The following is a 144,179-nucleotide window of genomic DNA, read 5'->3' on the forward strand; positions in this document are numbered from 1 at the left end:
ACAAATCTGAGCTTTTGGGAAAGGGGGGGCTGCCAGGCATTCAACCCTTCCTGCAGGCCAGTCTCATGTGAGCAAAGGGGGAGGGGGGATTGGGAGAAGCACACATTGTGCTTTTATAAAGGGTTTCTGCTCAGTTTTGGATGTTTGCCCCTTTTGACAGACAGCTGTTCTTAATGTGTTCAAAGCCTGTGAAAACACCACGTTATAAACAGAAATATTGCTCACTCTTGCACACCACATATACACAGCTGAAAAGGTAAAAAAAAAGCACTAAGACTGGCACACCTACTTCTAATTGTTACGTTTACATTCCTTTCCCCCCACATTATTAGAGCAAAACAACTGCTAAAAGGAATTTGATAAATCATGTGCTTTTGAAGGACTTATCTGGAACATCCTAATGTATTTTCATACAATTTCATAAAAATTTCTTTGTTGCCATCAACAACTGTGTGATTTCATATAAAATATTCTTCTCAGAGAAAAGGGGGCGCAGTGGCGCAGTGGCGCAGTGGGTTGGACCGCAGTCCTGCTCTCCGGTGGGTCTGGGGTTCGAGTCCCGCTTGGGGTGCCTTGCGATGGACTGGCGTCCCGTCCTGGGTGTGTCCCCTTCCCCCTCCGGCCTTACGCCCTGTGTTGCCGGGTAGGCTCCGGTTCCCCGTGACCCCGTATGGGACAAGCGGTTCTGAAAATGTGTGTGTGTGTGTGTGTATTCTTCTCAGAAAGTTGAGATTTGCTCATATACATGACTGCTTTATCAACACGTTGAATATTCTATGAAGGAATAAAACACAGGTGAATGAAACTGGACAAAAACACATAACTAACAAACTACATGCTCTGTTTTTACAAAGGAACATCTCTGCTCTGTGGGGGGCATTCCTTTCATTACCACAGTTTAAAAAACCTGCCAGACTGTGACAACTGAAAAGGTGTGTAAAACACAATAACATGAAATATCCTGGGACACAAACATGGCCACTGTGCAAGACAACAGTCGTATCTGATGTCACACAGACAGACAGACAGACAGAGACACACACACACGTTCTGTCTCTCGTGCCGTGGAACGTGGTGACACAAAGAACCTCCTCCTCCACTCATGTACTTTCCTTCACTCCTTCACTCTTTACCTTGGGAGATGCCTCCGCTTGCAGTCACAGTCGATGCCTTCCTACAGCACCCTGGCAGTTTCTCCAAGGTGGTATTTTTTTCTTTGTGTCACCTGTCTCTGAAATTCCTTCACAGGGTGGACACCTTGACAGCGTTCGAACTGGCTATGGTCTGCATGCTGGGGCTGGTGAGCGGCTGACTGTCACCCTCGGGGCTCACAGCTGGTGGTGTAGGGATGCTGATGATCGCTGTGGTGATCAACCCACTTTTGCAGTTGAGGCGAGACGTATCGTCCAGCTTCATATTGAGGCTGGAGCGACTGGAAGGAGGAAAAAATGACATTGAAATAAAACAAATGGGCAACACTGAAAAATTCAGAATATCATACTTTAAAAGAAAGATTTCCATATGTGTTTTGTGAGAGAAATTTAGGGGAATGCTCCCAGGATTTCATACTGATGCTAAACCTGAATGATCCTGGTTTTTATCAGGTTAGCTGACAATCACGCTACACTTTAAACGTTTCTGCCTTTTATCATATGGACTTGAATTAAATTCCAGGGTTTGTACAGTTTTGTGGTTCAAAGGAACTCTGTGACGCTGACCTTCCTTGTTGCATCAATAATTAAAGAACTATTGTATGCGGACAGTGTAGTTATAATTCATTCCCACTGCAGTTTATCATTATGATTCTATATATCTGCAAGTCTAAATATGTCTAGAAAGACAAAACCTTGGAATCCATACCCTTGAATGTATTGGGAGCAGGAACTGATCAGAACAGGTGGTTCATTCGTTCAACTGTTCAGCTCAGGCTTAATGCACTTGTGGACTAAAAGGTCAGAATATCCATGGATGGAGTCCTCATATCAAGATGTGTACTGCAAATTCCAGTAATCTGGATAACTAAACATCCATGAAAAAGTAATTGTAAAAAGGGTGTGTGTGCATAATTCCTCTGGTTTTAATGTTGTTATAATTTTAAAGTAAAGCCTTTGAGGCAGCATATTTATAATCCTTGTAGTGGCATAATAATCGAACCAACACGTCTGAGGCAGGACATTTAAAATAGCTGCAGTGACACAGTTTGGCATTTTCCAGGTGTAGCTTTTCATTGTACTGTTGAAAGACCACATCTGACCTGGTGCTGAGTGCTGGCTGGTCACTGCACTGGATGTGAACAGCACTAAGCTCCTGTAAAGCACCCTGGCAAGTTGGGGGGACACTGGCGTCAGGCAGAGGGTTCTTCCGGGCTTGGTGTGTGCAGCAGGTGCCTGTTGGGCCTTCCTGGCTTGACAGGGAGGGGCTGCAGGATGGGTAGCTTTGCACTGCTCCTTCTCGACAATTCTGCTCGTACAGCTGCTCATCAACAAATTCATGGGCCTGCCAGAAAAGGGAGGTCTGCTGGAGTTTTGCCTGCTAAACTATTAGCTCATGTTCATTTCTGCAGGATGAATTATCTAAGATAATATTACATAATGACTATAACAAAATTACAGAAATCACCTAACACTTTCACTTGGGTTCTTAACAGTTATTCATGTTAACATTCATTTATTTAGGGATATCTATCTTTGTTTTTGCCTTCTCCCAACTTGAAACCCACACTCGGTTTATTATGTAAGGCACACTTGAGTGTGAAAAGCAGTCTGTAATAAAATCTCACTTGTTCCATGTTTATCAAGCTGGAACTTTGCTGTAGTTTCACAACATGTGGCAGAACAACTTCCATTCTATATATACTAATTCGTCCGATCCCTATGACTGACATAGAATTTTATATTTTTCTCATATGCTAGTTGAAGCCCCAGCATTTTGTGTAATTCAGTTCTTTTTACAGTAGACAGTCATGTTGGAGATTGTTGATGCTTTGGTTGTAAGGATGTCCAGCTGCTGGATGTATGCTATTGGTTTCACACTAAGTGTTTCAGTGAATTCATTTTAAGGTCCAACTGACATGACCGACTACTTTTGGAACTTTCAATACATTATTATGTGTATAAAGTAGAAGCCAGAGATTTGGAATGAAGGGGCTAGGACATAGTGTCATGAAGTTCTTTGTTCTTGTGTTGTATTCTTCCTCTCCCAAGCTCTGTCAAAAGCCAGACTAATTTTATTCTCAATTAATTCCTAAAGAAAAGCTACATCTGTACCACTATGTCACTAGGTCAGAACAATAATGTGACCATGCAGGAGCAGTGGGAATACTAGGTAACAAACTCACGGTAGTCTTCTCCAGACAGTGCAGTAGGTGGTGGTGTTGGCTCTCCAGTAGGGATGCGGTCTTGCTCAGATGTTGCTCCACTTCTTCAGAACACTGTGAAACACATGGATGCGAAAAAAGGAAGCCAGTGAGCAAGTGGACACCTACAAGAGGTTCTCTTCATATGTGTTGGTTTTTGACTGTTTCATCTGATGTTTTACAAGAGGCTGGGTTACACCACTTGACAAAATGAATGGATAAGCTTGAAAGAAAGATAAGGCCAGAATATAGAACCTTCCCTAAACATTCAAATCATTAATCACTTAACAAGATACAAGTAACTACAATCTGTTGCTATGGAGGCAACCATGGGATCTGCATTGCCCAAACAGACATCACCACTCTAGACAAATTAATACAATCCATTTAAGTGATCAGGACTAAACTAGTACAGCAACAGCATTCATTTTACCTGCTTTTTATTTACACTTTAAGCATCTAAGAAACAGAAGTAACATGCACACCATTCTATGACTAAATCTGAGACATCAACAAATGCTGGTCAGCAAACAGCCAAATTTCCCCTATAATGTAGTAAATAATGAGGAGCCATATTGCTCTTTCATTATGTGAGTCCTACCACCACGAGGTCTGTCTCTGAAGTGATATGCATAAAAATAACCCATGAGTCACTAGTATGAGTGGGAGCAGCTTGGCCACACATATGTGTGAGGAATAAGGCACAAGATGGAATACTTATTTAGCTGCTTATGTGACAGTTTTATCTAAACTGAATTACACATTCATAATGCTAGGTACTTTACGGAAGTAATAATGTACTTTACTCGTGAGTTAATTAACCGGGACCTATCTGGTACTGAGCAAAGAGATAAGCAGAAAGGTAGTTCCCCCGAGCAGGCTGATGCAAGAGTCACCATATATATCTCTGCATGGTCATTTATTAGGCAATAGCGCAAAGCTGTATAAGCAGTTGTGAACTGGTCCAACTCATTAAGTTCTAAGACTGGTTATTGTGTGGTGCTGAAACAGATTTTTAATTAAAAAAGACAATTTTTTAGTTCCTTGTGCAATATTGCTACGTCTGTAGTGTTGCTATAAGGTCAAGAGTATCACAATTATAAATAACATGGTAAATTTTTTTTATAAGAAAAAACTGCTACATGACACAGACATATGGTAAGTTATCGTAACGACTCGCATGACTGAGGAGTGTCACATTTGAGTGAGAAAAGATTCACTGTATAAATAGCTGGAACAGCTGGGAGTTGTGGGGAAAATGTAAAACAGTTGTCCAACCGCTGTGGGTACTGAAAGGGATTATAAGGCAGTGAGTGCCTGTTGGGAGGTGAGAAGGTCAAGAAAAGCTTGAAGAAGGCTAAGCAGGATGGTAAGGCTGGCTTAAGATACAGGTACTTGAGGAGAAGGGGCCCTCAGGCCGAGAGCATTATTTCCATTAGTGCGTGCCTAAAGCTCTTGCTGTGTGCCTATGCTCCAACAAATGTTCACGAACGAACGCTGCCCGTCTTTGCTGTATGTAAACCCAGAGTACAGTGCACTATGGTATTATGAAGCCTATGACATTTGTGCCTTATCCAAACCCATATAACTGACACAACTATGTAATATTTTGCTTTAAGGTCACTTCTGCATTGAAACATCTTAGATGCTTCAACCCTAACATAATTACCTTTTCTAAATAAAACCTTTCCATATGACTGCCTCTATGGCAAAACTATATGTTGATACTTAAAGTTTGCCAACAAAAGTTACAATCATGCAGGTTGGGTCATTGCAATTAAACTCTTCAATGCAAATACTGCTGGTTTGGCACAAAAACTTAAGCTTCACCTCAAGGTCTTTTAAATGGACAAACATGCTCAGTAATTATCACTATTCTTCTAAGCTCCTTCCTTTTAGTTCTTGCATGATGCAGGAGTTTTTTTCAAAAAATGACAGCAGAAGAAAGGGAAGCTCCTTCCTACAAAATAACTGTGTTCACTCTCCATTCACTCAGCTTTCATATGTCTAATACTGCTGAGAGCGCAAAAAAAGGGTAGTCTAGTTTTCACAACCCTTTACTTTCATGACAGTATAATTCATCCTTAATGGAACTCTTTTAAAGTAAATGAAATATCAGTATCTGAGTCATGCCAGTTCTTGTCTATTATGGCTGAGGAGTTCAAGTCAGGTTACTTCAGCCTATTGCTCCCTATGCTTCTTGCAATCACATCTTGTTCATCAGGAAATTGTGAAATACAGCTGAGAAATATCTTCATGTGTCATCCATGGTCACAAATAAAAAGCGAGTTATCTGTGAGTTAGCACCTAATCGGGTATTTTACAGCAGGGGCAACATGTATGTAATAGGGTGTATGTATGTACATTTCTGCATGTAAGTATTGTTGAATCTGACTCATAGTAGCCATTCATGCGATTTTCATGGTACAGGAGGGTAGAGGAGAAGTTTACTATTGAATTCTTCCGCATATGTTTTCGGATTGTGAAAACTGAGAGAATATGTAAACTCCACACATCATGAGTGCAATTCAGACTTACAGCCAAATGTCTAGTTCAGACCATGTAAGGCACCATCCCACACATTCAAAAATAAAAATCGATTAACTGTAAAACTGTACACACCTGCAGAGTGTTTTCCATTTCTTATGAGGAAAAATATCCCTGCTACATGTCATTTCACTTTAAGACTCACTTTTGGGTCCATATTAGTGTCACATATGGGGGCACCCCTGTATTTTAACACAAGATCTTTGGATTGGATTTCTTCTCAAAGGCATGGTGAAATGGATACTTGGTAACTTCCAAAACTGGAAGCCTTGTGGTTACAAATGGTGATTAACTTACTGGAAGTTCCAGCAACTCATTGAAGAGGCCATTCCGCTTGTTGTGAAGGAAGGCGCTTGACATGCCTGTCTTCACCACCCTTATCCTGGCCAGTCTGGCTTTCTGTGGGAGGAGATCTTATATTGAGTCTCAGAGCACAGAAACCTGCATTCTCCACAGACACCTTGCAGGTAACTTACAGTGAATAATTACAGTGCCTTCAGAGAGTATCCAGACCCCTACACTTTCTCCATACTTCGTAGTGTTGTAGATTTTTTTTGAAAATGGATTGAATTGCTTCTTTTTTGCCATCAAATACCCCAAAATAGCAGCGAAAACACATTTTAAAGATTTTTTAAACAAATTTGTTAAAAATTAATTAAATCCTTCAAACCCTTCAAAGTTTACAGCAAAGTATATTTCAAAGTATTCAAACCGTTTATTCAGTATTTTGTAGGACCACCTTTAACAGCAATCACAGCTGCAGATCTTCTTGGGTATGCTTCTACCAGTTTTACATCCTTGGATTTGGGCAGTTTCTCCCATCCTTTCTTGCAGATCCTTTCAAGCTCTGTCAAGTTGGATGGGGAGTGTTGGTGATCCACAGCTTTACTGTGGGGTTCATGTAAAGGCTTTAGCTGAGCTAGACAAGGACATTCAGAGACTTATTCCGAAGCCATTCCAATGTTGTCTTTACTGTATGCTTTGTATCGTTGTAATACAAAAAGGTGAATCTTTGCCCTGGTCCAAGATTATGTGCACTTTGGAGCAGGTTTTCTTCAAATACTTCACTGTGTTTGGTTCTGTTCATCCTTCCCTCAAATCTAACCAGTCTCGCAGTCCCTGATGCTAAGAACTATCTCCACAGCATGATGATGCAATCATAATGCTTTGCTGTAGGGATATTATCATATATTATACCTATGATCAGCTGTCTGCATTTCTCATCCAGACTGATCTCCTTGACAGGTATGAGTCTGGATTTGAAGCTAGACATTCCACCGAGACTGGCAGTATCACCAGTCAGCTATAGTGGCCTCACTCTCCTCGACCTTTCTTTAGCATTCAGCACTGTCAACCCCTGGATTCTACTCTCCTCTCTCAAGCTGGCACACAAGGAACTGCACTGAAATGGTCTGAGTAATCCCTATCAGATAGCTCCTACCAAATGGTTTGGCGGTGCCCGATCATCCTCTCAGCCTCTGTTAACTAGTGTCCCACAGATCTTGGTACTAGGCCCCCTACTCTTCTAAATATACACTTCTTCCCTTGGCCCTGTCATCATCTCCCATGGATTCTCCTACCACTGCCGCCTTGACCCATACCCAGCTCTTCCTCTCCTTTCCGCCTGGAGCTACAGACATTTCCCTGCATATTGCCACCTGCCTATCAATCTCTGCCTGGATGGCTGATCACCATCTATAACTCAACATCTTTAATACAGAGATACTTTAAGTTCAAGTTCAAGTTTTGTCATATACACAACAATACTTAATATGACTTGCAGTTCACCTCCCAGCTGGTCTGTATTCCTGTCAAAAACTCTCTGTCATACTGGAAAATTCACTCATTTTGCTTAACTCCTCGGCTAAGAGCCTGGGAGTAATGATTGACTCAAGTCTGTCTTTTTCTCAACACATCAAAGCCAATTTTCAGCCCAAGTCCTGAAGATACAGCCCGCATCACACCTGCAGGATCCGACCTACTCTCACAACATAGTCTGCGCAATTCCTGGTCCAGGCCATGGTGATATGTATCCGGTCTGGACTACTGCAATTCTCTCCTGTCTGGCCTTCTGGCCTCTGCCATCACACCTCTACAGTTGATATGGAACACTGCTTCATGAGTTGTGTTTGACCAGTCAAAGCAATCCCAAGTATCCCTCATACTCTTTTCTCTACAGTAGCTATCGCTGCATGGAACAAATTCAAGACTATGGTTATGGCTGACAAAACCATCAACGAGTCTTCTCCTTGATATCTACAAGACATCCCTCCCCTGATCTTGTAAGTGCTTGATAAATGTGTGCTTCAGCCACTGTGTGTGTAACTGGATTGTTACACACACAGTGGCTGAAGCCACCTGTCCCGAGCAGGGTCACAGTGAGCCAGAGCCTAACCTGGCAACACAGGATGGGGAGGGGACACACCCAGGACAGGACGCCAGTCTGATGTGATTGTTACATTTCACACACACATTGTCTGAAATTGCTGGTTCCAAGCGGGGTCGCAGCAAGCCAGAACCTACCTCTGCAACACAGGGCGTAAGGCTGGAGGGGGAAGGGACGCACCCAGGACGGGATGCCAGTCCGTCACAAGGCACCCCAAGCAGGACTCGAACCCAAGACCCTCCAGAGAGCAGGACCTGGCCAAACCCACTGTGCCATTGCACCCCCCTTGTTATGTTTCATAATTTTTTAATAATAGAAAAGTGTTTATGCAGCTACTCGTATGATGTATACAGGTTTGATAAGATGGAATGTGACAAATTGACTGTACTCTACAATCATGTGTTTGCATCCAAATTTCTCTATCTGTTGATGTAATGTACTCATTGTATTTTTCTCTAAGATGTACATTGCTTTGGAAAAAAGCTTCTGCTAAATGAATAAATGTAAATGGCATTACATTCAGCTCTCATTATGGAGAATAATCTATGGCATTACTTTCTATGCATTACTTTCTATGGAGAGTTCTTTTGCCTTCATGGCCTGGTTTTCTTCTGCCGTGCACTGTTGACTATGGAACCTTATAAAGACAGGTAGTGTACCTTTCTAAATCATGTCCAATCAAATTAATTTTCCACAGCAGGAATACAATCATATTTTGGAGACATCTCAAAGATGATCAAAAGAAACAGGATGCATCCAAGCTCAATTTGGAGTGTCACAATAAATGGTTTGAATACTGATGCCAAAGAGAGGTTCCAGTTTTTTATTTTTAATTAATTTGCCAAACATTCTAAAGAAGTGTTTTTGCACTGTATTAATGCATTATGGTGTGTTGATTGATAGTAAAAACAAATAATTGTATTCCATTCTGAAATAAGCCTACAAGACTACAAAGTGTAGAAAAAGTCTAGGGGTCTTGTCAGGCCCCATGCAGCACGCCCATTCTCTGCACCTGGAGGCAATCATCAGCAGGCAATAAAAGGAGCAGCTTGTTAGAGGACAGACTGCGGAACCTCCTTGGACACTGCTCGCCACTTGCCCCTGCTCTGTCGCTAGCATTGTTGCTTTCCCTTTATTCTGCTCCTGTCCCCAGCTCCCTGACCTCTGGCTCTTGTCTTTCTGGTTTTCCGAGTATTGTGATATCCCCTGGACAACATTCGCCCCTCGATTGACCCACGCTTGTACCTCAACTATTCTCTTGTCTCGCCCTCAATAAACACAACACTTGCAATTGAGTCCGGTCTCCTGTCACATCCTTCGGAGAGATGACAGAATGTTCCGCCTCTACCCCGGACTCAGCGATGCTGGATCGCCTGCACCATGCAGTCTCTGCCCAAGGTGCCCTGCTGGGCTCCCATGAGCAGTCCCTGCACCGGACTGAGGAGACCCTCCAGGGGCTCGTCACCGTCCTGGATGCAAGTGGTATTGTCCAAACCACCTCACCTCCGGAAGTGCCTTGCACAGTACCACCTGCTGCTCCAACGCCCGCACCGCCCCAGGATGGGCCCCACCTAGCAACCCCAGAGAGATATGACAGCTCTCCCGAGCACTGCCAAGGCTTCCTGATGCAATGCGAGCTGGTGTTTACCTTGGAATATCAAGACCTCAGTCAGGTCTTCAGCAAAGCATGTGCCGCGGCACTCCCCCCATCACCGTCCTTGGGTTTGCGCAATTGACCTGTTTCCGAGAACCACTCCCCCTCGCGGTCGCGTTTAACCCCTGTCGTTACCCAAACACAAGGCTATGGAGGCTTACATCACCGAGGCCTTGAGCACGGGCCCCTCTACCTCACCCAACTCAGCAAGATTCTTTTTTGTTGGGAAAAAGGACTTGGGGCTGCAGCCCAGCATAGAGTATCAAGGCCTGAATGCAATTACGGTGAGCTACCTGCATCCCTTACCCTTGATCATGGATGCCCTGGAGTGCGCATATGGCTCTTCCATCTTTACAAAGTTAGATCTCTGCAGTGCATATAATCCCATTAGGGTCTGGGAGGGCGAGGAGTGGAAGACCGCTTTTAGCACAATGATGGGCCATTATGAGTACCTTGTGATGCCTTTTGGTCTGTCGAACGCGCTCTCCGTCTTCCAGGCCCTCATTAACCACGTTCTGGGGAGCTTGTTGAATGGGTGTGTGATCATATACCTGAACGACATTATGATCTTCTGCTTGAACCAGGAACAGCATGTGCGGGACGTTCGGGCAGTGTTACAGTTGCTGCTTCAGAACGGGTTGCTCGTGAAGAGGGAGAAATGCCTCTTTCACCAGTCTCAAGTGACCTTCCTGGGGTATGTTCTAACACCACATGAGATGGTTATGGATCCTGAGAAAGTCTGGGCGGTACTGGAATGGCCAAAACCAACCACCGTCAAGACCTTGCAACATTTCTTAGGGTTCACAAATTTCTACCCGTGCTTCATTTGGGGCTACAGCACAGCTGCCGCTCCCCTAGCAGCCCTCACCACAGGTAAAGGAAAGCAGCTGATCTGAACCGAACAGGCGTAGCAAGCGTTCGAAAACCTCAGAGCCCAGTTCACATCAGCGCCCATCCTCCGTCACCCCGATCCTTCTCGTTCCATCGCAGTAGAGGTAGATGCCTCTATTGTTGTGGTCGGTGCGGTGCTGTCACAATGGCAAGGGGACCTGCCCAGGCTACACCCCTGTGCCTTCTCCAAGAAACTCACTAGGACTGAACAGAATTACAATATTGGAAACCATTAAATGCTGGCCATCAATCTAGCTCTGGAGGAGTGGCGTCATTAGCTAGAGGGCACGGCCCATCCATTCCTGGTTCTAACCGACCACCATAACCTGGAGTACCTCCAGTCCGCCCAGCGGTTGAACCCACGTCAGGCCTGGTGGGCGCTTTTCTTCACCCGTTTCAGGTTCACCGTCTCCTACAGACTCGGTTCCAAAAACACCAAGACCGATCCCCTGTCTCGTATCCATGATCCCGACCCGCTTCCCAAGCAACCCGAGTCGATTCCACCCCGATGCTGCATTGTAGCTCCAGTCCGATGGCAGTTCTTTCAAGAGCTCCAGGCCGCCCAGATCTTGGAGACCAAGCCCGCCGACAAGCCTCCGGGGAAGGAATACATCCCCGTCAGCATGCACCTGACTGCCCTACACTGGGTTCACGGCTGCTCAGAGGTAGGACACCCTGGTGCTTGCTGCACCCTTTCCCTCCTTCAGAACAGGTTTTGGTGGCCCTCGATGCCAGTAGATGCAGGAGTATGTGGGGAGTTGTGCAACCTGTGCACAAGCTAAGACCCCAACCCAAAAACCTGCCAGTTTTCTGGTGTCACTGCCGAACCCATCCCGTCCATGGTCCCACGTAGTGGTGGATTTTCCGGTTTACTTGCCCCCTTCTGAAGGTAAGACTGTCATTCTGACCCTCCTGGACCGGTTTTCAAAAGCATGCCGCCTGATCCCCCTTCAAAAACTCCCAACTGCACTACATATGGCCAAAGTCCTCTTCCAACAGGTGTTCCAGTTCTTCGGACTCCCCGAGGACACTGTGTCAGACTAAGGCCTGCAATTCACCTTCTAAGTCTGGCGAGCGTTCTCGGGGTCACTGGGAGCCTAACCTCAGGGCATCAGCCACAGGCCAACGGACAGGTGGAGCAATTGCAGCAGGACACTGGGCGCTATCTCCGGAATTACTGCTCCCAGAAGCAGCACCTTTGGTCCCGTTTCCTGCCCTGGGCCAAGTATGCTCACAATTCCCTGCCACATACGTCCACAGGTACGTCCCTGTTCCAGCGCGTGCTCAGTTTCCAGCCAGTGCTGTTCTCCTGGCACTCCCCACCGAGCCAGAACCTGACGGTGAAGGACTGGTACAAGAACATTGGGAACGCCAGGTCCAGCAACACCTCCAGCAGTGTACCAAGAGGTACAAGCAGTAGGTGGACCGACACTGACGCCACCTTGTCCTCCACCCGGGACAAAGGGTATAGCTGTCAACCCGGGATCTCAAGGTGCCTTTCCCTTTGAAAAAACTGAGCCCCCGTTTCATCGGCCAATTCAAGGTCCTCCACAGGGTCAGCCTGGTGATGTACCGACTCCTCCTTCCCCTGAGGTGGAGGGTCAATCCAACCTTCCACATGTCCCTCCTCAAGCCCTGTAGAACCTCTCTCCTCCAGGCTGCCTCTCTTGACCAACCACTTCCTCCGGTACAGGTGGACAAGTGCCCTGTGTACAAGGTAAAGGCCCTGCGCCTCACTCCTGCCACAGACAGGGGGTTCTCCAGTACCTGGTGCACTGGGAAGGGTACGGGTCTGAGGAGCACTGTTGGACCTCGGACCATGACATTCTTGATCCCTCTCTCATGTCTGATTTCCACAGGCACCATCTGGACCAGCCACCGCCTTGCCTGTGGGGCTGTTCTCACTCCCGGAACGGGGAGGCGGTGACCGCCCATGGTGTGGGGTGTTACTGTCACACCCCATGCGGCCTGCCCATTCTCTGCACCTGGAGGTGATCATCATCAGGCAATAAAAGGAGCAGCTTGTTAAGGACAGACCGCAGGACCTCCTTGGACAACACTTGCCCACGCTCTGTCGCTACCATTGCTGGTTTCCCTTTATTCTCCTCCTGTCCCCCCATTTGCTCTCCCTGGCTCCCTGACCTCTGGCTCACGTCTTTCTGGTTTTCCAAGTATTGTGATATCCCCTGGACAACATTCGCCCCTTGACTGACCCATGCTTGTACCTCAACCATTCTCTTGTCTCGCCCTCAATAATTGAGTCCGGTCTCCTGTCCCATCCTTTGGAGAGATGACAGGTCTGAATAGTTTTGGAAGGCGCTGTAATTTAAAAGGGCTGAATGTTATTTATGTGTCGGTATTTCACTTTATTGCATCCTGCTGCTATTGTATTTTGACCTAATTTCTTTTGATATTTTTTAGTGCACTGCCTCCTTGGATTAAAAATGCTTGACTTATGAACTTTTTTAAAATATGGTAATTTTCCAGCTTATTTACACACACACAGTCTGAACCGCTTGTCCCATTTGGGGTTGCGGGAAGCTGGAGCCTAACCTGGCAACACAGGGCGAAGGGCTGGAGGGGGAAGGGACACTCCCAGGATAGAACGCCAGTCCGTCGCAAGGCACCCCAAGCGGGACTCAAACCCCAGACCCACCGAAGATCAGGACCCGGTCCAACCCACTGCACCACCACACCCCCCTCCAGTGTATTTAATGAATTGTTATTGTATTTAATTTGTTTTAGTTTCCAAAATTTTCTGTATGTGACACAACAAAATTAACTCGCACCACTGCCAGCCATTAGTTCCTGCTAGTTTGCATACTTTCCCTGTGTTTATGTGGGTTTCCTCTCACAATCCTAAGAGATACACACACACATCGTCTGAAACCGCTTGTCCCATGCGGGGTCACGGGGAGCCGGAGCCTAACTCAGCAACAGAGGGTGTAAGGCTGGAGGGGGAGAAGACATGCCCAGGATGGGACGCCAAGTCATCGCAAGGAACCCCAAGTGGGACTCGAACACCAGACCCACTAGAGAGCAGGACCCGGTGAAACCCACTGTGCCACCACACCCCTTCTAATAACTTCCATTGCCATTGTGAATGCCAAATGTTAAATTGTGCATCCAGCCATGATTCCAACCTCCAACTGATACCTAGATGTTGTATAGCTTTCTGTACTAAAACAAAACTGAATATCCCCAAAGTAAGCTTTCACCAGTCTTGTAACACTCTCAGTGACCTTAAAAAACCTGAATGCCTCCCATAGCAAACTGTGTAGAGCCATCCCAAAAGCCAGCCCAAAAACACCACACGGAGATCTCTTTTCACCTTCTTGGTAGTCTGTGTCTGCTGCCAAGCTGCCAAGCACCCCGAGCATCTCAGAAGCCCTGCCTTCTGCAAAGAGGTGTCAATCAACCTGTTTGCCTTCAAGTATATCACCAATTTCCTTGCCACAATGCTAAAGAAAATTTTTCCTTCGACACTGAGAAGGCTAATAGCCCTAAACTAGCCTATCCCAACAGCATCCTTACCTTTTGAATAAAAATTCCTCCCTCTCTCCGCCATGATTTTGGAATGACCCCTTCATCCACACAGCAGCCATCAACCTCCACAAATATTTCAGCACATCCAGTGCACGTTTGACCACCCGGTATGGTACTCCGTTTGGGCCAGGTGCCACAGAGGTCCTTGCCCGCTGCACATTATCTTGCACCACTCCCCACCTCGGATGGCACACATCCATCTGCCATTATGTCTCTCCTACGGGAGGGGATATCCACCGGCAACTCAAGCCCACCACGATGTCCTCCACTAGAGTACCCCTTGTGCAGATAACCATCCACCCCTGCTTTTCCACATTTAACATCACAGACTTCTCCTTACCAAACAAAACCTCTCCAAACTTAAAAAGATCTCTGAAAAATGCCACACTGGCTTGCTCCTTCTTTCTCCTCAGAGCCTCTGTCCTCCTTAATATAGTTAATCTAGTTTTTTTTACACACACACACTTTCAGAACCGCTTGTCCCATACAGGGTCACGGGGAACCGGAGCCTACCCAGCAACACAGGGCGCAAGGCCAGAGGGGGAGGGGACACACCCAGGACAGGACGCCAGTCCATCGCAAGGCACCCCAAGCGGGCCTCGAACCCCAGACCCACCGGGCAGCAGGACTGCGGTCCAACCCACTGCACCACCGCACCCCACAGCCTAGTTTTTATATCCTCCTGCAAAACACAAATACCCCCCAGCTCGCCTCCACCATCCTCTAAGTTGCCTTCTCTCCTGCATTACTCCAAATCTCTCTGCCCCATAGTTATAAATAAGCTTTCCTAATTTACTCTCCGTTGTCCCTTTCATCTTATTCAAAATACCAACCAAATCATTATTTACACTACCCCATATACCAGATTCTCTACTCACAGGCCACCTAACCTTTGACTGCTGCCCCTTTGACTTTCCCTTCCCCAGGTTACTCCTCTTTGTCTGCACAGCCTCACCTGCCTGGCGTTCACCATTCTGCAACTCGGTGCCCAGTCAAATAATTCAGAACAGAGAAACAATTCTGGCAGTGTAACCTTATTTTGACTTGAAAGAGAATAAAGGAATGTGCTATAATCATATTGTTTTACACTTCAACATTTACAAATATTTGGAGCAACCACCTTGTATGAACCCTTGCATATGCAAACTACTTATTACACTAGGTTTCACACTGTTAAACTGACAGTTACATAATGTGATAAAATTTTATGCACTTTTCAGACTTTTCTCAAGAACATGCTGTTACACTCCATTAACAGCTGGGACAGCTAGTAGCATAGTGGTTAGTGCTGCTGCCCTTAGAACAAAAGTTCAGAGGTTTGCTTCTCACCTCTGGCTGGGGTGAACAAGGTACTTACCATAAATTACTCCAGTAAAAATACTCAGCTTTATAAATGGGTAGAAAGTTTTAAGAAGCTTTGAAGAAAAGTGTAATGTAAATGCAAGCTATTTACCTGTTCACATAATATGTACTACTTTGTCGTTATTTTTGTGTTACAAACACCAGAGGCATCAGTGCTACGAGTTTTAGTGGCCTTTCCTGACTCCTACTTCCTGAGTAGGAATGACTTTAAAAGGAAGGTGGTTTGTTTGCATTTCTTCAGGACATTGTAAAATTTAACTCCTGATGTGTTTGTCTTGGGGTGTTACTCTTACATTGTTGCTGCGTTTCACTGAAGATTTTTTTTTTTTTTAAGAGTACTGTACTTTTTGTCACTTTAAAAAAGACTCTGCATCTAGAATCACCTATGGGCTATTGTCTAGTTTCAACTGAATTTCAGTTTGATTTTAACAAAGCACCTTTTAAAATATACTTAACTTCAATCATATCAACATTGCTTATATTACAGCAGTCCTTCCAAATATGATGTTTTTTGTAAGAATTTTAGCTTGAAACAATATTTTAATATTTGACTTGACGAATACTAGATAAACAATGAGCCATGGCCAAAGTCTAGAGCACAGTTCTTGACTTGTGCAAGTACACTGAGTAGCTTTTGAATGATTTTCAGTCAGCCTTGGCAAGCAATGGTAGCCATGTCCCTGGTGTACTTCAGATAAAGAAAGTCATGGAAGTAGAATCAAAACAGACAAAAGGCAAACATATTACATACAAGTTTGAATACAACATTTCCTACTGGAAAACTATAGTGGTTTGATGAATTCTCTGCCACTGTTTCAAGGTCTCAAACTGGTGTAGAATGAGGTATTTATGACAAGGTGCTGCTTAATGTATTCAAACATATTGCTATGCTGTCATGTAATTCAGTTTTTTTTCCTCAAGATGTGGGGAAGGAGAACCATTAGGAACAAAAGAAGTGAAAGGCAGCAATATTTAACCCCACTTAAGGGGAATAAGTGTTACACTAAGGTCAGTCCCATGAGGAACATGCTGACCAAGGGCAAAAAAAGAGGAGCCAACAAAAAAGAAGTGCAGTAAAAAACCCAGCAAACTCCTACCATGCTGAAAAACATCACCTGGAACATTTTGGCATGTTGTCAACACAGACACTGATGCAGGACTAAAGGATCATAAAGCTGGTCATTTTTAGCATCCAACTGAGTACATGGTGCACAGCTCTGTACCCTTGTCTCAGAAAAACAGAATCTCAATGGTTCGATGCCTTACATGCTGTGAACACCTACACATTACAGGTATGAAGAAAAATGTGGAGATACCTGTAAAAAGCTTAACTTGTAAGTCTACTTACAAATGCAAGTTATTTGAACTGACTACATATCAATACACTACTTACTGACTTATTTAGCGCAAATTTTCATCTCAAGAGGCTTACACAGTTTCTTATAAATTTAACCATTTTTACGGCTATATAATTCTGCTGGAGGTTTCATCTCCTACACAGGAATATGATGGATATCTGCAGTTGTATTTCTGAGTAAAGCACTTAAAAATCATATCACATAAATTCATATCTTCTTAACTGCATTAGACAGTGCACGTTGCTTTCTTGGAAGAAAAGTGGGACATTGTTTTTATGCAAGAGAGTAACAAGAGGGGTTCCTGTGGGAGGCTCTCCGGAATGAAAACAAAGATGGGATTTATCACAAGACAAGGCTTAGAAAACACAAACAAGGAAGAGGGGCTCATTGTCCGTCTCAGTGTGTGACTCAGTTGCAGTAGGCAGCTTCCTCTGAGCTGGCCTTCACCTGCAGTAACCAGATACACCTTTCTGCCAACAACTTCCCTTGATAAGCACCTTCCTCTGTGATCGCTGAGCCATTCCTGTGACTTCTTGTCCCATGGGTGGTTGAATAGATTTGCAGACAGCGTTTAAAAGGCACCCAAAAAAAGTGAGCATTAAGGGGAAGGGGAGCGAATAGTGCCCCAAAAGATTGTGTGCACTTGCCACACTTCTAGAAGTCTTGGAAAAAAGTGGATTTTCTCTTGTTTCTGCCACCCCCCCCCCGGCTTCAAATGGACGAAGCATTAAAAACTGTGTATAGATTGAGACATCGGAACTACAGCTGTGATAATTGCAAGGGAAGAGTGGAAAAGTGGAGGAAAAAACAGGAAGTTAAAGAACTACTCAAAAAGCATTGCCAGTCTGTTATCTTGTTCATAGGAAATTACGTAGTTTCAATCACCTAGCTATTAACTTGAGGCAGTGTTGCAATATTCTGCATGAATAACAATATGTAATTCACCATTGTATCATGGACATATTTGTTAATTAGTTTGGTATGATTTCTTCATTAAAAAAGATTATGGTTTGTATACCAAGTGCTGATGCTGGCATTGTTAAAATTGTATAGGCAAAATGTAATTAAGTTTATATTGTGACTACATGGATCCAATGGCTTCAGGGTGGAACACTTCAGAATTTGCAGCTTTTCCTCAGTGCACCATGAACAAAGTAAACTGCTTGAGTGAGCAAAAGACAGACCAGTGAGACCACATTAGTGAGACCAGTGAAACCACATTATTAGATGGGTCAGTGAACAGTGATGGCTGGCAGCATCATTATTGGAGTTTCTCCTTTAAGAACATGTCACTTTGGAACATCTTGGTAACCTTTCCTTGCCCAGTCTTTCTTGACTTAAGTATGTTTCCTGCTTTAAGCTTTACAGCTGTCTGTCTTGCTTGCTCACCTCACTTCACCCCACCCTACTCCTATTGGCATGAATGTTGGCATGAATGTTTCCAACTAAGGTGCCTCCCCAAGTGTCTGCCATGAGTTGCAGTGATAAGACCAAAAAATTGCCATAATGTTTACAAGGGTAAAATACTAAAACTGGGGAAACAAAGCAGACAGTTGGTTTGTTGTATAGTGTCAGGTGTAACTGCATTTTCTGCAGATAACAAAGTTAAGAAGATACAACGGTGCTACCCAGCAGTGGCCCATGATGCAGGATCATTGAGGAACTGTGGGCAAGGATATGTCACACAGGATTTTTTAAAACTTCTTACAATGAGCCTCTTGGTGCTGGGGTTATTCTTGGGACAAGGAGAGCAAAGGAAAATACTGGCATTGCATTAACGGAAGTTTCAGCTGACTGCATAATTGCAGTGGGAATCCAGAATAGGTCATACTGGTAGTGGAATAAAGACAGGCAAGGAGAGAAGGATGAGAGGGTGACAGGCTTGTCCCTTTACTGGGCCATCGTAGAAAAGTTCTGTGCCATACCTAGTCACATTTAACAACTAATTCAGGACACATGAGTATTACCTCATAGCAAGAACTGAGAGCCAGATAATAATTATGTCATGCCATTGTCAACAACCACTTGTCCCAAGCGGGGTTGTGGCGAGCCGGAGCCTACCCGGCAACACAGGGTGGAAAGCTGAAGGGGGAAGGGACACACCCAGGACAGAATGCCAGTCTGCAGATTATTATTATTATTATTACTCCAGTTCTTTGGATTTCACAGCTTTTCAGCTAGTAGTATTACAACTATACCTGCTCAAGAGTCCTCTAGAGAGAGGACATGCTGAATGCCTTGGGTAGGGAGTAAATTCCAGGATTTAGCTCAAATTAAGGTTAGGGTCATCTGGTCTAAGACAGCTGAAAGGAATATATATGTTATTGCTCACTACTGATGGTACCCAGGGCTCTCCTGACCATGGATGCTTAACATATATCACCACTTGTTTTCTTTTTTTTAAACAAACATGTTAATGTTGGGTGAGAACTGTTCAGTTTATTGCTTGATAGATTTATTGAGAATCCTAGTAGCGCTTATGATTGTACAGATTACTTCAGCGTATGCTTCTCACACTATTTTAATCTCATTCCGGGACTGATGGTAATGCTCTAATTTATTCTGTTCAGTTAGACCAATGTTATGGTCCAACTTGGAGGACATGTTTGTTTAAATGTCTTACATTTACATTTATTTACTTAGTAGATGCTTTTCTTCAAAGCAACTTCCAATGCACTCTGTGTAGTATTATCAGCCCACACACCTTATTCACCAAGGTGACTTACACTGCTAGACACACTACTTACAATGGGTCACTCATCCATGCATCAGTGGAACACACTCTCTCTGTCACACACTATATGACTTGGTGGTTGGCATTAACTGTAACATTGATTTGTAAAGGAAGTTCCCAGAGAATCGTAGATTTACTGTTCTCCAGGATTTTATGCTCCTCCAACTCCTTCTCCATCATTGACCTGATATTTGGAAATTGTTATCCTTATCAAGAGTACAATGGATGTATTTTGCTAAGTTTTTGTGATTCCATAGATGGGATGTACTGGAGAGTGTTTCATAAGCACTGACAATGTGATGGACGATCTCATCACATTTTGTACACAGGTGATGTAAACCATCTTCCCCTTGTTGTGCTTTTTTTTTTTTATTATTATTACTACTACTACAACACACTGATAAATAGGTAAAATGTTCTTTAACTGAAGACATTTTTGTGTAAATTATCAACAGCAATGTCAGATCTTTTACAAGAGACAGTAATGATTTAGTAAGCATAGATGAATTTTTCTTAAATTTCTTTAACACTAAATTCAAAATTGTGAATTTTAAATTTTATTCTAAGTACATAATGACACCTGAGGTTCAGGAGCTAAGAATTTGACACATCTATGCTTTATGTGCTACATGTTGGAAAAAGGTACTCCTAAACATTGTGTCGTGAAGCTTTCAATTCATTGTTATGATAGAAGGAGCAGCAAAAAAAAAAAAAAAAAAAAGGGGGGGGGGGGGGCAACAATGAGAATGCTTGCAGGCACTTCAGTTCACCTAGAAAGCATTTTTATTTTAACTCTTCTGTATGTAACCTGTCAGGGACACAGTGGCGCAGCGGGTTTGGCTGGGTCTGGGGTTTGAGTCCTACTTGCGGTGCCTTGCGACGGACCGGCATCCCATCCTAGGTGTGTCCTCTCTCCCTCCAGCCTTGCACCCTGTGTTGCCAGATTAGGCTTCGGCTCGCTGCGACCCTGTTCGGGACAAGCGGTATCAGGCTCCGTGTGCGTGTGATATATATATGTAGCCTGTTAGTTAATATTACAGGACTACGGGATGACCTTGCTCTTGGCCAGCACGGGTAAACGTGCAAAGTTGGAAACGTGACCCTCCTTCCCTGCAAGCCTTCTGAGGTCCTGGGGGAGAACTATTTGTAGAATGAAGTTACGGTTAAGGAAAAGCTATTTTCTTTGCTGAATTCTCTCCATCTCACCTGCTCTATGCCTGGAAGCCACTGCTGGCTTCACACAAAAGGTGAAGTCTGCTGTGTTCCCATGTTCTAGGTGGTTGGGTTATTATTAGTTAACATGGGGGGGGGGTGTTATGCTGCTATTTATGCATGCCTGTAGAACACTGCAAAAATGTGTGTGTGTGTAATCAAATCACATATTGTCTATATTTTTTGCATTACATTCACTGAACCAGTTTGGGTAATAAATGCAATAACAGGCTTCAGCTGCTGCAGTTGAAATTAAACCATTTGTCAAACTAAACCATTGACATTTTTGCATTTTAGAAGATGACATCGCTTTTTTCTTCCTCATTAGATCCTCTGTTATAGTCATTCACAAGGACTGAACTAGCACACATGTTGATATTTTTACCGATCAGCCTAATTTGCTGTCAAATTGAGTCATCATTAGCTGCAATTCTTGGTTGAAATGTGAGCCCTGGGGTTTCTGGTAGTTTGTTGATTTGAAGAGTTAATTAAGCAATAAACACTTTAGAGATAAAATGCTCTACATTCTAAAGGGTGGCTTTCTCACACAATTTCTTCAGCCTATTTTAATTCTCTTCATCTAAGAGTTCAGAGCCTTTGTGAGCTACTCCATGAAACTAAGGTGACTGCTTTTCTTCTGTGCTGGATTCCCTGTTTGTGAGTTTGATCTAGGGCACTTTGCACTTGCCTAATGCAGCTGTAATCACTGTTCAAGAAATGTAGCTTATTCAATTTGGAATCAAGCACAGCAAAATGGTTGTGATATTGGTACTTGTATCACCTCACTGCTAAACTTGGAGGCAGAAAAAATGTTTCTCTGGCTTGCAATGGACTGCAACAAAATTTAAAAGGTTGATTCAGCAAAATAGAAAAGGTCTAAGTGCAAAAAGAACCATATAATTCACCCAGGATGCTATACATAGGTCAGCCCTGGAGGTCTCTACAGCTCCCTTATACCAGCATGGGAAACAAGTCAACCATACTTTCTTGTCTGACCTTTATAATGAGCAGCAGTGAGTCCTTCCACTGACAATGCTGATGTTCCAAAGATAGGACCTCAACAACAATAATTGATGTGCCTTGGTGGTGATTGCTCAAGGGCATGATGGCTTCCAGCTCTCCGTTTGGTGCTGGAATGAATCCTGACGAGGATTCCACATCCCATGGATGACGGGCATGAGCTCATCTAATAGTTAATTGTGTTCACCTGTACCTTCTGAGCCCGGCGTTTATCTGCTCTCTGGTTCTGGTGATAGATTCGGCTAAAGTTGGACACGATGACTGGAACGGGCAGGGCTATTACCAACACCCCGCTCAGTGAGCAGATGGAACCGAAGATCTTCCCTGCAATCGTCTTGGGCACCATATCCCCATAGCTGAGAAGAGACACAAAGAGTGGGGGATAGGAGGTACAAAAGTTAGGCAATTTCATTTCAGTTAGATGACTTGAAGACTCTAGAAGCTAGATTTCCTAACCATGTGTAAATACTCTAATCTGGTACACTGCAGAAGACTATAGCTTCATTTGAACAAGCTAAGATATAACCCCTGGCCAATGGGGTTATCCAATTGCATGACCAAATGACTAAGTCAGCCATCTAAATCATAATGGTCACCTTCAATTGAAATTGTACAATCAGAAAAATCTTTATTGTAAGCTATGTACTCTGTCAATTTGTAAACTGGGCATTATCAATGGGTATGATCAACTTTAAGAATTAGGAAAATTATGGCCTCAGAATCCCCTTGACAACTTAGAATTGATAGTATGACTAAGCACAACTAGCAGTAAGACTTTAAAGTTTTCCTTCTCTCCACTGTATGTTCTTACCCTGCTGTGGTTTAGAACAGGGCATTATCACTGCATTTTCAAAGTCGTCTTCTGAACTAAAGGGGGTACAGCATGATGAAAAATGGCTGCTGATCCAGAAGTCTAAATGCCACATACTGAAGCCTCATGTGAAGAATGTGTTACACAGGAATTCTGTGTAAATGCCCAGCTGAATGTTTAAATGTAAACTCACTACACAGCCTCTTAAACATTAACCACAAAAAAAAAAGTTCCTAACACACACACACGTGTAACGTTTTGTTCTTAGGCCAGTAGGTTCGTCTGTACTGTAGAGGTGTAAATAAAAGGACCACTCGATTTGGCAATTAAAATTAAACTTTACCAAAAACTGTGTTTCTCTTGTTTTCTCATATACATTACTTTCGGTAAAATATTACCTTAAATAACATGAAACTGAACTCTGATAACTTAAAGCAACAACAGAATAGGGGAAAAAAAAATCTGCTTACAGACACCATACAAATTCAATTGTAGCAACTAGCCTAGGGTTTGACTAAGCTAAGGGTGCACCCCAATATAACTAGGCATACCCAAGCTAACACTTGTTTGACAACTGGAGTTTAACACAACCAGTGTTAAGTCAAATATTAATTTCTCAGTCCTTCCAGTTTCAACAGCAGTTCAATCGCCGAAGTTTAAATTAGTTCCAAGGGGGTGGAATCGTGTCCAACAACAGTAGTGTTCCTTATAACACAAAATTTGCCAAACTCCTCACTTGAAGGTTGGAAATCGAATCCTTTTCCTACAGCGGGTGAATTCGCCATTCATTTCAGAGCTATTCCTACCACACTCTGGTCCGGAAATCATGCCATGGGTCACAGAGTCTTCCAGACTGGGGTTCTGGACCATGACATTCTTGATCCCTCTCTCATGTCTGATTTCCACAGGCACCATCTGGACCAGCCACCGCCTTGCCTGCGGGGCTGTTCTCACTCCCGGAACGGGGAGGCGGTGACCGCCCATGGTGTGGGGTGTTACTGTCACACCCCATGCGGCCTGCCCATTCTCTGCACCTGGAGGTGATCATCATCAGGCAATAAAAGGAGCAGCTTGTTAAGGACAGACCGCAGGACCTCCTTGGACAACACTTGCCCACGCTCTGTTGCTACCATTGCTGGTTTCCCTTTATTCTCCTCCTGTCCCCCCATTTGCTCTCCCTGGCTCCCTGACCTCTGGCTCACGTCTTTCTGGTTTTCCAAGTATTGTGATATCCCCTGGACAACATTCGCCCCTTGACTGACCCATGCTTGTACCTCAACCATTCTCTTGTCTCGCCCTCAATAATTGAGTCCGGTCTCCTGTCCCATCCTTTGGAGAGATGACAGGTCTGAATAGTTTTGGAAGGCGCTGTAATTTAAAAGGGCTGAATGTTATTTATGTGTCGGTATTTCACTTTATTGCCTCCTGCTGCTATTGTATTTTGACCTAATTTCTTTTGATATTTTTTAGTGCACTGCCTCCTTGGATTAAAAATGCTTGACTTATGAACTTTTTTAAAATATGGTAATTTTCCAGCTTATTTACACACACACAGTCTGAACCGCTTGTCCCATACGGGGTTGCGGGGAACGGGAGCCTACCTGGCAACTCAGGGCGTAAGGCTGGAGGGGGAGGGGACACACCCAGGACAGGACGCCAGTCCGTCGCAAGGCACCCCAAGCGGGACTTGAACCCCAGACCCACTAGAGAGGAGGACCTGGTCCAACCCACTGTGCCACCGCACCCCCGTTAAAGTCCATAACTTACAATTTAATTCAACCATTCTTTCCCATGTCATTTGTACAAGCTAATATAGCTATTAAATATTTTCTCAGGTTCCTCTTCTCTCCTGTGTCCTCATGGAGCACAGATGCAATGTTTGCTGGACTGATGGTACATGAGCACATGTGATGCAATTTCCTTTAGGAAGGGTATGCTGTATTAGTGCACACAAATGGTATTTAGTGTCTGCATATAATGTTGGCCCTTATGTCACGCCCCCGGAAGCAAGCAGATCGGCAACACCTGTCTCTAATCAATGAGACCCAGGAAATAAGGAGCCCCGTGACAACACAATGCGGATTCTTGCAATCGCCTTTGTGCTTTGCCTGCTCTCTATGACATCGTGTTGGAATTGCCTGCATGATAATGTTCATACCCAGGAAGACCTTTGCCTGCTCCTTACCTGTCCTGTCTTGTCCTTCGAACCTGGTTGTATGAATAAAACCAACCCGCAATTGGGTCCTCGACCTATCTGTCTGTCTCCTGTCCACCTGCTGTAATGACACCTTAACTGCATCGCTGACCTGCTTTCTGCTAACTGGGTAAAGTGCTTTGTACCTTTTTACCTACACATTTGCTGTATGCATCTTGTCATTAAATTTTTTCAGAAATCTGACTGTGAAGGATAAAGAAATTAGTCTTTTTGAAATGAGTTTTGTCTAGGCTGCTAAATTACTCATGAGATTACATCTACTGTAACTTGTTGCTATTTTGTCAAGCTTTCCCAGAGAAGTCTTTCCTTTAATGAATGTTTGTGTAAGTACACTTAATGCTCACTGCTGTAGTTGCTAACAAAGTCATGTCATTGTCCAAACCGCTCATCCCACCCAGGGTCGCGGGGAGCCAGAGCCTAACCTGGCAACACAGGGCGTAAGGCCGGAGGGGGAGGGGACACACCCAGGACGGGACACCAGTCTGTCGCAAGACACCCCAAGTGGGACTCGAACCCCAAACCCACCGAAGAGCAGGACTAGGACCAACCCACTGCTCCACCGCACCCCCTTGCTAACAAAGTATAATGTATAAATATTGTCTTTACAGTGAAATGTGTGTTTTTCTTGATAATTTGCATTAAGATGACACAAGGAATGACAACACAGAAGGGGGAAAAAATGAAGTAGCATTGCACCAGAGTCAAGCACCTTCTCAACACAAATTTATGATACAGGTTTGCTAGGAGTTGCAAGGCATGGAGCAACAACCAGCTCTTCAATGATCACCAGGCCATTCAGGGAAAACACACCTACACTAGAACACTCCACAGTTACTTTAAAGTCACCAATCCACCACTCTGTGGGTGGAAACTTGTGTGAACAGAGAGGGAATATGTAGACCACAACCTCAATCAGCTGGTGTTGTACTGCAGCAGTTGGAGAAGGTGGTGATCCTGAAGAATAAACAAAGTGCTCCTTCAAAAAACATAGCATCAAGTGGAGAGCAACACTCAGGGAGAATGTGTAAGTGGCACTGCTGGCCTCTCTCATGAACAGTGCTCATAGAACAGAGGTACCAGAATGAGAAGAAAATACCGAGCAAGGGATTGAAAGTCCCATGCTGGGCAGTTCACTTTGCTTAACCATGGTTCTGTCATTCATTTTACCATCAAGGAGCACATGCTCTGCCTGGAGCAGGAGGAGCTTCTCACGTGGGCAGAAGATACCAAAACAGTTATATCACTGGGCTTGCAGTTTAAAATCCCTGGCGATTTCCAGCTGTTGCACCTTTGAAATTGTTGCTTTGGAAAAATGTCTCCCAGGGTTTAAATAGTAAAATCTTGGAAATGTTTGTTTGACAACAATAAGATGGTGAATTATATGTAAAAAAACATGACTGACAGAGCATCAACCCAATTTGTTTTACATAAAAAGCTACTCACTGAATGAAGGAAACTTCAGAATCAAAGCAGTTTCAGAACATCTACCAGAACGACTTCAGCAGCTGGATTTTACTATCGTTGTAGGCCCTGATTTTTATCATAATTAACAATTACAGCTTTTTCTAATCAGCCTCTTGGCACAAAATCTGATATGGTACCACTGATCCATTTGCTGCTCATTTAAGCTTGAGGTTGTGACATTTTTCCATCTGCTAAGGTAATCCTACACAAAACATATATTTGTACCTAAAGGCTCCAATTTGGTTTAAATGATCAGCACAGTCAGAAGATATGGAGCTTTAGTTCAGTAAGAGTAGTCTTAAAGTATGGATAAAAATATCTGACATTTGATTCAATTTCCTGCTGATAAATCTGTAAATAAATAAAAATGTTCGTATAGTTTGCCTGCATAGAGTCTGGCTAGCTGGTGTTTAGAGCCTAGAGAAAGATTCAGACATTCAGACATCTTGAATGACATTTAGTTGTGCAGGTACATCGCTGTGAAGCTATAACAACACAATTAGTTCATAAGTATGGTAAAAAAGGCATTGTTTGCATCCTGGGATCTAAGGGCTTAGAGTGAACTTAGAGATACTTACACAATTATTAATCAGCACTGTAAAATTTACATAATTTTTACTCTTTAAATTACATTTCTCTGATTTGCTACAAAGTACTAAGTATGAAGTTCATCCATTGTCAACAACTGTTTGTCTCAAGCAGGGTCATGGCGAGCTGGAACTGTACCCAGCAACACAGGGTGCAAGGCCAAAAGGGGAGGGGACACACACTCAGGACGGGACGGCACTCCGCTGCAAGGCATCCCAAGCAGGGCTTGAGCCCTAGACCCGCCACACACCAGGCACTGGCCAAACCCCATGTGTCACTCTGCCCCCAAGTCTGCAGTTCAGTTAAATTCAATTATGGTATAATCTGTTGTTCTTTTAGTGGGTTTGTTGGTCTCTGATACAAATAATCATAAATATGGTCAATAGTCAGCATATTAGGGTTGTGGTGGTGGTGCTGGCGGGCTGGGGTGGGCTTGACCGGTGCCTTGTTGTGTTGCAGGTCTGGGGTTTGAGTCCTGCTTAGAGTGCGCGGCTCTTGTGTTTCTCCCTCATTTGCCTCCCCCAACATGCTGCATTTTTTTTTTACATTTGTTTATTTAGCAGACGGTTTTCTCCAAAATGACTTTCAGTGAACTCTATGTAGTGTTATCAGCCCACACCTTATTCACCAAGGTAACTTACACTGCTAGATACACAACTTACAATGGGTCACTCATCCATACATCAGTCAAACACACTCTCTCTCTGTCACTCACACACTATAGGTGAACCTGAACAGCATGTCTTTGGACTCTGGGAGGAAACCAGAGCACCCAGAGGAAACCCACACAGACAGAAGGAGAACATGCAAACTCCACACAGACTGAGCAGGGATCAGACCCATATCCTCTTACACCACCCAGGCGCTGTGCCACTCCAAAGTAACATCAGCAGCAGGGCTCGTCTGGGAGGGGCAGTGAATACAGATTAATACAGATAAATTTCTCACAAAAATGAGCATGTTACCATGGTGCCTGGAGAACCAGGATCCAGGAATCAAAATATTTTTGTATGTTATCTGTATCTATATTTTGTATTTTGATATTTTTGGATCCAGGTATCAAAAAGAGCCTTGCTGCTATTTTCTGAAAGGTACTTAATTTCAACTTTTCAGCAAACATATACAGTACAGTAGTACTCTGTATACCAGTAAAATTGAAAACTGTAATGTCTTATAAAAGCATGCAATAAACATTGCTGTAATAGCCACTATCAACCAGTCAGTCAGTCAATTAATCAATCGCTGTACAATTAACAGAATACCAAGGAAATAATACCACACTGAACTAATACAGAGACACTCAGTCCACTCAGTGCACGTGTTCCTAATGTGTCATGCTATGATCTGTGACATTGAGTGTTAAGACTGCATGCTGCTTTGCTGTGACTGACACTGACACTGTTGTAGCAACAGAGTGACTCACAATGGCCTGTGCGTTCGTAACATTTTGACAATTTTCTCTGTTCCTTGGGTGTCACAACATATACTTACAGCTCATTAGATCACTGGTTTAGAACATTACCCTGAGAGTCAATGAAATGTTGCAAGGAGGCTACCAGCATAATTTGTTTCTTCATGCTATGTTGATTGTTGCATTCATTGTTGCACAAAGAGCCATGCATAAAATTTTTGTTTCCTTCTTCTTCACCTCATTGGCAATTGACCAAAAGCCCACCCCATTTCACTTAAATTCACTTAAATTCTAATAATAGCTGAGACAAAAGTAATGGTAACAGAAACCTGATTTTCACTTCAAGCACCCTCAAATTTCACTGGGAAACTTAGGAAAAGAAACAGCACTTCAGAACTACTCTGGTATGCCTCTGACTCTCTTGGGTGTCAGATGTATAGGATGTCTTTGCCTCTTGGTAAACAGTGAAACGGCATCTAAAAGCAGATAGACAGCAGTTGTACCAGTATCCTTCAGGTTTTTAAGAACATCTAGGATAAGGATAAAAAGATTTCCTGGACTTTAATGGCATAGACTAGACCCAAAGATACATTTTAAGAGTTATCCTGATAAGGTGCCAAAGGATATGACGTGAGCACAAAACATGGGAAGGAATCACGATGATCATGTCTTCCGGACTTATGTCACATGGCAAAACATAGGACTGAAAATCAGTGTGAGCCCAAAACAGGTGAAGGCATGACTTTTGCTCTTCATAGGTATGCTCGGTGCATGTACGCACACACACACACACACACACACACACACACACACACACACACACACACACACACACACACACACACACACACACACAGTGCAGTCACTGAAAGTATGGGAGGGATGGGACAGTGTACGGATTGGCAGGAAAGGTGCACTTTAGCTATTGTTTCATTTGTGGCCTCTTGACCTCATTGCAGTACAAAAGGAATTGACACGTCTGGAAATGCTGAGTGCTACTCTTTTTGCTGTCCTTCACTGTTTCACACTGCTGAGCAACTATCACTATGTGTTTGCCTTTGAGAAGAGCGGCTAAGGTGCAGAAGGGTACACTGCACCACTGTCAGGTTACCCTTTACAATCTTTGCACCACTGCATCCCTTAGTTTTTAGAAATATCAGAATAACCTCAATCTGCTTAATCAGCTGTACTTTGCCTAAAAGTTCAAAAGGAGATTAATTTCTGGAATACAAGTGCGCAAAACTTTGAGTTATTATGCTGCCTGTCACACATTATGCAACCTGTGCTTGTGTTCTATGTACTGGATTTGACTTTTTCTTGCTGTAGCTGTTGCCAAAGGCATTAACTCTACTGCTGCAATTTGAGATTCTTAGGATAATTTACTCTGCATTTAACATGGTCTTTTGCCTCTTGCTTGACTGTAAATGTCTGTTTCAATAGAGACTTTGCGGTACAGGTGTTCTGAAAGTGTGCTTGTATCTCACGTTACCTGTACTGTCAAGTACACTGCAGCCAGACTGCCCTGGATGAACAGTTTGATGGTTTCCTTAAAATGGTGGCTCTGTAATGAGGGTGAACAGTCATTATTGCATAGAAGGTTACCCTAATGGTTCTCGTGAGAGAAAACACAGGGGTCTAGGTTTATTTATGGGGGTGGGTTTTTACGAGCAGCCTGCCTCAGATGGAGAGTTTGAAAGCCTAGCTATTAACGTACATTACCCCTTTCTGTTTGCCACTGTCATGTAAAATGTGGTGCTCTGTATGCAAATAGCATTTGGTCTTACATCCACCTCAAAGCTGTGGATAGATGGGGTGGGGACACTCTAGAAAAGTGATGCTCATTACAAAACAGACACACATACTTCAGGGTCATTAAGTCAGCAGGGACTCCTGAATTTACAGAAAGAAAGAGTATGTATCACATCCAAAGGCACATTCATATGCATACATACCTTGGGTTATTGAGGCTGAAAGGTGATTTATACCTGGTGGCAACCCAAAAACAAACAACTTTCTTGTACTTGCTAATCAGAAAAGGCAGGAGAATAATATGAAATGAAAACAGAAAAGACAGCATGAAGAAAAAAGTGACAAGCGTGGAAACACAAGTGTCACTCACTATGATGACATTCAGAATCTCCTGACCATAGTAGCACTTTATACCCTTTTCAGTTTATACATTAATCATCTGCCAGAAACCATTTCCCAGCACACTATCTACAAATAAAATTAGAGGTGTTTATCTGACTGCTTGTGGAAGAAAAAAATATTTTCTGCAGCATTTCATTATCAGTATCATATTTTTAAGCAATGTCAAAAACGCCTGCAGATGCTTGACGTGAGGAGGAGGAGAAACATTCGCACACCATCACACTGTCGGAGTTTCTAAGTAGGCTGCAAGAGGAAAGTAGGCCACCTGCAGCCCCTGGGGGTCTAGAGGAGCCACTGCCTTTGGTAGGCAAGGGGCAGTGTTCTACTTCGGATTTGAGAGGACAATGAGGAGCAGTACTGTCCACTGAGTTGATGGTGCTGATTGTGCTGTCATGTTTGTAGAAGAAGTGCTGTGAACACCCTATATGCAGCTCCATGTCAACTACATCCATTCCCATTGTGCCACTAGCAGCAAGCATGCAGGAAATCAGCTGAGGACCTTAGAAAACAGGGGGAGCTGTAGACTGAGGGTTTGAGAGGTGGGAGTGCAGAGATTTAATCTGTTTAATTAGTGGTGTATGGTTTGTTTTGTTTTGAGTAACTCCTTGAAGTTATGGCCTTCTCTCTTCCCTTTAGACAACAGTTTTTGAGCCCCAGCCTTTTTGTTGTATGTGGCTGCGAACCACCCTTGACTATGCCCAACAGAATTCTGAGAGCCCAGGAGAGAAAAAGCTCAGCAGTAAGGCATGTGTAGAAGGCAGAATGAATGGAGAGTTGCGGTAACAGAAGAGTTACATGCCTGGATGTGTAACAAAAAGGAAATGCTTGCTAACCAGGTCAGTCTGCTCATTGGTGATATCATTTCTGTGTCTGTAATTAATTTTAAAATACAAACAGAATCTTCTGTGCTATCAAAGTGATTAACATTGGACAGCCAGTAAACAAATGAATAAGCTTTTAAAACACTGTTAAGAGCACCTTGAAAAGTAATAAATTGGAAGAAGGTGTTTTAGTAGTGGGGGGTGCAGTGGTATAGTGGGTTTGGCCAGGGCCTGCTCTGTGGTGGGTCTGGGGTTTGAGTCCTGCTTAAGGTGTCTTGCAATGGACTGGCGTCCTGCCCAGGGTGTGTCCCCTCCCCCTCTAGCCTTGCACCCTGTGATGCCGGGTTAGGCTCCGGTTTGCTGCGACCCCACTCAGGACAAGCGGTTTTAGCCAGTGTGTGTGTGTTTTAGTAGTTTATAGCAGAGACTGAATATAATGATTTTTTTGTCTTTTTCCTTACTTTTCCTTGAAGCAGGAATGTTTAATCAAACTGTTTTTAAAATCTAACACATTTTATGTAAACCACATTTAATACTTCTAAGTAGCTGTATGTTTGCTGAATATACTACAGGAGTTGCAAGCACAGCTTCGATAGCTGATTATTCTTGTGGACAGTTCCCAGTTAACACATCCGAATTTGGTAGTGTACAAGTAGTCCTTGACTTATGGTGTGGTTCTGTTTGAACAATCTTGTTGAATATTGACATTGTTCTAAGTTGCAAACCCCCTTATACTGTATTATATAAATCATAAGGATATATAGATGAATTCTACATTGTATAATTGGACTTTGTTACATTTTTCACTAATTTCATGTAATGTAAAATACTAATAATATGAATTAATGCACTGTTTTTTTTTTTTGCTGTACTGCTGTTTTCACTTTTGTTTAGTTAGCAGATGCTTTCTCTAAAGCAACTTCCAATTATCTCTATGTAGTGTTATAAGCCCACACATCTTATTCACACTGCTAGATACACTAGATCACTCATCCATACATTAGTGGAACACACACTCTCTGTCACTGACACACTATAGGGGAACCTGAGCAGCATGTCATTGGACTGTGGGAGGAAACCTACACAGACACAGGGAGAACATGCAAATTCTATGCAGACTGAGTAGGGATTGAACGCTGTCCTCATGCACCACCCAGGCACTGTGAGATAGCAGCGCTACTCTCTGTGCCACTGCCACTTCTAAAGCTAACTCTAAATTATAAGTTCTTTGCTTTTTTTCTGCACCACCAGAGTATTCATGTTTTTCCTTGCTAGTCACTGTAAAAAAAAGTAACCTGAATGGAATCATAAAAAAAAGTTTTGTAAATTATTGTTTTGTAAATATAGGCACCCCTTGATTTCCGATACTAATCTGTTCCAGAAAATGGTGCCAATATCAGAATTTTGGATACCGAAAGCCTATTTATCATTATTTTATCAATGGGAACAAATAATAATAATTTCCCAGTCTAACCAAAACCCCCCTGAAATTTTCCAAAACATCACTAGAACACAGGGAAACAACTAAATTACAATCAACACATGATTTCCACACAATATAAAACACATTTACACACCAACCGTTCTGGATAATTCCCATTTTTCTTTTTAATTGATCAGTTCTCAAATTAACAACATACCAAGGAGGGGTCCACTTGTGAACAATTTTTTGCATAATGTGTTTACTGAAAACACTGTTCAAAAACTGTGCGCTACTGCTAAACTGCATATCTTTTACCAGACAAACCAACAGTTAAACTTTTCCGGCTAATTGTTCTGTTGTCTTCACAAATATTCAGTTTGGTAACACACCCAGTATGGTTGGCAGACATTCCAACAGAATTTTGTACACTTCCAATAATGCCCCAGTCTCTGAAAGCAAAACTCTCACATTCCTAACACACCAACAGATGAAAAAATCTGGATGCAGATATGCCAATTATAGTACATTACTGTACTTCTAACTCACTTGCGCGATGCAGTTTTTTTTTTTTTTTTTTAAAAATGTTGTTATTCTGATTTTTATGTTCTGTACATCGGAAATTTGGATATCAAAGGCCAAGAGCAGTTTTACCTAAATTTTGGATGAAGAGAGTTTGTAACTCGAGAGATGCCTGTAAAATATAATCGATAGAAATGTTGAGTTAATAAGAAATATTGGTGCCTTGCTGCAATGTGGACAGCTGATGTTATCATACAGCAGATGGAATGGTTGTCACTAGGCAATACGACCAAAGACTGAGACTTGGGATGAACGTTGTATACATTAGGATAAAATAATAAGGCTGATGAGAGAACCAGCATATTACTGGGTTGTCATACGTTGCATATGTTGTCAAAGACTACCTGTAGTTTTCATTGTTGGAGTGTGTGCATAGTTGTGACCATGAAGTGGTCACTTTTTCACTCTTGTCTATATGTTATGTTGATGATGATGTGACAATAAAGCTTGTATTGTATTGTATTGTATTTTAAGTGTTTATGTCAGTTGTTTTGTATGTGCAGGCCTGTCTGCGTAAGTGTATACATTTAGTGTATGACTGGTCATGTCCATATAGTCTGTAAAAGTACCTTTGTAGGTGTTGGCATATCCATTTTTGTGTGGATGTGTCTGGGTCTCTGTGGGTGTGGCCCCATGCTAACTTCCCTCTCTTTCTGTATGCCTCCTCACCTATTGAGCTTCTTTCTGCCATGTATAGACAAGAGATTCTCCCCAGCTGCTCAGGCTTGAAACAAAGCGAATGAGTGGGATGGAAGCCTGATGGACAGTCCTTAATTTTTCACTGTTCATCCAGGCTGCTCTGCCAGACCTCAGAGGCTGCCTACAACACTAATGAACGCATACTACTTGGCATCTGCAACCTGTGCGAGAGAGAAATAGGGGAGAAAGATTATTATGCTTTGAACTTCACATCTGTAAATACTGCAGATCATCAATGTCTGGTGCTATCCAACTGAACAAGTGATCTGCATGGAAATTTAATTGGAACTGAATCCAGCTGTGGGGATTTCATCTGCTGTTTATGTATTCATGACACCACTCTCATTAATATTCTGAGTGGTGTTACACGTAGCTTGTTGCTTTCTGAAGTTGGAAAGAATATTGTGCTTTCGATTGTGGGGTCAGGGACAAAGAAATAAACTGGTAGGACAGTGTAGCACGCCGAGGCGACGAGAAGAAGGGGTGGAGCCTGAGGGCAGCTGCCCACAGCTGAGACTAATTGCCGCCTCTATTTCTTCCCCCGGGGCTCCCAGTGAGGAGAGAGTGAGAGAACAGACGAGGAGGAAGCACACAGCAGACACACGCCCGATCACCGTTTTCAAACCCCGCACACGCCCGAACCTTCGTTCCCGAGGCCCACGACGACACCACAGTCCCCGAAGTCCTGCCCCCAAATACCCGTTCCCGGTGCCCCCCGTTCCCCCCCTGTCCTCTGTTCTTGCACCCGAGTGAATAAAAAGGAGCACAAGCACTCACCTGAGCCGGCCTCTGTCTGTTGCAGACAGAAAATGCATTTTACTTATAAGGCACTCAGCTGCTATGGCAGCACACACACGATGGTTACACTTTGTTTCATAAGCTAATTTTGGAACTCATTGCACATTAAATACACACACATCTTCTGTGTGTCCACCTTAAGCCACTGTGATAGATGGCTAATATGAGCAGGTCTAATAAGCACAATGACAAAGAGATACGTTGGGATGCTAATAGGGTTACCAACCGTCCCGTATAATACGGAATCGTTCCGCATTTAAGGAATAAGAGTTGAGTTCCGTATTAAAACCATATGGAACGCGGTTTGTCCCGTATTTTAACCTTTCACACCCAGAGACATTTAAAAGTACTTATTACATATATTTATTGCATACATAAACTTCATGGGGGGGTATGGTGGCATAGTGGGCTTGGCCTGTGCCTGCTCTATGGTGGATCTGGGGTTCAAGTCCTGCTTGGGGTGCCTTGCAACGGACTGGCGTCTCATCCTGGGTGTATCCCCCCCCTCCAGCCCCATGCCCTGTGCCACAGGGGTAGGTCCTGGCTTGCCACAACCCCGCTTGGGATAAGCAGTTTTAATCAGTGTGTGTGCATAAACTTTGCAGTTCACACACACACACACACACACACACACATTTTCAGAACCGCTTGTCCCATACAGGGTCACGGGGAACCGGAGCCTACCCGGTAACACAGGGCGTAAGGCCAGAGGGGGAGGGGACACACCCAGGACGGGACGCCAGTCCATCACAAGGCACCCCAAGCGGGACTCGAACCCCAGACCCACGGGAGAGCAGGACTGCAGTCCCAGTTCACATAAAAGTGTTAAAAGATTAGGAAAACAAATTGCAAAAATGTATGTGAAACAGCTGTGTGGCACGTGTGAGTCCGACTGTCATTGGGCATTGCTACATTACCTGGATGCTACATTTGACAAGAGGGACAAGGAGGCAAGTAGCTACTAACTAGATGACTAGATGTCATCATGGCTACTAATAGTCTACCTCCTTACTAATCTTACTCTGTACTGTCACTCAGCATTGTCACATTTTATTTGAATTTTGCTTACACTATTATGCAAAGAAATGTACCCATTTTTTTAAAGTACTGCATTGTTACAGCATCACATTTCATTAGAATAATTCAGGTTGTTCAAGTACTAAATGATTCAATACCAGATCACTGTCTTGAATTCACAGCCTTTTTTGATGAAAAGTCCAGTTCCTAAAACTTTGTAATTTGATGTCCCAGTACTGCAGGAGGTTCAACATTTGTTCATTCAAGCCTATTCTAATTGGGTTTTAAAATATTCCTTTTAAAATAACCCATGCTTCCCCATGGGCTTTGCAGTTGACCTCACTTCCACTATGCTATATTAAAGTCTTTGAAAACTAAATTAAACATCAAAGCCTTAAATCTATTTGTCTACGTTTTACAAGAAAGGCAGACAGTCGTGCTTTGTGATTTAAATGGGAAAACCATATTGATCCAGCCACCAACTCTGCTTTTTGTGTGGGCTTTGCAAGGCACTTCTGCAGAGGAACCCCATGAGGATATCGTAAATGTCTGCTTTTGCTTGAGGTAGTGCTGTGCTGTGGAAGAAGGAAACAAACAGCAGCAGGCTTGAACTAAATACACTTTGGAGAGGTAATGTATTCCTCGTTTACACCACCACTTTCATATCTGCTTGAACTGTGACAGCAAAGCCCTGCTTTCTGATGTTTTTAAGGGCTTTTTCAAGCACCAGTGCTCTGGAACTGTATCTGAGTCCTAGGTCCCAGTCTTGGTGCCTAACCTGCTTGTTCTGTTTTGTGGGAAAATGTCTTCAGTTTATATCTCCTGCATGCTCAGAAAAGTTTCAGGGCTTTTCTTATGATGGAGGATTTGTGGAATGCTGCACTCATGGAGCACTCAAACTTACTGCTAGGGGGCAGTGCAGGCAACAGACCTCAGCCACTGCCTACAATGGAGCTGTTCTCACAACAGAGGAGCAAATGGGGTTGAATCTTTCTCTCAAGGCTTCTGGGTGTTCCCATGGCCACCAGTGAGTGAAGTAATTTCATGTTTGCCAGTTTTTTCAAATTTTTTGAAAATGGTTATGGAACAGCTCTGTGAAGTTGGCCTCCCTACAAACAGCACAAATAAAGAAAAGCAAATTTTTCCTTAGTGCTACATTTGTGCTGATTTGTGCCATTCGAACCGCGGTTTTATCTCTTTTACTTTTTTAAATATAAAGAATAGTACTTCACGTGACATCACCCGGATCTGTAAAGCTGCTCCCCTACAAACAGCACAAATAAAGAAAAGCACATTTTTTGTTTTCCAATCATGTAACATCTTGCACTTTAATTTTGTTGTATAATATTTCTTTTAAGCAATTTTCCAGCATATTTTTAATTTATTTATTTTTCTGTTATGTCGGCATTGTTTTACAGTGCACATTTACAGTATACATTTGGTGTCTACACAGGACTCTGGAAATATTGCATGGAATTTGTACATGTTTTGAAGTCTGTTGTTTGTTTAAAAAAAAAAAAACCTTGACATTAACTGTAGTGTTGTTTTTTTCATTCATGTTGACCTGGGTGAATTAATACTGTTCAATGAACAGCAACAGTTTTTCCATCGTGTTCAACCACAGCATCATGTACTACAGAGTGAAGTGGAACAGGTAAAAGGCAGTAGTACTATACGGACCGGAAGCCTGTGTTGTGTCATATACATTTAGTCAACGCTTTTCTCCAAAGCAACTCACAACGTTAATCTGCCTACAGTTGTTTACCCATTTATACAGCTGGGTAATTTTACTGGAGCAATACTGGGTCCAAAGGCAGAAGCCCTAACCACTATGCTACTGGTTGTCCCTAATAATTGTTAATCACTCAATCAATCAACCACTAATCAATAATCACTAATACCTGAAATCTGAAATACCACAGTGATGTCATGTGTAATATATCCCTTTTTATTTAAAAAACTAACAGAGGTACAACAGCGGTTGAAATAGCACAAACTGGCACAAATATTGCACAAAGGAACGAGCCAGATTCCGAGTGTCTGCGGCGTTGTAGGGGGCTAAGTGACATCACTTCCTGGAAAAAATAAGTGTTAATGTCTCAAAAACAACAACGGCATTAATTTTATTTTTTACAGCACAAATGTAGCACTAACAAATCATGAGGTTTTCATTTGTGCTGTTTGTAGGGGGGCCAACTTCACAAAGCTTTATGGAACAGGGCTATGGCCAGGTGATTGACAATTTGAAATGGTGCTGTCTAAAAAAGGCTTGTCACTAAGTAGATGCAGTGGATGGACATGTGGGAAGCCATCAGCCCTGAAAGGTGTTCCATTCTCAGCATGAGCTTAACTGGTGAGCTGCAACTAGCTGACAGGCTCTATCAGAGCACAAGGTGGACAGTTATCTTGTGTTTGTGAGTATATGTGTTGGATTTGGTGGATTTCATGTTTTGGTTCTTTTTAATTTTTTAATCCTTTCTGTTACGAAGTTGAGACAGGATCCTTAAGCATTTTTAGTACCCAGACATGCATTGCCCTGCCCGAAATTATTTGATCAAATTTAAATAATTAAGTAATTGGGAGATTTAATAAGAAGTAAATGACTGGATGTTTCTCTTGCTATTGGAGAACTGCAGTGGTTCCATAAGTGCTGGGATGGCTCAAGCTGAACCATATCTACCAGATATCTACCACCGCCAGACTGGATGTCAGCACAGGTCTGACATTTCAGGAGGAATTTCTTTGGAGTTACAGTACAACAACACTTCAGGCAGGGAGAGCTAACCCTAACCCCAAAAGGTCACAGGTTTGAAACTCACCTCAGACTATAGTACCCTTGAGGAAGGTACTTACCCTAAATTGCTCCAGTAAAATTACCCAGCTGTATGATCGGGTAAATAACTAGGTAGATTAACATTGTAAGTATTTAATATAACATAAGTCATTGTAAGGGATTCCAAGGAGCTCTGCACTGTCAGCCTCCGCTGGGTGTCTACAGAAGTGATATTGGCTGTATTCCACAGGTGCAATAAGGACTAAACAACAACCAAACTATAGGCAGCTGTACTTTCTCTCTAATACCCTGAGGTTTGAAACATTAAGTGATGTTGAGAGAGTGGAGAATTACAAGAACGACCTTGATGAAACAACCACATTTGAAAGCCTCTGGTCCACATAGGTCCCTACTTGTATCCACTGGTCCTCTGCAGTTTATACCACGCTCTATGTAAAAAAAGAACAGCTCAGTTTCATAAACAACCATATGGAAAACCTCTGTTTGAACTTTCTGGTGATACCTCTATAGGAATGCTAGCCTTGTACTACATTTGTTCTTGTTTGACTGGCACCGTGATACACTGGATAACAGTGGCACCTGTGAGCTCCTGCCCCATCATTTTGGATCTGGGTTCGAAAGCAGCTCTGTAACTGTCAATTGTTTATCAAGGTGTCAAGAATAGCTACTGATGAGGGCACTAACCTGCCATGTTAATATGTACAGTGTGTTCCTATATGAACTCTTTAGTGCCACAATGGTCTTGTGACGCTGCATAGGCTGTTTCTGTTGTCTCCCAACAGTTTTTCTGCACTACTTTTGTGATGGCTGAGCGTGATACAGCTGAACACTCTCGCAAGAGGTGTCCAAACACATGGAACTCGAGAAGACATTGCGAATTCATACTGATTTGTCATGAAACAAGGCCTTGGGGCACCCAGCTCAATGCTCCCACTCATCCACCCACTCCGAAAATAAGAGAAGCAGGAACAGATAATTATTTTGTCAGAGCCTTAATCTCTTGATATCACTGTTAAATGCTTGAAGGAAGAAACAAAAAGGATGCAGTGAAAAAAGGAAAGCCTGTGTTGTGACAACAAAGTCCCTACTAAGATGGCAGAGACTCTCACAACTTGTGAATTCCAGGCAGAATATACTCCCACCATGTTTGGCTTATGTCCAAATAATCACAGAAGTTTTTATGCTCATCTCACAAACTTGAAGACAGGCAAATGTAATTAAAATGTTAACGGGATTAAAAAGCTTCGAGTAATTTTAATTCTCAGTAAACAATTTTGTTCTTGCAGATGTAGTAGAGTTTACTCTTTGTATAGCAGACTTTTTGCATTGTCATAATGCAGATAAAATAGTCAAGTTAACTCCAAAAAGATGCACACATGGTGCAAGAGCTGTACTGCTGAGCAAAGAACGATGCTGTATTTGTGTTCTTGTAAGACTGATGATCGTTGCTGGTTTCAGTTTGTTTCCTTTTGTGTCAATTTGTAATCATGTTACTTATCTGACTTGTATATCAATCATGGTAGCTAGAGCTGACAGATAACTTTAAACTCGTGAATGAACTGAATATCAGAACAGCTGTCTACACTGATTTGTTAAGACCGAATATTTGGAGATGATCAGGACAAAGATTCTGTTCTTATGGTTTGAGTCCAACCTCTCTGACAGATCCTATCAAGTGGTCTGGCGGAGCTCTCGTTCTTCTCCTCTGCCTCTCTCAACCGGTGTTACACAGGGCTCGGTATTGGGTCCTCTTCTTTTCTCCATCTACACCTCCTCCCTCGGTCTGGTCATAGTCTCCCATGGATTCAAATACCACTGCTATGCTGATGATACCCAGCTCTTCCTCTCCTTTCCACGTGGTGCGTCAGACATCTCCACACGCATTGCTGCCTTCCTGTCGGGCATCTCTTCATGGATGTATGATCACCACCTCCAACTCAACCTCTCCCAATCAGAGATTCTTTACCTTCCAGTTGGCCTGTCCTCCTGTCACGACCTCTCGATCAAACTGGACAATTCACTCATTTCGCCTAGCTCCTTTGCTAAGAGTCTGGGAGTAACGACTGATGCGAGTCTGCCATTCTCTCAACATATTGAAGCCACAACCCGGTCCTGCAGATACATCCTGCATAATATTCGTAGGATCCGTCCCTACCTCACTACTGACTCCGCCCAACTACTTGTCCAGGCCATGGTGACTTCCCGTCTGGACTACTGCAACTCTCTTCTGTGTGGCCTTCCTGCTAATGCCATCAAACCTCTCCAGCTTCTACAGAATGCTGCTGCACGAGTTGTGTTTGATTTGCCAAAGCGCTCCCATGTATCTCCTCTACTCATCTCTCTGCACTGGCTTCCTATAGCTGCCCAAATCAAATTCAAAACCCTGGTTACTGTGTACAAATGCACGAGTAGAACTTTCTGAACCGCTTGTCCCATACAGGGTCGCAGGGAGCCGGAGCCTAACCCGGCAACTCAGAGTGTAAGGCTGGAGGGGGAGGGGACACACCCAGGACAGGACACCAGTCCGTTGCAAGGCACCCCAAGCAGGACTTGAACCCCAGACCCACCAGAGAGCAGGAACCGGTGCAACCCACTGCGCCACCACGCCCCCCACATCAGTGGAACTGCTCCCGCCTATTTACAGGACTTGATCCACTGGTACACCCCAGCCAGGTCCCTTTGCTCATCTACTTCTGCTTGCTTGGTGGTCCCGCGCACGAAAGGCAAAGCTCAGAGGTTCTCGGTTCTGGGTCCATTGTGGTGGAATGACCTTCCCCTGTCACTCAGAAACTGTGGAAACTCTGTCTGTTCAAGACGGGTCTGAAAACCTACCTTTTCCAGATCCACTTCACCCAAGATCTCTTCAGATCATCTATGGTGTAACTGTTCACGCATCGTAACTGCAGAAGCATCTCCAGATACAACCTTTATTCAGCCATTACTCTGGTATTGTACTGCTCATTTGTGTATCTTACAATATTTAAGAAAAAAAAATTAAAAAAAAAAAATTGGTGTGGGTATCGGGATTTGTCTATCCTGTGTGGTATGCACCTACTTGAACGATGAACCTCGGTGCAGCAAGTGGTAGGGAACAAACTAGGTTTGCCTGAGACTTTCATGTCTGCAGCTATGTCTCCTTCTCTCAATATAATGCTTAAATTGTACTTTTGCTGAGATGTACGTCACTTTGGACAAAAGCGTCTGCTAAATGAATTAGACATGTATGGATGAGTACAATTTAAGTAGTGTATCTAGCAATGAAAGTCACCTTGGTGGATAAGGTGTGTTCGCTGATAACACTACATAGAGTTCACTGGAAGTCACTTTGGAGAAACACACACACATTTTCGGAACCGCTTGTCCCATACGGGGTTGCGGGGAACCGGAGCCTAACCCAGCAACTCAGGGCATAAGGCTGGAGGGGACACACCCAGGACAGGACACCAGTCTGCCACAAGGCACCTCAAGCGAGACTCAAACTTCAGACCCACCGGAGAGTAGGACCCAGTCCAACCCACTGTGCCACCGCAACTTTGGAGAGATGCATCTGCTAAATAACTAAATGTAAATCTAAATGTACATAGTCCGCAAGATTAAACTGATAAAACAATACAATGACCATGTAAATGTCTGGTAGCATTCACTAAGACATGTTAACACAATACACACAGTTAAAGACAGAATAGTCATTCAAAAATAAAAGGACTACAAATGCACAAAACTGTTTTCAATAATATTTTGGCCTGTCTTTGGACTCTTGGGGCCGTTCCTGGTGACGAGGGATTAGTTCAGCGCAATTACACTAAGTAAATCCCATCTGACAGACAGCGATGATAGCAATGGGCCTTGGATCAAGACAACAAAACCAAGAATGATTGTTTTGGTTGGTAGGTTTCATGGTACAGAAATCCATATTGTGACGAAGCGTCACTGTTGTCCAGTAGCAATGTGTAACACCAATTACGTCACTAACCAAAACATATTTCTGACTGCAAAAAAAAAAGTACATGAAAAAACTTTAACTGGCTTTAAATGCTCAACAGGGCACATCGCACACAGGTTTAGAGAGCAAACAATTAAGCTGGACCACCTATTGTTTTGACTGTACTTGCAAATGGGCAATGGAAAGCATTTTAAGGCATGAGGTAATCAGAATGACGTTAGTTAAATGGAAGGCTGGAAGGTTAAATTGTTTTCTGCTGGCTGCTCTGAAGCCTGAAATCCTCAGAATGCAAAGAGCAGACATTCACTTATCTGAGTTGTTCGTGTGTGTATGTGTGTACGGGGAGAATCAAAGAAAGTATGTAGCCTGAAGGACATAGGGGTATGAGAAATAGAACTGCAGGAAAAACTCCCACTCATCTTCAGAGGGGCAATCAGATGGATATAGAACAGAGGACCACGGTGAACAGCTGCACTCCATGCTTTTGTTTTCATATCAGCAGTTGCACACACACTTTCTGAACCGCTTGTCCCATATGGGGTCGCGGGAAACTGGAGCCTACCCGGCAACACAGAGCGCAAGGCTGGAGGGGGAGTGGACACACCCAGGACAGGACACCAGTCCGTCGCAAGGCACCCCAAGCAGGACTTGAACCCCAGCCCCACCGGAGAGCAGGACCCGGTCCAACCCACTGCGCCACTGCGCCACCGCACCCCCCGTCAGCAGTTGCTTTTTGTAAAATTACATCACATTATAGGTATTAATTTAGCTGATGCTGTTCTCCAAAGTGACTTAAAATGTTAAGCTACTTAAAAGTATTTTCCAAAAGGGTGATGGTGTGCCATCCACCTGAAGAGCAGGTATGCCTACGGCAAACAGAACACTGATAGGACAGCTGACATAACACACCTCAGGCCTTCACAATCCCTTTGTAATGGAAAAATTAATTTGTAAATTATGACATGGTGGCACTCTAACTGTGTTTCAGCTATCTGGCAATTTTTTTCTGGGTCCATGTTCCTTCTGATATACTGTACGCACACTCTGTACATTGCTTGTACAGTAGGAAGTAAAAATTAATGAATGTGAAAAACATGTTTGATTACGGCATTAAGGGAAGCCCTTCTTAAGACACTGAATAGGCATTCAACGCACAGTTAATCAGCACATGGGTAAATATAAACAACTGCCAATTTGTTGAACAATGGAATTGCCAGCGTTTTTTATGACAACTACACACTGCTCTACAGGCCGATCACAGAGAATGCTGTCAATCACAATAACAGACATTACACAGATCTACCCTGGGGTCAAATGGTTATACACGTTGCCCTTTCCTTCAGAAAACCCCCACAGCAGCACATAATGACTGCATTCACAACTCAAGCTCCTCGCTTCTACAAAATCTGTCCGAATGACTTTGGAAGAGCAAGAACAAGCAGAGGGAGAAAGAACAGCAATACTTGCCAAGATGCACACTGTTTTTAGACAAAGCCAGCATTAGTCATACAGGCTGTAGTCTCAGTGCTATTTAAACAAGGACTGTGGTTGCAGGGCACTCCAGGCTCATTCTAAAGGCATGAGCCTAACTTTCAACCATAAATATTGCCAACAGCTCATAGTAGTCTTACCATTTTAGGAAGTCTTAAAACAAACATCATTCCTTTTACTTTTCTCTACTCTTTGTACATAGCATCTCCGTGCTGGGGAATTTGAAGCATTATGCACCACCCACTAAAAGATCTTCATGGTTTGTGTATAGGTGTTTTATTTGTTTGAAACTGAATTATACTTGGCATTTCGAAGTAAAGGAGTGGTTCACTGCAGACATGAAGCTACAGTCTAGTTAAACAAGGAAAGGCTTTTTCACTCTCCGGTACCCAGATCTCAGTTTTTCTTCCTTGTGGTTGTATCTCTCTGGTTCTTCTATCATCATTGTACCTTCATCACCATTGCGGAAGGGATTTCGACAACCAAAACACTTTCAAAGTAACTCATACATTGAATTTTTGAGGTATGACACTTTGTAAACCCAACCTGGGTCATGTAGGAGTTTCAGCTGCCTATGTCCAATTCAGTCCACGTCTGTCCTTATCCAGAGGTGTCAGCCTAGATCATATACATAACGACAATATTTGTGCCTATTCATGTTACTCAGCACTAAATCTGGCCACTACATGTTTATGCACACATACATTTTGTGAGTCAAACAGAAGAGCAACCTCCCTTAGTGTATTTGTTATTAAATATGAACACATTTCTAAACCAGCACATCTTATATCCGTTATAGAATCGAGGAGATCCTAGCACCTATAGGCCTGTTCAACATCTACAGGTATACTCAGTTTCAATTCAATTTATTTTTATAGAGTGCTCTTCTCACGCTATGACACAGAGAGCTTTAACATAGGCATAAAGCAAGAAAAACACATACAAAGAAGACAGTCGACTAATGGCTACCATAAAGAAGAACTGTGCTGACTACAACGATGTGTTAAATACTTCATAGTTCACAAATGCATTCTATGTCATTCTGAAAAAGGGGCTCACTGCTCTACATTCCATGCCAGAAAGCAGGTGTAAAGCCTGCGCTGAATTTGTCTTAGTTATTTCATAAAGATTTCAACAGGAAGAAGAATGTCTGAGAAGTCCTTGCAACATCTCCCCTGTTAATGACTTTAAGAATTTCTTTATATGGAAAGAAGAGTAAGACATTACCAGTGCCTTAATGAGTAGTGAGACTGGCAGTGAGAAAGACTCATTAAGCGGGGAAGAGGGGAGTTGAGAAAGAGGAGAGATCGAAGGTATGTCGGAGAAGTAGAGTTGTCAGAGCCCAAGACCAGACTAGGTTTGCTGATGCTCTTTCAAATTTCCATATGGACACATTTCTGGTCACCACTAACTCTAATTAGTCATTTTCCCCTCTGTCATGTAGGCAGTTATACATCATGCTCATTAATATGAATTTGACCTCCAACCCCATTGTGTTTGGTAAACTTAATTGAGACATAGACACAAAGTCTTGTTACGTGGAACTGAGAACAGTTGGACCCAAGTGCAGGATGGTTTGTCAGGAACCGAGGGGTCAAGCGAGTTCTCGTTGTTGGGGACAGGCGAAAAGTTGGTCGATCAGTGGTCAGAGTGGGAGTGAAGATCCATGCACGTGGTCAGGAGACCAACGTAATGGCCAAGGAACAAAGATCGAGGATGAAGACTGAAGGAGACTGGGACATAAGAGCAAAGGGGACGGTTGTCTCAGTGAGATTCTGCTAGAGTGAAGGGGCTGAGGAGGGTCTTTTAAAAAACAGCGCTTTGATTATCATCCGGTGCTTGATCTGCGTCAGGTGCTGTTGATTGTGGTGTGGTCATGGATGTGACAACGCTGAACTAAAGCCAGGAACGCAAACGTGTGCTACAGAGGTTGTCATTGTCCTCTGCTACAGAATGCCAGTGTTTAGCCGGTGCTTCATAAAGGGCTGTACATAAAAATCTAAGAAATGAGAACTACGTAACTACATGGAATCAAGCCTTCATTGCAAAATTATTCAACTTTCCCTGCTTGTTTGTATTGTTTATTCACTGCCCACTATCTGTGTCTTCAATCCAGACAACGTCCACTATACTGCTTAAAGAAAGAGACTCTCTCACACACACACTTTCAGAACCACTTGTCCCATACAGGGTCACAGGGGAACCAGAGCCTACCCGGCAACACAGGGCATAAGGCCGGAGGGGGAGGGGACACACCCAGGACGGGACAGGACGCCAGTCTGCCGCAAGGCACCCCAAGCAGGACTCGAACCCTAGACCCACCTGAGAGCAAGACTGTGGTCTAACCCACTGTGCCACCACACCCCCAAGGAAGAGACCCTTAATAAAAATATTTCTGATTCCCTTTTTTTTGGGCGAAGGGTAGTTTTAAATAAGATATCTGCCTTGAGCCAGTTGGGTAAGCATTTCACAGTGTGAATGGGTTAGTCTAAAATGATAATTGTGCCTTTCCTTAGAAAAATGCCTTCTAAGAAATGTTAAAAAACAATAAGAATCATCACCCTTAAACAGAGTCAAATGATAAATTTCAAAGTCTGTTCGATTACAGCTCTTCAGCTTAATGGTATCTTAACAATGCTCCACTTCCTGGTGTAAATACTGTGCCAGCAGGGGTTCTGATTTTACTGTCACTGTTCATTACTGGAGATATGGAGGGCCTCTGCTGAAGCACTTGTGTCCTTTGAGATATCTGTTGTGAAGCACCACAGTTTCCATATTCAGGTCCTTCAGTATCTGTAGCAGGGGGAATCTGCTGGAGGATGGATAGGAGATCATGGATTACATTTACATTTATTCATTTAGCTGATTTTTTCTCAAAACCAACTTAGAATGTTAAGGTAGTTACCCATTTATCCAGCTGGGTAATTTTACTGGAGCAATTCAGGGTAAGTACCTTGCTCAAGGGTGCTACAGCTGAAATGCTACCCAGCAAGCCGTGGATCCGAAGGCAGCAACTCTGACTACCACACCACTCGTTGCTGCAATTGGCCTTATTAGAAACTCCTGACAAAACAAATATTACAGTGCCATAGATTCTCATTAAAAATACTAAAATGTTTCAATACACAGGGGGTGCAGTGGCACAGCGGGTTTGACTGGGTCCTGCTCTCCGGTGGGTCTGCGGCTCAAGTCCCTTCCTCCTAAGTTTCTGTATGTAATCCATAATGTATCATTACACTGTAAGATGGGAACATTCATAATGAATAACAAGAATACTTCATATTAAACAGTTTATGTCTTTCAAAGCTCACAAAACAAGTTATAATAATTCACAATATAGAAAACACATGAAGGTGACAAATGTAACTAGGGATTGTAGTTGAAACTAATATAAAAAAACACATTGCTGAGATAACATTTGAACTCTTGATATCTTATCACTTCATAGGCACAGCTGGTAGCATAGTGGTTAAAGCTATTGCCTCTGGACCCACAGGTTCAATCCCCACCTTCTGCTGTAATACCCTTGAGCAAGGTGCTTACCCTAAATTGCTCTAATATAATTACCCACATGTAAAAAATTGTAACCTTAATGCTGTGAGCTGCTTTGGGAAAACATTAGCTAAATGAATACATGCAATGCAAGTTACCCTTCAAAAGATGGCTTCACTAGCTCAGCCTCTTTCTAAACCTTCTTATTGTCCATTAAATCAAAGTATTGATCTTATGCTCTTCCCTTCTGCTAATACCCCAATCCAGCCTCTCTGACCTTTAGAGTGGGCACCCACTCCCACAGAGTCTCTCAGATTGCAAAATACTTTTGTACAATTCACACAACTTTAACTATTTACAATCTAAATAACAGCCTCTACTGGTATGAGTTCCCTTGTGTAGAAAAACTCCAACAAAAATGTCAAAGTAAAAATGTTTAACCTGTGAGCATGAGCGGGGCGAGAGGATGTACAGCATACTGCAGTTGTGTCTTACCTGCAGCATCTTGTGCTTAGGTTGTTTAAATGTGTTGTGCAATTAATCAGTAAATAAGCATTCTTTTCAAATGGCCTTGGTTGTATCTTTTATTTGCTAAGGGTTTTTTGGATTCATTATGTATCTTTAACATATTTCATTGCTTATTTACATTACAGTACATGTTTGTTGCAGTGTAGAAGGAAAACAATGTGATTACACACACATTTTCTGAACCGCTTGTCCCAAACGGGGTCGTGAGGAACTGGAGCCTACCCGGCAACACAGGGAGTAAGGCCGGAGCTATTATTACAGTTGGAGTTTCAAAGAGAATTGCTCTATGACCATTAGGTATACATTTGTTGCCAGTAGATGTGAAAGGAGTGAGGGTTGAGAACTTCTGTCACCAGAGAGGATTTGGGAAAGTATGATTACCAACTGGGAGGGAAGCCATTACAAAATTCTAAAGAATGAGACCCACTTCATCATCCTTCTTTCACTGCCACCCTCTAAATTAACATGCTGCATAATTAATGACACACGTGTTCATTTTCAATACTCAATTTAACTGCTAGTTACATAAAACGTGCCTGCAGCATTTGATTTTTTTTTTTCCCATTAAGAGCTCTCTCTTCTATATTTTTGCCTTTTTTAATATTTTTTCCATGCACTGAAAACATGGAAGAAGCATGGGGGCCCCAGTGCCAAGGAAAACAGTGACTGAGAACAGCTCTGATCTCAGCAACAATTAAGAAAACTGGAAAAAACAGTGCACACAAAAATGAAACAAGGCATAAATATTAACAATATAAGCAAAGCGCACATGGCACGCACATGCACACAGACACAACCGATTGTCCTGAGCGGGGTCGCAGCGAGCCAGGGCCTAGCCCAGCAACACAAGGTGCAGGGCTAGGGGGTGAGGGGACACACCCAGGGCAGGACACCAGTCCCTTGCAGGGAACCCCAAGTGGGACTCAAACCCCAGACCCAACAGAGAGCAAGCACAGCCCAAGCCTGCTGCGCCATCGCACCCCCCTATAAGTAAAGCATGAATATAAAAAGATAAAGCAACAGTATACATTATGGGGTTTGGTAACATTGGCAGCTGGGTGTTTCTGAGATGATTCAAAGCCCCACCAGTTGTCTATATATGCAAAGCACCACGTGTCTATATATGTCTATATATGCAAGCAGAAGAATGAAATTCTTCTCTGCATACCTTTTTAAACCGAGACATATATTACTGACTATATTGTGGTTTTATTAGATTTTTTACTTTTTTCCTTCTACTTTCTGTCTACTTCCTGTTAAGATACATACAGATCATAAGGGACAATGTAGGAGAAAAAAATTCAACTGACAAAGGTGTTTTGGGCCATTTTTAACAATGCAGTGATGACTAGTGGGGGGGTGCGGTGGCACAGGGGGCTTGGCTGGGTCCTGCTCTCTGGTAGGTCTGGGGTTTGAGTCCTGCTTGGGGTGCCCTGCGACGGACTGGCATCCCCTCCTGGGTGTGTCCCCTCCCCCTCCTGCCTTGCACCCTGTGTTGCCAGGTTAGGCTCCAGCTCGCCATGACCCTGCTCGGGACAAGCCATTTCAGACACTGTATTTGTGTGTGATAACTAGTGACTACCTACTCTGCTGGGCCCCCATTACTGTTGTTTCTGAACTGTTGGTCCTGTTGTTTTAACCCTATTAAATCTGATGTAAAGATAATGATGGAAAAATAACTGAAAGACAATAATAAAACGATAATGATAGAAAGTGGAAGGCTTTGCTGGAAAGAGCCATTTAGCAACTTTAACAAATAGAGACAGATCAGTGTGAGGTGTATCATTATGACATTATTTGTCAGCAGATACCCTCTCAGTTGAGGAAGTGAACTTGTAACCTTGTGGTTGCTCATCCAAATTCCAAGAGGGGCCAAAATACAACTGTAATGAACCCCCACTGTCCCGCCTGGCAGAGGGCATCCCTTTCACAAGCATCAAGAGACAGTGACCACACTGGCACCAGGTCCCAATCAGAGAGGGGATAAGGCTGAAACTGAAGAAAACCCATGCAGAGTCTTGTGCATTCAGCTCTGGAAAAGTTACTGAAAGTACTTAAATATGGAATCTTGTCTACAGTTCTGTTTCTTCCTGTCATTTCTTGCTTCTGATGATGCTTCACCTGAGTCTTTACTGTGACACAAATAAATAAACTCTTGCACTTGGATTCAAAAGCTCCCATGCGCACTGAGTTTACAGCAGCACCATCAAGCAGGGTATTGACACCAAACTGCCCCGGCATAATATGAGTAAGGAAATGTTGGCCACTTTGGAAAAGAACACAAATAATAGTATCCTATGGAAAGCAAAGCTTAAATACCTGAGACCCTACGTTTAATAACAATACAAGGCATAAAACTTTAACCATATTTAGGATAACAAAAAAGAAAGGATGTCGGAAAAGGTTACATTTATTCATTTTGCTGACACTTTTCTCCAAAGCAACTTAAAACATTAATTAACCTGCAATTATTTACCCATTTATACAGCTTGGTAATGTTACTGGAGTAATTTTAAGGTAAGTACCTTGCTCAAGTGTACAACAGCTGAAGAGCAAACCTACAAGCTTTAGTCCAAAATCAACAGCTCTAACCACTACGCTACCAGTTAACCTTAAGAAAAGTTAATGCAAGAACTGACTGTCGTTCTGTTAATCCAAAGGAAGGCTGAGCCATTGTAAATCCACTTTGAAAAGACAACTTTTATGTATCTGTCAGAAAGTTTATAATATCATAGAGCATTATGGGAGAATAACCAGGTCATTAAAGAGAGGGGATGGCAAAAGAGCACAGGAGAAACAACCAATGTTAAGATATCATAAATTAAGGAACTACATTTACCTCATGCTTCTCTCCAAAGCAACTTATAATGTTAAAGTTACAATTATTTACCTCTTACTTCAGCTGGGTGATTTTACTGGAGCAATTCAGGGTAAGTACTTTGCTCAAGGGTACTACAGCCAGAGGTGGGAATCAAAGCATGTAACCTTTAGGTCCAGAGGCAGTAGGTCTAACTACTATGCTACCAGCTGTCCTTGTGGTGATGTAGGTTTTTCCAGTGCCTTGCTGTTTGGCGGGTCTAGGATCAACTCCTGCTTGGCGCCTTGCGATGGACTGATGTCCTGTCCAAGGTATACCCCACACCCCCATTGTTGCTGGGAAGGCTTCGGCTTGCCATGATCCCGCTTGGGACAAGCGATTATTAACGATGGATGGATGGATGATTGTGCAGCACATGTCCAAAAAAAGAGTGGACTGACAAAAAGTGTACATCAGCAGAAAGAAAGCCATCCATCCATCCATCTTCCTCCGCTTTTATCCGGGGCCGGGTCGCGGGGGCAGCAGTCCGAGCAGAGTCCTCCAGACTTCCCTCTCCCCGCACACCTCCTCCAGTTCCTCTGGGGGAACCCCAAGGCGTTCCCAGGCCAGCCGGGAGACATAGTCTCTCCAACGTGTCCTGGGTCTGCCCCGAGGCCTCCTCCCAGTGGGACAAGCCCGGAACACCTCACCAGGGAGGCGTCCAGGAGGCATCCGGAACAGATGCCCGAGCCACCTCAACTGGCTCCTCTCGATGCGGAGGAGCAGCGGCTCTACTCCGAGCTCCTCCCGGGTGACTGAGCTCCTCACCCTATCCCTAAGGGTGCGCCCAGCCACTCTGCGGAGGAAACTCACTTCTGCCGCTTGTATCCGCGATCTCATTCTCATTATGACTCAGCTCCCTCTTCACCACAACAGACCGGTACAATGACCGCATTACTGCAGACGCCGCACCGATCCGTCTGTCAACCTGCCGCTCCATTTTTCCCTCACTCGTGAACAAGACCCCGAGATACTTAAACTCCTCCACTTGAGGGAGCAACTCCCCCCTAACCCGGAGGGGGCAATCCACCTTTTCCGACTGAGGACCATGGCCTCGGATTTGGAGGTGCTGATTCTCATTCCCGCTGCTTCGCACTTGGCTGCAAACCTCTCCGGTGCACGCTGTAAGTCTTGATTCTATGAAGCCAACAGGACCACATCGTCCGCAAAAACCAGAGACGAGATCCTGCGGCCACCAAAACAGACACCCTCTGTTCCCTGGCTGTGCCTAGAAATTCTGTCCATAAAGATAATGAACAGAATCGGTGACAAAGGGCAGCCCTGGCGGATTCCCACATGCACCGGGAATAGGTCTGACTTACTGCCGGTAATGCGAACCAAGCTCCTGCTCCGGTCATACAGGGAACGAACAGCCCGTAGCAACGAGCCCTGAACCCCATAATCCCGAAGTACCTCCCACAGGATGCCACGAGGGACATGGTCGAATGCCTTCTCCAGGTCCACAAAATACATATGGACTGGTTGGGCAAACTCCCACGAACCCTCCAGCACCCTAGTGAGGGTATAGAGCTGGTCCAGTGTTCCACGGCCAGGGCGAAAACCGCATTGCTCCTCCTGGATCCGAGGTTCGACTATCGGTCGGATTCTCCTCTCCAGTACCCCGGCATAGACTTTCCCAGGGAGGCTAAGGAGTGTGATCCCCCTATAGTTGGAACACAATCTCCGGTCCCCCTTCTTAAAAAGAGGGACCACCACCCCGGTCTGCCAGTCCAGAGGCACCGTTCCCGAACTCCACGCGATGCTGCAGAGGCGTGTCAGCCAAGACAGCCCCACAACATCCAGAGACTTGAGAAACTCGGGGCGGATCTCATCCACCCCCGGAGCCTTGCCACCGAGGAGTTTTTTGACTACCTCAGCAACTTCAGCCAGGGTAATGGACGAGTCCCCCTCCGAGTCCCCGGCCTCAGCTTCCTCTACGGAAGGCGTGTCGGAGGGATTGAGGAGATCCTCAAAGTACTCCTTCCACCGCCCGAGGACATCCTCAGCTGAGGTCAGCAGCGCACCACTTCCACTGTAAACAGTGTTCGTGGAACACCGCTTCCCCCCTCTGAGTCGCCGGACGGTTTGCCAGAATCTCTTTGAGGCCGACCGAAAGTCTTCCTCCATGGCCTCACCGAACTCCTCCCAAGCCCGAGTTTTTGCCGCGGCGACTGCCAGAGCCGCGCTCCGTTTGGCCCGTCGGTACCTGTCAGCTGCTTCAGGAGTCCCATGAGCCAGCCAGGCCCGATAGAACTCCTTCAGCTTGACGGCATCCCTTACTTCCGGTGTCCACCACCGTGTTCGGGGATAGCCGCCGTGACAGGCGCCGGAGACCTTATGGACGCAGCTCCGAACCGCCGCCCCGACAATGGAGGTGCGGAACATAGTCCATTCAGACTCGATGTCCCCCACCTCCCTCGGGACCTGGTTGAAGCTCTGTCGGAGGTGGGAGTTGAAGACCTCTCTGACAGGGGCCTCCGCCAAACGTTCCCAACAGACCCTCACTATGCGTTTGGGCCTGCCAGGTCTGTCCAGCTTTTTCCCCCGCCATCGAATCCAACTCACCACCAGGTGGTGATCAGTTGACAGCTCAGCCCCTCTCTTCACCCGAGTGTCCAAGACATATGGCCGAAGGTCAGAAGAAACGACTACAAAGTTGATCATTGACCTCCGACCTAGGGTGTCCTGGTGCCAAGTGCACTGATGGACACCCTTATGCATGAACATGGTGTTCGTTATGGATAAACCGCGACTAGCACAGAAATCCAATAACAACTCACCGCTCGGGTTCAGATCAGGGAGGCCGTTCCTCCCAATCACGCCCACGTGGGCGTTAAAGTCCCCCAGTAGAACGACAGAGTCCCCAGTGGGAGCGCTTTCCAGCACGCCCCCCAGGGACTCTAAAAAGGCCGGGTACTCTACACTGCCGCTAGGCGCATAAGCACAAACGACAGTGAGAGACCGTTCCCTGACCCGAAGGCGTAGAGAGACGACCCTCTCATTCACCGGGGTAGACTCCAACACATGGCGGCTGAACTGGGGGGCTATTAATAAGCCCACACCAGCCCGCCGCCTCTCACCTTGGGCAACGCCAGAATAGTGGAGAGTCCACCTTCGATCGAGGAGAGTGGTTCCAGAACCCAAGCTGTGAGTGGAAGTGAGCCCGACTATATCTAGACGGTATCTCTCGACTTCCCGCACCAGCTCAGGCTCCTTCCCCGCCAGTGAGGTGACATTCCAAGTCCCAAAAACCAGAGTTGGCGCCCGAGGTTTGGGTCGGCCGGGCACTCGGCCCCGATCACCGCCCAAATCACAATGCACCGGCCCCTTACGGTTTCTCCGGCAGGTGGTGAGCCCACCGAAGAGCGGCTCCACGTCATGGCTTCGGGCTGAGCCCGGCCAGGCCCCGTGGGCATAGACCTGGCCACCAGGCGCTCGCATGCGAGCCCCCCCCCCCCAGGCCTGGCTCCAGGGTGGGGCCCCGGTGACCACATACCGGGTGGGGTAAACGAAAGCCTTGATTTTTCCTTCATAAGGGGTTTTTGAACCGCGCTTTGTCTCGTCTGTCATCCAGGACCTGTCTGCCATGGGAGACCCTACCAGGGGCATATAGCCCCAGACAACATAGCTCCTGGACTCATTCAGGCACTCAAACCCCTCCACCACGGTAAGGTGGCGGTTCACGGAGGAGAGAAAGAAAGCTCTTGTAGTTATTAGTGATGTGCCTGTAAACTGTAAGGGAAGTTCCAGCACAAAGCTGAAAACATTTGCTTCTAGGATTGTCCTGTCAACAGGGCCATAGCTTTCACAATTAATTTTGGTGACTTGTTGCAATAAAGACAAGTTAAGCTAACAAGACAACGTCTAAACAATTATTCTACTCTTTCTTTATTAGTGTCTACTGACAGGTTTATTTCGTAGATAATATTTGAACTTTGAAGAATGAACAGGGTTAGCAGAGAAAGCAGAGACCCAGGATATTTAAAGGCAGAAAATGTTTCAGATGATGAGATCATTCCCTTATTAATCACTGTACTGTAAGTCTTGTTTCGCTCATGTGGCAGTTAAAATGATCTGGCTTTATTCCTGGTCTGTATGTCATTTCCATATTGTTAAGAATGACATGGCACCAAACCTATCCCTTGTCTTCAGTGAAAGTTGAGTATACTCAGGCCTCATATAACACAGTGTTTTACAATTCAATTCAATTTATTTTTATAGTGCGCTCTTCTGACGCAGTGACACAGAGCACTTCAACACAGGCATAAGGCAAAAGGGAATAATATTAACATTATGAACATCTATGCTGTACGTTATGACAAGATTGAGGCTATGGTTATGGGAATGAGTAGGACCGGTAACAACTTTAGTAAAACTGACAAGAGTTTAAGAGAGATGTAAAACGAGAGTATCCAACAACACATCTATGAATATTGAAATCACCCATCAAGATAATTTAGTCATGAGTAATGACTAAATCCATTATAAAGTTACTGAATTCCTTGAGAAAAGAGGAGTACGGTCCATCCAGGTGGACGGTAGATAAGGAATATAATTATATTGGGTTTCGACTTGAAATCTAGCTGTAGAGCTTCAAATGAGGTAAAATTATCACGATTTCTCGGTGTTATTTGTAATCTATTATTGAAAAGAATGCCGACTCCACCTCCACGACGCACAAAACGAGATTTATGGAAATAATCATATCCGTCCAGAGCAGCTTCTATTAGTGGAATTGTATCGGGCTCATGGGGTGCGGTAGCGCAGTGGGTTGGACCGCAGTCCTGCTCTCCGGTGGGTCTGGGGTTCGAGTCCCGCTTGGGGTGCCTTGCGACGGACTGGCGTCCCGTCCTGGGTGTGTCCCCTCCCCCTCCGGCCTTGCGCCCTGTGTTGCCGGGTAGGCTCCGGTTCCCCGCGACCCCATATGGGACAAGCGGTTCTGAAAATGTGTGTGTGTGTATCGGGCTCACTGAGCCAGGTTTCAGTAAGAAGGAATAGATCGGACTTTTAACTTAATATTAGGTCATTTACTGGGACAGCTTTACTTGTAAGAGAACAAAACAAATATTTAACAGACAGCATTTTATATTACAGTTTGGCCTCGGTGGTAAGTTAAGGATGTTTGTTTTAATGTATTTTAGGTTTCTGGTGCAAACGCTCCTATCACTAAGTCTAGTTAAACACTGTGGCCTTATAATAGTTTGTATGTTTTGGCTGCACTTAACGCTTTTATTTGAAGTTTTGAGGCCCACACAGGCCACGACACAAGAAACCCCATGACATGGGACACAACACCACAACAGGGGCTTACAAAAACATAAGTCATTTTTATAGTAACCCAACCAACCAATGTCAACAACTGCTTGTCCTGTGCGGGTTGCAGCTTACCCAGCACCCCAAGGTGCAAGGCTGAAGGGGGAGGGAACACACCCTGGAAGGGACACCAATCTGTCACAAGGCACACTAAGCACAGCTCGAACCCCAGACCAGCCATACAGCGGGTACCGGTCAAACATGCCACACCACCATGCCCCTTGATTTTACTCACTAGGCAGCAATTTTACTCACTACACTGTCAGCTGCTCTTTTTGTTCATTGCTATTGTTCATTTGATAATGAACAAATAAATGAAAACATGACATTAAAAGACAAGATAGATATATATTTTTGTTGCAAGTATTACACAACAAACATGACATAACAATGGATAAAATAGGTTTTATTTCTGTATTTTATTTAATGTTAGATTGCATTTTTTTGTTGTCTCGAATTGACAGTTTCTTACCAAATAATGTTAACTTCACCCCTTCACAGTAGGAAATCATCTAACGAAGATTTCAGGGGATGAATTAGCCCATTATATGAGAGACAGGTGTACAGAAGGATGAGGTGCTGTAGCCTATCTTCTTGCTTTTTTCTAATGAGGTTCTGTGGCTAACTGCCATATTCCTCCACTGTACACAACCTCTGTATTTTTTGAGGTGCCCCACTAAGCAGTATCAGCTAGGGCCACCAGTACACTTTTATTCACTATTTTAAAAAAAGGTAACCTTGCATAAAATATGCATTAATGGTGAATTTCACACCTGTCAGGTAAAACAGCTGAAAATATGTTAGTCTACATTAACATCATAAGAGTTTCCCCATTTAGTTGGGGACGAGGTGTACATTGCTTTGGAGAAAAGTGTAAATTAATAAATGTAAATGTACATGTAGTAAACTTCCAGTAAACAAAGCATTCTGCAGCTGAGAACTTTGATGATGTCTTTCGGACTGTCTCAGCAGCTGGAATCCTGTCTTTAGAAATAACTGTTATCTATGGAGCTGAAACTCCTAGAACTTCCTGTACTGTGAAGTCTGTTGAGAAGCTGCTCTTAAATTTTCATTGTGGAGTAAAGATTACTTACATATACACTTATTCATTTAGCAGACACTCCAATGCAACATAGAACTCAAAGGAATGAAAATTGCATTTCTAGTTAATTTCACATTAGCAGCCAGTTGATTATTGAGTAACCAATCAATCTAGAACTGGATCGGTTAGTCAGTTATTTTTATCATTATGGTATCTTGTCGGGGGTGCGGTGGCGCAGTGGGTTGGACCGCAGTCCTGCTCTTCGGTGGGTCTGGGGTTCAAGTCCCGCTTGGGGTGCCTTGCGGCGGACTGGCGTCCCGTCCTGGGTGTGTCCCCTTCCCCCTCCGGCCTTACGCCCTGTGTTGCCGGGTAGGCTCCGGTTCCCCGTGACCCCGTAAGGGACAAGCGGTTCTGAAAATGTGTGTGTGTCTTGCTTGATCTGCATTTATCTTTTCTGCACTGCTTTGTTCTGTCTGTCCTGCGGGAGACTGTTTTTAACTACTACTAATTTTCAGGAATTTTTTTTAAAGAAAAGTTTTTCTATAAATTACATTAGAAATGACAGCATTACTGGCACTAGTTTCCTTGTTTACTGATGTGTCCCACTTGCTTATAATTAGTGCTTACGGTCCATTTATCTAAAGACTACAGACATCTTTGATTTGTTATACAGCAGCAGTTTGTAACTTTTAATGCTTTTCTTAACATATAACAAGCATTTTGTATAGCACCTTTAGATCTTGGTAGTGCAAATATTTAAATCTCATAAAGAAACAGGCTTCCAACTGCTTCAAGAAAAAATTACAAAAAGACTCCACCAGTCACATTTGACATCTGCATGGACAGACATTATTAAGCAAAACTAAATTATAATAGAATTTTAATACTGACATTTTACTGAACCTCCTGTGACCTTAACTATATCCTCTTAGGCAAATCTTTTTTCGAGCTGCTCTGCCTCGCTGCACTAATTCTTATGTTTCCTTTTCTCGTCATCAGGAATAAAACTTACAGATAGCACAACACAGTATTGGCATAATTACTTCAGAGAAAGTATGACAGAGGCATTTGTACTTCCCATGGGGGAGACTGTTCAAATGTAATATCTTACAGTAATGCTAACCCTATTTTCTCTAAAAATGTAATAACTGATGTAATAAGTCTACCAAAAGGGCAGTAAAAATAAAGCCAGCAATATAACTCAGTAATGTAATACAGGGAACGTAGTTATTCTAAGTGGGAACCTAATCTTTTAAGATTGTATAAGCAATTGCCATTGCATTTACATTAGGCTGCAGGCAGGTAATTTACATTTGGGCTGCAGGTAGGAATACTTAAAAAGTAAATTTCACTCAGTAAAGTATTTGCTATGAAAAACAATGTAGCATTTGAAACTGGTTTCATCATGTGGTTTGTGCACTGTCTCCTCATCACCAATAACCTATATCATTCCCTCCTTCAGCATCGATAACTGCTCAACCTAATGTTTGTGGGTTCTGCTGGTTCACAGCCTATTCCACAAGTGCAGGGTGGTGTGATGGAGTACATATTCGATGGGGTTATTAACACACCACAGGGAAATCACACACAGACATTCACACACAGTGTTTAGTTTAGAGTCACAGAGTCACCTGAAAAAAACGTAGTGGAACTGTGGGAGGAAACCAACGCAAACTGAGCAGGATTCAAACCTACATCTGGCACTGTAAAGTGGCAACACTAAGCACACTTTCAAAAAGCTCTGTATTATCTGACAAACATTACACAATAGCAAATAGCAGTCAGAATGTGGTAAAACAGAAACAACAATGTACAGCAAGAGATAATGCAGTGATACAAGGCTAAGGACCAGAGCCTGACACCACAGGCCTGATCCTATGTGAAAAAGTGTGGATCAGTAATTCACTTGAAGTTGTTTGTACATCACATATGAGCTGTCGTTTTTGAAAATTAAGACCTGTCCAGATCCACAGTTTTCAGATAATTCACTGGGCCAGGGGTCAGCAAGTACAGTGCTACAAGTTTCACAAGAACTTCTAATTGAACGAGTTTTAAACATGAAAGGCCAAGTCAGGCAGTGTGTTGTCAGAATAACTAAGGTATGGTACTTTAAATATTATTTAAAAGCCAAACTCTAGTGGAAACCTGCACATCCAGCAGCTATAATAAATATAATAAGCAGCCTTATGCCTATAAAACGTGTGGTTTATTATAACTATAAAATAAGTTATGTTCATTTTTTCAAGCAAGTATTTAATGATTGAAAGATTAGACCCTTGTGTTCCTTGCTACTCAAAGAGAGAAACATAGTTGTTCTGAAAAAGGGCTCATGTGGCTACTACTTAATGGATTTGGTGGGTCTGCAGAACACATGCACACACACAGTCTACAACCACTTGTCCTAAGTAGGGCCATGGCCTAACCCAGCAACACAGGGTACAAAGGACAAACCCCAGACAGAGCACCTGTCCACTACAAGGCACCCCAGGGAGGATTTTAATGCTAGACCCACCACAGAGTAGTCCCCAGCTAAACCCGCTGTGCCACCGCTCCCTTCTTCTGCAGAAAACGGTAAGTAGAAATAAAAAACCATCAGAGGGTAAACATTTACCACTAGCAGACAAATCAAGGTACAGTTAAGACTTTAATAACATTATGTTTAAAAAACATAGAGGGAGCAAGTGAAAGAATAATGCATAGGAATGGAAAATTGGACAAAACAGTGACAATTTATCTCAGTCTCCTTAAACTTATTTCCTAGTCAAAAGCTTCTTTTATCATGTCTGATCCTTCTTCAAACTTGTCTTTTCTTTCTTGTGCTCTTTGAGTCTTTTTTCTGTGTCTTTTTTAGTGTGGAAAATATTTTTTGCTTCTTTTGTGTGTGATATGCTTCTTAGCTGATGTCTAACCTGCTGAATCTTACAAATGTTTTAGGAAATTATTAGCACAATTTCATTTGTATGTTTTTATGAATAAGCTAATAATTACAATACTGAGATAATATATGTTATAGGTAACTAATCAATCATACAGAAATACTATGCTACGCTACCATACATACTGTAAATACAAGTACATGGCCCTACTTTAAACTCCTCTGCACTGAACACCACATTCTCAGAAGACTGACTACCACAGAAAGAGTGGAATACAATCTATGCATCTATGAAACTATAAATAGCAAAGATGAACAGTGTATTAGATCACCAGCCTAATGAACCGACCAAGAACTACGTAAACATTTCTTTAACTGGAGTTGAACAACCTTTTCTGTATATACCTGAGGAGGCTGGCCAGTGGTGACAGATGAATCCCATGCTGACAGAGGATGATGTCCATCTGCCATGACGATCGAGACGTTCCATGCCGAGTCGGGGATCCAAGATGCCATTTACCAACATTATAATTACTTGTTAAACACTGGCTTACAAATAGTTATTTTCTAGAATGCCCAGGAGGGATGGGCTACCACTGGCCCTTGGACCCCCAGAGGTTTTTTTCTCCCTCAACTTTCAGTTGGGAGTTTTTGTTCCTTTCCCCGGTGGCCAGTAGGTATACTTATAGCTCTATAATAAGTTCTTCATTATGGTAGCCATTAGTTGACCGTCTTCTTTGTTTGTATCTGTTTTTCTTGCCTTATGTCTGTGTTAAAGCGCTCTGTGTCACTGCGTGAGAAGAGCACTCTATAAAGAATAAAATAAATAAATAAAATAAAATAAAACAGCAAGTAATGGGATGGACACTTGGTGCAATCTGGATTTTTCACAGGTATTAAAATGTTGCTCAGTTGTGACAGTTCATGGAGTTCAATGTTTATCCTTTTATCCCTTATCCTGTCAACTGGCCATATGGCAGAGTACAAAGGAGAATCATGAAATTCAGCTGCATAAACTGTGCTGAAATAATGAACTGTCTTTAGCAGTTCATTGTAACAACCTATTTTGTCAACGACAAATCTGTGTGTCAGTTACGGACCCATTAATATACGGATTCAGAGCTGGTAGAGAATCACTAGGCAGCTGCTTAAGCTCTAGTTGCAGATCCACACTGTTGTGCAACACCCAGACTGGACCAAATCGTCACTAAGCATGTAATGTAGTCTAATTTCCAGAGGCTGGTTACACAGTGTGTCTTAAAATCATTTTGTGGTATCACTTCAGTCTTGTCTTCACAGTCTGTGCAACAGAGAATCTGCAGCATGTAAACAGTTACATTTATTTACTTAGCACACATTTTTCTCCAAAGTGACATAACATCCATGCACCCATCTTCCTCTGCTTATCCGGGACCGGGTCGCGGGGGCAGTAGTCCAAGCAGAGCCCCCCAGACTTCCCTCTCCCCGCACACCTCCTCCAGCTCCTCTGGGGGAACTCCAAGGTGTTCCCAGGCCAGCTGGGAGACATAGTCTCTCCAACGTGTCCTGGGTCTGCCCCGAGGCCTCCTCCCAGTGGGACATGCCCGGAACACCTCACCAGGGAGGCGTCCAGGAGGCATCCGGAACAGGTGCCCGAGCCACCTCAACTGGCTCCTCTAGATGCGGAGGAGCAGTGGCTCTACTCCGAGCTCCTCCCGGGTGACTGAGCTCCTCACCTTATCCCTAAGGGTGTGCCCAGCCACTCCGCGGAGGAAACTCACTTCTGCCGCTTGTATTCGTGATCTCATTCTTTCGGTCATGATCCAGAGTTCATGACCATAGGTGAGGGTAGGAACGTAGATCGACCGGTAAATTGAGAGCTTCGCCTTACGACTCAGCTCCTCCTTCACCACAACAGACCGGTACAATGACCGCATTACTGCGGACGCCGCACCGATCCGTCCGTCAACCTGCCGCTCCATTTTTCCCTCACTCGTGAACAAGACCCCGAGATACTTAAACTCCTCCACTTGAGGGAGCAACTCCCCCCTAACCCGGAGGGGGCAATCCACCTTTTCCGACTGAGGACCATGGCCTCGGATTTGGAGGTGCTGATTCTCATTCCCGCTGCTTCGCACTTGGCTGCAAACCTCTCCGGTGCACGCTGTAAGTCTTGATTCTATGAAGCCAACAGGACCACATCGTCCGCAAAAACCAGAGACGAGATCCTGCGGCCACCAAAACAGACACCCTCTGTTCCCTGGCTGTGCCTAGAAATTCTGTCCATAAAGATAATGAACAGAATCGGTGACAAAGGGCAGCCCTGGCGGATTCCCACATGCACCGGGAATAGGTCTGACTTACTGCCGGTAATGCGAACCAAGCTCCTGCTCCGGTCATACAGGGAACGAACAGCCCGTAGCAACGAGCCCTGAACCCCATAATCCCGAAGTACCTCCCACAGGATGCCACGAGGGACATGGTCGAATGCCTTCTCCAGGTCCACAAAATACATATGGACTGGTTGGGCAAACTCCCACGAACCCTCCAGCACCCTAGTGAGGGTATAGAGCTGGTCCAGTGTTCCACGGCCAGGGCGAAAACCGCATTGCTCCTCCTGGATCCGAGGTTCGACTATCGGTCGGATTCTCCTCTCCAGTACCCCGGCATAGACTTTCCCAGGGAGGCTAAGGAGTGTGATCCCCCTATAGTTGGAACACAATCTCCGGTCCCCCTTCTTAAAAAGAGGGACCACCACCCCGGTCTGCCAGTCCAGAGGCACCGTTCCCGAACTCCACGCGATGCTGCAGAGGCGTGTCAGCCAAGACAGCCCCACAACATCCAGAGACTTGAGAAACTCGGGGCGGATCTCATCCACCCCCGGAGCCTTGCCACCGAGGAGTTTTTTTGACTACCTCAGCAACTTCAGCCAGGGTAATGGACGAGTCCCCCTCCGAGTCCCCGGCCTCAGCTTCCTCTACGGAAGGCGTGTCGGAGGGATTGAGGAGATCCTCAAAGTACTCCTTCCACCACCCGAGGACATCCTCAGTTGAGGTCAGCAGTGCACCACTTCCACTGTAAACAGTGTTGGCGTAACACTGCTTCCCCCCTCTGAGTCGCCGGACGGTTTGCCAGAATCTCTTTGAGGCCGACTGAAAGTCTTCCTCCATGGCCTCACCGAACTCCTCCCAGGCTCGAGTTTTTGCCTCCGCCAAACGTTCCCAACAGACCCTCACTATGCGTTTGGGCCTGCCAGGTCTGTCCAGCTTTTTCCCCCGCCATCGAATCCAACTCACCACCAGGTGGTGATCAGTTGACAGCTCAGCCCCTCTCTTCACCCAAGTGTCTAAGACATATGGCCGAAGATCAGAAGAAACGACTACAAAGTCGATCATCGACCTCCGACCTAGGGTGTTCTGGTGCCAATTTCACTGATGGACACCCTTATGCATGAACATGGTGTTTGTTATGGACAATCCGTGACTAGCACAGAAATCCAATAACAGCTCACCGCTCGGGTTCAGATCAGGGAGGCCGTTCCTCCCAGTCACGCCCCTCCAGGTGTCACTGTCTCTGCCCACGTGGGCGTTAAAGTCCCCCAGTAGAACGACAGAGTCCCCAGTGGGAGTGCTTTCCAGCACGCCCCCCCAGGGACTCTAAAAAGGCCGGGTACTCTGCACTGCCGCTAGGCGCATAAGCACAAACGACAGTGAGAGACCGTTCCCTGACTCGAAGGCGCAGGGAGACAACCCTCTCATTCACCGGGGTAGACTCCAACACATGGCGGCTGAACTGGGGTTCTATTAATAAGCCCACACCCGCCAGCCGCCTCTCACCCTGGGCAACGCCAGAATAGTGGAGAGTCCACCCTTGGTCGAGAAGAGTGGTTCCAGAACCCAGGCTGTGAGTGGAAGTGAGTCCGACTATACCTAGACGGTATCTCTCAACCTCCTGCACCAGCTCAGGCTCCTTCCCCGTCAGTGAAGTGACATTCCGAGTCCTAAAACCCAGAGTTGACGCCCGAGGTTTGGGTCGGCTGGGCACTCGGCCCCGACCACCGCCCAAATCACAACGCACCGGCCCCTTACGGACTCTCCGGCAGGTGGTGAGCCCACCGAAGAGAGACTCCACATCTTCGCTTTGGGCTGAGCCCGGCCAGACCCCGTGGGCATAGACCTGGCCACCAGGCGCTTGCATGCGAGCCCCCCCCCGGTGACCCCATACCGGGCGGGTTAAACAAGAACCTTGATTTAATGGTCATCATAAGGGTGTTTTGTTCTGAGTGACATAACATTCAGAGTAAAAGAGTGCAAAGGGTAAAAAAAACAAGATAGATGCGGACATGTGATGTCAGTTTCTTAATGCCACCATTTTTGCTGGCACGCATTACTCGAGTAGATGCTTAGAGAACTGACAGGAAATGTAGAGGTGATTGTGACAGATGACGTGATGAAATTTACAGAGCACTTAGGAGATCAAGAGAGCGTTCCAAGAGAAATTTGTTTTAAGATCCTTATTAAATATTGAAAGGAGTTTATCAGTTCTGAGGAAGAGTGAACTTAAGGACTTTTGATTTTGGATTTTTTTCTCCAGGGGTGCGGTGGCGCAGTGGGTTGGACCATGGTCCTGCTTTCCGGTGGGTCTGGGGTTTGAGTCCTGTTTGGGGTGCCTTGTGACGGACTGGTGTCCTGTCTTGGGTGTGTTCCCTCCCCCTCCGGCCTTATGCTGTGTTACCGGGTAGGCTCCGTGACCCCGTATGGGACAAGCAGTTCTGAAAATGTGTGTTTTTGTGTCTGTCTGTCTGTGGGACCACCATGCAGGTGGAGGAGAATAGCACTCTTGCTGCGGTGTAGGGAGTGATCAGACATGAGGGTACAGATCCTTTGAGTGTCTTGTAAAGTATAACATGCCTTGAACTGGGGTCAGCTACATGAAGTCAGTGGAGAAAGATGAGGAAAACAGATACATATGGGTTGCTTTGACATGTCAAATATAACTTGTGCTGCAGCATTCTGGATCAGTTGGAGAGGCATGAAGGCAGAGGCCAGAAGACAAAACAAGAGGGACCTGCTGTAGTCCAGATGAGACATCGCTGTGCTCTGAACTAGGAGCTGTGTACAGTGTGCTGTAAAATGTAGGTGGATTCATTGGTGATTCTTCTTGTGCTTGTGTTTAATTGTAACGCAGCCTTGTGTTGATATCTAAACTAGAGAAAAGATGGATCAACTAAATGTTATTAATTTAGCATCAACAGCATTTGATTTATTTAAAGCAGCTTGAGATCTGGGGAATTTGAGATCCATAACCATCCAGCAGCTCAGGAGGGGTCGGAGGAGCTTTGCTCAAGCTGCACTAAGCAAGGGTGGAGAAACTCTGACCTCTAATGAGGACATTGTCAGGAGGTGGAAGGAGCACTCTGAGGAACTCTTAAACCTGAGAGATATGCCTCCCTTACAGGAGTCAGGGCCAGAGGCTTCTGGCTGTCAGAGTCCATTTCCCTGGTGGAAGTCACAGGTAGTTGGTAAGCTCCACAGTCTGACTATTTTGGGGTCTTGTTCACGAGTGAGGGGAAAAGGGAGAGTGAGATCGGCTGCAGACTGGGAGTAGCGGCAGCAGTAATGCGGTCGTTGTACCAGACTGTAGTGGTGAAGGGGGAACTGAGCCATAAGGCAAGCTCTCCATTTACCGGTTGATCTATGTCCCTACCCTCACCTCTGGTCATGAACTTTGGGTATTGAGAATAAGATATCAGATACAAGCGGCTAAAATGAGTTTTCTCCGCAGGGTGTTGGGACTCACCCTCTGTGACAGGGTGAGGAGTTCGGACATCCGGGAGGAACTCTGAGTAGAGCCACTACTCCTCCACATTGAGAGGAGCCAGTTGAGGTGGTTTGGGCATTTGATAAGGATGCCCCCTGGCCGCCTCTCTTTGTAGGTATACCAGGCACGGCCAACTGGGACAAGACCCCGAGGTTGCCCCAGGACCCGCTGGAGGGATTATATCTCACAGTTGGCCTGGGAATGGCTGGGGATCCCCCAGGTTGAGTTGGAGGAAGTTGTAGGAGATAGGGGCAGCTGGGCCTCTCTGCTCTCCCTGTTGCCACCGCGACCCTACTAGGACAAGCGGGAAAGAAAATGGATGGATGGATGGAAATCCACATATTTTTACTGACATAACTTTGCTTTAGGATAAGAGAGCAGCTCTCCTCCTGAGATGAGTGCCATCAGCCTTAAGACCACAAGTGCAGTTTAGTATTTGAACCCATGCTGAGGAACCTTGTGTAATACATCCTCCATCATGAGACTTGGTTCATCCAACTGTAGGCATACTTTCGGCATTCTAGCGACACCCATAAAGAATTTTTCCTTCTTTCACGCCACTCAAAAAATGAGACTTGGTAGTGTGGTAACTGGCCCACACAGGTGGCCCTGGGAAACAGTGCAACAGTGGCAGCACACTGAGACACCAACAATAATGGGCACAGCAGGAGACCTCCTAAGCTGTGGTGGTACCATCAAATCAAGCCCCTTCTGCCTTGGTAGAACCCCCAACTCTGTCTCAGGCACCCATGGGGGGGGCTAAAGGTCACAGGCTGTTAATTTGCTGCAATGTGTATCACTGCTGAAAGCAGTGCTATGCTGATGCCACCTTCTCATCGTAATCTCCATCCCCATGCCTAACTCCTGCCCATGTTCCAGAGACCCGCTCTGAATATGTATACAGGAGTTTTATTACAAATATCTTATTTTTTATTTAATGTGACCTGCTTTTATTCACATCTAAAACATTTACTCATTTCTATAAAAAAATCGCAGTCATGGGCCACTTGTCCTTGCAGTTCATATGAATCTGTTAGGAAAATGTACACTTAATTTTTAGGGTTTTTGTCATATGCAAAATGTTGCTCACTCCATTACCCTCTAAAAAAAGTTATAAAAGTAGGCCTAACATTACAGAGCCAACAGATGAGGAGGCAGGAAAAAGTTTTTAAGAGATCTATATTTATCCTGTGAAAGAAATTATTAAATGGAGACCCTTGATGAATGAGATCATGGTCCTGTTGAAATGTTGGTTTCAATTTAATTTAATCAATCTGACTGATTCATCATTACGGGATCAACTAAATATAGATGGGTGCGAAGTTCCAAAATAAGCTCTTCAAAAAGGGTGTCAAGGATTTCCAGGATGAGGAGAGTGAATACCACTGAGAAAATGAAAGGAGGAGGTACAGACAAAGAGCAGTAAAGAGCAGTATGGCCCTCAGAACCACAGAAAAACCCCACTTAGTATCATGAGATGGCTTCATAACATTGTTTGTTCTTTGAACTCTATACAGGAGCAGGGAACAAGAAAACATATTTAATAGCAGAACTACTGTAATAACCATGCCAATGAGCTGTGGACAAGTGTAAGTCCTTAAGTGAGAAGCATGTGCCTCTCCTTCTTCACTTTCGCATCATAGAGCGATCTGGTCATCGGGTGCCCATGCTCTCAACTTCAAAGCTTCTCCTTAGCGTGTTATTCCTCTACAGGCATGTCTCTTCTGCAAGCTTTCAGAGGTTTCCTCATGTAATTTGTGCCATACTAATGAAGGATGCCAGAGGAAAATATGAGGGGACTGCAAACTCCCTCTTGTTCTTATGCCTGTTGAGAGGTTTTACAAATTTGACTGGAAACAAGTTATAAGCAGGATCTCAATTTCTTACAGTTTCGATGGGTTTCTTATACTTTGTCACGTACCCCAATCACTTGCCCAACTGACTGCACCTGCAGCTGATCAGGAAGTGAGGCATAAAGAAACAACCTGGACACTCCTGAGTGCAGAACCTCATCAGAGCAAACCGAAGCGCTCCATGATCATCTTGTGTCCCTTCCCTCGCCCTTGTGCTTCTCCTATTCAGCTTCTTGGCTCTTTGCTTCTGTCCTCCTGTTGTCTCTGCCTACCCTTTGCAATGACATTTGAAGATCGACTGACCCCTGCCTGTCCCTGAGCATTGGCTTGCCTGTCCCTTTGAATAAAGAAACATCTGCACTTGAGTTCGCTGAGTGGACACCTGTGTCAGACATGACATACTTGCAATTTCCAAACCATCTGACACAAAACTGACTGTGCCGTTCTACATCTTGAAGGCAAATTTCTGTGGGAAACTTCCGTAAAAATCATGCTAACAACTTACAGTACAATGTCTCTGAACATTAAATAACAGATCTTAGAAACTTTGTATCTCACTTTGAGGGATAATTTTCCAAATACAAAGAATGGACTAATTATTTGTTATAGCATTACTGTTTTGACAATCACAGTTATAGGTCATAGTAATGAAATATGTAATATAGATTTTTGTCTTATTTAATATTATTAAATATTAAAAAGAAAGAAACATTCAAAGTGCATTAACCGAATCCCTTAAAAATAACTACTTTTTAGACAATGTTCAAAGCATTATGTCATGCCCACGCCGACGAGCCAACGCGAAACACCTGGGGCACAACGCAGACTGAGGCAGAAAAGGCAGAGTCAGACCAGGAGCTGACGCGGAACCTTGTTCAGTCTTACTGCTAGCGACCTCCTGACTACTACTCTACTCCTCCCTGATCCCTGAGTCCTTTGCCCTGTCCTGTGACCCTGATCCTTCATCCTTGTGCCTGCTTCAGATCTACAACCTTTTGCCTGTTTACCGACCTTGCTTTTTGGATTGTTGTTGTTACAACGTTTGCACCTCGAAGACCCATTACCTGTTTTGTGACCCCGTCTCTTGGATATCCCTTGAATAAACCACGCACTCCACTCCACACTTGAGTCCACCACTTCCTTCCGGAACCAACCATGACACATTATATCTTCATTAAATGACTCAGGCTGTTTCTACCTTCAAAACTGCAAGGGGACCTTTTATCTACTTTCAAACCTGTTAAGTTTTATTACTCTGTGTGAAATGAAAAGGGAAGCTACAGTGATACTCTGAACTTAAATTCCTGCTCCAAAACTAGAAGAACAAGGGGGTTCCTGAATAAGGAACAGCTATGTCCTGAATCCTTGCCTGTATGCTCATTTTCTAGGAGGGACTGAATTATTGGGATAATAAAATGGCTTATTTTCTGTATAAGCGCCACAGTGGCAAAGCACCGGGGGTGGATGAGATTTGCCGGGAACTGCTTATGGCCCTGGATGTTGTAGGGCTGCCATGGCTGATACACCTCTGCAATGTTGCATGGACCTCGGGGACAATGCCTTTGGATTTGCAAACTGGGGTGGTGGTCCCTATCTTTAAGAAAGGGAAAGTAGGTGCCAACTATCGGGGTATCACACTTCTCAGCCTCCCTGGGAAAGTCTATGCCAGGGTGCTGGAAAGGAGGCTCCGGCCGATAGTTGGACCTCAGACTGAAGAGGAGCAATGCGGATTCCGTCCTGGCCGTGGAACAGTGGACCAGTGTTTTACCCTCTCACAGATAACTGAGGGGGAATGGGAGTTCGCTAATCCAGTCTACATGTGTTTTGTAGACTTGGAGAAGGCCTATGACCGTGTTTCCCGAGAAATTCTGTGGGAGGTGCTTAGGGAGTATGGGGTGCCAGGGCCAGTACTGCGGGCCATTTGGTCTCTGTACACACGGAGCGAGAGCTGTGTCTGCATACTCAGCATTAAGTCAAGTCCGTTCAATGTGGGTGTTGGACTCCGCCAAGGTTGTGCCTTGTCTCCACTCCTGTTTGTGGTTTTCATGGACAGGATATCAAGGCGCAGTTGAGGTCAGGAGGGCATTCTATGTGGGAGTCGGAAGGTGATGTCTTTGCTTTTTAAGGATGATGTTGTCCTTTTGGCACCGTCACACGGTTGCCTCCAACAGGCACTGCAATGTTTTGCAGCCGAGTGTGAAGTGATTGGGATGGGGATCAGCACCTCAAAGTCTGAGTCCATGGTCCTCTCACGGAAAAGGATAACATGCCCCCTCCAGGTATGGGGAGAGAATTTGCACCAGGTAGAGGAGTTCAAGTATCTTGGGGGTTCACGAGTGAGGGGAGAAGGAAGTGTGAGGTGGTTTGGGCATCTGATAAGGATGCCCCCTGGGCACCTCCCTTTGGAGGTATACCAGGAACGGCCAACTGGGACGAGGTCTGGGGATCCCCGTGCTGCGCTGGAGGAAGTTGCGGGGGACAGGGGCGGCTGGGCCTCTCTGCTCTCCCTGTTGCCACCGCGACCCTAGAAGGACAAGTGGGCAAGAAAGTGGATGGATGGCTGGATGGATGGATTATTTTCTGTATTCCAGGACATGTGTCCACAGCCGAGTTCACTTTTTGCCCTTCACGAGTTGTTCAGCCCAACATGAAGTTATGATGTTATCTTTAAATAAGGACAGTTGGTAGACTGGGGGGGCGAAGTGGCGCAGTGGGTTTGGCTGGGTCTGGCTCTCTGGTGGGTCTGGGGTTTGAGTCCCACTTGCAGTGCCTTGCAACAGTCTGTCGTCCTGCCCTGGGTGTGTCCCCTCCCCCTCCAGCCTGTGTTGCCGGGTAAGGCTCTAGCTCGCCACAACCCCGCTCGAGACAGTTACAGATTCTGTCTCTGTGTGTGTGTGTGTGTGTACAGTTGGTAGTGTACTGCTTAGAGCTGCTGTTGTTAGACCAAAAGTTCAAATCTCAACTCTGGCTGTAATACTCTTGAGCAGGGGGACTTATACAAATTATGCAGCTGTACAGAAAGGTAAATAACTATATGTATGTTAACAGTGCAAGGTGCTTCGGAGAAAAGTGTTACATAAATGTAATGCTAATTTGAAAGAGCCTTCCAATATGTTCTGTTTTAATTATTTCCACTTGTAGTGTATAGACTATGCAATTATCTGTGTAATTCCTATAGGAATATCTGTGCCTATAGGAATATTTATTCCAGTTACTGAATGTTTGTTCATCACTGCCAAAAAACCCTTAGCTTAGAGATGATTTTAGAAGCAAACAACTGTTTTTCTTATGCTTGTCAATAGACCCCTTTGGCATTTTCTATGTAAAAAAAGAACTGTTTCAGCATGAACAGAAGGCATGCTTCTCCAAATTATTTAGCCATTTACAATAAGTTTTTATCTTGCTCATGCAGAATATATGATAATATGAAAGAAATTTAATAATTCATCAAAATGCATGGCAAAAGCAGCTTGTTTACAGAACTGCTTGGCAAAACAGTGTCAGGCTGTTACAGCAGACATTAAATATTGGCAAGAGAGTGTGTGGAAAGAACATTCTCTAGTGAGAAATAACCTATAATGCAACCTAAATATCTGCATATAGCTTTTGGCTACTGATTACAATGAAGAAGGAAAGGGCACTAGATATAAATTACATATCAATTATGTCAGGAGCTTATATTTATTATTGTCACGGTTGCGCGTAGCGCGGACGGACTCAAGTGCAGAGAGTTCGGATCGACGTGCACGGAAGCCGAATCAGAATCCATAATCGTAGTCGTGGGGCAGGCGAGGGTCAGGCGATCAGCAAACGTCGTGGAAAGGGCTAGGCAAAGAACGTGGTCAGGAAGAAACAGGCAAAGGGTCGAATTCGGAATGGGTCTTCTCAGTAATACGGTTCGCAGGGAAACGAGGAGGCAAAACAAGGTTCCGCATCTGGGCTTCCTCAGCTTCCCTCTTTATAGTCGTTCCCATCAGGGAACGGCAGGTGTCGCGGATGTGCCAGATGCGGAGAACGTGACAATTTTAATGTTTGTTCATTTAGCTGATGTATTCGTCCAATTCGTTACAATGTTAAACTAAATGCAAATATTTATACAATAGGGTAATTTTTTTACTGAAGGATTTTATGGTAAGTACCTTCCTTAAGAGTACTTCCACAAGAGGTGAAATTCAAACATGGGTCCTTCGTGTTCAAAGGTGAAACCTCATACCACTGCACTACCTGCTGCCCCTAGCTGCTGTTTCTTTGCAAAATGAATATCATTAAGTGGCTGATGATCCACAGAATTCGTCTGAATGTTAGCGCCCTTAATGTGTCTGTGTGTGGTGAGATAGGTGCCATTGACAGCAACTGTAGACAACCTGCTTCCTCAATTTGCAAATTCCCAGATTATGGAAAGTTACCACTTTTTCTGTAAAGCAAGTGAATTCCATTAAGAAAAAAGAAGCAGACTGCTCCAAGAATCCAACAAGTGCCTTCAGGGAGCCTATTAAGAAAAACTAAATTGAGCTGATGGTCAGTGGAGTATAACCTATGTAGTTCTGTGATCGGTGGCTCCATTGTACCTGTGTCATGGATATAAACTGAACTTTTCTTCCCCTAAATGACCGATGAATGAACAATCCAGCTCAACCAAACAATGTAACTTGTGGCCCCACAAAATTTCTATTGACAAGGTATTTAAGAGCCTTTAGAAAAAGCAAACATTCTCTCTTTTCAGCTGTGGTTACTGGAAGTTTTTTTCACTTGATCCAGATAATTGGGAAAATGTTTTGAAATTTTTAACTTTAATCTGAAATACACAATGGTATGTGTATGCTTTCCATGTTTCCAGATAACCAATTTTTTCTTTCATTTTCTTACTACCTATGTTTGCTGATAACTTATACTGTTTTTTTACAGTGGTTTTGAATATGAAAAATTTGTAGTGGCTACTAAAAACTGGAATGCTCAGGTTGGTGAAATGGACGGCTAAAAAAGGCATGAATTTAGACTTTTGGATTTAGAGACAACACCTATTAGCAACATTAAGTTTGAGACAACCACACAAATAGCAATAACAGCAAGGTATTGTCTTTGAACTCAGACATAATACTGGCAGAAATGGAGCAAGTCAACTTTGCAGCGTAAAAACTGCAGAACATGCATCTGTGAGAGTAAATCCAACAAACCAGTTGGGCAGGCCATTCTTGGCAGTTACAAAAGTAATTCTACACAAATTCATAATGCATCTATAACCAGGACAAGAAAAGAGGACTCAAGCCATGAACCCTCAGATCTTTGGATTGATATCAATGTTGTCATAAGCTCTCATCAGAATGGTACAAGCACTTTGGAAACTCATTTTAAATCTGAACCTGACACTCGAGCCCATCTCAGTATGCAAACTAGCATAATGTTGAATGGCACATTGACAGAGCAGACTGTCCTCCCAGCATGAAAAGAACAGTAGGCCAGACTATGAATCACAGCATTCTCTGCTGTTCATTTAACCTGCTGTATATTCTAAAACCATGACAACAGACAGCCCCCTTTCTTAGCACTTAAATCAGCAAATCTGGCTGAGAGTTATGCATTACATTAACAGCATATTGTAAACATTTTCCTCATGAATCCAAGCCTGTCAAGAAAGGAACATGTTTTCTTGTTTTGTTGACACTCAATGCAGACAAACTCAAAGAGCAAAACAAATACATCAGTTCTAATCTGCCTGGTGTAGCATGCAACTGAAAGAGACTACATTTGCTACATTGGGAAGCATTCATATTTTGAAACCACATAGCATCGTGCCGCCTCACTCACTGTAGAGACAGCACACCAGACAGATGTTGAAGTAACTGCAAATTTCTGTAGTTGTTCCCATCCTTGTTGCTTCTGATCTTCTGTTCTAGTGACATAGACAATTACCACTCATTCAAGACATTTTTGAGCAATTAGGTTTTCAATAAATAGCCTGTGGACAAAAGCCAGAGAGAAAAGACAACTAGCTGAATCTTAGAAAATCATTAAAAAACAAAGAGTACTGATAACGAAACAATGCTTTCAGTGTAACAAACAAGAGTAAAATTGTCACAACCCCCAGGGGTATTACCCCTACAGGCCAGAGGAGGCACCACTCGCTGCTGCTGACCCAGACCCAAGCACCTGTTCACAATTAGATACTTGCTGAGGTATAAAGCGAGCAAGTGGTGGATGGTAGGTGGCAGATTCTTAATCAGCACCTCCATTGTACTCTCATTGCGATGTTCCAGTCCCGAGTGCGCATCCTGTTGACTCCTGCCTCTTGTTCTCAAGTCCTGGTCCAGTGTTCCAGTCCGGTATTTCGTTATGCCTCCGTGTTCAAGTCGTACTAACAGATTCACGTTTCACTTTTCACCTTTGTGCGAATACACTGTGTATCTCTTTGTCCCGCGTTCATTGTTTCACCTCCACCTAGTACTTTACAGTTTGCACTGTGCACTTCTAAAACCACTCTGCACGTGGGGTCATTTTACTTTTCGTCCGTGTTTGGACGTAACAGCAACGCACGTCCCTGTTGGATTCCCGTACGGATGCTACAAAAATACCAAGAGAAGGACTTATATCCCAACATGCTAACAATAATATTTCGGTTAGCAGTTGCGCCTATTATTTTCCAAGATTTCTGCAAATACAGTTTGATTTTTAATCCCAAAATTTAAACTTCTGGAACAGCAAAAACAAGCATCATCACCTTCAGGTAATCTCAATGTAGGGACAAATCAGCCCAGGGCATGATGATGTTCCAACAGCCAACTAGGTGAGATTATCATACCCCTAAGGGCACACAGTGTAAACCCTTCTAAAACAAAGCACTTAGATGTTCCGATAAAACAAAATTGCCCAGATGGAGAAAAGACCCAAACTTTTTCTGCAGCATTGGGCCTGTGAAAAAAATGAAAGCAAGAGGTATAATCACTTTGGGAAGGGATTAAGACACTTGCTAAGTTGTGTTTTTAATCAGCTAAACAGATTGTTGCAGAAAGCACTGAAGACAATAGGGTGGTGACAGTTTACTAAGTGTTCTGCAGTCATTGCTATTGGCCTGGAAATGGTAACCACACTTTTTTGTTTTAGGATATTTTGAGTTGGGGAGAAATGATATGGTCAAAAAAAGTAAGAATTCATGGAAGAGGGGCTTGAGCACACAAAGAATCCTGAGAGCAAGGTTGTTTGTTGTTTTGTGATCTGGGTGGGGTCACCAGTGGCAATTGATCTTGTGTGGGCCAGACAAAAAGTGATCTAACAGACTTGGGTAACTGGAGTAATGGGGACCAGGAGCCAGGACTGATGGTGGTGATTGCTGGAAAATGCCTAGTGGATGGGTAACCCCTGCAGCCCTGAAGTCTCTGTGGACTTGCCTTGTGGGTTCCCCACATGCTTTGTGACCCAAGTGCTTAATTAACATCCTCATCCTCCCCTACAGTTACAAACTTGGTAGTAAACAAAATACAGTATTTCAAGTATAAGCAGCAGAAATGAGGTTCCTTCGCAGCATGGCAGAACTCAAACTACATGTTAGAGTGCAGAGTTTGGAAGTCGGGATTGCCTATGGAGCAAAGGGGCTGCTCCTTGAGAGTGAGTAAAGGTGGCATGGGTATCTAGCTAAAACTCCCCTGAGCACTTCCTGTGGGAGGTCTATGAGGCATATCCCAACCAGAAGGAGCCCCCAGAGGCAGGATTTGGAGACAGTTTCACCTGAAAGAGAAGTATGGTCTGTCCCACTGAACTTCTTGGCACTGTGATCCTCACCATTATAAAGTACTTCAAAATGGATGGATGATGGATTTTTATCCCAAGAAATTTTTCTGTTGTTGGAAGTTCATGTCGCTTATAGGGCTTAATTATTTTGTCCTTGAGGGATTCTGAATAAAGTATAAGGTTATTTACCTTCATTGCAAAAACATACAGTACATCCAGCTGAGCTAGTGGAAAAAAATGCAACGCCTTTGGTTTTGCTAAGCAAGCAAAGAACTTTAAGTTGAAGCGGTACTGTAACTTTACTTTTTTTTCGCACTGCAATGTGGATAGCTTCAAAAAATTAAAAACAGAACTTTCAAGAACCGCATGAAAATAACAGTAAGAAGTAACAGTTTAACATATTGAAATTAATCTTGTATCATGTAATATGTACCTACAGGGAACTTTGACCAATTATTTTGTGTTCTGGAAAAGTATTTGAGGTTCATGCTTTTGAATCAGAAAGTGCCCCAAGACAAACTGCTGAAGGCACAGGACAGGCCACTCTGGTACTCTGTGTCTGAAATGCCTCTCTATCACACTGATTGCTTCTTATTGAAAACTTCATCCAATTGTGAGGGTTGAGGCTGAGTCAAAACTGGATTTGCTGCCCTTTTCGCTGAGTTTGGTTAGGAAGACTATAGACTACTTAAATAACTCCAAGCTTTAAATCTGGCTCACTGGGAAAATAATATGTGCACTTTTATGTGTGTATGTTTGCCTCCCCTTGCTTACATTTGACTTGTAGAACCTGAACACATGGAAGGGCGGTGTGGCAGTTTGAGGAATACAGCTGAAGAAAAAGGTTGTTTTGCTTTAATGGTTTGAACGCTGCTACACAAGTTACTGTCAAAGTGGTTCTGCTCAAGTAAACTAAAGAGATGCTCCTAACAACCAATGTGTCAGAGAATAGAAATGATATGTTTCAAGTTTCAAGTTTATTGTCATAGGTACAAGTACCGTGTACAAGTATCATGAAATTCTTTTCTTGAATGCTTCTCTACAGACTATGGACAAAAACAAAGACAATAGAAGTACTGCACAAAACAATGACAATGGCAATGACAGTGAGTAATGCAAATAGCAGTAACAATAAATAACGTAACAGCAATAACAATAATACCAGTAGACAGCCAGAGAACTCAGAACATGAGAATGCTTAAAGTGACTATGTGATCTACCAATGTGCTTGGGTGTAGCAGTCAAACTCTAGTTACTAAAGGTGGCACATTGGTGAGTGTTGTATACTCTTACAACACTGGGGTAAAAGCTGTTCCTGTACCTAGCCGTGCGGGTTCAAATAGACCTGAGCCGCTTTGCAGATGGCAGAGAACAGAAAAGTGCCCATGCGCGGTAACTGATCTTTCATGATGCACATCGTCTTTCTGAGGCAGCCTGTGGTGTAGGTGTCCTGGAGTGCTGTGTGCCGGTGTGTGTTTTTCTTTATAATCTTCCAAAAAGTCTTGCGGTTATGAGTTCTTTCATGACTGACGTATAACTAGAAGAGGACGAGTAACAGATTGTTGATCACTCTCTCTCCTCTTTCAAAAGGCTTTTAAAATGCTACTTTACACTGTTGTATACCCTAGTGAATCGTAATGCAACGTGCACACAAGATTTAATTCCTTTTGAAATGATAGCAAGAGAGCTAACACAATGTGATCAGGTTAAATTTACCTCAGTGCATAAATAAGACTGTGATTAACAGGTCTAACTGCCAGCAAGAGGCTGCTGTCTGGTGCGTTCCACTGTATCTATTACTCAAAGATGCAGTCGCTTCACGGTTATGCAACACTTACATTGAAATTATGTGATCTGAGGCAGAGTTTACCTTCACTCTCCCTGTCTCTGTATAACACATCTGGAATTTCTGTGATTTCTGCTCACAAATATATAATTAGCTTGTTATAAATTTAACAAACCATCTATATCATCCAGCTCCAACTACAGAGGATAGAAAAAATATTTAAAAACAGCTTATGAAAAAGGGAAAAGATATTTAATAACAAATCACAGAAACAAGTACACAGGTGAATCTGTTAGTGTTCCTCAAACTACAGAAATGATTTCAGAATGAATACTTTAAAAATAGATCTTCTACCAAAACACCTAACACAGTTCTAAAGAGACAAACACAGTCAGAGTCTAAACTATCAGGCCATGGATCACAAAAACTGCAAACTGCTAAGCAAACAGCGTTAAAAACTCTTACAAGTAAAAACGAGTTCAAAAATGAAGAATCGTAATTGCAAGTTGAAACTCGGTGACAGACAATTAACTTGGTAGCCACTAGAAGCAATAAAATTATTGTGCTGAAAAAAAAAAACGGGGGTGCAGTGGCGCAGTGGGTTGGACTGGGTCCTGCTCTCTGGTGGGTCTGGGGTTCGAGTCCCACTCGGGTTGCCTTGTGATGGACTGGCGTACCGTTCTGGATGTGTCCCTCCCCCTCCAGCCTTATGCCCTGAGTTGCCAGGTTAGGCTCCCATTCCCCACGACCCCGTATGGGACAAGCGGTTCAGACAATGTGAGATGTGAAAAAAACCATCTAATGTTACGAACATCAGTTTGAAGTCTACAGTTGCTTTTACAGTTTTAAACAACCCATTCCCCATTCAGAATATTTAGTTTCTGTACACTTTTTCCAGACAGAAAATTGAAGTTTTCCAGCTAAACTTGACCATGTATTTTTTCTTTCTTGAATTTGATTTTGTTAGTTACATAAAATGTTGCAATATTTTGGAATTATATTATGGGTCTATTCACATCAATTCCATTGTCAGATATTCTACTTAAAAGACACACACACACACACACACACACATTTTCAGAACCGCTTGTCCCTTACAGGGTCACGGGGAACCGGAGCCTACCTGGCAACACAGGGCGTAAGGCCGGAGAGGGAAGGGGACACACCCAGGACGGGACGCCAGTCCATCACAAGGCACCCCAAGCGGGACTTGAACCCCAGACCCACCGGAGAGTAGGACTGCAGTCCAACCCACTGCGCCACCGCACCCCCAAAAGACATACATAATAATATATAACTGAGTAAAGTCACATTGTAGAACTATATCTGCTAAGCAAAACACGATAAATAAAACTGTGAAAGCTCTAAAATAACTTTTGTTTCAAAGGAGTGGTTTGGAAACGCCATATTAATTACTGCTATGTAAATTAGTAACACTGGAACAAAACAGTCAAACATTTGTCTTTTTGCAAAGTGATATGAGTACAAATAGAGAAGACTCCAAAAGTGCCTTCTCAACTCTCTGAAAAGGTACTACCAGTTTGTATTATCTTCAGCTTTCTGACTACAAATTCAGCATGATGACATTGCAGTAATGGATAATGGCTCATAAGGTACCATCTACCAAGATTTAAGAGACCTTGCAACATTTTTTTCTTTTTTTAATGAGACAACTGAATATAGATATGGGGAACTTTAATAAGGGCACCAACTGGACTGAAGCAGACTTAAGAAGGGTATTGTTATGCCCTCCGCTTCATCACAATAAGGAACACATGCAGCGGCTCACAGGACAATCGTATAAAGGGGGAACTCGGAGGACAGGCAAATGTGCAACCTAGTTCAGCCTTAGCTCTCGCTCACGTGACTTATCTTAGCTCCTGTCTTCCTCGATTCCCCGTCCTCTTCCTACTCCTCGTCCTAGTTCCCGGTCCCCTTTTCTATATATCTACGTCTTCCTGGTTTACAGACAGAGTGCGTCCAGCACGCAACCGCCTAACAGGGTGTGTTGCTGGGCACACGTTAGCAGGCACTTAATCGCCTGCACAACTTTCTTCAGACTCTGATCAAGGCACTGCACTCGAAGGGTATGACCTCGCGTACCGAACGCGTGCAGGATGTAAACCATGTCGTAGGAGATCTCATTAACCACGGTGTTTTGGTGTACCTGGATGACATCCTTATTTACTCCTCTACTCTTGAGCAGCATGTGGCCCTGGTGCGGCAGGTCATGCAGCGGTGACTACAACATCGTCTCTATGTTAAGGCGGAAAAGTGTCAATTCCACCAGACACAGGTAGCCTTCCTGGGGTACATACTGCGCCAGGATGGAATCGTTATGGACCCAGGTAAGGTACAAATGGTCCTCCAATGGCCTCGTCCCACCACAGTGAAGACCTTACAAAGGTTCCTGGACTTTGCCAATTTCTATCGCCGGTTTATTTGGGACTTCAGTGCCATAGCTGCCGCTTTGACAGCCCTTACCGCTCACAAATCAACAAAACTTCCCTGGACCCCGGAGGCACATCGTTCTTTCGATGTCCTTAAGACCCGTTTTGCTTCTGTCCCTATCCTCCATCTGTAGCGTCCAGACGGGAGTCCGACACGGACGCGCGTTGCTATTACGTCCGAACACGGACGAAACGTAAAATGACCTCACGTGCAGTGTGATGTTAAAAGTGCACTGTGCGTACTGCAAGACACTCGGTGGAAATGAAACAGGAAACACGAGACCAGGAAACGCACACGGTGTTTGAGCTACGGTGAACAGTGAAACGCTACTCTGTGAGAATGACCGCAACCCCGAGACGTGACGAAATACCGGACTGGAACACTGGACCAGGACTGGAGAACAAGAGGCAGGAACTGACAGGATGGGCACTCGGGACTGGAACATGAACACCTAGGAAACAGACTGAGGGAACAAGAGACTACGAATCGCCAAGAGAGCACAATAGAACCGCTGATTAAGAATCCGCAAGTAGTTCTGCTCCGCTGGCTCCTTTTATACCTCCGTGTCTTATGAGACTGTGAGGTGATACGTGAGCGTTACCTAGCGGCACTGAGGGGCACTGCCTCTGACCAGGAGGGGCAGTGACCCCGTGGGACGTGACACCACCACCCAGACCCTGAGTTGCCATCCATAGTGGAGGTAGATGTGTCAGAGACAGGCATAGAAGCTGTCCTGTCCCAATGCCAGGGAGTCCCGCCCAAGTTGTTTCCTTGTGCACTCTTCTCCAAGAAAATGTTCCAGGCAGAACAAAATTACGACATCGGAAATCGGGAGCTCCTGGCAGTTAAACTGGCCCTAGAAGAATGGAGGCACTGCCAAGAGGGAGCCAAGCATCCCTTCGTCGTTCTCACAGACCATAAGAATTTGGAATATCTCCAATCGGCCAGACGTCTGAACCCCCATCAAGCCAGGTGGGTCCTTTTCTTCACCCGTTTTAATTTCACTGTCACTTATAGGCCAGGCAGCAAGAAGACGAAAGCTGATGCCTTGGCCTGCATGTATGAGAAGGAGCCAGCCGAACGCCAACTGGTGTTGCCCAGGTCCTGCATAGTGGCACCCATGCACTGGACATTCGACTAGGACCTCGCGCAAGCCCAAGCCTCCGAACCCGAACCCCCAGGTAAGCCTGTTGGAAGGCAATATGTTCCCCCCAGTATGCGAATAACCCTTCTACAGTGTGTTCACAAACATCCTGCAGCTGGTCACCCTGGGTTTAGGAAAACTCAGGCTCTCCTACAGAAGCGCTACTGGTGGCCTTCTATGCAGGAGGACATACAAGACTACGTCCGGGCTTGCAGGATCTGCGCCCAGGCAAAATCCTTGACCCAGAAACCGGCAGGGCTCCTGGAACCCCTGCGGGTGCCCAATCGCCCTTGGTCCCACATTGCCCTGGACTTTCTCGTTGATCTCCCCATTTCTGACAGTAAAACCACCGTAATGACGGTGGTGGATCAGTTCTCCAAGGCCTGCCAACTAATACCTCTCTCCAAGCTTCCAACCGCCCTAGAAACAGCGAACTTCTCTTTCTGCATGTGTTTTGTCTGTTTGGACTCCCTGAGGACATTGTCTCAGATCGGGGCCTTCAATTCACCTCGAGTCTGTGGAAGGCCTTCTGGCGGAAACTGGGTGTATCCGTCAGTCTGACATCTGGATACCACCCTCAGGCAAACGGACAGGTGGAACGCCTCCAAGAGGACATCTGCGGGTTCCTCCGTAGTTATTGTGCAGACAAACCCCGACACTGGGTATGGTATCTACCATGGGCTGAATACGCACATAATGCACTAACACATACCTCCTCAGGCTATTCTCCGTTTCAGTGCATGCTAGGATACCAACCACCATTGTTTCCATGGCAACCCGGTTCGAGTGATGTACCAGTGGTGGATTCCTCGTACAAGGCCAATGCCAAGGTATGGAGGAACGTCCAGAAACATCTCCTTCACAGTCAGGCCCGGATCAATCGTCAGGCTGACCGACATCGATGCCCTCTCTCCTTCCTACCGGGTCAGAGGGTCTGGCTATCCACGAGAGGCCTCCATGGAGCCTACCTGTTAAAGAAGCTCAGCCCCTGGTACATTGGCCCTTTCAAAGTCCTTCACCGTGTCTCCCCCGTGTCGTATCGTCTCCAGCTGCCACAGCGAGGGCACATCCCACTTTCCATGCCTCCTTCCTCAAACCCTGCGCCGCCTCCCTGCACCAGCCCCAGGTCGACACAGAACCGCCGCTCACCCTGCAAGATGGAGATGCTCCCACATACACAGTGCGAGCTCTCCTGGATTCTTGTTGTCGAGGAGGGGTTCTCTAATAGTTGGTTGACTGGGAGGGTTACGGCCCAGAAGAACAGTCTTGGGTCCCGTCCTGGGACATCCTGGACCCTGAGCTGATAGCCTCCTTCCACAGAGACCATCTCAACCGTCCCGCACCCAGGCCCCAAGGTCATCCCTGGGCTGCCGCAGGGTGGCTCATGCCGCCCCTGGAAGGGGGGGTACTGTCACGCCCTCTGCTTCATCACAATAAGGAACACCTGCGGCGGCTCACAGGACATTCGTATAAAGGGGGAACTCGGAGCACAGGTAAATGCGGAACCTAGTTCAGCCTTAGCTCTCGCTCGCATGACTAACCTTAGCTCTTGTCTTCCTCGATTCCCCGTCCTCTTCCTACTCCTCGTCCTCGCCCTAGTTACCGGTTCCCTTTCCTATATATCTACGTCTTCCTGGTTTGCATCGACTCCTTGCCTGTACCCTTGACAATAATTCTCGGATTCTCCCTTGTGACTACGTTTGTGCCTTGGTGACCACTGCCTGTTTTCTCGACAATGTCTTTCGGATTTCCCTCTGAGAAGCCTTCCTGCGCTCCGCAATTGGGTCCGGCGGTTCCGCCCCTGGAGGACACCGTGACAGGTATGCTAACATCAGAACTGATAAATCTTTAACCTTGTGTTTGAGTTACCTTACGGCATCACAGATCTGCACAGCCCCATTTTCAAATTAGCAAACATAATAATGGTTGGAACGTGGTGAACCTTAGCAAATCTTTAATTGCTAAATGTTTAGTACATAGAGCAACAAGAGACTAGACCCATAATGTAATTCCAATGTTCGCCACACATCCATGAAAGAAAGCAGTTACATTACATAAGGTACTAAGACATTACATAAGGTATAAACACACAGCAACCTCTTGATCCCAAATCTCATTTACTACTTCAGACACTGCTGCACTGCTGACTGCTGCTCATGGGTAAAATGGTCAGTGACAGATAAGGACTGCTTGCCTGGACATCAGACAAATCCAAAAAAAAATCAGTCCATTAGTCTGGCTGCAGCTCCTCTCAAAAATCATAAGTTAATCACATATTTGTCTGATACTTTGTTGCTTGTTCTGTAGTCTACTGAACCATTCTGGGAGTTTTGAATGTTTCCATTTATGCTTTAGTTTAACAAAATTTTAGGTCGAATTACATACCTAAATCTCTATAAAACTGAACCACTATCTTTGTGTGCTTTCCTTCAGGAAAAAGAAAAAAGACTAACAGTAGATAAGTATGTATAAAACAGGCAGTTAGGAGATGGGACAGATGCACTTTTTCAGTGCTTCTACCAAACTTGGAATCCAGTCTCGTTCTGAAATTAGCCATTGAATGCTTCTTAGACACTGACATTGCCAAAGATGAAAAATGTGACCTAGATCAGCTGACAGTACAGATTATTTGAAGTTTTCATTATGACATAGGCCATGAATGTCAAAGAATAAAAGGCAAACATATGTGCAGGCTACAAAATATTGGCTGTGAATTGAATTTCCAGAGGAAACTCTAGCCAAACAAGAAATGCTGTACATGTGTGGTGGCACAGGGGCACAGCAAGTAGCACTGCTGTCTCACAGTGCCTGGATGGTGCAAGAGGACATGGGTTCAATCCCTGCTCCGTCTGTGTGGAGTTCGCGTGTTCTCCCTGTGTCTGCGGGGGGTCTCCTCTGGGTGCTCTGATTTCCTCCCACAGTCCAAAGACATGCTGTTCAGGTTCCCCTATGGTGTGTGAGTGATACAGAGAGTGTATGTTCTGCTGATGTATGGATGAGTGACCCATTGCAAGTAGCGTATCTAGCAGTGTAAGTCACCTTGGTGAGTAAGGTGTGTGGGCTGGTAACACTACATAGAGCTCATTGGAAGTTGCTTTGGAGAAAAGTGTGTTCTAAGTAAATAAATGTGATGTGCCTCACAAGAAAAGAAAACACCCAAAAGTTGTACCATCAGACAAATGTCTGTCCTTCAGGAGCTTTATAACTTTAGACAAAACTGAAAAGCTCTTAAGAAAAAACTGGGATGCTTTAGAACCCTTGCACTCTGCATGTGAATTATGCATAATCATTAAGCACCTGACTACACCATGCAGTAAGGGAGTTGCGTTAAAGGCGAACTGAAATGCAACAGATGAAACAAGCAAGAAGAGACCTCGGTGCTATAACACACAATGTCACTGTTCTTCAGTCACAGAGAAGGAAATCATTCAGAGTACTGTGAACATGCACATTCTTCCTGAGGACAACAGAAACACATCAGGAGTGTAACCCTAAATCTTAAATTATTCCGGATATTTGTTTTTATCAAAGTATGGGCCCTTGCCAAAACAAAACTGTTTAGGCTGAAAGCAGATACTGGATCATAATTATTAATGAAATAGTTAGATGGACATTCTGGGTCTGGGCAAACTTTGGCAGTAGTTCCTCCCTGGTTTCACATGGGAAGGGAACAGACATACATGTTCTACTAGCATCAGTAACACAAGCTTTTCCTTGACTTCTGCTGCTAGTGTCTGTGGATTCAATCTCACATTTTGTCTGAAAGCCTGCAGCCCATCTGTCTTGGCACTCTGCGTCATACTTTGTTTATGAGTCGCTCCCGTCTGGTCACATTAGCCACTTGTAATGGTGCTGCTGTTTATTAAATCAACTTTAAAATGGAAGCATGTGACCACAACAGTAAACGGTACATCTCAGCCAATCTCAAATGCCTGGTTGATGGTCAAAATGCATAGCTGCATAAAAATAATGACATTCAAGGTTTACTGTGGATGTGACCAGGTGTTGGAACAGCATTAGACTCATAAACATTTACTGTGGAAGTCTTAGGCCAGACAATGGATGCGCAAGTTCACAGTTATCTGCTAAATCACTGAATATAAATGTAAATGTACCGTACATGTGCAGGAGTGTCCTGCTATGAGTCCTTTAAAATACTTAGTGATGTTTACATGTAGCACTTATTTCAATACACACTAATGAAAGCGTTACTCATAGCCACAGATATTGTTTTCCGATTTTAAGATACATTTCAGTCTGGAAGAATCATGGGGGTATTGGGAGTAAAATGTAATAGTAGTTACCATGGTAATAAGAACACTGGGGAGTTTAGAGTGTGGTGAGTCATTGAGCCAGTGTGAAGGAGAGTGTAGGTGTGTTATATATCTCTGTCACAAGTAGCAGTCTCCAGGTATCATTCTCTCCATATGGATTTAGACTTTGACATTTCTCCAATAAAGCTAAATTAAACTCCACCAATATGTTTAGAAAGGCTCCTATTAATGATATATGTACTAGGTTCTGAGCTTCCTGCAAGGTTGTGTATCTGCTTACCAAGATTTTCAGGGCTTTAGGACAGCAAACTGTACCATTAACGCACTTTCACTTTGTAGAGTCAAACTACAAAGGAGAATAGGAATATAAAATAACTGGGTGGCATAGCAAGTAGCACTCCTGTTTCATAACGCCTGGGTGGTGTGAGAGAATGTGGGTTCGATCACTGCTCAGTCTGTGTGGAGTTTGCATGTTCTCCCCATGTCTGCGTGGATTTTCTCTGGGTGCTCCAGTTTACTCCCACAGTCCAAAGACACGGTGTTCAGGTTCCCCTATAGTGTGTGAGTGACACAGAGAGAGTGTGTTCCACTGATGTATGGATGAGTGACTCATTGTAAGTAGTGTATCTAGCAGTGTAAGTCAGCTTGGTGAATAAGGTGTGTGGGCTGGTAACAGTACATAGTATCCATTGTAAGTTGCTTTGGAGAAAAGTGTCTGGTAAGTAAGTAAATGTACCTGCTGTTACATTTGGGGTCAAGAATAATAAGTTATTAAGGCATGACATCTGCTGCAGATGAGACTAGCTCACTCAGTAGTGTTGAGTAGTACCAGTGTAATTTGTAGGCCCTCCTTCCTCCTTATTGACTACATTATACTTTGTGAAAGTCAAAGTGAGGTCAGGAATTACTGTTGTGATATTAAGTTCATGAACTTGCTCTAACAACCTGTTTCTAGGAGCGGAGCAAAAGGGAGCTTTGTGCTGCAGCCAGCATGGTACCTTCACACAGAGTCTGCTGCATGTACAGCTTGGAGGGGAAGAGAGGTGACACAGGGACAAAGTAAACCATCCTACATACAGAGCCTTCTGGAACAACAACCCTAACAAATACAGAGACTAAAAATAACTCCTGGCCAAAATGTACTTTATCCAAAAGGAGCAGAGAAAGCAGAGAACTCCGAACTCAAAGTTTGAGGACTGGGATTCACATGGGGGGAAGAACGTGCTTGCAGGCTCCTGATTTTATGGCTATATCCTGAGCTGCAACACAGGTTGGAGAAGAAACACCGGTAGCTGAGTAATGTGTTGAACATTCTACTGTTTATTGACATTAATCTGTCCCATCCTCCTCTAGAAATACCAATACCAGGTGCAAAGTCTAGAAATACCAAACTTTTAACAAAATTACTTGACTTTTAATGCCAGAAACACCATATTAAAACGCACCATTCCCAAACTTATGCCTCAGAAATGTACATTAGTTTTCAGAGGATGCTGAATGTTCCTTTGAAGCAGATTATATATAGATGGTGATTAAAGTAGATTGGAACATGACCTAAATATATAATGTTTCTCTAGCGTTACGCTCTGCTTAGAAAATGTCCAAGAATAAGAGGCCAGCGGGGAACTGGTACTAATTATGAAGTACCTATGGCCCACCTTTATATTTCATAATATCTCTCAACTGCAATGTGTGTCTTTTTTCTTTTATAACAGCTACATTCTTTGGGGGTCCACAAGTACGACAAAAACTCGCAGAGAACTCAGATTCACTTAGAGAGGCAGTGAAGAATACCAGCGTCTGTCAAGACTGTCGTTTCAGTGGGAAAAGCACCGCTGACATGCCCTAAATAGTGTAACCCTTTGGGAGTGCCTGGTGAGATGACTTCTTCGTCCTGCTTCACAGTTGTTGCTAGCTGCAGGCGTCCATTGACTCCAAATGACTCTGTCGGCAGTGGCCGGAAAATAATCGCAAATGTCCCATCAGACAGGAGCACTCAATTTAACAGAATCTCCAGGAAGGGTGACATGATACCTACCACTTCCCCATTTTAGAGATTTTCTTTATCAGTCACACTGACCCGTGAACGGTGTCAGCAATCTTTAAGCCATGGGGGAAAAGAGGGGTTCTGAATTTAGGTCTAATGGGAATGGAAAAGGGTTAGGAGAGCTAATCATCAAGAGACCTTAAGTGAACTGAGTCAGACATGTGTCCTTCATGCTCTACAGAACTGTATGGTGAAGCATGAAATGGATTATAGACAGGGGAGATGTTCTTCTCCTGAAGGACCTTCAAGGACACACAGAGAGCCATGGAGAGCCCCTTCACCTTAGCTGCTAAAATTTTCATGTGCTGTACATTGAAATGTTAGCCATGACAATGAAGCAATGGTTATGAAAAATGAAGCTGGGGACACGTTTAGAAAAGGGAGTGCAGGGCTCTTCAGACAAAGAAAACTTATTTTGCTGTTGTTGCAGATCATAGAGATGCATAGAGATCTAACAGAAGTGAATAGGTGTTCTACAATGGACAAGCAGTGTAGTACAGGGCTTTACCTGGGGGAACTAAGTTCCAGGAATTGTTTGATAGGAAGAAGCGTAAATTAATAAAATGATGAAACATGTAACTTTGGATGACAGAAAATGTGCCATGCTTTACAAGCAACAAGAACACATGTGACACTTACTATAGCTCTAAGAGAGGAGGATAACTTATGATAGATAGAAAATTATCTTCAACTTATTGTTCAGAGAAAATATATTGCTGTAGCGCAATGGTATTGTAGCAACATTATTAGTTGGTACTTCAAAACCTCAGTGAACCACTCTGGGCTGGAGACACTTGTAAAAAAAGGAGTGATTGAATACATTAAAATGGATACTGCTCAGAATGGGCAATCTATTAAGGGAACTTTCAGTGAATAAATTTAAATGTCATACAGATCTAAAATAAAGCACCTTCTCCAACTTCCCTCCCAACTGGAAGCCTGTTGAATTCCCATGTTCTCACACCAAAATTTAATTTATGAAATTGAATGACAAGGACACCTGGCGTCTTTGGATCTTTGAATTCTCTACATAAACATTTATTTATTGCTGGCTAGAAGACCTGGCACAGTAGAATGGCAATTTATTTTAGTATTTTAATTAGATGTATTAATCTCAAAATTTCCACAGTCATTATACATTCATTTTGTTATTTGTTCAGAGAACAATGAAACTAACTACCTAGTGATGTTATTCTGTTTCACTCAGTCAGAAGACATCTGGGTTTTCAAAAGTTTCAAATTACTCTCTTTCTTTTATCATTGATTTTGGGAACGGCAAAAATTGAAGAAATATGGTTGAAGACGTGGTTGATGACCCCAGCAAGTTGTGTAAAGGTGGACTGCACAGCCACTTACTAACATGCTGTTGCTGTGAATGCAAGAAAATACTCCACCTCTCTTTCGCCTTTTAAATGTTTTGCTTCCCGAGGTATCTTAAGTTAAGCCATAATGCAGTTCCTCCTGATGAATCCAAACTAAAATAAAGATTCATCTAGAGCTATTTGTAGTCTCTCTTACAGCATAACTTGCAGAGGCATATGCACTACTGCCATCGTAGAGCAGGATGATGGTGAGAAAAATACATACATACATACACACACTTTCTGAACCGCTTGTCCCATACGGGGTCATGGGGAACCGGAGCCTACCCGGTAACACAGGGCGTAAGGCCGGAGGGGGAGGGGACACACCCAGGACAGGACGCCAGTCCATTGCAAGGCACCCCAAGTGGGACTCGAACCCCAGACCCACTAGAGAGCAAGCCTGTGGTCCAACCCACTGCGCCACCGCACCCCAAGAAAAATACATTAAACAGGAAAAGGCAGCTTTTCCACAGTCTAACAACTGTTACAATGTGCCCAAACTCTGTTGACAGTGATGGGTTTTACACTCTGCATGCTCCAAAGGTGTTCCTGGTTTTACTGCTGTGTTTTTTTATATATAATGGGGCCCTGGAAAGCAGCAGCCCATTCCATAAAAGGAGTGGACGGATGATGGTAATGCCTCCTCATTCTCAATACTTTTATCACTGTGGTAACAGGAAAACATTACAGTTGCCTGGCAGAGAGGTGGGGCTGCCTCCTCACATGCTATACTACTGTTTTCCTGGTAAACTCTCAAGTTCTAGAGTGGGGTGTTCACACAGCAAAGTGGGACTACTTTCATGAACCGATGAAAGGTTTTTCCTTTGCAGTGGCATGACCACCTCACTAGTCTAACAGATGCATTCCAGCAGGTGAACCAGCAAGATGGGACTTCAGACTGGTCCATGGGAGGCATAAATTGGAAAGCGGTTCTTCCGCATGTGTACTCACTTCCCAGGGCAGGATGAATGACACATTGACTAGGTAGTGCTACACTATGGCAGCCCTCCAGATGCATTTTGTTCAGTAGAAGGCAAACTTTTACCTTGATGCATGCATTCAGTCAGAAACAAACAATCACTACTCCAAACACTGTATGGAGACAAGTGAAAACAAAGAGTGGAGAGGCTATCTCCTCTGAACGGAACCATAGTGCCTGAAGTCATGAATATTGGTAGAATGGCAGCATAATGAGATTTTTTTTTTTTCCCCTGAACCACTTGTCCCATACACAGTCACAGAGCCTACCCGGTAACACAGGGCAGAAGGCCAGAGGGGACACACCCAGGATAGGACACCAGTCCATCACAAGGCACCCCAAGCAGCACTTGAACCCCAGACCCACCAGAAAGCAGGACCACAGTCCAACCCACTGCACCACTGGGCCACCACACCCCCTAGCCTAATGAGATCTGCCTGTCAATTTCCCTCACCATGGAAACTCCAAGGGAGCTGCTCTTAATCAAGAAAGGCCAGCTGTGTCAGAGGAGTTCTGGCTGTGATGCAGACTTGACAGGCAGTTGAATGTATTCTTTCGAATTCCTGCTTTGTACATCATGAAAAACACATTTATCTTTCTTTTTACCTATTTACCGTAAAATCCCTATTTAACGCCCCCGAGGGTGAAATTTCAGACTCTGAATCTGACCACTTGCATGTGACAGACGCTGGGGAGGCATCGGATTACGATAGTCCCAGACATTAATAAACCAGTGGATTATCTTTGTTGTTTACAGTGTGTAAATGTGTTAATACAGTTTAACAGTTGTCAATGTCAGTGTTTTTCATGGAAGTTTGACGTGTTCAAATAGTTATTAATGTGTTGGAGATTGTTTCATGTTACGGACTACGGAAGAGAATGAGATTTAAAACTTGGTACTGGTAAGTTTTTTTTTTCATTCTTTTCTGATTACTCGAAAAAAATATACCGGGTATTTTCAAAAATGGGTGCGGGCGTTAAATAGGGATTTTACGGTAAGTACTGTTTGCATGGTTTTACGGACAGTTAAGGCTGACTGGAGCAAGGACAGATTGAAGACATGGATGAAGAAAGATCTCACGAACCTCTTTCAGACACAGACTCTTTTGGTGTACTTTAGTGTCATGTCCTCTGCCTGTCCAGTCAAGCCATTACAGGAACCACTATGCTCAGTATGCCCTTGTAGTTCTAGTGAGACATTACATACATTCAAGCTGAGTAAACTGAGTGTCACTTTGACATAAAGGGTTAGGGATCCAGGGATGGTGCAACGGGGACTGTGAAATCACTCCTGGGGACATTCACTACTGTTTCACCACAAAAGCTGATGCTAGACAATTATAGGCAAACCTGTGTAAGAGAAATACAGACAATACCATTTAAAAGCTAAAATGTCTTGCCAAAATATTGCACAGGATGAAGAAAATCTGGGTTAAAACCAGACTGCATTCTGAGCTGTAGCTATGGCAACGTTGTCACCCATCGTGCCCCAGAGATGAATTGAACAGGTAGGAATAGTGGCATGCTGGAACCAATCCCTTCCCGTCTAAAATGAGAAAGACTCAATATCTACCACTCAACTACCTTTTCCAACTGCGGAGTTAGGGATACTGCCAACTACAGACATCTCATTTGGATTTCTTTTCAGCATATTTGCCTGTGGCTTCTCTAGGTCCTCTCAACTAATCCCACTATCAGAGCAATCCAGAGTTTCAATAGGACCGTCTAATCATGCTAGGAACATATACATTTTATATGGTTTGCAAATGTTTTTCTTCACCATTTTATTGTTTAATTGGCTACGTGAGCAGTTGGTTGTTGGTGTTGTCTAAAAAACTAAATTTAATCCTAAACCTATTCTTCTTCATTAGAATATACTGATGAAGTTGTGTTTAAACTTCCATTTGATATTCTCTTGTGTGACGCTGATTAGAATGCATTCAGCAGTATATGAATGTACCCATTTTCAATGCAAATGTCAGAGAAGGTCAGAAAAAGCTGAAAAGCTGGAGATCACATCAGTCTGCCTTTGTCCTTACCACAGATTCTACAGAGATTTGGTTATGACAAAAGTCAAATGCATATTTAGTCCAAGACTATATATTATGACAAAATGGAACAATTAACCTAGCTGTAAATAACTACTGTCTATTTGTGCAACAATGAGCCCTGGAATAACAGGCCTGGGGAACAGTAGTGAGGTGGTTAGACCTGTTGCTTCTGGAAATAAAGGGTGAAGGTTCAAGTCCTACCTCCTGCTGTAATACCCTTGACCATGGAAATTACCCCCGTAAAAACTACAAAGCTGTATAAATAGGTGAAAATGTGTAAAATTGTGAGTTCCTTTGGAGGCTAGTGTCAGATAAATAGATAGTGGTCCAAGTTTTTCAATGAATAAATAAAATTTAATTAAAAACAACAAAACACAGAAATATAGGTATTTAAAACAATAAAAATGTATAAATACATACAGATGTACATACATACATACTTGTATGCACAAGTAAGAGACACAGCTGCTGTTTATACACCATCCAACAGAGAAAGCCTAGCACATGACCAAATTTCAGTGGCTCCCTTTCTCAGAATTTCAAAGTAGACTCTTGTTTGCACTTTTCATGTGTGTATAAACTTCTAAAATGAGTATATGAATATGCAAACACACCTGATTCTACTTATCTACTTGATTTATCCATCCATCCATCCATCCATCCATCCATCCATCCATCCATCTTCCTCCGCTTTTATCCGGGGCCGGGTCGCGGGGGCAGCAGTCCGAGCAGAGTCCTCCAGACTTCCCTCTCCCCGCACACCTCCTCCAGTTCCTCTGGGAGAACCCCAAGGCGTTCCCAGGGCAGCCGGGAGACATAGTCTCTCCAACGTGTCCTAGGTCTGCCCCGAGGCCTCCTCCCAGTGGGACAAGCCCGGAACACCTCACCAGGGAGGCGTCCAGGAGGCATCCGGAACAGATGCCCGAGCCACCTCAACTGGCTCCTCTCGATGCGGAGGAGCAGCGGCTCTACTCCGAGCTCCTCCCGGGTGACTGAGCTCCTCACCCTATCCCTAAGGGTGCGCCCAGCCACTCTGCGGAGGAAACTCACTTCTGCCGCTTGTATCCGCGATCTCATTCTTTCGGTCATGATCCAGAGTTCATGACCATAGGTGAGGGTAGGAACGTAGATCGACCGGTAAATTGAGAGCTTCGCCTTACGACTCAGCTCCCTCTTCACCACAACAGACCGGTACAATGACCGCATTACTGCGGACGCCGCACCGATCCGTCTGTCAACCTGCCGCTCCATTTTTCCCTCACTCGTGAACAAGACCCCGAGATACCTGAACTCCTCCACTTGAGGGAGCAACTCCCCCCTAACCCGGAGGGGGCAATCCACCTTTTTCCGACTGAGGACCATGGCCTCGGATTTGGAGGTGCTGATTCTCATCCCCGCCGCTTCGCACTCGGCTGCAAACCTCCCCAGTGCACGCTGCAAGTCTTGACTTGATGAAGCCAACAGGACCACATCGTCCGCAAAAACCAGAGACGAGATCTCGCGGCCACCAAAACAGACACCCTCCGTTCCCTGACTGCGCCTTGAAATTCTGTCCATAAAAATAATGAACAGAATCGGTGACAAAGGGCAGCCCTGGCGGAGTCCAACATGCACCGGGAACAGGTCTGACTTACTGCCGGCAATGCGAACCAAGCTCTTGCTCCGGTCATACAGGGAACGAACAGCCCGTAGCAACGAGCCCCGAACCCCATAATCCCGAAGTACCCCCCACAGGATGCCACGAGGGACACGGTCGAACGCCATCTCCACAAAACACATATGGACTGGTTAGGCAAACTCCCACGAACCCTCCAGCACCCTAGTGAGGGTATAGAGCTGGTCCAGTGTTCCACGGCCAGGGCGAAAACCGCACTGCTCCTCCTGAATCCGAGGTTCGACTATCGGTCGGATTCTCCTTTCCAGTACCCTGGCATAGACTTTCCCAGGGAGGCTAAGGAGTGTGATCCCCCTATAGTTGGAACACAATCTCCGGTCCCCCTTCTTAAAAAGAGGGACCACCACCCCGGTCTGCCAGTCCAGAGGCACCGTTCCCGAACTCCACGCGATGCTGCAGAGGCGTGTCAGCCAAGACAGCCCCACAACATCCAGAGACTTGAGAAACTCGGGGCAGATCTCATCCACCCCCGGAGCCTTGCCACCGAGGAGTTTTTTGACTACCTCAGCAACTTCAGCCAGGGTAATGGACGAGTCCCTCTCCAAGTCCCCAGCCTCAGCTTCCTCTACGGAAGGCGTGTCGGAGGGATTGAGGAGATCCTCAAAGTACTCCTTCCACCGCCCGAGGACATCCTCAGCTGAGGTCAGCAGCGCACCACTTCCACTGTAAACAGTGTTCGTGGAACACCGCTTCCCCCCTCTGAGTCGCCGGACGGTTTGCCAGAATCTCTTTGAGGCCGACCGAAAGTCTTCCTCCATGGCCTCACCGAACTCCTCCCAAGCCCGAGTTTTTGCCGCGGCGACTGCCAGAGCCGCACTCTGTTTGGCCCGTCGGTACCTGTCAGCTGCTTCAGGAGTCCCATGAGCCAGCCAGGCCCGATAGAACTCCTTCTTCAGCTTGACGGCATCCCTTACTTCTGGTGTCCACCACCGTGTTCGGGGATTGCCGCCGCGACAGGCGCCGGAGACCTTATGGCCGCAGTTCTGAACCGCCACCCCGACAATGGAGGCGCGGAACATAGTCCATTCAGACTCGATGTCCCCCACCTCCCTCGGGACCTGGTTGAAGCTCTGTCGGAGGTGGGAGTTGAAGACCTCTCTGACAGGGGCCTCCACCAAACGTTCCCAACAGACCCTCACTATGCGTTTGGGCCTGCCAGGTCTGTCCAGCTTTTTCCCCCGCCATCGAATCCAACTCACCACCAGGTGGTGATCAGTTGACAGCTCAGCCCCTCTCTTCACCCGAGCGTCCAAGACATATGGCCGAAGGTCAGAAGAAATGACTACAAAGTCGATCATCGACCTCCGACCTAGGGTGTCCTGGTGCCAAGTGCACTGATGGACACCCTTATGCATGAACATGGTGTTCATTATGGATAAACCGCGATTAGCACAGAAATCCAATAACAACTCACCACTCGGGTTCAGATCAGGGAGGCCGTTCCTCCCAATCACGCCCCTCCAGGTATCACTGTCGCTGCCCACGTGGGCATTAAAGTCCCCCAGTAGAACGACAGAGTCCCCAGTGGGAGTGCTTTCCAGCACGCCCCCCAGGGACTCTAAAAAGGCCGGGTACTCTACACTGCCGCTAGGCGCATAAGCACAAACGACAGTGAGAGACCGTTCCCTGACCCGAAGGCGTAGGGAGACGACCCTCTCATTCACCAGGGTAGACTCCAACACATGGCGGCTGAACTGGGGGGCTATTAATAAGCCCACACCCGCCAGCCGCCTCTCACCCTGGGCAACGCCAGAATAGTGGAGAGTCCACCCTTGGTCGAGAAGAGTGGTTCCAGAACCCAAGCTGTGAGTGGAAGTGAGCCCGACTATATCTAGACGGTATCTCTCAACTTCCCGCACCAGCTCAGGCTCCTTCCCCGCCAGTGAGGTGACATTCCAAATCCCAAAAACCAGAGTTGGCGCCCGAGGTTTGGGTCGGCCGGGCAGACTGGAAAGACTACTTCTCATTAAGTAACCATTTTGTGGTGAAACTAAGGGACACCGGGACTTAAAATACTTTCAAGCAGCACTGTAAACATACAGTGTACTATATGTACGCACATATACAGCATATTGTATAGAGAAATAGAAAAAATTTAGGAACAGTGGATTTTCAGAACAACAGACAATGTGTCCACTCATATAGTCCATTATTGAGAGGACTGACTGTACATTTCTGTAATAAAACATACTATTTATACATCAGCCAATGATGTATGTCAAGAAAATAGCTACATACAGATACCCCTCTACTTAGGTAAATTTGACTTACATAAATCCGGATTTATGTAAAAAACTCCCAACATAGACATTTTTTACTGATAGCGCTTTTATTTTACGAAAAACATCTGAAATATGTTAAGCGTAAGTCGGCGTAGCCAGACAAGGCAGGAAGCTGCATCTTCCCAGTTCCCACGTGTTTTGAGCTGTGAACACATCTCCTCTCGTTAGTGTACAGGCAGTCCCCGAGTTACAAACGTCCAACTTATGTACTTCCCGTGCCCACCCCTCCTCCCTCAACTCCGCAAAGTAAAAATTCAAGTTGCATACGATGATTCGTAATAACAAACGGGCGCTACTTTGCATTGCGCATCTACAGCAGTTTGTCGGCTCGTGGGCGTGTGAGCCTGAGGTAGGACAAAGACTTTGTTCTTTTCAGTCAGACCACATTACTGTTAACGGTGTCTCGAGCGTTACTGTTTTTGGCTTTAATTATTTTTGTTTTTACCCTCGTAACCGTGGCACCAAGGTGTAAATGTGAGTACATTTCTATGAGATGTATGTCGCCTCGGAGAAAAATGTCTAAATGAGTAAATGAGTAAATGTAAATGTAAAAGGAAAACGATCACGATTGAAACTAAAGTGGAAATAATGAAGCAATCGGAAAAAGGTGAAATGCTAACAAACATTGGAAAAGCATTAGTCTACAGTTGGTCAACAATTGGAACGATTTTAAAGGACAAAGCAAACATAATGGAGGTAGAATGCTCCATCCTGATGTCTCTCTGTCTTTCTCTGTATTACAGATACTGTAGGAACATTTCTTATTGTTATTATTTTCATTACATAATTACAATGTATTATTATTATTATTATTATTATAATACAGTATTATATTAAAGATGTTTTACTGTATCCATAAGTTTTTCGTTAATGTTCTTATGCACAGAAAAGGACACAATATTCTATATACTAAAACAAAAATTCGACTAACTGACGTTAGATACCCACCATACCTACTTGTTCCGGCTGACGTAAAAATCAGAGTTAAAGACACTTAGGAACGAAACTCGTTCGTAATCAGGGGACTGCCTGTAGTGCTTTTTCGCATATTTTTTACCCATTTCATTATTCACAATGCCTGGTCTTAACGTACACTTGAAAGATTCACTTACTCCTGAACCTTTGTCCACATTTAAAAGAGTCTTAAAACTCATCTTTTCCAGACTCACTTCACCCATGATCTCTTGTAATGTGTAAATGTTCATGCACTGTAACTTTGAGATCATGCCTGTTAAATAATGGCATGATAATTGGCTATGCTGGCCAATTATCTTGAGTTTCTCCTCAAGAGTAATTGCCCTCCTCTTCTTCCTCCCACCAGTAGCAAGAGACACAGATGGGCGTTTCTGTGACATTATGGATGCACAAAACACAACCACGTGGCAGACTGGGAGATGCAGATTGCTGCAACTGCCCAGCATCACGAGAGGGTACTGCACCGCATATCGCTTGCACAGGAAAAAAAAAAATCAAAATTCAAAATTCGAAGTACGGTTTCTACTTCTATCGCCAGCTCACCATCATAAAGTCACAAAATTGTAAGTCGAGGTTCATCTGTACATGTAAGGAAAATGAGAACCATCTTGCAAGCATACAGCAATCGATTTGGAGATGAAACTGAAAATAATAAGGAAGTATGAAGGTGGACAAAGAATATGTCTACAGACGGGAACCAGGTTTATCCGTATCGACTATAAATAGGATGATGCACATGAAAGTAACAGCTAGCATGAAAACAACAATAAAAATAGTAAATTAAGGATGGTATTTATGGGAAACAAGAAATACTAACAGAACAACACAAAACATTTACAACTAGATGACTGAACATAAATTTAATGAATTTTGAAAATTGTACCAGATAAAAGTGTTATCTGGTAGTGTTATCATGCTACAAATCTTCATCTGTTTAAAGTGGGATTTTCATATTATCGTACTTTATCTTCATGGTGAATAACCAAAACCTCCCATGAAATGTTATAAGATCCATGACATTTCATTCATTCTTGGGAAAAAAGACCTTATTTTCTGCTGTGTTAAATGGATATTTTTAAAAAATCCAAAAGCACTGTCCCTCTTTGTCACGGGCGCGGACAGGAGACGGGAGGTAGGGTTTGGACCCAAGTGCGGGTGCTGTTGTGCCGAAACACGGGAGCAATCAAAGACTGAGGTTGGGGACAGACGAAGGTCTTCCGAGGAGCGAACGTCCTTATCAGGGGCAAAGCAATACTCAAGAAACCAGTAAACAATCCGAGGTCGAAAAGCATGAACTGTAAACAGGGAACAGGGTACTTGGGAAAGCAAGACGCTGAATGCACAAGCCCCTGGAAGGGCGTTGTAGATTCCACACTCGTTGCCATGTCGGCACTGCTTTCATACCGCGCCGTGCTAATTTGCAACAGGTGCTATCGCTGAGCCGATGGCTGTGGGCATGACACTCTTACTGTGTTAATGGCAGATTTATTAAGCAATTTATTCTACTTAAAAATATATAACATCAAGATAAAAACCATGTAGATATAAAACATGAAATCACATGCTGCTGCTCTACACTGAAAACTGCTCAACACTCAGACAAACTAAATGTTGGCTATCTGAATGTCCGCTGGTGATGTGCATTACAAAAACGTGTTGCATTGCAAAGGCTGAAAAACTGAAACTGTAACAATGCAATAGCATCTGACATCTGTTACAATGGAAAACAAGGAAAAACTGTTTATAAACAAACCACAGATTGTGCAGCAGTTCATTTCTAATCTATCTCTACTGCCATACTTGGACAAGGATAAATCACAGTCTCGTCTGTTTACTTTGTCTGTGGCTTTACTGGGTTCTGCAGCAATATTTAAGCTTGTGACAATAGTGCTCCTGACTCAGCTAGCTTGCAGAACAGCCATCCAGAGCTCACAGACTATGCAATGTGTGCTGCAGAAGCCAGAGGAGAGAAAAGAGACAGACACTGTGTCCCTGGATACGAACTGTTGTTTGTATTGTAAGGCTTCTTCTAAGGTGCACAACACCAACAGCCTCACAAGAAAAGATAAGCCCACCTTGCTCACATCGGTCACAAAAGAGATAAACAACTGTGTACTTGCATGTATCCAACTCCATGAACAGCAACTATGAGGATTATATGTGCAAATTTACACCGACGTCTACCATTGGAGTAATGCCACCACCTTGTCTTACCCACAGTTTCACTGCACCAACAGTTCGCTGCATGTGCTTTCCATGGGACAGGGCCTAGGGAGGATGAATTTAAACACGTGGTACACCAACTGTGTATAAATAAAAGCAGAAATGAGTTCTTTGTGATAAAGTGCCCTGCTGCACAGCTGCTTCAGTCAGGGGTGAAAGGCAGGGTGTGAAATCAATCCACACAATATATTGTTGTTTAAAATATACTGGCTCTTTAAGATCCACAAGTGGATTTAAATATACTTTCAGCAGGCAGAAAATGTCACAGGCAGTAAATAATTTTTAATCCCTGATTTATTTATTCTGGGTAATCACTATGTTTCTCTGAATCTTCAATCACATTAAAAGAATGAAATCTTTGTTTCTGGAAATTTCGTAAGCATATTTTATTTTTAAAAGGGACGTCTAAGACAATACCCACTTGCATTGTTGTGGTGCATTCTACTAAAGCAGGCTGACTCAATTTGTGATGTCACTACAGAAGAAACTGTGAAGAACAAAGTCTCCAAACAAATGTGTTACAGTCAAGTATCTGCCTGTAAGAGCTTTTACAGAGGTGCAAAGCTAAATCCCTCGACTAATGGGGTCTTAATGAACAAATGATGAGGACATTTACTGAAGGATAAGTGTAGGTTGAAGCAAGACCCAAAAAAAGCCTCTATAACCATGTTCTACTGACCTGTGAAGTGGTCCTTGCATCTATACTTCATACAGAAGTCCCAGTTTTAATAGGTATCACAGTTTGGTGAAGTCCTGCTAGATTAACATATTGGTAGCAATTTATTATGTTCATCAGTTTGTTCTTTTGAGAACACAATGAAATTCCAAGAACCTTTTGTGACATTTAAGTGCACAAAAAGTTGTTAGAAACCCATGAGACAGACAAAAACAACAAGCAGAGCATGATAAACAAACTGTGGATTTCAAAATCAATAACCATATATCATACAATTATATTTTTGGTGGAGGGCATCGTAAAGGGGATGACAGCAGAAAATCACATCAGAGGAAATAAAAGCCTATTGCATTTCAAGGTTTGTTATGAGATTATGTCCGTGACTTCCCTTTTCTTTAGTGTCTTGTCATAACAGGTGCTATCCACACATTCTAACCTGAGGCAACATACAACTATCTAAGGCAAGACCACAATGAGGGACATGTGCATGTGGGAATCCAAAAAGTATGGTCTTATCTTCAAGATGTGAGAGATGTAAATAAAATCTGGAACGATGTACGTCTTTATCTGTTCAAAAATCAATCTGCATATGTAATACTATTACGTTAGCCCAACCTCACTTCTTCTGTTTTTAAAATAGAAACACGGTGGCACAGCGCCTGGGTGGTGTGAGAGAACATGGGTTTGATCCCTGCTCAGTCTGTGTGGAGTTTGCATGCTCTTCCCGTGTCTGTGTGGGTTTCCTCTGGGTGCTCTGGTTTCCTCCCAGAGTCCAAAGACATGCTGTTCAGGTTCCCCCATAGTGTGTGAGTGTGTTTCACTGATGCATGGATGAGTAACCCTTTGTAAGTAGTGTATCTAGCAATGTAGTCACCTTTGCAAATAAGGTGTGTGGGCTAGTAACACACTACATAATAGCTATTGTAAGTTGCTTTGGACAAAAGTGTCTACTAAGTGAATAAATGTAAAATCCAAGGGGGTGCGGTGGCGCAGTGGGTTGGACCGCAGTCCTGCTTTCCGGTGGGTCTGGGGTTTGAGTCCCCCTTGGGGTGCCTTGCGATGGACTGGCGTCCCGTCCTGGGTGTGTCCCCTCCCCCTCCGGCCTTACGCCCTGTGTTACCGGGTAGGCTCCGGTTCCCCCGTGACCCTGTATGGGACAAGCGGTTCTGACAGTGTGTGTGTGTGTGTGTGTGTGTGTGTATATGTATAAAATCCAAAGGTGATTGTAAAACTACAACAAACAGGATGTCAGTATTTTGCTCCAATTGAGTGTATGCAGTATTTTGAAAGCCCTCTTTGTGGCTTACATGAAGTCCTCAAAACAGGGGTAAGTACACCTTCTACTGCACCCCCACCAAGATGACTGCCTGAATTACACATTACTGGCCACGCACCACTCTGCAGGAGAACTAGTCCTCACTGGGTACAGTAATGCATCTTTCACGGCTAGTAGTCTGTCAACCTGCAGCTATCTGATACTTCTGACTGAGATGATGGCCATTATGTTCTACTGTTTGTAATGCCAGGTCACTCTGGGACATCATGGTCAAGAAAAACCTTCTTCTGAGCTTTACTTTCAAAGCTCCATTCCTTGTGCTGAGTGATACAAAAACTCCAAAGGTCTAGGCAGATTTAATAATGAAGTTACATATCAAATAAAACTTCTAAAATTAATTTTCATTTGGTGAAATCGTGCTGTCCCTGGCTATACTACTTTACATAAAACTCTACCCCATTGGTGAAAAACAGCAAACAGCCTAATCACTATACTCTAAATGAAATTCTTCCTGACACAGACTAAGCCTAGTCCTACAATAACACTGATTTTTATTGTAATGCATCTTTCAGAAGTACAATTTAGTCCAAGACTAGACAGAATTTTTGTCCACAAAACACACCACAAGTCACAGTAAAGAGGGAGGACTAATTTTAGAGCAGTTCTGCTGTAACAAGACTCTAACAAGTGTAACAACAAAATAATACTCATCACAATTTAAAGGGACTGTAGCAGTTTACTAGAGCTAGAAAATCATAACATCTAACAGGTAATACTCAAAAGCAGTAGACAAGTCAACTGTAAAAATGAAGGCTTTTCTGATCAAAAGGATCAGGACTTTAGTGTGCACATTGGTTTCCTTTTTTGTTAAAAATCTACAGTTATTTATATTTACATTTATTCATTTAGCAGACACTTTCTTCCAAAGAGATATACATCTCAGACAAAAATTTGAGTGCATATTGATTGCATTGCACCATCGGAAGGTATAACACAAGTTAAACCATCCAAAGCAATTCCTACTTATGCAATTCCTACTGTGTTACCACTTTACCAGTGTTGACCTTATGCACAGTGACGGGAAAAAGAAAGAACTCACACACACACACTTTCAGAACCGCTCGTCCCATATGGGGTCACGGGGAACCGGAGCCTACCCGGCAACACAGGGCGTAAGGCTGGAGGGGGAGGGGACACACCCAGGACGGGACGCCAGTCCGTCACAAGGCACTCCAAGCGGGACTCGAACCCCAGACCCACTGGAGAGCAGGACCCGGTCCAACCCACTGCACCACCGCGCCCCCCTCAAGAGAACAATAAACGGTTGCGAATAAACTCCTGGCGTAACAAGAGTGTTTTAACGCGGGGGAGAGTTCAAATGCCGTGAAATCCTGCTACACGTACAAAGCAGCGAAGAGGGACCGTTTCCAGGCCACATTTTCAGAACCGCTTGTCCCATATGGGGTCGCAGGGAACCGGAGCCTAACCCGGCAACACAGGGCGTAAGGCCGGAGGGGGAGGGGACACACCCAGGACGGGACGCCAGTCCGTCGCAAGGCACCCCAAGCGGGACTCAAACCCCAGACCCACCGAAGAGCAGGACTGTGGTCCAACCCACTGCGCCACTGCAAAAGAAAGAACTCCTTCAATTAAATGTTCAACTATTAAGTCAACATGCTGAAGCCATGGGTGTAAAACAAACAGGACCTCATAATTTAGTAGCTTATACAACCCCCTTTAGCTATAGTAATTCAAGTGGAAAAAATGAATTTACATCATTTGGGAGGCCCACTCTTCCTTACAAAACTGCTTCAACTCATTTATGTTGGAGGACATTAGTTTATACACAGATCTCTGGAGCTGACATCTGGACTTTGACTCAGTTGTTCCAAATCCATAAGTCTTTTTCAGCCTTTCAGTAATGGATTTACAAGTGTGCTTATGGCCATTTTCTTGTTGCATGATCTGTTTTTGTATAAATTTCAGTAGTCGGATGATCCCTCATTTTCCTCTACATTTACATTTATTCAGTTAGCTGACACTTTTCTCCAAAAGCAATTTACAATGTTTCACCCATTATTACAATTATTTACCCATTTATACATCTTGGTAATTTTACTGGAACAATTTCAGGGTAACTAGTCCTTTACTCGGGGGGTGCGGTGGCGCAGTGGGTTGGACCGCAGTCCTGCTGTCCGGTGGGTCTGGGGTTCGAGTCCCGCTTGGGGTACCTTGCGACGGACTGGCGTCCCGTCCTGGGTGTGTCCCCTTCCCCCTCAGGCCTTACGCCCTGTGTTGCCGGGTAGGCTCCGGTTCCCCGTGACCCCGTATGGGACAAGCGGTTCTGAAAATGTGTGTGTGTGTGAAATTTCAGGGTAACTAGTCCTTTGCTCGGGGGGCGCGGTGGCGCGGTGGGTTGGACCAGGTCCTGCTCTCCAGTGGGTCTGGGGTTTGAGTCCCGCTTGGGGTGCCTTGCGACGGACTGGCGTCCCATCCTGGGTGTGTCCCCTCCCCCTCTGGCCTTACGCCCTGTGTTGCCGGGTAGGCTCCGGTTCCCCCGTGACCCTGTATGGGACTAGCGGTTCTGAAAATGTGTGTGTGTGTGTGTGTGTGTGTAGTCCTTTGCTCTAGATACAACCAAAATGTTCCTTAGAGGCAAAGATGATGAGACTTAGACTCTCATACTTTGAGCACATTGTCAGAAAAGACCAATCACTTGAAAAGGACATCATGTTTGGTAAAGTTGAGGGCCAACGAAAAAGAGGCAATGCAATGGATTGATACAACTGCCGCAGCAATAAATGCAAATGTTGGAATGATCAGGCATGCAGCGCAAGATCGGGCAAAATTTCACTCTGTTACACATAGAGTCGCCATGAGTCATAAACGACTCAATGGAAACTAAGTAAGTATTTTTCTCAAGGGTACTACAGCTGGAGGTGGGATTCAAACCTGTCACCTTTGGGTATAAAGACAGCAGCTCTACCCATAACGATATCAGCTATAGAGAGAAATTAATGGTGGATAATCAATAATTGTGAGGCTTCTGGGTCCTGGGGTTTCAAAACAGTACCAGATAATGACTGCTCAACTCATCACAGTTACCAGTGTTGACCTTATGCACAGCTTGTATGAGGTTCTTGTGGTCATGGTTGTGGTTGTACCACACAATCCCACCTTGGCTTCCACTGCCCAGTACAGTGTTACAGAAATGTGTGTTTCATTCAGGTGCAGTTTTGCAAACCTATACCATACCGCGCTGTTCTGTTTGGAGAGAAGAGGGTTTCCCAGGATTGACTTTCAGTGAGAGCCATATTTTTTCACTCTTTTTTTCATTGAAAAAGGTCGGGGGGGCTAATGATCTTCACTCCATGGTGGCACCAGTAAGGTGAGCTCTATGTCTGAAAGTTACAAGCCAGCCCTCTGGAGGAAACAGACACAAATGGAATGGTGTCATCAGAAGTGAAGAATATACTGCACAGAGTACAGCTGCAGAAGATTGAAAAAGCTACTTTCATAACCTGTAAGGGTTGAAGCACTTTCTCTAGTGGGTAGTTCCTCTAACTGGCTCGGATGGCTCAACCCATGCACTCTACAGCTTTCACATTTATGGTTAACATAAGAAAAACAGAAGCTAAAACAAAAAAATCTAAAAAAAAAAAATGCACAGAAGTAGAATAACAGTGTTGGGTTTCTAGATAACTGCATGATATACAGTTTTTGAGCTATTTCTACATTGATACACCTTTAGAGCATGCATCATGACAGACAAATCCCATGCTGACTGAGGATGATGACCAACTGCCATGATGAACGAAATGTTCCATGCTAAACTGGGAATCCAACATACCATTTAGCAACAATATCATTATTACCTGTTAAACTGGCTTACAATTGTTACTTAATCCAGAATGCCCAGGAGGGGTGGGCAACAACTGGCCTGTAGACCACCAGATGTTTTTTTCTCCCTCAACCTTCAGTTGGGAGTTTTTGCTCCTTTTCCCGGTGACCAGTAGGCATACTTATAACTCTATAAAAGTACTGTATTATGGTAGCATTAGTCGACTGTCTTCTTTGTATCTGTTTTTCTTGCGTTATGCCTGTGTTAAAGTGCTCTGTGTCACTACGTGAGAAGAGCGCTCTATAAAAATAAACTGAATTGAATTGAATCATGACACTTCTGAATAACAAAGCAGGTTACTTTTGTCTCTAAAAATTAAGAGTACATATTTGAATCCAGCAACAGTTGCGGCAATTCTGAAACATTTTCAAGTCAATGTTGCATGCCCTCACAATCTATTAAAAATGTAGATCCCAAGGAAGTATTCATGAGTTTAATTATAAAACAGTCTGTAAATCTATGATTAAAAACAAAAGTCACATCCTCGTTTTGAATAATCAGGGGGCTTTGCAAAACTGAATCACTCTTTTTTGTTAGGTTATGGTAGCTTAAAACACACAGATTTTGACTTTATGCAGTATTTACCCAAGTAACTGTTATGGCCGGTTCCGGAAGGAAGTGGCGGACCCAAGAGCGGAGCAGAATAGGGGCTTTATTCAGGGAAAGTCATTCAAGGGATAATCCAAAAGACAAGGTAAATTTTCAGGCAAAAGGTCGATAATCATAAGAAGCTATTGGGACTAAGGAGGAGGGAGACGGGACTAGGAAGGGATGGCAGGATCAGGAAGGAGTGAAGGCAATACTGGTAGGTCGCAAGGCTGAACAAGGTTCCGCGTCAGCTCCTGGTCTGACACTGCCTTAAATGCGATGGTCTCTGTCGCGCCCCAGGTGTTCCACATTGGCCGGATGGCGTGGGTGTGGCAGTAACAGCATTAATGTTACCCTTTACCCCCAATATTTCACACACTAACTTGTATTTTCATCAGTAACTCCCATGTTAGTTTGTCAGAGGCATTCTGTTGTCCTTTCTGGCACTCACTCAGCTACATAAAGTACCCCTAAATTTACAGTAATGACAATATGAGGCAGAAGTGACAATCCGGAATGAATATCTACTGAATACATATTAACCTAACCAAGATAACCTTTTTCACACTTCCAACCAACCAACGTCAACAACTGCTTGTCCCGAGAGGGGTTGTGGCGAGTTGGGGCCCTACCCAGCAACACAGGGAACGGGGCCACAAGTCCGCCGCAAGGCACCCTAAGCAGGGCTCAAACCCCAGAGCCACCATACAGCAGACACTAGCCAAACCTGCCACGCCCCCACCTTTTTTACACTGACTACATATAAACATCAATTACAACAACAAATAAAAAATGGATGTGTAGTTATGTTTCATTATTACCAATATTTATTAACAGAATACTCAACATATGTAAAGTGGAATTAGTGCATTTCTATGAAAAATGTATTAATGACAAAAATAACCAGGCAGTGACTATGTGATCAGAAAATTGCAGAATGTTTAAGACCACAGGCTAAAACCTTAAAAGTCATTACCATTGTCTGGTCAAGTAATGGAATTAACCCAAGTTGCTTCTTTCAGTATTTTCTGTGTACAGATATGACAGTAATAAACAATAACTGTAATATATTTAATTACTTTGGTGAAAAGCATCTGTACAGAAAATAATTTACTGTTTTATCCTAAACCAGCAACTGAACATGCAAATACGAAACGGGATCTGTAAAACAACTATTGTTATAAAACCTTTTTTGCATCAAATTCAGATAAGGTTTTGAATTGAGAATGTGGTAGCATTGCATATTCTTATAAATAAGGCTCTTATTATGTAACTGTTAGAACACTAGACAGTAATTCAGTCTAATTTTATGTAAAGGCCAAAGCGTACATTTTGAAAAGGACAAGCTGCAACAAAGTGTATTACCTCCATTTGCCGTACGTTCAGTGATTCTCATCAACAGCTTAAGCAGACAGATGGCATTTGAAACCGATATGAAATTAGTAGCTTTATAATAAAAATAGCATGAGAGCCATCTGATAACCTCAAGATTCTAATTGGCCCTTCACTGAGCAATGTCCCAAAGCAGAAAGGAACACATCTGCTTCCTGCTTAGGTTTCCGGGCCTGTTTAAAAGGGCTGTTTAAACCTAGACCTTCACTGAGTCAGACAAAATGCAGAGGTTATATGTACTTTTCAAAATTTGGAAAACATTCAGTTTTTCAGTGCCCTTTTATTTTCCTTAACTTGACAGGTGAATTGAAATCTCCAAAAAATTATCAGCTTGATTCTGCTTGTCATTCTTTACTGAGAGAAATTCACATACAATTCTGAAGAAGAAATGATACTTCATACATTGGAAATATTTGACAAATTTTCCTGGACACTAAAGACTAAGGATATGTCCAACTGGCTGGCAACACAACACTTTTACTTTCTACTCACTGGTTCTTGGTTCAAATCCAGATTAATTCAAAGTCTCATAGGATTGTGAGCAGCAATAGCTTGACTTTCAAAGTTTAGAAAATCCTGGAGTATTGTAGGAATGAAAGATCAGTATATGATAGAAGGTCACAGCATGTACCCAGCACTGAAAGGTCAAGGCCTCTTTCATGGTAAACCCTTTCCAGAAAGCAGCATGCAAAATATGGATATGTTTAATTTTCAGCCCCATTTGATTCATCAGATTGCCTCTCGTTTAAGGGTACGTTTAAGATTGGCAGCAAGATCACAGTCATTTAAAAATTTGCCCTTCAACAGGTCATGCCCAGCTTTATATATGTGTCAAATGTGTCTGTGTCAAATTCCAAGACATCTGCAAATTAACACACTGGTATCACCATCCAAAAGTATTCTATTCAAAAGAGATTCGTCTGTTAAGACACCCATCATGAGAAGTTCCCCAGCCCCCTTTTATACTTCAGCCCGCCTCCCACACAATAATTCCATAACAAAAATCAAATCTAAGTGTCAAATATAAATCCCAGTTTTATAAGGTGATGTGTAATCTCATGATATAGATTATCTGCAAGATGCTTAAAAATTATTCTAGGCTCCCAGTGTCAAAATGTGCTATTTCTGTCCATTATGAAGAACAGAATATGTACTTTACACATTGAAAAACCTTAATAAGAGCACTGTTTGTCTGGGATCATGCACTCCAATAGTGATGGAAACAGTAGTCAGACTTTTGCAAAGTGCCAGAAAAACAAGCATAACAACCTCTTGTTTAGGGATAATGAAAGGTAAGAAATAAATGGAAACAAATCACAGCAGCATAGTAAGTTCACCATATTGCATAATGATAAAACAACCAATGACTTTGGCATTAGTTTGGCTCAAAACAATCGCTTTCAGACGGGCTGCCTTTTATCTGTGACATCTGCGACACTGGAAAATAAGGCAGGCAACATGCAACAGATCTAGTGAAAGGGCTCTAGGAAGTGCAAAATGACGTGAATGCATTCCAAAAAGAACAAAACAAAACAGCTACACTAAAAGATGTAAGCAAAGAGTGGAGGTAAAACCATGTGTCACCAAAGCCCCATGGCGTTGGCTTTGTACTTCAGACTGGTCTCAAATCCTCACAGAATACTAACACATACCTAGAGTGAAGCTGTCTCACAGCGACTTGGCTGTTCAGGGATAGAATCGAATCCAGCACAGTCCATATGAAGTTTGGATATGAGCATATGTGTGTCCCTAGCTACCCTGTGATGGACTAGCATCTAGACGGATGCACTTCATATGACTTTGCACCCCATGCTTCTGGGATAAACCCCAGACTACCAGGACCCTGACCTGGACAAGTGGTAAAGGAGAGTGAGTGAGTGATGTCAACCTCCCAGCCTCTGTGCTCCTCTACTTGGAATTCAGAAGGTCTTGGTACGCCCCACTCACTCTTACCAGAACCCCCCCATTGCTCTCCCCACTGCTCTCCCTCACTCCATCTGAGATCCAAGCACCCCTGCTATCTCCCATGTCCTTATTAAGCCAGACATGCTGAAGTAAACAGCGCTAAGTGTGTCATGAAAGTTTGCATTACTCAGCAGATGCAGCAGCACACACAATTTGTCATGCTGACACCCACTTCTTCCTGGTGGTATGCTAAAGATGAAAAGCTTCTGTTTCGTAACAGGAGCATTCGGAAGCCACTCCCCACTGACAGAAGAGGAGAAGGCAGAGATGTCATACATCCCCAAAAGTTAAATCAGACCATGGGCTTACCACTAATGCACCAAGATGCAGACTACATCCTAATCTGCATAGCCCCCAGAGGAATAAGGTGGTGTGTATGAGTGAGTGAGTGAGAGACATGGTCATTACAATTTATTCACTTATCCAAATTCTAGATTTACACCCCTTTACAACAGATGACCATTTTAAACTGAGAACTGATGAAAGAGACAACAGGTGCAGAGGAAATAAGTTTTTGAAAAGGAAGAAAAAATGGTATCCCCAGGTATGCTGTTCTTTCATTATCGGCACAAATGCATATCGGACAGCCCTTGACAAAACTATAGCCGAACAGCTTTACAGTAGATGGAAAAAGCAGCATCAGACTTGCACCTATGAAGTTTGAGAATGTGATGTTGACTCATAACCTTAGTTTACACAAACCCACACTTATAAAAACCTAAACTCACATATCCATTTGCATATTGGCTTCAATTTCATGTTATGCGGTCTTATGTTCAGTGCTGTGTCAATGTGTGACAGGAGTGCTCTATAAAAATGAAGTGAATTAAATATATGCAAAATGGGATTGTGCACTGTTGTGCACTGTTAACACTGTTGCAAAGCACTGCTCATCTCCTATTGGTTCCTTTAACTTTACTGGTACTTTACAATGAATGTTGATTATAGGGAAAAAATGCATCAATACAAGAACTTTTGTCAGATTTCTGGAGGGTAGGTGAAGATAATGAAATGAGAAATGCCATCACCATCAAATAAATCACTGAGTCAAGCCTCCTGCAGCTGCGAGTCCTAGACTGACAGGGAGAAAGAACAAACCTGACCTCTAATTTCAAAGTGGTTTCTAGTATCTGTGTGTCATTGACATTGGTTCTCTTGTAATTTTCATTTATTGGGCCGCTGTGTCCTTTTAACAGAGGACACAAAAGTACAGGAAGAAGCATGTGAGCAATTACAGTAGAAAAGGGATGGGGATTAAGAGGAGTACTTACCCTAGAGTTGTCATAGTGACTATGGTATACCAGAACGAGGCTGGGATGCTGGTGAACTTGCTGGAGCTGGAACCCTTCTCTGCATAGAACATGACAGTAGCAAAGATGATGATAGCCATGGTGAGGGAGAAGAGAAGGAAGCCCAGCTCTGAGGCACAGCTTTTCAGCGTGTAGCCCAGAATGCGTAGGCCCTGTGAATGACGAGAAAACTTGAAGATCCGGAAGACGCGGAAGACCCGCAGAGTGACAAAGGCGCCGCTCACATCCTCATTGTTGGTCATGACTAGGCCAATGTAGTAGGGCAGGATGGCTACTACGTCGATAATACTCATTACACTGCGCATGAATCTGTAGCGGCTAGGTGCAGCAAATAGCCGCATCAAGTATTCTACTGTGAAGATCATGACACAGGCTGTGTCCATGCAGAAAAAGGCCACAGTGTAGCGCTCACCACAAGGCACATCTTTCTGGTTGGGGGTTGAGCCACAGGGCACAGTCTCCACTACATTGGTGATGACAGAGATAGCAATGAAGAAGCCAGTCACATAGTAGAAAACCAGGGCCATCGTGCTGGTGTGGGGATTTTCAAATGCCCGCCACATGGTCTCTCTGAAATTCATATTAGGCAACTTGTTGTCCTTGTTCTCCTCCTGGTCGTCCATGAGGCGCTCAGCATTTTCCCGCTTTCGATCCTTGTACTCTTCATAACAACAGTCACCAATGATCTCAGGGATGATGCCGAAGAAGGCAAGCTCTTCGTCATAGGCCGAGATGCACTCATGTCTGGGGTAGTGCAGTTTGCCAGTCCGGTAGAAATTGAGGATGCTGCGGAAGGCATCAGGATCACGGTCAAAGAAATACTCCTTGGTCTCCTCATTGTAAAAAAATTCTTTCTCCGAGCTACCCAACAGAGTGTCTGGGTAGCGGTCCAGTGTTGTCCTCCAGGTCTGGAAGCGACGACCACTCACATTGAGGATGATGAGCTCATCCTGCCGTTTGCCGTGGTCCCTGGGTGCAACAGGCATAGGGCAGTTAGCCACCGGCATCCAACCGATGGCAGCAGCCCGAGCAAAGGGGAGCCAAGCTGCTACTCCAGCTGCCATTTTGGCGCAGGGCTCTGAGAGCAATTCCACCCCTTTCAAAAACAGCTTATCCTCAGATCACTAACCATCTAAAGAAAAGATGGAAATCACCTGTTAACATGTTACTGCTTGCTGCATTTTTACAAGTTCACCCCTCTCAACATCAGCTTGCTCTGCATATACAGTAACCAAGTACAGCAAACAAAGTCAGGAGTCTACTAAAAAAATGTGTTGACAACTTTATAAATCATTTAAATTACAGCTCAGAAGAATCAGTTGTTTTTGCTTTTTAAGCCTGGCACAACATTAAATATTGGAGTAGCACTGAAATTTACATATCAAATGATTCAGATTTAACACTTTAAATACGTTAACTAACGGTATATCACAAAAGAAGATTTTGCTAAGTACAAGTAATACAAGTTTTACAAAAGTAAAAAAAAAAATGCTGTGGCAAGATTTTTTAATGCTTAAATTAAAACGACTTCATGGAATAACTTTCATAAATATGGCATAGGTGCCAGATGGAGTATTTTCTTCTTATTGCAATTCAACTGAGAATGGTGGATAACTTTAAAATTGAAGGCAGACAGTGGAGCTAAATGTAAGCTCAGCTCACATCAAAAATTGACTACAGCCTCTCAGTAAATGGAGAAATAAGTAGCTAGATAAACTTAATGTTTCTTAAAAAGCATTTTGCCTTTATTACTGAGTCAGATGTTTCACACATGCCCTTGCCTTGGCCTTCGTAAGCGGCCAACTCTGGCGCTCACCTGTGAAACGGTTAGGTAACGGTTATGGTTAACTCAGTGTAAACAGAAATGCTCTCTCTCTTTCTAAACTTAAAGAAGGTCTTTATGATTGGACAAATTGAGCAAAAAAATTAAAATAAGGTGAAGAACAAGGCGTTTTGCTCAAGTGAACAGTGCAGCGGACATATCGCATAAATACATAACTTTTCCATTGAGCTCAGAGCCACGCGAGAGTTTTCCTACTGACTCCTCGTGAGCTGACCAAACTGGTTTAGTTTAGTTTACTAAAAACTTATGACTGCATCAGTAAAAATGTAAAAATTGCTAAATCTTTTAAGAGACAATTCAAGCGACCGCTTACTAAAGAGACAGAATAATACCCAACATTCACCAACCATGTACGCTTCGGAAAAATTAGAACCTATATTATACACATCATTCACACTTCACTTACCTAAAACGCATGTAAAAGGATTTCGATGCGCGTTTTCATTTGGAGAACTCAAGGAATAGTAAAAATTTTCCCTCCCCGCCACACAAAATTGTCCCCAAATTCCAGCAAGGTTATCAAAGAAAGGAGTACACGAGTAAAAAGAAAACGTGTGGAGAGCGAGGAGGACGGGAACGTTTACCTCCTCTAACAGGCTCGTGCTGCGGTGTTCGCCAGCCCACCGCGGAGCCTCAGCTCGTGCGCCCCATGCTGTAGTAAACGGCGCAGGGAGAGCGCAGCCTCCCTTCCCCCCATCCATCCATCCATCCATCCACCTCGATGACACCTTTCCCCGCGCTCATATGATGGACAGAAGTGAGTCTCTCTCTCTCTCTCTCTCTCTCTCTCTCTCTCTCTCTCTCTCTGTTTTTCTCGCGTGCGCGCTATCTCTGTTTCTCTCTCCCTCTCTCTCCTTGCTCGCGCAGATATGCTCTCCTCCGTTTTCTTTTATCTCCAGTACACGAGGCGCGCGGCCTTTTCCAGCGTTAGAGGAGAAACACGACGAGGCGATATTTTCTTACTTAAGGCACAGGATGACTGATTACAGCTGTTCTTCCGTCTGGACGTGACTCGATTTGTTATTTTCCAGTTCCCAAAAAAACTGGCAGTTTAATTTTAAAAAGGAAAACAAATACTATGTGTAATTTGAAATCCAGCAGTTGGTTTATGGGACCAAAGGCCTCACAAAGACGTGTCTCTCAAAGTTCAGAGGCACGTGTCTTCTAATATTTGTATAACACCACTGAGAACTCACACACACACACTTTCTGAACTGCTTGTTCTATACGGGGTCGCAGAGAGCCGGAGCCTAACCCGGCAACACAGGGTGTAAGGCTGGAGGGGGAGGGGACACACCCAGGACGGGACGCCAGTCCGTCACAAGGCACCCCAAGCAGGACTCGAACCCCAGACCCACTGGAGAGCAGGACCCGGCCCAACCCACTGCGCCTCCGCGCCCCCCCCCCACTGAGAACTATTGCTCATATTTTCAACATGAACCTACTGGAAAAGTGGAGCATACATGGTCTGTCTCACAGCCCTTCATCCCTCGCAGGATTCCAGCTGTGGGGATCTTAACATGAAGATGGTCACCTGTTGAAGAGTCTCCCTTCTGAATAACATAGGGATAAATACAATTTAATTGACACCCGGATCTGAAGTCTGTTGTTGACAGTTGTTGCAGATGTGGTGTTAACAGTGTTTATAATCAATTACGGACAACGCTGTTTCTTCAAAACGCAGACGTATTGATCTCTTGACATTAGAATACAAAGATATTTGTGTGGAAAAGAATGACTCCAGGTTGAAAAAGTGCTACATGTAGAAATGATTGAATGGGACAGGTGTCATACTTTCTAGTGGTGTTTCCTTATTCTTACAAGGGCAACTGTAGGTATCTTTTTCTGCAAGTGTCTGATTTGCGGTCAAACTGTTTGTTTAACAAAGGTAAGCTCATCATTCCCTAAAAAAGACTCATTCATACATAATGCTGTCAGAAATTCAGTCTAATATTCACTAAACATTTTGATATTTTGTGTTCAAATTTAAGCAGGCTGAAGTTCTGCCCACCTTCCTCAGTTCTTCCTTTGACCAAGAATGGAATCAACGTTTATGAAAAGGTGATATGATCTAGGACTTTTTTAATACACTACTGACTGTTCACATGACACACAAAACTCAACACATTATTCCATTTCAAAGAGTTGCCAGTGTGTGGGTAAAGCAGGGTAAACTTGCACTTGCACTGGTTTGAAAACATGTCATCTACATATTTGAGGCTCTGATATTATGTGTATGTCTGGATTGAGTAGAATGGAGCCGTTCTCTGCTGTGCTGGTAAACCTTAGCTCTTAATGAACTCTGCTGGGAATAGCGAATGGAGAGCTGGCCTGCTGCTGCCTTGGTCCGTTAGGGTGCAATGCCAATCTCATTTAGCCAGATATGTATACAGTGGAGGGGGGTGCGGTGGCGCAGTGGGTTGAACCAGGTCCTGCTCTTCAGTAGGTCTGCGGTTCGAGTCCTGCTTGGGGTGCCTTGCGACGGGCTGGCGTCCCATCCTGGGTGTGTCCCCTCCCCCTCTGGCCTTACGCCCTGTGTTACCGGGTAGGCTCCGTGACCCCGTATGGGATGAGCAGTTCTGAAAGTGTGTGCGTGCGTGCTTGTGCGCGTGCGCGCGCGCGCAGTGGACTGCACCAAAATCATCACTGGAATTTGAGATGTGAGAGGCTTTACTGAAGATTTCCCCAGTGCGGTGCAGTTCTTACAGCCAAGTGTATGTGCTCCCAAGAGGTTCTTAAGAACTGTGAGACTAATGGACTACACATTTTAAGGAAATACGTAATTTGTAATAGGAACAAAAGTAAATGTAGGCAAAGCCTCTGGCCATTGCTTTCAACTCTTATTAAATAGTTACAAAAATACAGAGATGGTAATTTGGCTACTACTAAGAAGTATGGTGCTACAAATTCAATAACAACTATTTTCCCCCTAAATATTCAGTAATTTGACTCCTCTGCTTTTGTCCTGAGCTGCTGTTAATTATGGGCCTATGTTCTATTGAAATGCATCTATGTTTTCTTCATAAGGTCATATTAATATTTTCGTTATTATTATATTGCTTTTACTTTCATCTAATTATGTGGCTTACTTTCAGAATAATATCCTCATCCCTATAGAAATTTAGAAACTAAATTTTGATGTTACTGTTTAGATCCTGTGAGTGTGATCTAACATCACTATGAAAACATGCTTTTACTTTTATGCTTAAATTTTCAGACTAACTAATATGCAAATATTATATTCTTTGAATGTACTTAAATTCATGTTGTGTTTTCAGGGGAATATCTCTTTGCAGACTTTTCCTTTGATAATAATGAATATGTGACAGTTCTCATACAGTTAAATACTGCCCTGAACATATAAACAGAAAAACTGCCTTTAAATCTTCTGAGGCTTTTAATAAGGTATAAGGATTCAGCACTTTGTGTTTAAAAAAATATTGTGAAATAGGTTTAAGCATCAAATGTATTTCTACTAAATCCAACATAATTTAGATATTCTACTCATAATGCATAGAATTTCTGAGTCAATCTGCTCTAAGTGTTTTCTCTTAAATGTTTAGTTCATTTTGCACAGACTTTTTTTCTGTCACAAAAACAAATGGTACTTGAAGTGGGAGTGGGATTAGATTATAGTTGGTCATATATTGCGTTTTTTTTTTAAATTATAGCTTTTGCTCAATTTTGTCACCTATTCTTGGTGTAGACCCATTTAAAACAGTCACGATAGTAGCACATAAAGTGGTTAGGTATAGTGTATAGTTAGGAGAAAAGGCTCTGGATCACCGCCTCCCTGACCCCAAAGTGGGAATGATGGACTGACCTTCTAAGCAATGGTATTATGAATGCTATCTTCAGTCTTTATAGTATGTTCCCCACACCCCTGCTTTCCACCAAATTCAAAAATCCTTCATAAGCATGCATGCACAAGCTTCATGTGCCGTATGCTTGCCTCTTTAAAAAGCTTCTTAAAATAACTTTTTTTTTTTTTTAAATTGAGGCCCAGGATTAGTCTCCAGCAAGCCTCTGGATTCTAACTGACACTTAGAGTATCCCTTGTGGCCAATAAAAGGCTAATCCAAAAGTATGATGTGACTGTACTGTATGTTTTTCTTCCCAGTTGGGGTGTCATATTTTCTGCCTTTAAAAGATAGGATGAAAGACAATAATTTTCAGCTCTTAGCAGCAGTACAGTTCTCTTGTACTGTATTTGACATTACTTTAATGGCCACCTGGGGAAACTGTTTCCTTCTTGCAATGTACAGCTATAATTAAGGACTCCATTAGAAATCCTTGAAGATGGTTGTGATGTCTTATCCCTCAAGCTTACTCCTAGTTACAGTCTCTTACAGGCAAAAATAACAGGTGTCAGAGTGCTTGAAACATCAACGCTGAGGAAATTTTTGGAATATTTCATATCATGTAAGTTTTTGCAGCTGGTGTGATTACAGTCTGATGTAGGCTCAAGAGAAATCATACTGGAGCATATTGATATGAGCTATATTGATCATCATATTGATCTTTAATGTCACCCAGTTGATAAGGATAGCTTGTACTGTAGTGGTTAGCGCTGTTGCCTTTAGATCCAAAGGTTGTAGGGTTGAGCCTCACCTCCTGTACTACCCTTAAGTAAGGTACTTACCCTAAAATTGTTCCAGTAAAATAATCCAGGTGTGTAAATAGGTAAGTGGTTGTAAGTGCCTTAACATTTTAAGTCTTTTCAGAGAAAAGCATCAGAGATGAATTTATGTAAATGTAAAACCAGATTGCACCTCAACCATGTGATGTTCTACCTTTTGGCTAGTCCTCAGAAATGCTCTTGAATGTATTTTAAAGAAGTAATATATTCCTTTTTTATTTACTGTATATTTTAGCCAGTCATGCAAGAGAAGAAAACCAGAGTTTCTCTGAGATGTACATCACTTTGGAGAAAAGCGTCTGCTAAATGAATAAATGTAAATTGTAGATGTAAATGTAGAGTATGGGTCTAAATTGCTTACTTAAGTGTTGATGAAATCAATGCAAACCAAGAATTAGCATCACAACAAAGACAAAAGATTCTGTGCTACTGTACATTGTGTGGTTGTAAGAGAGGGCAATAGCTATTATATAGCTAGCGATTTTAAAAACACTATTGGCACATATGATGCAAACTGCAGCAGTTTTCACTGTTAATAAAAGTTTTCCTCGAAGGTGAGAAAGATAATGTTCTAATTCATCTGATTTGTTTTTTTGTGAGATGTACGATTATTAAGTTGATAACAAGCAAAAGCATGAAAAAATATTTTTGGGGTTACACTGACTGGTAATGCTGAGAAGATACTACAAAATGTATACCTTTGATAACACTTACTGAAGTGTCTTAATTCACATGAACAGTCATAATACCATCAGATAAGTTAACACGGGAATTATATTGGTGTAATTCTTTGTCTTCCCCTTGACATTTCACTTGGTTTTGATTAGCCATTATTCAGGAAGTGACATCACACAAGGGTCCCTTGTTAAAGGGAACAGCTTCCTATAACAAAAGCCTTTGGTAGGTCAGGCAAGATGCCAGTCCTCCATAAATCAATTTGTCTTGATACCTTAATGCCAAAACACAGGGAAAAGGGCAAGTGAGGCCTCCTAAAGTGATTCCCGTCCCTCTCAACTGTAATGACCAGGAAGGTGTGTTGGGTGTCTATAGTACACAACTCTAATTTGCACTTCAGTCCCACTCTGTGAAGTCTCAGTTCCTGGAGTGGTGCTGTGAAAACAGGTTAATGTGTGAGGGAGGGGGTGTGTTGGATGAACTCACATTGTCTCTGGACTTCTCCCCCTTCTTTTAGCTTGCAGTTGCGATGGTAGAATAAATCCTACTGAAGTGCATGTCTGTAAAGTGCTTAGTGTTGAGTGTGTCATTGTTCTTTGAGCTGGGAGGCCTATCTCTCTGTGCTGATGTTATCGGCTGAGTACTGAATTATGTAATAAAAATCTGAGATTTGGTTGTATTTTTTTTTAATTGAAGTGATAATCAATAGTATGCTTTTTTATAAGTTTGCTTTTTGTGTTTTTTGATTACCGGCAATTTGGTTTCTGTTTTTGTTCTATATGTGTTCAGCAATGTACTAATATGTACATTTTTCTTCTGTATGTATGGAACACCAGTGTTAAAGCAATTTTTTTTGTAACCAAGTATTTTACAAAAACACCTATAAGAAGTTAGAATTTTTTCCATCTCCCTACATAACGATGAGACAATAATAAATCCAGTGTAAACTGCAGAGTCCCTTGTTTTGTTAATAATGATGAAGATTAACAATCAACCGTTTGGAATCAAGATCCACTTCATCCTGGATTTTTCATGAATATTCATGGGGATAAACAGAGAGAAGTCTTGGCCACAACTATTTGGTAGAGATCAAAATTGAGATAAGAAATAAAGTAGACAGTTGACTGATGACTACCATAATACAGTACTTTTATAGAGCTGTAAGTATGCCTACTGGCCACGGAGGAAAGGAACAAAAACTCCCAACTGAAAGTTGAGGGAGAAAAAAATCTCTGGGGGTCCAAGGACCAGTCGTTGCCCACCCCTCCTGGGCATTCTAGATTAAGTAACAATTCTAAGCCAGTTAACAAGTAATAATGATATTGTTGCTATATGGTATCTTGAATCCCTAGCTCAGCATGGAACATCTCGTCCATCATGGTAGTTAGTCATCATCTTCTGTCATCACCCGCCGGCCTCCTCAAGTCTAATGTTATTCAGATAAGATAATTCAGAAGTCATGTTACCTGAGGTTTCCCTTCTCAGGAATATGCAAGAACAGAGCTAGGAACTAGGCATTTTTATATAGAAAATACAAAATGAGGTACACTCTGTGGTCTTGCTTGCACACAGGAGACAAAAATCCTACAAGCATTAATCAAAGCAAATGCAAAGTTTGTCACATGCAATAAATATCCATGATCACTTGTCTTTTCAGAAACAGCAGAAATGCACCACAGAAAAACACACACACACACACACACATTTTCAGAACCGCTTGTCCCATACAGGGTCGCGGGGAACCGGAGCCTACCCGGCAACACAGGGCGTAAGGCCGGAGGGGGAGGGGACACACCCAGGACGGGACGCCAGTCCATCGCAAGGCACCCCAAGCGGGACTCGAACCCCAGACCCACTGGAAAGCAGGACCGTGGTCCAACCCACTGCACCACCGCACCGCCCTCACAGAAAAACACAAGACTATTAAAATGAATCCAGCATCTTGTGAATAAAATGTCTCGAGCTTGAATGTTTCTTATTTAAGTGACCAAAGTTAAACTGTAATAGTAGAACAGAAAGGAACAGGTCAATGTTTAAGCGTGAACCCCACCTTCAGCATTGTTGCTGATACAACAGAAAGTGAAAGCCACTGAAAAAGGAGAAAGACAGGCAGTCGTACACTGAAATGGAATAATACAACAAGTGCCTCAGATGGATGACTAAGCAGAGGTCTACATGTGTATGGCAGCTGTCATTCAAACAGAAAGCTTTTAGAGGCAACTCTGGCGACTGTTTTTCCTTCAGATTTTTCCTCTTGTGCATTCATCCATCCAACATTTTCCTGTATTACTGTATGTAAAAAATCCAAAGCTTCTTTCCCCATACAAAATAAACATTTTGAAGATCCAGTGTGATTTGCATATGCTGAACTATTACATATTTCCTCATATAGGCAGATGCCTGTTTACTGTAGTTGTGTTTTGTAAATGTAAAAAAATATAGAAAAATTTTCTTAAGAAAAAACTTTAGACAGCTAGATTATGAAATATCCATTGGTTCTCCGAAAGGTAATAATGTCCTTCTGGAGAATTTAAATATCCAGAAACTCTTTAGTGTTCCAAGAGCTTTACAGCTTCACTGCATGGATAACTTTCTCTTTGCACAAGCAGTAGAGAGCTACCAGTTGAAGCAGAGAATAGATACATGACTATTTGTTAACCATAATTACCACCATGAACATGTTATCCTCATAGTGCATAAGTAGAGTGTCTGCATTATTTTTTGTAATTTTGTTTTTTTAAATTCACCTTTAATAAACCAATAGTATTAAATGGTAGTTTAAATTTGCATCCTATGGTTTTAATTAAAAATATGATTAGCAACTTGAACAAAATTATATTTAATATATGTGTAGTAGTTTCTTGTCTTAGCATTTTATAGTGAACCCCATATTGGTGGAAACTTTGCAAAAACATATTTATATTCACTGCATGTCTGACAGCTTTACACTAACAACATTCATGTTATAGGATTAATTACCCCTCCTAGGTGCTAATGGGTTAGAGATTCAGCTTTCTTTCATTTATAGCTCTCCCTTTATTTACAACAATAAGATGATTTTCAGTCAGTAAACACACACACACACCCGCTTGTCCCATACAGGGTCGCAGTGAGCCAGAGCCTAGCCCAGCAACATAGGGCGTAGGGTTGGAGGGGGAGGGGACGCACCCAGGACGGGACACCAGTCCGTCACAAGGCACCCCAAGCGGGACTCGACCCCCCAACCCACTAGAGAGCAGGACCTGGCCCAACCCACCGCACCACCGCCCCCCCAGTCAGTAAACAATTACACACAATATTTAAGTGTAAGAATGACAGTACTGAGAAGTGGGCTGTTGAAGAATAAATTAGAAGTGAGTTCGGTTCCCTGCGACCCCATATGGGACAAGCGGTTCCGAAAATGTGTGTGTGTGTGTGTGTGTGTGTGTGTGTGTGTGTGTGATTCTAAAGAAGCATACTGGTGGTCAAAGACCAAAAAAAGGCTGTAACTCTGGAACACAAGTTGGATTTTATAAAGTGCTTAAAAAGAAATGAAAGAGTCACATACTTCATATTTTCATATGTTTTTGGTGGATTTGGCACTGTTTTCTAACTTAATTTTGAGTATGCTATGAATTTTAAAATTTGATGATCATCTTATTCACTGTCCTCAAATGAAACTTTTATCTTTATTACATGAATCAGCATAAAACTATGTTTCACACCTTTACATAGTTATCATTATTAAACATTATAAATTTTCTGGGAAAAAACTGAATGTTTATAATTTCTCCATTACATTATTGCCAAAGCCAGGTGGTATTTGATATAGTGGTATAACAACAAGTCTTACATTATAAGATTTGACAGCAATGGACATGTTTTGGGAGGGTTTGTTTGCTTTTTCTAGTGCAAACCAAAAAGGTTAAGCCTCATGCTGAAGATCAATATAATCTTCTCATAAAAGATCAAGATATATTTTGGTTTCTTATTGTATGACACACATGTGTGTGTGTGTGTGTATTGTATGAATTTACTTCTAACCAATAAATAGTCAGTGGCCACTACTTGAAAGTAACTCTGAAGCAGCACTTTACAGCGCATGAAGAGAAGATGTAGTGGAACTCTAGTGGTCAGAATCAGCCAGAAATATTGCTGTCAGAACTACCCAAGAAGTGTGGGAAGAAGTCCAGCGGTCTATTCATACAGTATTTTATGTCTTGGCTTTTTCCTCCAGACATATCCAGTGAAAACTTAAGAACTAAGAACACAGTACTACATTCCATTTTTTCCTTTCATATACTGTATATCCAGTGAAACCTATAAAGCTGAACTGCTTATATTTTCCTGGAGCAAGTGCACTGTCCAACACTGTACCTTGTGTTTCTCCATGCTCACTTTACCTTTATCATATCTTAACATCACAGAAACAGCTTACAGACCTAAATAGAGTCAAAGCTTGCCCATCTCCATATATGTCATTGTAAACTGGTGCACTGCAGTTTAGCTCTTATATGCAGACACATGTTCAGCAGCTGCAGAAGAGAGGTTAGTGGACTTGAACTCCTACCCTTTTAGATCCTGGGCTAAAATAGCCTATTTTGGCCAGGTCCCAGATATATGCTTCTGCCCTTTTTTCATAGACCTGTTTTCCAAAGAGCCTCCATGAGGTCCTTTGGTCAAAAATGCACTGGAAAAATGAACCAGTGCTGCTAATATTTATGCTTCAGTATGAGGATCATACCTACTAGTAGCATCTGCCTTTTTAGCCAGCATCTATGGAAATGGTTTTCTCAGAAGACCAAAATGTTTATCTTCCTTCACCTCCTCATCTTCCACAATGAGTAGCTACAGATAATTGCCATTATTCAGCTTGCAAATAACACATAATGGTAATGGATAACACTGAAATATCTGTACAGGTCTTTGACCAACAAAATGATTAGAAACAAACAAACAACATTAATTACTTCTTGACCTGCTGTAATTGAAACTGACCTGCTAAATAATAACATTTTATTGCATGTCACATTTAATATCCCTTTTTGCTATGGTGAACAACAAAGGACTCAAGCTCAGAGGCTACATCATGGATAGAATACTCTAATGGCCCTGTAAAATCAAATAATTGAAATAAATTGCCCTTAGTCATGGGGGTGCGGTGGCGCAGTGGGTTGGACCGCAGTCCTGCTGTCCAGTGGGTGTGGGGTTCAAGTCCCGCTTGGGGTACCTTGCGACGGACTGGCGTCCCGTCCTGGGTGTGTCCCCTTCCCCCTCCGGCCTTACGCCCTGTGTTGCCGGGTAGGCTCCGGTTCCCCGTGACCCTGTAAGGGACAAGCGGTTCTGATAATGTGTGTGTGTGTGTGTGTGCCCTTAGTCACAGCCACTAGTTATTCAGTGCCAAGGCCAGCTGCAAGTAAATGGTGAGGGTTGACGTCAGGAAGGGTATCCAGTCTTAAAAATATCTGTGCTGAGGTTGTGAGGTAAGATGGCCAAACTTGGGGCTTGCCTGGAAAAATGTGCCATGTAAAGTAGCTGTAGTAGTATTCATACTGAAACATTGACATGTTTATTCCATGTTTACTGTTATGTTGAATAACTACTGTGAACTGAAGATCAGGGCCAGGAGTTGTGTTGATGTAATGTGAGGTTGTGTGCATGTCTCTGGGGATTGTTACATTGTCTGCTGTGCTTTTATTGCCTTCATTGAAATCACATGGAGTATGTAGAAAGCACTACAAATGCCACTATACTGAATTTTGGGGCCTGTAGAACATAAAAAGGGTACATATTTTCACAAGCTGTTTTTTTAACAAGCCCCCATTTTGTGACTTAAATGTTTACTACAAGAGTTGCTTATTTCACATTTCATCAGTGCAAACTACAAGCTTTCATTTGAAGACAGCAGTGCTGACTGGCAAAGTTTCAAAGCTGCTGTTAGTTATTAGACCTTAATCACAAGTTGTTAGGTTACCTTATTTACATAGCAGACACTTTTTCTCCAAAGTAACTTCCAATGGATTCTGTGTAGTGTTACTAACCCACACACACCTTATTCACCAAGGTGACTTACACTGCTAGATACACTACTTACAATGGGTCACCCATCTATACATCAGTGGAAACACACTCCCTCTGTCACTTACACACTGAACCTGAACAGCATGTCTTTGGAAGGAAACCCACACAGACTAAATGGGGATTGAACCCATTACATCACCTCACCCAGGCATGTTGAGACAACAGCACTACTCACTGTACTACCATTTAGCTGACACTTTTCTCCAAAGCACTTTACAGTGTTAATCTATTTACCCATTAATATAGCTAGGGAACTCTAGCAGAGCAATTTCAGGTAAGTATAGTGCTCAAGGGTACTACAGCCAGAGGTGAGACTTGAACTAGCAACCTTTGGGTCCAAAGACAGCAGCACTAGTCACTACACTACCAGCTACCCCACATTGTTTGAGGAAAAAACGATTTGACTTTTAGGCATTTGATGTAAAATTTAAACTATATAGATTTTTGCTGTTCTGTTATTGGGGGACAGGGGACGGGGGGACAGGGGACGGAGAGACAGGGCCCACTCTCTGGCGGGTCTGGGATTCAAGTCCCGCCTGGGGTGCCTTGTGACAGACTGGCGTCCCGTCCTGGGTGTGTCCCCTCTCCCTCCAACCCTACGCCCTATGTTGCTGGGCTAGGCTCTGGCTCACTGCGACCCTGCTCGGGACAAGTGGTTTCAGCCAATGTGTGTGTTATTGAGGGGTGCGGTTGCACAGTGGGTTTGGCCAGGGCCTGCTTTGTGGTGGGTCTGAGGTTTGAGTCCTGCTTGGAGTGCCCTGTGGCGGACTGGTGTCCCATCCGGTGGTGTCCCCCCCCACGAGCTCTGCACCCTGCGTTGCTGGGCTAGGCTCTGGCTTGCCACAATCCTGCTCGGGACAAGCTGTTGTACACATTGTGTGTGTGTTCCGTTATTTACATCTCAAGGCAAAAAACCCAAAATTGCCAAATACTTTTCTGAAATTCTGAAAATTATTAATGCACTTCTTGTAATGAATATAGTCAAATGTAGTAAAACAGTGTCTATAAATAATACATCTATAAATATGTGACACAGACCACTTTTGTACAACCCACAAAACAGATGTTTATACGTACTTGTAATGTTTTAATTTGAAAAACATTGTTATACTCTGTGAACAGTTCTCTGTACACTAAATTTTACTGAAACTACAACACTAGTCACCATTTTCACCATAGAAAATTGGACAATAAATAGGTAAAGTACGGTTTGATGGCTTAGCTTTGAGGGGTTGGAATTGAGGACAAGCACTCTTGTCCTTGGACCAAATGACAACGGGCCACACAGATAGATAAGAAAAGGATGGATGTGGTAACCAAGCAACTGTGTTCGCTGTCATTCTGTCTGACAGAGCTTTCTGGTAACTATCCTCTCCCAGCAGGCCCATAGAAAGTACGGTATGAAAAAAAATGTCTTTATCATAATGTACCTAATATTAGATCAGTTGTATTATGGTCTTATGTTCCTGATCATTCCACACTAAGAATCAGTGACAGGATTGTAGCAAGGCTCAAGCATTTTGCTCAGCACTGTGAAAGTGCAGATGAGTTTTTTAGAGACTGAAGGCAGTGTGTGTGTGCAGATGAGGACCTGCTGTCACCTAGCCTCCTTCTGCTGGAGAGCCAAGGCTCAGAAAGTCTTGACTGACAGGAGATTTAATTTAGTGCAATTGGAGGGAATTCACACAGTGATGTCTTTCATATTTATACTGTATGCTGAGATTTCACCTACATATTTCCGCCTCAAGGTTACCCACGTTTCCTGTTTGAACTGTGTTCTCATAGGATCAGCTAAGATGGTTTAGCGAAGGCGACATAAAAATTGGTATTGTCCTGTTGAGTCAGCGGTCTGCAGTTCCAACCCACAAAGGCTGCTGGGTATGTACGTTTCCCCTCATACTGAACTCTTAATAATCTACTTCTTTAAAGAGTAAGTTAATTCACAATGTAATCCAGTTGGGGGTGTGGTGGCACAGTGGATTGGCCCAGGTCCTGTTCTCTGCTGGGTCTGGGGTTCAAGTCCTGCTTGGGGTGCCTTGTGAGAAACTGGTGTCTTGTCCTGGATGTGTCCCCTCCCACTCCAGCCTTATGCCCTGTGTTGCCAGGTTAGGCTGTGACCCCTGAATGGGACAAGTGGTTCAGATAGTGTGTGTGATTCAGTTAAATCAGACATTAAGAAATAAATCCAGTGGGGTACTGATGACTTTATCCTGTACCCTTTTCAAAGCAAAAAAAGAAAAAGACACCATGCATCTAAGTGTGAAAAAAATGAAGGTTATTGTATAAGTGGTGCCTTGCAATGTTGATGATACCTTTTAATAAGTTTCTTTTATAGAAACTGCCTAGAAAACCGCACGGTGGCTCAGTGTGCCTGGGCTGTGCCTTTCGAAATGCGTTTGAACCTAGCTCGGTCTGTGTGCAGTTTAGTATAGTGTGTCTGCCTTTGTGAATCACCATAAACAAAAAATGGCAGCTAAATGCCATGTAATCATCATTGTACATTGCTTTGGAGAAAAGCATCAGCTTAATAAAAAATTCTAAATGTCTATTGGACCTCTAGATCCCCTCTTCACCGACTATGCTTCCCACATGGCCTCATCCACCTCCAATCTGGCCTGTTTTATTTCTACTTTTTGAGAGGAGCATTACCTCTCTGTACTATGGACAGTAGTGTCAGTGAGGTGGCACAGATGAAGTTTTGACAGACACCGCCCGTTGGATATACATCATCGTCTTCTGCTGTGCAGCACGATCGCTTATGCATGGGGAAAAAAACGACACTGCTGTGCCATTTCCCCTCAAACTACTTTTCAGGTGTCAGGATAGAAAAAACACAAAGCAATTGGTATACACACACACACACACACACACACATTTTCAGAACCGCTTGTCCCATAACAGGGTCACAGGGAACCGGAGCCTACCCAGCAACACAGGGCGTAAGGCTGGAGACACACCCAGGATGGGACACTAGTTCATTGCAAGGCACCCCAAGCAGGACTCAAACCCCAGACCCACCAGAGAACAAGACTGTGGTCCAACCCACTGCACCACCGCACCCCCCAATTGGCAGATAGTGTCTGAATAAATGGCATATTCAGTTTTCCAGGGGGTCATTTGAAAGCACAATATGGCTAGACAATGGGATCGCTTTTTTGAGGCTCTGTTGAATTTGTACACTCAGATATTTAAATCAAGGCAAGAGGAAAAGAACAGAGAGCACTATTTGTTAATATAGTGAACAATGTCAAGTGTAAGATTTTCTGTCCTGACATCATTGGCCAAAAATTCTGAACTATTGCACAGCCATGTCATGGTTAGCGCTCAGAAAGGGAACATGAGGCTTCTATTGTGATTAAGCTAAAATTAAATGAAGATTAAGTTAAATTTTTTTATGAGTTCTGTACAATATTGAATGTTTTAAGTTGCTTTGGAGAAAAACATTGAATAAATGTAAATGTAAAACCAGGAGCTATAATATTCAAAAAGAAAAAAATAATACACAACTTTATTTACTTGATTTCAATTAACATAAAATGTTTTTGGTTATGTGCATTTAAATTTGAATTAAGATGAAGGTTAAATGTATTTTCTTAAATATTTTGTCATATTTCTCAAAATGTGCACTTATTAATGTAGCCCTGTAGCGCTACTAGTTTGTGTGTTCGATTTTGAAGATTTAAATAAAGCTTCTTAAAATTGATATAGTTTGGTTGAAGCTATATCACACTTTTTGGAACAGGTGCAGCCTACACGTTATGCCAGTTCTGCACGTACTGTGAATTGATTGGGGTTTGGTTTGGTGCCGAACCAATGAGAGAAGAGAGGGATGGAACGAATGGGAAAAGTTCCTAGACTTTTCTAGAAGGGTTGGGAGAGAAGGTGCAGAGGAGAGTGTGAGAAGGAGGTGTTCGAGAGAGCGCTCCAGAGTGTGAGGAGGTGATATTTTTCTGGTTGCTGGAAGAGTAACCAAAGAGAAAATATCATTTCGTGTGGATTGTGTAGGCGAGTTTTAGTTTCTGTGGTGTCCTCGTGGTCCGATAAGACGTCCAGGCAGTTAAAACGAGGAGTTTTCTTTCAGCCCGTCTCGTCGAACTGTTACGCCGGTGTGACAGAGGAGGACTGAGGAGAACCCGATAGCGCTTCGTGCTACTGGTAACGCATGAAGTTCCTTGGGCATCGCTGGAATTTTCACCCGCCCCGAACATGAGTGGACGGGGGATAAGGTAAACTGCGTTTTTTTTTCCCCTTTTCAATGTGTATTGGAGGCTACGTACTTTCTCAGGAGTTTTCCCGACCCCACTGGGTGAGGAACAGCTTGAAAACTGGATAGAGCAAGCACGGCTCATGGTGGATAACTGTGAGAGGCCAGACAGAGAAAAGAGATTAAAGGTTATAGAAAGTTTAAAGGCTCCAGCAGCGCAGATCGCTTGGGCAGTTCGATTTAGCAACCCTGATGCATCTTCGGAAGAGTATATTGAGGCTATTGAAAATACTTTTGGGTCTGCTGAGACTGGCGAGGAGCTCTACTTTGCATTCAGGCTTCTGTGTCAGCATCCAGGAGAGAGGCTCTCTGAGTTTCTTCGAAGAATTGAGAAAACTTTGAGCAGAGTCACACAGAAAGGAGGTCTTGCAGCAAAGGATGCAAACGCCGCCCGCCTAGATCAGCTCATTAAGGGAGCTGTAGGAGCCGACATGATGCTTTTGAATCTTAGATTGAGAGAGCGACGAGACAACCCACCTGATTTCTTACAACTGTTGAGTGAGATTCGCACTGAAGAGGGATATGAAGCATCTCGACAGAAACTGAAATCCACAGTGAAGCCTGTCCAGGCCAAAACTGTAGTGGCACATGCAGACAGTGGAATGCAAGCGCTCCAAGCTGAAGTGAAAGCTTTGACGCTTCAGTTAGCTGAATGTTCCGCTTTGCTCCCTGCTCATCCTGTGGTGGTCCAGAAGTCCAGCATGGTAACAGCTGACTCCACTGAACATCCAGAGGATGATAGCGATGTGAAAGCCCTGAAAAAAGAGGTGAGAAAATGCCGAAAGCAAGTCAAGATTGTCAGTTAAGCCTGCTACTGCAGTCATCGAGAAGTCAGATCCCAGGCCACCGTCCTCAGCTATACCACAGTGACGCTCACTTCCATGTCGTAGACAGGGTGGGTTTTTCTGCTATCGCTGTGGTGAAGACGGGCATACGGCAGCAAAATGCGACAGACCAGAAAACCCACAGAAAGTGATCCAAAAGTTCATTCATGCACAACTCGCAGTGAGAGTCACTAAACAGAGGTCAGGTGTTTCAGCTGAGGGAAGCCCCTCAGATATTCATGTGAGTAGAGGCTTCGCCAGTACCCAAGCTGGTTCATTACCTAAAGGATTGGTGGGACCACCCTCCACTGTTCAGGTCAAGGTGGAAGGGAAGATCTGTACAGCCCTGTTGGACAGCGGGTCCCAGGTGACTATTTTTGACAGCTGGTATAATGAGCATTTAAGACACATGTACCATTGTGTCCGGTAAGTGGATTAGCTATCTGGGGTCTGAGTGATTCTGATGATAGTTATGCTTATTGAGGATATGTGCAGGTGGAGTTGGCGTTTCTGCAGAAAGGGATGACTGATGGGAATCCCATTACTGTTCTTGCTTTGGTTTGCCCCGACCCACGCTGCTCTGATAACATTCCTGTTTTAATCCTAATGTGAAAAGGGTACGCCCTTTCGTTTTCGGCACCCAGGAGGATACGAGTGCTGATCCACCGTTGAATGTGCGCTCTAAGTCTCAAGTAATGACACCAGCGCAGGTGGGGCGTGTTCCCCCCAACGCTGGAGACAAAGTGGCCGATGTCAGATGAATGGGTCCTGACCCTTTGATTGTTCCTGCTGCTGGTGAGCGTGTTGCAGTCTGTAAGATTGCAGAAACCCAGCCCATGGGGAAAAGCATTGTGATTACAGAGCGTGCTCCCACTACTGCTCTACCTTCTGGTGTTCTGGTACAGCCCACCGTGATACTTTCATCAGCTGTTGATAAAGAGAACTTCCTGGTTATGTTGCACAACGAGTCATGTGAAGATGCTTCCATTCCAGCTGGCACCATCATCGCACATTTACATGTTGCCGACACAGTGACTGTTGCAAAGAGTAATGACGCCAAGGAGCCCACAAGAATTGATCCAGCCTTGTTTGACTTTGGGGACTCCCCCATTCCTGAAGAGTGGAAGAGGAGGCTATCACACAAGTTAGCTGAGCGAGCCAGTGTGTTCTCAATGAATGAGTGGGATGTTGGTCTGGCAAAGGGGGTTGAACATAGGATCAGACTTACTGATAATAAGCCATTTCGAGAGAGGTCTCGGCGTTTGGCACCCGCTGATCTGGATGACTTGCGGCGTCATCTACAGGGACTGTTAGCAGCAGGTATCATAAAGGAATCCAGAAATCCTTATGCATCCCCCATAGTTATTGCCCAAAAGAAATCCGGTCAATTGCGCATGTGTGTGGACTATAGGACACTGAATCGTCACACTATCCCTGATCAGTATGCTGTGTCACGCATTGACGATGCACTTGATTGTCTCAGTGGAAGCAAGTGGTTCTCTGTATTGGATTTGCGTAGTGGATATTACCAAATTCCGATGGCAGAGGAGGATAAAGAGAAGACTGCTTTCATCTGCCCACTGGGTTTCTACCAGTTTGAGAGAATGCTGCAAGGAGTCACGGGCTCCAGCGACATTTCAAAGACTCATGGAGAAGGCAGTGGGGGACATGCATCTATTGGAAGTGGTTGTGTATTTAGATGATCTAATCGTTTTTGGAAAGACGTTAGAGCAACATGAATGCCTTTTCAAGGTTCTAGACCGATTGGAAGAGGCCGGTTTAAAATTATCCATAGATAAATGCCAGTTCTGCCGCACACAGGTGACATGTGGGACACATTGTGTCAGAGCATGGCATTGCGACGGATCCTGCTAAAGTTGAAGCGGTAGCCCAGTGGAAACAGCCAACTGATCTTCTATCATTTCAGTCCTTCCTGAGGTTCTGTGCATATTACCGTCGTTTTATAAAGAACTTTTCCATCATAGTCCGACCTCTCACTGAGCTGACTAGGGGCTATCCTCCATGCCAGAAGGGCCGGAAAGCTGCTAGTGCTAACAAGAAAGACTATTACAAAGTGAGTGAGCCATTTGGTGATCGATGGGATGAGTCATGTACAAATGCTTTCAGGCAAATCATTCATTGCCTTACCAAAGCCCCCATTCTGTTCTTTGCTGACCCGACTAGGCCCTATATATTGCATATTGATGCCAGTTTCCATGGACTGGGAGCAGTCCTAAACCAAGAGTACCCAGAAGGTCTGAGGCCCGTTCCATTTGCAAGTCGAAAGCTCAGCCCTTCGGATAAGAACTACCCTGTCCATCAGCTCGAGTTCCTAGCACTGAAGTGGGCTGTGGTAGATAAATTTCATGATTATTTGTATGGAGTGAGTTTTACAGTGAGAACAGATGATAATCCTTTCATGTATGTTCTCACTACTGCAAGGTTGAACGCAACAAGTCATCGCTGGCTTGCTGCGCTCTCTACATATAATTTTACCATTCAGTACCGACCAGGTTGCCATAACATTGATGCTGACACGTTGTCACGAAATGTGTTCTCCAAGGAGAGTGAGGAGTGGCAAGAGTTCCCTTCTGAGAACATCAAGGCTCTTTGCAAGCAGATTCGCTGTGGTAAAGAGCGTGGAAGGTCGCTAACATGTGCTGAGTTCTTGGGAGTTTCACCTGAAGCCATCCCGGACTGTTATGCTTTTCCAACACGCCTTGATGTAGGGCGTTTGGAACTTATAAGCAGCACCGAGCTGGGAAAAGCTCAAGACTCTGACCCAGTCATATCCCCAATAAAGGAGTCTGTCGGGAATGGGCACGTATCGCTTTATGTGCGGGGTGAAGATTGGCAAGTATCATTGTTGCGGAGAGAGTGTCCAAAGCTGCGAATGGTTGGTAGCCTGCTTTATAGAGTAGTGCAAAGGCCATCTGGTACTCAGGTACAGCAGCTTGTGTTGCCCAGACTGTATGTTCCAATGGTACTCCAGTCTCTTCATGATGACTGACCATTTAGGATCGGAAAAGTCGGCAGAGCTCATCAAGGACCGGTTTTACTGGCCAAGGATGAGTGCGGATATTGAGGAGTATGTCCGGAATTGTGGCAGGTGTATTGCGCGCAAGACTCTTCCTCAGAGGGCCGCTCCACTGAACAAAATTACAAGTAAAGGGCCGCTTGATTTGGTGTGCATTGATTTCTTGTCACTCGAACAAGATTCAAAGGGATTTGGGAATGTGCTTGTTGTGACTGACCATTTCACTCGTTACGCTCGAGCCTTTCCGACAAAGGATCAGAAGGCTTCCACTGTTGCTAGAGTACTGTTTGAGAAGTACTTTGTGCCCTATGGACTCCCTGCTCGCATTCACTCTGATCAGGGGCGTGACTTTGAGTCGAAGCTGATCCGGGATCTCCCAGGAATATTGGGCATCTGCAAGTCCTGCACGACACCCTACCACCCTCAGGGAGATCCCCAACCAGAGAGATTCAACAGGACTTTGTTGTCCATGTTGGGAACATTGGACCCTGGGCAGAAGCAGAATTGGAGTCAGGAGATCAGTCAACTCGTACAGGCCTATAACTGCACGAAGAATGAGGCGACTGGTTACTCCCTTTATCTGTTGATGTTTGGCAGGGAAGCTTGTCTGCCTATAGATCTGTGTTTCGGGGTGATGCTGGTGGGTGATGACGAAGTGCAATGTCAGTGATATGTCACAAAGTTGAGAGCAGGTTTAAACAGAGCTTATCAGTTAGCTAAAGAAGCCGCTGAAAAGAATCATGAGCAGAACAAAAGAACACATGACAAATTAGTCAAGGACCAGGTTCTGGAAAAGGGAGACCGTGTGCTACTGAGGAATTTCGATGTCACAGGAAAGCACAAGTTACAGAATAGGTGGAGGTCCTTACCGTATATTGTGGTGGGGAAAATGGAAGATCTGCCAGTGTACCAGATCAAGCCTGAAAGTGGCTCTGGACCAATCAGGACAGTCCACCGTAATCATCTACCTCCCATTGGGTGCTTAGTGCGACTGCCAGGGAGCGTGGATGAATTGGATCCTCCGCAGAGACGAGTAACAAGGCTGCAGAGTCTCTCAGAGACAAAACAGTTGAGTTGCAATCAGAGGAGCGATTCCAGGATGAGGACAGCTGTATCATCCTTCTCAGACTCAGATTCCGAGGTGGTTACTCAGCCCTTTGTGTTCGATGGATGGAACTGGGAGAATGTATTACTATTAGCCGGAATATCTGGGGTGAGCCAGGCCCACTGTGGAAATGAAAGTCACAGTTCTTCATTAGCAGGGGCTGGAGGAGAAGTTGAGTTGGAAGGGGTTGAAGCTGCCAGTTCAGCAAATGCCCTCGAGATCAAGGAGTCTCCTGCTTCAGGTTCAGCGGTGGAAACCGATCTAGAAGGGGGAGCAGGTGACCAGGATGGTTGTGAGGCGTTGCAGGACGTGTTGGCTGAACGACCAAGAAGGGAGAGAAGACCAGTGGTACGGTTTACCTACGATGAGTTTGGAAAACCTTCAGATTGACCACTAGATATTCTGAGCAGAGGAGTACTTGTTGGCTGTGTCGCTTACGGAGATAACCGACACTGTTCCAGCCACACTGTGTGGTGTCACCCTATGGCACTGTGTTCTTGTTGTGGTACATTTAAGTGATAATTCTTTATGAGGCTGCTATGTGAGTTGTTGAGGGCATCAACTTATTAGAAGGGGGAGAATGTAGCCCTGTAGCGCTACTAGTTTGTGTGTTCGATTTTGAAGATTTAAATAAAGCTTCTTAAAATTGATATAGTTTGGTTGAAGCTATATCACACTTTTTGGAACAGGTGCAGCCTACACGTTATGCCAGTTCTGCACGTACTGTGAATTGATTGGGGTTTGGTTTGGTGCCGAACCAATGAGAGAAGAGAGGGATGGAACGAATGGGAAAAGTTCCTAGACTTTTCTAGAAGGGTTGGGAGAGAAGGTGCAGAGGAGAGTGTGAGAAGGAGGTGTTCAAGAGAGCGCTCCAGAGTGTGAGGAGGTGATATTTTTCTGGTTGCTGGAAGAGTAACCAAAGAGAAAATATCATTTCGTGTGGATTGTGTAGGCGAGTTTTAGTTTCTGTGGTGTCCTCGTGGTCTGATGAGACGTCCAGGCAGTTAAAACGAGGAGTTTTCTTTCAGCCCGTCTCGTCGAACTGTTACGCCGGTGTGACAGAGGAGGACTGAGGAGAACCCGATAGCGCTTCGTGCTACTGGTAACACATGAAGTTCCTTGGGCATCGCTGGAATTTTCACCCCCCCCCAAACGCGAGTGGACGGGGGATAAGGTAAACTGCGTTTTTTTTTCTTCCCCTTTTGCTTGCAAGAGTGAAGTGACCCATAATTTTGGCTCTCAACGCACACAAGCTGCGTCCAGGCCTACAACGAGGGTGTTTTTACGTGTGTTAGAAATACTCCGGAGTATTTTAGGCATTATTATTGATAATTGTGTGCAAGCAAGGAAAGAAGGTCGGAAGTTCCTGTAAGTCTACAGAAGTCTTACTTCTGTAAGTCTTAAGAAACTTCTAGTCTGTTGTGCGTCAAGTGTGTAGCACCGAGGTTATTCGTTGTTTGTAAGATATTGAGTGTACGTGTGAAGAAGTTTGTGTTTTCTTATGTTTGGTTGTTGCTGCATTTGTTTTGTGATGGGAGTTTGGGGTTAGTATTGTGTGTATGGGGCAATAATTTTGAATATTCCTTTGGGTTTTATGGGATTTGGAGAATTTTAATAAACTTGTTTGTTTTGTTATTGAAATACGTTATACATTCAGTTGGAATAGAACCCAGGGCACCACCCTCATAATTAGGTGAAATGGAGAGTGGTGCTACATTTAATTACTGGTTGTTTGCAGTATCAGAATATAACAGTGTAACAAGGTTATCAGTGGTTATGGTGGTACAGTAGGTCTGACCAGTCCTTCGCTGTTCAGCAAGTGTGTGGATCAAGCCTTACTCAGGGTGTGTTTCTCCCTAGGTGTGCCCACTTCCTCCCCCTCCAAAAAAAAATTAAGAAAGCACTTGGTAACCCACTTCTGTTCCTCCCTTGCCATGATAACCATGCAGGTGGTCACTATGGGTCAGACTTGACTCAATGGTATAGCAACAAGGTGATGACCTGGAAACTCTCTTTTCTCAGTTTATTGAGAGCATTTGACAACATGCATTGAGCTTTTTTTGTAATGAAATGATCTATAACAGAAAGAAGAGAAAAATGATGCTGATGGGCTTCCATGTAGATTTTTTTAAATCAATACTTTGTTACTGTGACATTTCTCTAAGATGCTGTCACTGTCACACATTTATTCCCCACTTGAGCCTCATAATTTAAGAATGAGGGAATTCACTCATTTTTAAATCATTCACTAAATTAATGGGTACTTTCTCATTCAATGGTCAAAAACTGAGATATAATGGTGGATTTGGGTAAAAGGTGGTTGATTTAACCAGTTTCCTTTACATCACTTTTCAAATTTTCATTTGCACAATTATCATTTCAAAAGTTGCCATTTTCAGAACTCAAAGCATGTTTACAAATCGAGGCTCTTTTAACCTTCAGCCGAGACAGAAGTTTTGCTTTAAAAACCACAAGACGAAATTGAGGAAAAAGGACTCCCATAAAGAGTACACACACACACACACACACACACACACACACACACACACACACACACACACACACACACATTTTCAGAACTGCTTGTCCCATAGGGGGTCGCAGGGGAACCGGAGCCTACCCGGCAACACAGGGCGTAAGGCCGGAGGGGGAGGGGACACACCCAGGACGGGACGCCAGTCCATCACAAGGCACCCCCAGCAGGACTTGAACCCCAGACCCACCGGAGAGCAGGACTGTGGTCCAACCCACTGCGCCACCGCGCCCCCCATAAAGAGTACAACCGAGTGTAAATTAAAATGCTGTTTTTGATGTCTGAAATTTCCCATGCAGTAAATACATATACATTTATCACATGCTATGGACGCTTGTCTTAATTTAACATTTTCTCATTCTCCTGTTTTCTGCTTTCTCGGTGTTTGGTCTAAATGCAGCACAGTGCAATTATGGAAACAGTAAATTCTAATGTAATGTTCTAATATGACCACTTAGGTTAGTTAACATCTCTACGAACATTCTCCAACTGGCTTAAAAACTGATAAAGTCATAATAATTTCACCAAATTTTGCTTTTCATGTAGTTCTTTTTAAACACAAATCTTTACTTTGGGGTGTCAAACTTCATTGTAATGAAGTGTTTTTTAAAATGTAGGGTGTGATTGTAGTGTTTCGCATACATCCGGTGGCTGTCTTTCCAACTGACCATAGTTTCATTTCTTGGTGTTGCTCTATTTAAAAACTCACATCAATATGCACAGCAAACACACTGTCTGAAGCCACTTGTCCCAAGTGGGGTTGTGGCAAGCCAGAGCTTAACCTGGCAACACAGGGTGCAAGGTGGGGGAGGGGACACACCCAGGACAGGACACCAGTCTGTTGCAGGGCACCCCAAGCAGGATTTGAACCCACTACCACCCACCAGAGAGCAGGACCCAGCCAAGCCCGCTGTGCCACTGCACCCCCCACGCTCAGCAAATAAACTTATTTTATTTCACTGAGTCAGGATGTACACATGGCAAGCAATGCTGCCCATAGAGCTAATATAGTGGTTTTTAAAATGTATTTTTCATTTTTTAATTTGATCAATTTAGATGTTAAACACACACACATTTTCAGAACCGCTTGTCCCATACGGGGTCACGGGGAACCGGAGCCTACCCGGTAACATAGGGCGTAAGGCCGGGGGGGACACACACCCAGGACGGGACGCCAGTCCGCCGCAAGGCACCCCAAGCGGGACTCGAACCCCAGACCCACCAGACAGCAGGACCATGGTCCAACCCACTGCACCACCACACCCCCCAGATGTTAAACAATTAACTGAAATAACCACTTTGCCTTGTTTTCTCCATTTGATGCAGTGATGTTACTTATGAAGAGTTTGAGTACAAACAGAAGCCTTGAATTATGTAAGTGGTTTGGCATGAAATTAAAATCCTTTTTGAGCAAAACGTGACCAGTATGATATGGTATTTTGCATAATTAAAGGAAGATATGAAGCATAGCATGCTATTTGCATAAGAGTACGGCTTGAGCTGTTGCCTTGGAAACAGGTTTGCTTTCTTGTACTGGCATGGAGACAGTATGCTTTGTCTACATATGAAGTGTTTAGCTAGAGCTGTAGATTCAGTTAAAAACATAGTGTTAGAAAAGACGATGCTTTACGGGATAGGCCAGGGTTTGTCCTTTACTGGATAAGCAGTTAATGGATAGGAAAATGGACAGATATGTGAATAGAAAGAAGAATGTCAAAATTGGAATATTTAAGTTCTTGACTTGGAACACCAAAGAAAACAGTTTTTAGCAGGACACAGTCCTCATTGAATTGCATGGTAAGAAAGCTAATTAACATCAGCATCACTGTTTTAAGGGCAAGTAGTGTGGTAGTTAGTGGTGTTGCACTGCAAACTGAAGGTTCCAGACCAAAACCCCTTTGGTAACCTTGACCCAGATACATACCTTGAATTGATCCAGTACCATACCTTGCTGTATAAATGAGAGTAAATGACAGCAAAATTAAACTAATATTATAAGTCACTTTGGACAAAGGCATTACTTAAATTAAGGATAATTTGTTACTTATGCTTCAAAAAGTGCTATTCCTTTATTACTGCCAGTGTCAATGTTCACGTTTCTGTTTTACACATTTTGTCCATAAAGATTTGCTTAGCTGCATCTCACAGCAGAGTACTACTTGTCTTTCAAGAATATCTTTGCAGGTAACGACCTGCAGGGTAGATTCAAAATCTGACAGTCTGCCAGACTCTGTGATACTACCTGTACATGTCTTTGCCCACTGTTGCATAAAACATTGCCTTTCTCTCTGCTGTCCTTGTTTTATTTCAGGCTTCTTACTATAAAGACTGATAGAATAAAGGCCTATGTGGGAGGGAAGTGCCACCAAGTGGAATCCAACTCATTGCAACCACTTGTATGGTTTTCTGAGCAAGGAGGCAAAAGGAACAGATGTGAATTTCCAGTCCTTTCTCCCATGCATGTCCACAGGGTGCAAATGGGGGGGAGAAGCTGAATACTTCTTGAAAGCACAGCAGGCCTTTAATGCAATAACACTTGGAAGGCATTACAACACAGAGCACATACTGGGCAAAAATGAACTATACTAACTGCATAACTGAGCTGCAGAGTCACTTAAACAATCATTCAATTCAAATCAATTTAGTTTATTTTTATAGAGCGCTCTTCTCATGCAGTGACACGGAAAGCTTTAATACAGGTATAAGACAAAAAAATCAGAACAAAGAAACGAAGACAGTTGACTACAGACTATCGTAATACATTGTCAGTGCTTTTATAAAGCTATAAGTATGTCTACTGGCCATGGAGGAAAGGAACAAAAAAACTCCCAACTGAAACTTAAGGGAAACATAAAAAAACCCTGGGGGTCCAAGGGCCAGTGGCTGCCCACCCCTCCTGGGCATTCTGCATTAAATAAGACTGCTAAGTCAGTTTACAGGTAATAATGGCACTGTTGCTGTATGGCAGCTTGTTTTCCCAGTTCACTAAGATATGTCTTGTCCATCATGGCAGTTGGTTATCATCTTCAGTCAGCATAGGGTGCGTCTGTGACCGCCGGCCAGCTTCTTCAGGTGTTACTGTAGGGAGACAGTGCTCAACAAGAAGAAATTGTTTATATTTTATAACTTAAACAACTTAAACAAATAAAATAAATCATCATTAGAATTTTATTCATTTCCAGTAAGGGGCATAAAGTACAGTCATAAGTGACATGACAATAATTTGTTTCAACCAAATCAGCATTTGTTCAATAATTTCACTTCAGGTCTGTAACTGTAAACCTGAAGAAAAACCAATTCAATATCTCAAACATCTTTGGGAGCGGGCATGGGAGTATGTGGCATGGAGTCTTTTAAAATGTTTATTTCATTATTTAGATTAAGTTGGGAAAAACATATATTAAGGTATATCTCACACACACGTTGACTGAAACCGCTTGTCCCAAGTAAAGCTGCTGCGAGCTGGAGCCTAACTCGGCAACATAGGGCGTAGGGCTGGAGGGGAACCACCCAGGGGAGGATGCCAGTCTGTCACAGGGCACCCCAAGCGAGCCTTGAACCCCAGGCCCACCACAGAGCAGGCAAAGGTTAAACCTGCTGCGCCACCACACCCTCCTATTAAGGTATATATTATGTTTAATTGAAAATTTATTAAATTTTGATCATTTATGTGGCTGCTCAGTGTCAAAAAAATCTATCACAAATGCTCTGTGGTAACAGTCAAGGAGTTTCATCTTGCATGATATATTGTATATACTGTACAACAGTGGAAAAACAAGGATGCAATAACTTGTAATTTATGGAAATTTACTTCTTAAGGTTGTAGAACAAAGTATGTGACAGTTGATTTGCTTTTCTTGCTGAGCTGGGGAGAAACAGAACCAAAGCAGCCCCGCCCCTGCCATTAGCAGCCCTACCCCCCCACCCATTAATAAATAATCCCATTAAAAATTATCCAATATTAAGATTACTATAAATTATTATTTTTTTAAATTATTTGTAACAGCTATCTTTTTCTTAGTTCTGTGCTGGTTAATGTTTTACTTTCTTGTGTGTGTGTTAGGTGTGTGGATCACTTGGAAATGATGAGAGTAGGTTCCATATAAAGCCAGTGATAGCCAGTAGGAAACTCTGACTCCAAGTTTCTTTCTCTGAAAAAGAAGGCCAAAAAGGATGAATTTTGATGACTTTGATGTTTGAATTTTTGCAGACCTTGTGTCTCACAGCTTCAGTGACAATGGGACTCCAGTGTAAAGTAAATAATATGTAGGCCCCTTGCCCTGTCAGGGTACAGGAATGGCCCTCATTAATATGGTTATCTCTGTGCTGGAGGACAACATAAAGCAGTAGTCATCTTCTCTGAGCAGACAATGCTGCTCTGATACAACCAAGGATCATAGGGTTGAGTAGTAATTATAGCCATATGCCTGTAGGGCAAGGTTAGACTTGTAACTACAGTGTCAGTAAATGGATACGCAATAATGGATGGGCAAATATGGCTTAAGCCATTTCAGCTAAATCATCAGGATATAAGGACATGATTAAAAGAAGGTTTAAAATTACATACAATGAAAATCCATCAGCTGTTCAGAGGATATTTGCATAAAAATAATATACAAAAGAATTAAAAGTGTTTTGAAACTGCTTTAAAAATCTGAAATAGAGCTGTTATTACATAATCCTTTATTTGAACAATTTTAAGAGTCTTAAATACATTAAAGCAACATTGTTTAATGATTTGGATTCTACCTTATCTATTACCTTTATCATGAATTATTCAGTTGATCAGTGCTCTTATTTGAAAAATAGAATTGCTATGTGACCACCAAACAAATATCGATTTACTTTAACAGCTTTCAGCAAGATTTTATTGGAAAAAGAGTCTTTTTCAACACTCATTTATAAATTCGGAAAATACATCATTCTTATATCATAATGGAATATTTTATAGGTTTCTTTACCACCCACATTATACCAAGCTGCAAAAATTTCTATTTTCTATATTTTCCTTTTAATAAATTAGAGAGAAATTGCAACAAAGAAGTGGAAAGGGAGTAAATCAAAACATGGAAATCAATGAATGGGAAAAAATGGTAATCTTCTTTAATTTAAGGTCCTAGAACCAGCTGGTATGCCACTGTTTTCAAATCCCAACAGACTCCTTGTATCAGCCTTTTTTTTTGTGTTAAAAACCCTTTGGATAGGGTTTAGAAGCACTATTATTAAAGGAACCTTTGTCTCTGTTTCAGACTTGAGAGACATTTTCAAAGTGTGTGCTCAGGGTGATATGCTTGCCACTGGGATTATTAAATACAAGAGGAGGCTGTACATCATACATTTGTGTGTTGCTGATGTTGTTCTTGGTACCATTGAGTCAGCGTCAACTCATGGCAACTCTATGGGTAGTTGCCCTGAAAAGTGTCTGGTCTTTCTCCAACTGGCTAGGACTTCACCATTTGTATGTACACCCACATTTGCCAGGTGGCCTTCAATTAATAGTCAGTTGAAAGCATCAACTTTGTTTTTATCTTCTTGACAGGTACCATTATTCAACACATTTATGTGTTGAGTACCCCCTGTTTATTCACTGAATTGACACTTTCCTCTAAAGCAACTTACAGTGTTAAACTGTGTATAGCCATTTATACTGAGAGGTACTTTTCCTGGAACAATGTAGGGTTAGTACCCTAGAAAGTGTACTACTGCTAGAAGTGGGATTCAAACCAGAAATGCTTGGATTCAACAGCCACAGCTGTAACCACTACACCACCTGCTGCCCCAGGTGCTGAGAGTTCTCTTGTATTTACACTTATTAATTTAGCTGACACTTTTCACTAAAGTGACTTGCAATGCTAATTTACCTACAACTGTTTACCCATTTATGTTTAAGTTTTACTGCAGCGGTTCAGGGTAAGGACACTACTCAAGGGTACATCAGCCAGACATGAGATTCAGCCTGTAGCCTTTGGGTCCAAAGGCAGTAGCTCTAACCACAATGCTATCTGATATCCCTGTGTGTACTGTTCTCCCTGCGTGTTGTGCACACCCAGTACGCTAACGCAGTTTAACAGCAAGCGAAACTCGATTCTCACGAGCCAGGATTATGAGCGTCTTGCTCCTTTATTGTCTCCAAATGTGAAAATGCGAGTGAAACTATAATAAACAGAAACAGTAAAAGAAACTTAGTCTAATTAGAACAATCGTTATAATAACTAGTTAAATCGTTTGCCGATAGCACACTTAGCATGACACAGCGCGAACTCACGCGCGTTTTACAAGGACAGTAACGTGGAGTTACGGCTGAATAAACAGAGTTTACATTACAAAGGTCAAACTTAAAGCACGTAAACATTTTAGCCAATGTCTGCAAGAACTTCACAACTTAGTTATTGCTTCCACGGGCGTAGGAAAAGCACACAGAACTCAAGATGCTTCCACTATGCCTATCCCAACAGTAGTGCATCATGGAAATAGCACATGTGCACAAATTGCGTATAACTTACGGAAATAAAGGTTCCGCTCAACAAAGCAATTAATCACATGAACTAAACAAATCTGCGGGGCAGAACACTGTGGTTGCCTTACTGTTTGTAGTGAAATTAACATAAAACCAGATCGAAAATAAACATGAGGAAAACTTAATTTTTTAGTTTTGTTTTTAGTTTCCTATAATAACTGATGAGTACTTTCAACAAACATTAATTATTAAATCAATAAATTTAGGTGTAAGTGAGAGAGAAAATGTATCAAGTATTTACATTTATTAATTTAGCAGGCACTCTTTTTCCAGAGAATAGAATAGAACTTTCTTTTGCCATTTGGTACACGTACACATGGTCCATGTAGCGTCCAGACGGGAGTCCGACACGGACGCGCGTTGCTATTACGTCCGAACACGGAGGAAACGTAAAATGACCTCACGTGCAGTGTGATGTTAAAAGTGCACTGTGCGTACTGCAAGACACTCGGTGGAAGTGAAACAGGAAACACGAGACCAGGAAACACACACGGTGTTTGAGCTACGGTGAACAGTGAAACGCTACTCTGTGAGTATGACCGCAACCCCGAGACGTGACGAAATACCGGACTGGAACACTGGACCAGGACTGGAGAACAAGAGGCAGGAACTGACAGGATGGGCACTCGGGACTGGAACATGAACACCTAGGAAACAGACTGAGGGAACAAGAGACTACGAATCGCCAAGAGAGCACAATAGAACCGCTGATTAAGAATCCGCAAGTAGTTCTGCTCCGCTGGCTCCTTTTATACCTCCGTGTCTTATGAGACTGTGAGGTGATACGTGAGCGTTACCTAGCGGCACTCTGACTAGGAGGGGCAGTGACCCCGTGGGACGTGACAGTACCCCCCCCCCCCCTTCCCTCCAGGGGCAGCTCCAGCCGCAGGACGTCGGCGGGTAGGCAGTCGCCGTCGCGGAGCGGGCCGATCTGGATGAGACCTATGGAAATCCTCTATAAGAGCCGGGTCCAATATGTCCCGTGCTGGTACCCAAGACTGCTCCTCCGGCCCATAGCCCTCCCAGTCAACCAGATAGTACAGTGTACCCCGTCTCCGTTTGGAGTCCAGGAGGGCCCTGACGGAGTAAGCAGGAGAACCATCCACATCCAACGGTGGAGCCGAGGAGACTGCCGGGCTCTGCAGGATGGAAACACAATGGGGCTTGAGATGCGAAACATGAAACGTGGGACAGATACGATAATGAGAGGGCAACTGAAGGCGGTAAGAAACCGGGTTGATCCTCTTCAGGATCTTGAATGGGCCGATGAAACGGGGGGGCAAGCTTCCTCGAGGGCAAATGTAGTTTGAGATCCTGGGTGGACAGCCACACTCCCTGCCCCGGTTGGTACAATACAGTCGTACGCCTCTTGTTGGCCTTTTCCTTTTGGCTGGACACCACCTCCTGGAGACGGACAATGCGCAGATTCCCACACCGATTCACTCCTCTTGTACCAGTCGTCCACCGCTGGTAACCCACTGGTCTCCATCGTCCACGGGAACAGCGGAGGCTGGTAACCGAGCGCACACTGGAAAGGAGTTAAGTTTGTGGATGAGTGGATCAGGGAGTTCTGGGCATACTCTGCCCAGGGGAGGTATCTGCTCCAATCGGCTTGATTCTGAGCACAGTAAATCCGCAGATAACGTCCAATCTGCTGGTTGAGGCGTTCCACTTGCCTATTAGACTGTGGATGATAACCAGAGGAGAGGCTGACTGAGACTCCTAAGCGGGCAAAGAAGGCCTTCCAGACCCTTCAGGTGAACTGGGGTCCCCTGTCGGAGACGATATCCTCTGGCAGGCCATACAGCCGGAAGACATGTTGGAACAACAGTTCCGCGGTCTCCAGGGCTGTGGGCAGACCTTTCAGAAGGACTAGTCGACAGAATTTGGAAAAGCGATCTATGACCACCAGTATAGTGGTGTTTCCATTAGAACACGGTAGATCAGTAAGGAAGTCCATCACTATATGGGACCACGGACGGTTTGGAATTGGGAGCGGTTCGGAATCCGCAATCGGTTCTGCTCCGCTGGCTCCTTTTATACCTCCGTGCCCTATGAGACTGTGAGCTGATACATGGCTGTTTCCAAGTGGCACTGAGTGGTGCCGCCTCTGACCAGGAGGGGCAGTAACCCCGTGGGACGTGACAGTCTTCCTATGCAATTATCATCTTCACTGTTTCGTTATTAAATGCATTTTGTAAGGTTGGAAAAAAAAATTGAGACAATGAGACGATCAATTCAACCCATTGATTGAGGTCATTGGAAGACAGATGGCGTTATCAAAAGGTAAAATTACCAAACAAATCAGATCTGTTCTCTGGTATTTGAAACCTTTATTAATAAAAGATGCTCCATGTAATTAACAGTACTAAGATTTTACAGTTTCGTCTAGCAATAGAACCTGTCAGTGAAGTGTTGACAGTTCACCTACTTTATTCACTTAGCAGACACTTTTGTCCAAAGCAACTTACAATGGATGCTACGTACTAGCCCATACACCTTATTCACCATGGCAACTTACACTGCTAGATACACTACTTACAACAGATCACTTCTTCATACATCCGTGAAA

The 144,179-nt window shown here is 43.7% G+C and overlaps 1 protein-coding gene across 3 annotated transcripts; it reads right to left on the bottom strand.

Moving 5' to 3' along the window:
• Positions 1–707: 707 nt before the first annotated feature.
• Positions 708–112,705, bottom strand: LOC108930466 (potassium voltage-gated channel subfamily D member 3-like). Of its 3 annotated transcripts, none has more exons than XM_018745714.2 (7): positions 112,538–112,705; positions 110,072–111,242; positions 22,253–22,421; positions 6,200–6,301; positions 3,338–3,430; positions 2,255–2,496; positions 708–1,432 (listed from the first exon to the last, which is right to left on the bottom strand). In XM_018745714.2, exons 2-7 carry the CDS (start codon positions 111,172–111,174, stop codon positions 1,243–1,245), a joined length of 1,899 nt encoding a protein of 632 aa, XP_018601230.1. In that variant the 5' UTR covers positions 111,175–111,242; positions 112,538–112,705; the 3' UTR covers positions 708–1,242. The 3 variants fall into 3 exon arrangements, with proteins under 3 accessions (XP_018601230.1, XP_018601231.1, XP_018601229.1); XM_018745715.2 differs by having other exon boundaries at positions 22,259–22,421; positions 112,360–112,705; XM_018745713.2 differs by having other exon boundaries at positions 112,360–112,705.
• Positions 112,706–144,179: the final 31,474 nt, after the last annotated feature.

The sequence above is a fragment of the Scleropages formosus genome, chromosome 22, assembly GCF_900964775.1.
Source record: "Scleropages formosus chromosome 22, fSclFor1.1, whole genome shotgun sequence".
NCBI lineage: Eukaryota > Metazoa > Chordata > Actinopteri > Osteoglossiformes > Osteoglossidae > Scleropages > Scleropages formosus.

Excerpts from the sequence above, each read along its gene's own strand:
- LOC108930466 (XM_018745714.2), bottom strand. The coding sequence starts at position 111,174 with ATGGCAGCTGGAGTAGCAGCTTGGCTCCCCTTTGCTCGGGCTGCTGCC. Across the intron at positions 3,431-6,199 it reads ATGAGTTGCTGGAACTTCCA|TGTTCTGAAGAAGTGGAGCA; the intron begins GTAAGTTAATCA and ends TGTGTTTCACAG. Across the intron at positions 2,497-3,337 it reads ACTGTCTGGAGAAGACTACC|GCCCATGAATTTGTTGATGA; the intron begins GTGAGTTTGTTA and ends CTTTTCTGGCAG.